Below are 144179 nucleotides of genomic sequence, written 5' to 3'. Positions count from 1 at the left end.
AAATGTGAAAAGAGCTGACGCTTTTTCAAGTGAATAAATCACCCTATTAAACAGTTTAAGAAATATATATAAAAGGTCGATGCTAACTCAAATCAAATGAAAATGAACATTCAGTGCATGAAAAACACAATATTTCATAATGGTCAAACCAAAACAATTTTGAAAAATCCTCAAAGAAAAGTCCAAACACCAAAACCAAAGAGTCTGTGTAGTGACAGGTAATCTTAGTTATCCGTGCTCCACCATCACTCGTGTAGGAGAAAAACAAACTCACCACATAACTAATTATGGAAAACAAAATGCATTGCAGCTGCGCGATCGCCCGCACTGACGTCACTTCCAGTATGCTTGGTTCCAATCTCTGGTGTGTTGGAACGCACGTGGAGACGTCTAGGAATGGCGCTTGTCTCTGCTTTTTGGCTGTACATGTTGGTGCTACCTCATTAGCACCCTACAATTTAAGTGCGCACTTCACTATTTTAATTTACTAGGTTGCAGTAACATATTGCGTTATGTGATGTACTTTGCTTATACCGAGCTTTGCTAATACACAAGATTAAGGATACACCAGCAGACGGTGTTCAAGCAAAGGATTATCCCTCCTTGATGTCTAGTATTCTCCAAAGAATCTGATTACTAGGACGTTTTCCATGATTAGTTACCTGGTGAGTTTGTTTTCTCCTACACAAGTGATGGTGGAGCACGGATAACTAAGATTACCTCTCACTACACAGATTCTTTGGTTTTGGAGTTTGGACTTTTCTTTGAGGATTTTTTCAAAAATGTTTTGGTTTAACCATTATGAAATATTGTGTTTTTCAGTCACTGAATGTGCATTTTCATTTGATTTGAGTTAGCGTCAACCTTTTATATATGTTTCTTAAAATATTTATTGTAGGTTCAGATAGCTAATACCACGTACAAACGAGCGGACTTTTCGTCTGGACTGGTCCGACGGACCGAGTCCGGTGGTCAATTCGACTGTGTGTGGGCTTCATCGGACCTGCAGAGGACTTTTTTGGTCGAAAATCTGACGGACTTTAGATTTGGAAAACGTTTCAAATCTTTACTTCAGAACTCCACCGGACCCAGTTCCTATCGAAAAGTCTGCTCGTCTGTATGCTAGTCCCATGGACAAAAACCAACGCAAGGGCAGCTATTGGCTACTGGCTATCAACTTCCTTATTTTAGTCTGGTCATACGTCATCACGTACGAATCCTCGGACTTTGGTGTGATCGTGTGTAGGCAAGTCCGTTTGTTCGGAAAGTCCATTGGAAGTCCGCTGAAAGTCCATCGGATAGACCGTTGGACCAGTCTGGTCGAAAAGTCTGCTTGTGTGTACGCGGCATTAGAGATGTTTCCTTTAATGGAACCAAAGTTATGATCTTTCTGGCTTTCTTGCCAGAGGTACATAAGCAACATGCTAAATACCAAGAAGTCAAGAAAAGACTGCAACATTTGCATCTCCAATACTAAATGGTTTACCCCACTAAATTGTGAGTAGTTGTAAATGACACTACCCATTTCTTCAATGCACCAGGAGCTGTCACCGATTGGTTAGATAGACACTATAACAAGTGATTTCTTCTTCCATCAGTGGGGCTCTGTTCAATCACTATGTAACTTGAATCTACAATACTGGAGGCTCTTACAGCTGAGAACTTTGTCTCGTTGCTGTTTTGTGTGTGCTTTGATTCAGATTTGTTGCAAGTTTACTGTTACTTTCTCCCTCCAATTTTTCATGAACTCATTCTATATCCTTTGTACAGTAGAGGACTTCTCCTTTTAAGCAGAATAAAGAACACCAGATCAGGGTGTAGGGAACCCTCCACTTTTCTCCTGCGTGGAGTTGTTTTTTTTTTTATCCCTATGCACTTATCCCTTCTAATACTTGTGCAATTCTCAGCAGTAATGTTGGCCTCTGTCTTGTTAATGTTGATTTATTTTTGTTGCATTTTCCTTTCTTCTTTGTTTTATAGTTTTCACTCTGTTACTACAGCATGGAACCCAGACCCATTCATATCTTTATGAGGGCCTTTGGAAGATACCCCTTTATGATCTCTCGACCATGCGAGAACCAACTCCTACAATGAACAGTGTTATTAGATTTCTTTCTTGGAATATATGAGGTACAAATGACTCTCTGAAGAGACAATGGGGGTTGATTTATTAAAGTTGGAGTGTGCAAAATCTGGTGTATCTCTGCATAAAAACCAATCAGCTTCCAGGTATTTTTTGTCAAAGCTTAACTGGAAAAGCTGAAGTTAGAAGCTGATTGGCTACCATGCAGAGCTGCACTAGATTTTGAACTCTCCAGTTTTAGTAAATCCTTTAAATCAATCTGTGTTTGACACTCTTATGTCATTCAGTCCCAATCAAATCATTCTCCAAGAGACGCATGTCACTGGTGAGACCACTAAATTTCTTGGAAGGTGCTGCATTCAGTCTGCTTATTAGCCTATTATTCAACTTATTCATTTGTGTGATTAGTGTCAGTTCTGGTCTACAGGGGATCATTCTCCCTCTTGTAAATGATCAGAGGTGAATAAACATGGTAATTATATCTTTTTGCACTGTAAATTGTTTTAGTTGTATTGTAGCAAATGTATATTTACCCCCCTTATTCTCCTGAAGTGCTTTGCCTGCTTGCTAGATTTTTATCTGATAAATTGTCACTTCCAGTTTTAGTTATACTTATTTTATTGTGGCCCAACTCCAACACATGGCTGGCTGAGAGAATTGCTCCCCAAACACGTCCCCCTATAACAGTGATGGCGAACCTTGGCACCCCAGATGTTTTGGAACTACATTTCCCATGATGCTCAACTACATTGCAAAGTGCATGAGCATCATGGGAAATGTAGTTCCAAAACATCTGGGGTGCCAAGGTTCGCCATCACTGCCCTATAATATACTTCTCTCTTTAGTGCTTGGTAAAAATCCATTGCAGCATTGGACTCTCCTATTTTTAATCTACAGCCCCTATGTCCCACTTCATATTTTATGTGCAAGGTATGGCAGGCAGCTAAGCACTTGCTGGCAGTAACTGGCCAAACTAGCTATACCCCACTTTGGTCAAATGAAATGCTGTCTGAACTCAACTTGCTTGAGGGCTTTCAGGGGTTGGAGGGGGTGGGAGTCACAACTCTTTCAACTCTATTTAGAAGGAAATTTTAAAATCTTTTCAACAATGGTGCTTAAAATTCGACCTTAGACCAAAAATGGTTTTAACAATATTTACAATAATGCCATGCGCTTCATACAAAACGTCCTACTTTCTCCTTCTTTTCTGAGTCCCTATTTTATACTCTAAAGTCAGCCATAGATGGTTCAAATCTTGGCCAGTTCATTAGGGACCAGCCGAGATTTCGAACCATCAATGGGCAGGCTGATTGTACCCAAGTCGATCCATTAATCGACTTGGGTACAACCAGAAAGTCAGATTTTTACATGCGATTATTGCTAGCGGCTATAGCTGCTAGCAATAATCAGTGTTCTCCTTGCAGGGACAGCTCCCCACGCCCCCCTGCCGGGAGAACACAATTGCTCTACAGGAAGGTTTCCCCCATCAACACTAGCTGTGTTGATGGGGGAATCAAGCACAGGTTGCAGGAAAGAAAATCGCATCATCTATGGCCTGCCTACCTCTAAGCTAAATCCACCAAAGGGGCTTATCTCAATATTGTATACACAGTTGGTAATGAAATTTCTCCGTAAATGAGAAGTCCAGCCAAAGCTCGTTTGGCTGTACTTCTCCTATGGATCACAGGAGTGCAGTTCGTCTTGCACTCCTGTGACCCGTTTTCCACAGAGATCGGGCTGAAGTCCACTCTCTGCTGATATCATGGATGTCTGTCCAGGCACCGAGTCATCACAACAATACAGTCTGGATCCGACAGGTGCCTGGACTGACACCTGGCTCTGCCTCTCAGCAAGCCGCTGAGAGCCTGAGCTGGCCACCCCCGCCTCCCCCACAGCCCTGCGCTCCAGTGAGTGAGGAGGGGGCAGAGCAGAGAGCTGTGACTGACAGTCTACAGATTTCTAAAAACCGAGCAATGTTGGCAGTGTTCGATATTGTTCGATGCAGGTTGACAGATGCAGCATCGGACTGATGCTCCATCCACCAAGGTAAGTATGAATCTGAAAAGAAAAAATTCTTTACTTCTCTTTTAAGTTTCCACTCCCCTGCAAACACAGATGGGAGGAGGATCTGGTTTCTCTCTTCGAGGAGCTCTGAGAAGATGCACTATAGCACATGCAACTGGTTTTGCTTTCCCATATGCACAGCTTTATATCCTTCCTAGAGTGCATTTTACAGCTGACTTTCTTTATAGAACTGATCTTAGAGAGAATTCACAGTGTGTCGGTGTAACCATGTGCAGGGTAACCTTATACATTTATTATGGAGTTGACCAAAGCTTAGGAGGTATTGGAACAAGGTCATCACAACCTTAAGTTGGCTTTATGGTATTACCATGAATCCTGAAAAAAGGGTTATGCACACAGAAGTTTAATAATTGTAGATCTTCTATGTCTCGTGGTCTGCTTACTGGAGTTATTCTTTTATTCAGGAGAGATTTGCGGTCAAAGTTTGTATTTGCTGTGTTTGATTTATTTAGTTTGCAAGTAGAAATATGTACATAGTCAGATAACATATCAGTATATATAGATGAACACTTTGGATCTTCTGCTTCATCTTCTCCAGGTCTCTTGTGTCTACCTTGGTCAGGTCTCTTGGGTCTACCTTGGTCAGGACTCTTGTGTCTACCTTGGTGAGTACCATTTAAATGAGCACCTTACTTCTATTTCTCAATACATGTATTTCTATGTATTGGTAGGCCCAGCTGCCAAAATTACTTAAGATCTTTTTTTTTTTCCAATTCACTAGTTTTTGGATGGTGAGTATATTTTTAAATTTTCTATGAAAAAAATTGCATTCAATGGAAAATATTTTTTTCTTTATTTGTAGTTTTGGATAGAGTCAGGAAAAGTAAAATCCTCTGTCATGATTTATTACTGTATTTCCACTCGGGGGATTCACACTATTTGCTATGGTGGCCATCGTCACCAGGACATAACGTGGTATGAGATCTGAAACAGCAAAGATCATCCAATAGGGACACCTGTTTCACCAACAACTAGAAGGGGATTCCCCATCACATTGGGGAGATTTCCTGGTGCGTTTCCAGGAAAGTAAAAACCTCCCCAACTGGTCAATGACTTAGAACACATTCTTGCTATTAAATTTCCATGACAAGTAGTATTTTTTGAGATCAGCAAAGGCAAGTTCATTCAATAATGGAGTGGGGGCATTAGCATAAATTGAATAAAAGATTTTTTTTCTTCCTCTGTAGAATATGAAAGCTCTGTTGTGTTTCGGTCTACTTTGTCTTCATGCGGCTTTAGTGACGTCGAGCGATACTCCAGAAAAAGAGAAGGGAGAACGAGGTATAAATATTCATATCATAAAGGGAATTTTATAAATTTGTTGCATCGATTTTCACTTTTTAAAATCGGTTATATTTTTCATAAGAATAAAAATGTGTTTATGTGATAAATATATATATATATATATATATATATATATATATATATATATATATATATATACACAGTGGGGACAGGAAGTATTCAGACCCCCTTACATTTTTCACGCTTTGTTATATTGCAGTCATTTGCTAAAATCATTTATGTTCATTTTTTTTCCTCATTAATATTCACACAGCACCCCATATTGACAGAAAAACACTGAATTGTTGACATTTTTGCAGATTTATTAAAAAAGAAAAACTGAAATATCACATGGTCCTAAGTATTCAGACCCTTTGCTGTGATACTCATATATTTAACTCGGGTGCTGTCCATTTCTTCTGATCATCCTTGAGATGGTTCTACACCTTCATTTGAGTCCAGCTGTGCTTGATTATACTGATTGGACTTGATTAGGAAAGCCACACACCTGTCTATATAAAACCTTACAGTTCACAGTGCATGTCAGAGCAAATGATAATCATGAGGTCAAAGAAACTACCTGAAGAGCTCAGAGACAGAAATGTGGCAAGGCACAGATCTGGCCAAGGTTACAAAAAATTTTTTGCTGCACTTAAGGTTCCTAAGAGCACAGTGGCCTCCATAATCCTTAAATGGAAGACGCTTGGGACGACCAGAACCCTTCCTAGAGCTGGCCGTCTGGCCAAACTGAGCTATCGGGGGAGAAGAGCCTTGGTGAGAGAGGTAAAGAAGAACCCAAAGATCACTGTGGCTGAGCTCCAGAGATGCAGTCGGGAGATGGGAGAAAGTTGTAGAAAGTTGACCATCACTGCAGCCCTCCACCAGTCGGGGATTTATGGCAGAGTGGCCCGACGGAAGCCTCTCCTTAGTGCAAGACACATGAAAGCCTGCATGGAGTTTGCTAAAAAACACCTGAAGGACTCCAAGATGGTGAGCAATAAGATTCTCTGGTCTGATGAGACCAAGATAGAACTTTTTGGTCTTAATTCTAAGGGGTATGTGTGGAGAAAACCAGGCACTGCTCATCACCTGTCCAATACAGTCCCAAAAATGAAGCATGGTGGTGGCAGCATCATGCTGTGGGGGTGTTTTTCAGCTGCAGGGACAGGACGACTGGTTGCAATCGAAGGAAAGATGAATGTGGCCAAGTACTGGGATATCCTGGACGAAAACCTTCTCCAGAGTGCTCAGGACCTCAGACTGGGCCGAAGGTTTACCTTCCAACAAGACAATGACCCTAAGCACACAGCTAAAATAACGAAGGAGTGGCTTCACAACAACTCCGTGATTGTTCTTGAATGGCCCAGCCAGAGCCCTGACTTAAACCCAATTGATCATATCTGGAGAGACCTAAAAATGGCTGTCCACCAACGTTTACCATCCAACCTGACAGAACTGGAGAGGATCTGCAAGGAGGAATGGCAGAGGATCCCCAAATCCAGGTGTGAAAAACTTGTTGCATTTTATACAAAAAGACTCATGGCTGTATTAGATCAAAACGGTGCTTCTACTAAATACTGAGCAAAGGGTCTGAAGACTTAGGACCATGTGATATTTCAGTTTTTCTTTTTTAATAAATCTGCAAAAATGTCAACAATTCTGTGTTTTTCTGTCAATATGGGGTGCTGTGTGTACATTAATGAGGAAAAAAAATGAACTTTAATGATTTTAGCAAATGGCTGCAATATAACAAAGAGTGAAAAATTTAAGGGGGTCTGAATACTTTCCATCCCCACTGTATATATATATATATATATATATATATATATATATATATATATATATATATATATATATATATCATATAAACAAATTATTATCTTTACAAAAAATATAAAAATGTTTTAAAGTGATTGTAAAGTGCCCAATTCAGCACATCACACGGCTACCTTTTTTTTTTTAATGTAGAAACTATATGTGACTACACTTCATTCATGGCAATGTACTGCAGTGCGATACACTGTACTGCTGAACAGTGCCATGCGTTTCAGTATGATGCACTGCAATAAAATGCAGCATGTAGCAAACAATTGTCTTGTGTGTCCTTGCCGTGACAGACGTTTTACGAATGCAGTATATATATATATATATATATATATATATATATATATATATATATATATATATATATATACACACACACATACACACACACACAGTATATATATATAGGTATATATATATTATACAGTATTTACACAAATTGGCAAAGAGGACCTTTGCTGTGATTGAACCCAGACAGATCTTTTTAAATCAATGCTTCAAAGGGCTCTAAAGTGGGGTGAGGGATTATGGGGGGAGGGGGGCTGGTAAATCCAGGGGTTAACGTAAGAAAAAAAAAGGTTTACTTAAAATTAGAATAAAAGAGGTTTAACCTTAAACTACGTAGAGGGTTCTTTACTGTAAGAGCAGCAAGGATGTGGAATTCCCTTCCAAGGGTGGTGGTCCCAGTGGGGAGCATTAATAGTTTCAAAAAAGTATTAGATACGCACCTGAACGACCGCAACATACAGGGATATACAATGTAATACTGACATATAATCACACACATAGGATGGACTTGTGTCTTTTTTCAGCCTCACCTATTATGGAATTATATAACTGTGTTTAAAGTGAGCCCAGGGTCACCTCACTCTCATATTGTGCTAAATTGTATGCTATAATTAAACAGGGTTGCCTGGATTCCCTGGACCTCCGGGACCACCAGGAGCATCAGGACCCCCGGGATTCCCGGGATTCCCGGGACCACAAGGAAAGCCAGGACTACCAGGACCACCAGGAATACCAGGACTACATGGAAACTGCAATAATCCAGGTAGGATGGAACATTTTGCTTTAAATGATATACTATATCTAGATGATATCATTTCTAAGGTTAAAGTAAAGCTCTGGACAAAATTTTTTTTTCTTAGCTTTGAAGTATGAAGAAAGGTTAAACCTCTGCTAAGTTTATAATGCTCTGTCCTATTTGGGTTCATTTTATTTTTTTGATGGATGTTTAATATTATTTTTCAAACATTTTGCTATGGAAACCTATTACAAAAATCCCCTTGCAAAATGATTCCTTTATTTTACAACTGAACGTCTGATACAGGGATCAGCATGCAAGATATATTGCAAAGCATTCTGTAAAAGGAAAGGCCCAGCACTGGCTGTGTGCACTGAAGCAGCTTGTGTACAGCTGAGAGAGCTCAAAGGTTTGATTTGAGAAACAAAAAAAAACCTCTAAGTGATGAAAGTGTAAGGGGGTTCCCCTGTGTGACTCAATTTAGGGTCTGTCTAACCTGATCCCCCCCCACTTTGCCATAACTGTTAGGTAGAAGCTGCTATTAAAGAGGAAATTCCTTGAACCCTTGTTCACTAGACATGTGCAATTTGTTTCGGTCTGAATTCGGACAAATTTTTGGTTATTCAGAGATTTGGATGTATCCGAATCTCCAAATGAAATAGTAACGAATAGTAATGAATTCCGTAAAAAAATTCATTTTGTTTATTCCTTTTCTAAAAAATTCCAACTTTTCAGAACAATTAGAATTCTGTGTGAAGAATAGCTGGTTGTTAAGCAGCGGACCGGGAAGCTGCTTTGTCCTTAACAACCGTGCGTCATCATCTGTCAGCGGGCTTTTCCACTGACAGATGAATATAAAGAAAAGAATGTCGGCATTGCCAGGCAATAGAAAAATGTTTAAAAAACAGCGTGTGCCCCCCCCCCTGGCCATACCAGGCTCTTTGGGTCTGTTAATGGATTTTATTAATTTTGCATAGAGTGGGGAAGGGTTGAGACCCCTTTTGGGATTTCTGGGACTTTTGTAATAAAGATTCATCCCCACTTCTTGTTCTGCAGACAATATTTTATCAGATAGGAAATGAGGGGAACTCTTCAACAGCTATTACTTTAGGAGCTACAACCAAGTTTGTCACAACCCTTGCCATGTACAGTACATTGGTCATCCAGAGGGTAATGTTTTTTCACTCAGCAGAACTGGAGTTACATTTTAAGGTCTCTGTTGGTCTGGTTGCACAGTGCTTAAGGACTTGTTCCTCAATATGACAGCTTTGGGGTCTTGTGATCTACCACCACTGGGCACCCTGTGTTGCATCATGAAAGTCATGTGCTTTCCCATACTTGGATGTACGAGGTAATTTACTTGGCTCTGGTTCTTGACCGGAGCAGATTTTTTGGGAATATAAGGAAGGGGGTGGGGAGCTAAGTGAACCTGTTACTTTCCTTGTATGGGTATAGCACAGGTTCATGTCAGGCTAATATAAAATGGTCCATTTTACAGCCATTTTTACGGCCTTCAGTAGGTGTACTGTGACGCAGATCCACATTGCTAACACATAATGATCTGGAGCAAATTATGGCCCCAGGGTCACATCCAGCCCCCATCGATGCCTCCAATGTCAGCATGCCTCTAAACTTGTCAGCTTCCTGACAGATGTCTGTGTGGAGAGCTGCAAGAACTGGAAGGATAGAACCTGAGGAGCTGAGCAGTACAGCGGGAAGGCTTGGTTCTGATCAGAAAGCATTGCCTAAGAGACGTCCCAACAATCTCAAGCCACTCTGGTAGCTGGCCAAATTCTTCCTGGCACCTGCAAGCTGCAAATCCTAGGAGCCGTACACCTGTTCTTTACTCCAGATTAGGATCTGATGAAATCTCCACTGTAGTAATCTCAGGCTCCCTCCTTCCAGTCATAGTGCTTTTCAGAGGCCATTTGACAGGTGGTGAGGAGGTGTAATATCACCTCCTCAAAGCCTAATTTAACCTATCACACTTCAATGAAGGGCACTTTCACCTGCTTCCTGCCCAGGCCAGTTTTCAGCTTTCCTGCCCAGGCCAATTTTCAGCCTTCAGCGCTGTCGCAATTTTGAGACAGATAGAGCTTTCTTTTGGTGGTATTTAATCACTACTGAGTTTATTTAATTATTTATTTATTTTTGCTAAACCAAGAAAAAAAGACCAAAAATTGTGTTCTTAGTTTCTGTTATAACATTTTGTAAATAAGTATTTTTTCTCCTTCACTGATGTGCGCTAATGAGGCTGCACTGATAGGCACTGATGGGGAGGCACTAATATGCAGCAGTAATAGGCACTGATAGGCAGCACTGAGGGGCACTGATAGGCAGCACTAATGGGCAGCATTTATGGGCACTGATAAGAAGCAATGATGGGCACTGATAGGCAGCACTGATGAGGAGGCACTGATAGATGGCACTGGCAGGCAGCACTGATTGGCATCACTGGCAGACATCGCTGATGGGGCTGCACTGATAATCATTGCACTGATTATCAGTGAAAATCCCCCCATGAGCAAAGCCACTTATCGGCTCTCTTCTACTCATGCGCTGTCAGAGTCAGCAGAGAAAAGCCGATAACTGGCACTTCCTATTTACATTGTAATCAGCTGTGATTAGACACAGCTGATCACATGGCAAAGAGCCTATGTCATAGGCCCTTTAGCGAGATCGGAGATGCAGTGTGTCACTGCACCACCAATCGCTGCGCTGCGAACGGATTGTTCTGAGGGTTGTCATATGACGTCCAGTCAGAACAACTAAACCTCCCCCCAGCTATCATTCTACTATTATTTTACAGTTTGGGTGGGCAGACAGGGGCCAGTCAAACCACGGCTCAGTACCCATTTTTAACCATTCCGCCAACCGCCCATCTGAAAGAGACCTATTTTTATTAGCAGTTGTATCTATTATTCCTAGTGCTTTTCTATATGTTTACATACTTACGGACCTTCCAAGGTCCAAACATTATATTGAGCAGAATTAAGTTTGGCCTTCCACAACAGTTCCAGTTTCTCATGTGGCCCGTTAAGAAAATGTATTGCCCCCCCCCCCCCCCACCTGGACTTTTGGTGGAATAAGCTGATAAGTGGATAATCTAAGAAGAGCAGCCAAATTATTATATTAAAGCGGTAGTAAACCCATCCTGTGCTATTTCTACCATATCAAGCTTTCCTACCTAATGAACGAGTTGCTCTGTGTAAAACACTTCCTGCCTTATCCCTTTCTGTGTAATCTGTCCTTTTCTAATCAATGACATAATCGGCACATGCGCAGTTAGTCCCATTTTTCCGGCAGGCTCTTCTTCTTGCCGGAAAATTGAGTACATGCCGGGGCTGTGTCATTTCCTTTGGCTGACGTCAGCCCCGAGATCCCGCGACACTCCCTCGCTGAGAAGCTGACCTAACCCCATGTGACTTGCTACGTCACAGGGGTTGGAGCGCAGAGCCGAGGACAGAGCCTGTCTGTATGACATGAAAACGAGGCTTGGCTTCAGGAACGAATGCACATGTGCAGGATTATGGCCACAGAAGAAGAGTGAGTGTGGAAATAAAATACAACTGAGACGTGGAAGACAGGAGTTATAATGGTAGCAGTTGAGTACAAGCAGAGGCGATCATAAAAAGTACATTTTTTTTAAGTAAGAACATTCTATTTGCATAATGTATGTGGAGCATAGCTACTAAACAGCTACATGAAATTGCATATTGATGATTTGGGGTAACATTATCTGAGTTTACTACCACTTTAAATAAAAATCATGGAGCACATTTTCTTTCAGTAGGCATAGAAAAGACTTCATTGCCCTTAGTATGAATCCTTGATAATGAATAAACATTATCAAATTCTCTTTCCTCAGTATGTGAAGATCTCCAAGGGAAATTCAAAGCATTGAATGGACAACTAAAAGAACTGCAAACAGGTAAGAAGAAATAAGGGATCGTTGGAAAAAATCTAATTGGGCACCTTTAGGGCCTGATGTACCAAACATGTTTTATTAGGGACTTATTTTTGACCCAAAAGACTGAATCCAAGTTGGACCATGGTGACATACATAGGCGTGCGCAGCCTATTGGATTATACATATACGTATACCTATATACAGACACACACTTTTAAATAAATGTAAACAAACATTTTGAAATGTGTTAAAACAGTTTTTAATATTTCAATACATTTTACATCTTATGGCAGAGCATGTCAGAGGGAGAAAGTGGGGGTGAGAGAGGGGGGAGATGGGATCAGTTGGCAGTGGTGGTGGGGGTGATCAGTGGCAGTGCCGGAGAGGGGAGGGGGTGATCAGTGGCAGTACTGGAGAGGGGGTGATCAATGGCAGTGCTGGAGAGGGAGGGTGATCAATGGCAGTGCTGGAGAGGGAGGGTGATCAGTGGCAGTGCTAGGGGGTTGATGGGACCAGTAGGAGTGCTGGAGGGGATGGGATCAGTGGCAGTGTTGGAAAGTTGATGGGATCAGTGGTGTTGATGGTGGTTGTGGTGGGGGGGTAATGGGATCAGTGGCAGTACTGGGGGGAATGGGATGAGGGGCAAGGTTGGGGGGGATCTTTGGCAGTGCTGCTGGTTGATGGGATTAGTGGCAGTGGTGGGGGTTGTGGTGTGGGGGATTCGTGGCAGTACTGGGGGGATGAGTGGCAGGGGAAGAGGGGGATCAGTAGAAATGCTGTTGGGGGATAGGATGAGTGGCAGTGTTGAGGGGCATGAGATTAGTGGCAGTGCTAGGGGGCATGGGATTAGTGGCAGTGCTCAGTGGGGAAGATATGATGAGTAGCAGTGCTGGGGGGCATGGCAGCAGTGTGGTGGGGGGATGAGATCGGTGGCAGTGCTGGGTGGGGGGATGGATGGGATCGGTGGCAGTGCTGGATGGTGGGATGGATGGGATTGGTGGCAATGTTGGGTGGGGGGATGGATGGGATCGGTGGCAGTGCTGGGTGGGGGGGGATGGATGGGATCGGTGGCAGTGCTTAGTGGGAAAGATATGATCAGTAGCAGTGCTGGGGGGCATGGCAGTAGTGTGGTGGGGGGATGGGAGCGGTGGCAGTGCTGGGTGGGGGGATGGATGGGATCGGTGGCAGTGCTAGATGGGGGATGGATGGGATCGGGGGCAATGCTGGGTGGGGGATGGATGTGATCGGTGGCAGTGCTGGGTGGGGGGGATGGATGGAATCGGTGGCAGTGCTGGGTGGGGGGATAGATGGGATCGGTGGCAGTGCTGGGTGGGGGGGATGGATGGGATCGGTGGCAGTGCTGGGTGTGGGGATGGATGGGATCGGTGGCAGTGCTGGGTGTGGGGATGGATGGGATCGGTGGCAATGCTGGGTGGAGGGGATGGATGGGATCGGTGGCAGTGCTGGGTGGGGGGTGGATGGGATCAGTGGCATTCACTTGCTCTCAGTGTGGACTCCATGCTTGCTGTGTCTCCGGCTCCCTCCAGGCTTCACGTGATTCCTCACACAGTGGAGACCTCTTCCGCTCTTCCTAATGGATCAGCTGGCTATTGCAGTCCACCAGACGCCATGCCCCCATCTGTCTGCTGCTGTAAATTCAATGGGCGGAGCCGCGGAGAAGCTGGGTGGTTGGTCCTGCAGCAGTTACTTAGAACGAAGGCGTCAGGGGGAGCTGGGAGGCGGAGCCAGCAGTTCTAGAACAGTAGCCGATGGAAACAGAGCGCCAGGCTGGATGAGAGGGGCAGCGGGGCGGCATATAGAACAACCGATGCTCTGCATTTTTCTCCATGCAGCCCCTGAATGCTCGCTTCTCCTCCTCTTCCTCCCGAAGGCATTCAACGGCTGTAGGGTGGAAAATGCAGAGCATTGGTTGTTCTATATGTCGCCTGCTGCCCCCTCATCCAGGTGTAGACAAGTATGTCAGGGGATTAGGGTGTGCCCAGGCACACCCGGCACCTCCCTGCGCATGCCTATGGTGACATATCTTGTTTTTAGTAAGAATTCGTTGGGTTCTTTATGTTTGGATAACTTTAATTGTATTCAGAGTGTAGTATTTAATAGTAATGTGTTGGGACATGGCTTTTTTTATTAAATATGTGCAAAGAAAAATGCCTTTTTGATATGGGGAGGGGTAAATGTAGTTTGCATGTCAGATGCAATGGTCTGTTAAATGAAGGAACATAATCCTCCAGTGGATCTGTGAGTTTATAAATTAAAGACAATAAATAAGGGGGATATTGCATGGATTTGCATTAGGCCATGTCTTGGCTAAAACCAGGAGATAGCAACAGGTTGACTTAGGATAGGTTTGTTTTTACATGCATGTAATATGTTACATGCATATTTAAGGTGTAACATGTAACATGCTCCTACTACCCCCTTCCCCTGTGACAGAGGGCATGGGCTCCTCTCCCCACACCCACTGTCACATTTTGAAAACTGATCGGCTGTACAGGACTTGGCCTGCACAGCCATGTCATTTATTTACAGAGATCTGTGAATGAGATATGTGCAATCCATTTCGTAACGAAACGAAATTCGGACGTTTGGATGCATCCGAATGTCTGAATAAAAAAATTATGAATTTCAATGAATACAAAAGAAATTATAGCGAATATAACAAATGAATTCGACATGATTTGGTAATTCGTTAAAGATCTAATGAAACAAAAGGTCAACTCAAAGTAAAACTTACAGTCCAATCAGATGATTAATTTTGTGCTGGAGGTTGGATTATTGGCAAAGTGCATTCCTGAGAACTGAGTGAGAAGGGTGTGGTATTGTATTTAAGCAGAGGAGAAGAGATATTGTCATTGTGTGTGTGTTAATAGATTCAATAAACAAACAACTTTCCAAACTACGATTTATTATCACAAATCAATATACATACATAAAAATCAAATTTCAACTAATATGAAAGAAATTATAGCGGATAGAACGAATGAATTCGACATGATTCGAGATTCAGTTTAACAGATATCGACACTCTACAGAAATAACAAATTATCCGAAAACGAATTAACATAACATAACGAATATAACAGAATGAAATTAAGTATTTTACGAATGACAACGAACCAAAACTAAACAAAATTTTAAGTTGTGCAAGTCTACTGTAAATGAGAAAACTACAAGTCCAGTCCACCACCTCAGCAGATGGCTTGTAGTTCTTAATCAACTGCAAGGGTGCTGATGATCACCCTCATAGTTCATTCACAAGCACTGCAGCTTTCAATCTGACAGATGTATGGGCAGAAATCTGCAAGGCTTCTCTGCAGCAGCCTGACATTGCACCCGTGATCCATTGATCTTGGGTGCAATGCTCTGCAGGCTTCTATGAAAAAAGTAATAAATGCTTATTTATTGCTGCAAAAATATGTGCATTTGTTATTTTTTTCACAAAAGTGAACTTATCCTTTACGTACCAGCCCACCATCATCACCACAATGTTATATTTTGCTCTAAGTGAAGATATCTGTACATCATAATAGGTCTTGTGATGATATAACTTTTTTCTCTTCTATTTCCATTTCAGCATTTTTATTTTTCAAAGGAAGAGCTAGAAGTGGTGACAAAATTTACCTCTCAGATGGTGGTCAAGGCAGTTTCACTGATGCTAGAGAAAGGTGTACAGATGCGGGAGGTCAAATTGCCTCCCCAAAGAATGCTGATGAGAACGAAGCCGTACGTTCCATCACCAATCATTTCGATGCCCTTGCTTTTCTTGGAATAAATAAACTTGAGCCAGATGGTACTTACAAATGTCTATCAGGTGATGCGATCTCCTACACCAACTGGAAAATTGATGCACCCAGTAATGATCAAGACACACACTGTTTAGAGCTGCAAAGAACAGGAAAATGGAATGACATTGCTTGTCAACTTAAACGTCTTATCATCTGTGAGTTTTCTGTCTAGCGGGTAAATAATGACTTCCTTTGTCACTTTCATTTGTTGGCATGTTTTGGCTTTTGAGGTCTTAAATAGGACCATCATTAAAAAAAAAAGCTGAAACATATCTAAACATAAGAACTAAAATGTAATCACCAGATGAAGACAAAAAAATGAAAACGAAAGAACTAATGTAGCCATCACATTTCAGCAGTTTATAAATCATTTAAAAAAAAAACTGCCTTCTGATTTTGTAGTATGAAAAAATGTCAATTAAAAAAGTAAAAATGAACATACCATGTACTGTATATCATTATGTATTTCCATATTATAAGAGTGCAAAGAGAATTAATGACAAAAGAGACGTTGTAAATCTACATAACAAAGAATATTTCACTGTTCTAGTGGAGGTTTCAGATAAACAGAACATGAATTCTTTATTGTGCTTTAATGCACAATAAAATGTGACTTGAGCAACAATTTATTTTTTATTCTTTATTTTCAAGAGAAAGAAAAAACTGTATAATGTATTTTGCAGTTTGTGTGTAGAGCTACAACATGGTTTCTCCAAAGGCACGCGTAGTTAGATATATAACGCACATTTTCATCAATATGATTTTCCGCTTTGGGTAGAGCAGTGATTGGTTGGAAACTCATGTTTTAATCCATGTCCACAACCAAGAGATTTTTCCCTCACTTTTTCTTCTGATGACCACATGCTAAGGGTAGACAATCTTCCCATCCCTTTCCCAAATTGTTCTAAATATTTTTTACCAGAGTTGGACTTCAACACCTTCCTGTGGTGAACTGCAAGACACCCACAGATTTAAAAAAAAAAAAAGCTAGGCTTTTAGCAAAAAATGTATATTGTATTTATAACAAATGTATTTACTTTACACACAAAGCTACTCACTCTTGGTCATCACAACTTTTCCAGATCAAAGGGTTTTTATCAACTGTTCTGATCCCCCTTTACGTAGACAGGTATAGTATAAATGGACAGAACCACAGATTCTCAAGCAGTGATACACAATGTGGTCAAAGATCAATGTACACCTGACCATCACACCTAAATCAGCTAAATCCCACTAATATGGTATCTGAGAACCGGACCTACTGATAACACTCCAGGAAACCCACCCTCTCCAGGACCATCTTTCTGCTCTACTTGGCCCACTGGGGGCCGCTGCTGGAGGTGAGAGGCTGGGGGAAACGTTTGGTGTGTGCACTTGAACTTTTTTGAAGATTAGCACCAGGCACTGCACACTTTGCACTTTACTTATAAGTACATCCCCTGTGGACATTATTCATCACAGCTGCACAGTGTTACACTCATGGACTGATACTGCACTATTGTCACTTTGGGACAGCATCTCTATTGTGGGACTGTTTGTCTTTATTATTTTGAGTTATTTATTTTTGGCGCATCAGTGCGGTATAATGGCATGACTGCACTGCTTTCACTATCTTCACTTGTGTCATTTTGCTCATAAGATTGTGAAGTGATTATTTATGAGAAATCGATTTGCACTTTGTATTTCCATCTTTAGCACCTTGATGCACATCTATTTATATATTTATATATTATTTCTACACCTTATAGATTATTTACACTAGGGTATAATATTTTATATTTTTTATTTTCCATTATTTATTTTGCATTTCCAGCTGCGATTTTATGCATTTTCACGTCATGCATTAGTTGTCACTTTGCTGAGCACTAGGGATTATTTGTGTTCATTATACTTTGGTTAGATATTTTTAGCTCTGCATTACTGTCCCTTCCCTTTGAAGCGGGGTGGTTTGCATATTATTTATTTGATTTTTCACTATGGCACGCTATTGACCCATATGTATGCCCTTTGTTCACTTATGTTCTTTATGGATTTCAATATGGAGTTTTTATATCATGGAGTATGGATCCTGAGCTGATCTCAACCTGGTTTTGGTAGGAAGTAGCATCTTGATATCATCACTCAGCGGAATGTTAGACAGTTTATCCTTGCCCTAGTTGATGATGGTCAGGTGATATATTGCTAGTTTGGTATCGATTGGCAGAGTAGCGCTACATATTGTATCACATATCCACTAATATGATGTTGTCCCTCTCCTTTGTGAAAAGACCTCCCCACTTCTGGAAAGGCTTTTCGCAAGATTTCATAGGGTGTTTGTGGGAATTTATGGCCATTTAGCACAAGCGCTGTATTTTGTTGTGATGCATTGCACTCAACACTGTATCCTGGCCTAGGCCGAAAAGGCCCAGGCCTAGGCCAACACTTTGCAGGGGGACAGCACAGAAAGAGTCCCCGTTAGTGTAGCACCAGTCTTATGGGGCGGACTGGGCTGAGAGGCAAATTAGTCTAGTGCTACCATAAATCGGCTGCACTGCTTCCGGTATGCAGGCGCCCGGCATACCGCAACTGTGGGGGGGGGGGGAGCATCACTTCTAATTTTGACTGTCCTATCATCCTGGACTGCAAACCTTCCTCACTGTGTTAAATGTTTTCTGTTGCACCATTGGCATGGTTATATCTTCTTAGTTCTCTCCATAAAATTATCAGAAATTTGTGCGTAAAGTAAAACTATAGGCAACACTTTTTTTTTCATTTTGGATAGAATAACGGTGGGTTATAGCCCCTGTCAGTTTAGTTTTTACCATCCCTGTCCCATTGCAGAGATTTCCCTTCACTTCCTGCCCCATAGCCAAACAGGAAGTGAGAGGAAATCTATGCAAATGAAGGGAATCCATTGCCCCCTAGGCCCTCAGAACTAGTGTCCCCACTCAAAAATGTAAGGGTGGGTCTTAAACAGATAGGGGTGTGGCCTTGACAGGAAGGGGTAGGTCATATTTAAATTAGGGGGTGCACAAGTTTAGTCAGGCCTAGGGCAGCAAAAAACCTAAATACACTACTGATTGCACTAAAAGTACAAGTAGAACTGTTATTCACTGGTTTTCTGTTAGTTTTAAACATAATATGCCAATCCTTTATAAAGATCCAAGAATGTAAATTTCTTCATAACTCTATGTAGGATTGAAAACCAAAAAAAAAATGATTAAAATGATGACGTTAATCCTAGGCAAAAACGCATCTGAATCTGTTTGAAAACACTTCCAAAGAAATTAAATATCATCTATATACCTTCACCATAGAACGAGATCTGCTACCATGCTTTTTATCCTCTCAAAAAATGGAGATGGGTTCCCAATATGCCATACACCACTTGGCAAATCTGGGTAAAAACCTTGTTCCCAAAGCTGTGCCAACCTTCTGCAGGAAGAATAAATTGTCAACCATGAAATAGTTATGTTGTAACATAAATCAAATACCGTTCAATACGAAGTGTATCTTCTCCCTTCTTAAAAATGTCTTTCTCCACCAGTGCATCTTCCACTGCCATACAACCTTTCTCATGATCATTATTGTATACAAAGATTCCAAATGAGAATAATGTTATCTATATAGCTTCCTCATAGAACAGGGTACACACCCAGCTCATCATCCTTCCAAATAAAAATGGATTCCCAAAATGCCATAAACCAGTTGACAAAGATGTGTGCAAATCTTGTTCCCATAAAAACTTTCTCATAATTAATAATTGTATTCAAAGACGTCACATCTGTATTACAGTGCTCAATAAGGAAAATATATATTATTATTTATTACTATACGAGATTTATATAGCGCCAACAGTTTACGCAGCACTTTACAATGTATAAGGGGGACAACACAATTACAGTACAGTTCAATACAAAAGGTACAGGAGGGCCCTGCTCGTAGAGCTTACATTCTAAAGGGAGGGGGTGGTGGTACAAAAGGTAATAGCTGCAAAAGAATGATTTGATGGGGGTGGCTCAGGGACAGTTATGTGGGTGTGGGATAGGCTTCCTTGAATAAATGAGTTTTCAGGGATCTCCTAAAGGTGGACAGGGTAGGGGCTGATCAGACATACTGGGGCAGGGAATTCCAGAGGATGGGAGAGGCTCTGGAGAAGTCCTGAAGGCGAGCATGGGAGGAGGTAACAAGGGAGCTAGAGAGCAGGAGGTCCTGGGAGGAGTGGAGGGGGCGATTTGGGCGATATCTGCAGATGAGGTTGGTGATGTAGATGGGGGCAATGTTGTGAATGGATTGGTATGTTATGGTTAGCATTTTGAATTTTACACGGTGGGGTAGGGGAAGCCAGTGAAGGGATTGGCAGAGAGGAGCAGCAGTCACAGATCGATTAGTGAGGTGTATTAGTCTAGCAGCAGCATTCATAATAGACTTAAGGGGGATAGCCTGCTTAAGGGTAGGCCATTAAGGAGAGAGTTGCAGTAGTCGAGGCGGGAAATAATCAATGAGTGAATAAGTTGCTTTGTGGTGTCATTATTCAGGAAGGGAGATGTTGCAGAGGTTAAGGCGGCAGGATTTAGCCAGTGATGGATATGGGGGCTGAAGGAGAGGTCAGAGTCAAGGATTACACCCAGGACCCTGGCATGTGTGGAGGGACCAATGGTTGTGTTGTTGATATTAATGGTGAAGTCACAGGAGGGGGACCGTGAAGGAGGAAATATAACAAGTTCAGTTTTAGAAAGATTAAGTTTGAGTGGTGTGACATCCATAACGATCTGTCATTCAGCAAGTTTGAGATCCGTGAGAAGATAGTGGGGGTGAGTTGAGGAGTGGAGAGATAGATCTGTGTGTCATCAGCATAGAGGTGGTATTGGAAGCCATGGGAGGTTATCAACTGGCCCAGGGAAGAGGTATAGAGTGAGAAAAGGAGAGGCCCAAGGACGGAGCTTTGGGGTACCCCAACAGAAAGAGGAAGGGGGGCGGAGGAGATGGAGTTGTAAGTGACACTGAAAGTGCGCTGCGATAGGTAGGAGGAGAACCAGGATAATGCAGAATCACGGAGGCCAAGGGAGTGTAATTTGCTGAGGAGCGGCAGGTGGTCAACTGTGTCAAAGGCGGCAGAGAGGTCTAAAAGTATGAGTATGGAGTAGTGGCCATTGGTTTTGGCAGTTATTAGGTCATTGGTGAGTTTTAGTAGGGCAGTTTCAGTAGAATGTTGTAGGCGGAAGCCAGACTGTAGGGGGTCGAGAAGGTTGTTGTCCATGAGGTAGCGACTCATTTGGTCATGAACAAGGCGTTCGATGAGCTTGGAGGCAAACGGGAGCAGGGAGATAGGTCTTAAGTTATTCAAACAGGTGGGGTCTAGTGAGGGTTTTTTGAGTATGGGGGTAACCAGTGCATGTTTGAGCGGGGAAGAAAAGGTGCCGGAGGAGAGGGAGAGGTTGAAGATGTGGGTTAGGGAGTTGAGGATAGAGTGGGAAGGTGGTCGCAGTAATTGAGAGGGGACAGGGTCCAGGGGACATGTAGTGAGGTGGGCCATAGAGAGGAGTGTATCAACTTCTTCTGTGGTAACTGGGCAAAAGGAGGAGAGTATTGAGTGTGGTGTTGGACCTGATATGTTGGGTAGGGGATGAATTTGAATGCTGGTTATCTCCTTGCGAATTGTGTTGATTTTGCTATTGAAGTAGTTGGCAATATGTTGAGCGGTAAGCAAGTTGGTGGGTGGGGGCAGTGGGGGGTGAAGTAAGGAATTAAGGGTAGAAAAGAGTTGACGAGGTTTGGATAAGAGGGTTTTGATGAGAGTGTTGTAATAGGTTTGTTTAGCAGTGTGGAGGCAGGAGTTGTATTTGAGAAGGACAGATTTGTAGAGGGTAAAATCTTGCAGGGATTTAGATTTACGCCATGCTCGCTCAAGAGCATGGCTGTGTCTCTTGAGACTTATGATGTCGTCTGTTTGCCAGGGTTGTGGCAGATGGGGCCTGGTTCTGCGTGTAGAAAGAGGAGCAAGTACGTCTAGGGAGAATGACAACGTGGTGTTGTAGATGGAAATGGTTAGGTCTGGGCAGGACAGGGGTGCGATTTTGACATAAAGGCCATCAGTAGCAGAGTGAAGAAGGGAAGGTTTGAGGTTGTGAAGGTTCCTGCGGGTAGTGGTTTGTGGGTTGGCAGCATGGGATATAGGAGACAAGGAGAGTGTGAAATGGATAGGGTTGAGATCAGAGAGAGGAAAGGGTGTGTTGGAGAGATTGCAGGGAATGCAGCCATGGGAGAATACAAGGTCAAGAGTGTTGCCGTTGGAGTGAGTGGTGGTTTGTGTCCATTGTGTTAGGTTAAAAGAGGAGGTTAGGTTGAGTAGTTTAGAAGTGGTAGCTTTATTAACATTGATTGGAATGTTAAAGTCACCTAGGATGATGGCAGGCACTTCGGATGAGAGAAAATAGGGTAGCCATGCAGAGAAGTCATCCAGAAAGCGTGACACTGATCCAGGAGGCCGATAAATGACTGCGACCCTCAGACAAGCTGGAGAGAAAAGACAAATGCAGTGCATTTCGAAAAAGCAGGGGGAAAGAGAGGGTGTGCAGTACCTGGAAGGTGCATTGTGGGGAGAGGAGAAGTCCGACACCACCTCCTTTTCGTCCACTGGGTCTGGTGGAGTGGGTCCAGAGAAGGCCACTGTGGGACAGTGCAGCTGGAGAGGTAGTATCGAATTCCTGGAGCCAGGTTTCAGTTATAGCAAATAGATCAAGGGATTTGGAGAGGAAAAGGTCATTGACAGAAACTAGTTTGTTGAAGACTGAGTGGGCATTCCAAAGGGCACATGAAAGGGGGGGCTGACTTGTGTAATCAGGGGAATTGGGATGAGAAGGTTGAAGTTACGACTACTGTTGGAGGAGGTGGATGGCCGATCTTGGCATTGGGAATTAGGTTTGGGAGGGCCGGGGTTTGGTGCGATGTCCCCAGACATTAGGAGTAGTGGGAGGGCGAGGGTGGTAAGGCGGGAGTGGGATTTATAGGAGAGCAGATGCTATGGTGGAATGGACGTGGTGATACTGTGTGGGCTTAGAATATACCGTCATTATCGGCGTATAACACGCACCCCAATTTAGGAGGGAATTTTAAGGAAAAAAAAACTTTTAGGAGGGAAAAAAGGGAAAAAAACTTACATTTAAATGCCCACCATTGCAGCCTTCTCAGTGCAGCCTTGCCCCAGTGCAGCCATGTCAGTGCAGCCATGTCAGTGCAGCCATGTCAGTGCAGCCTTGTCAGTGCAGCCTTGTCAGTGCAGCCTTCCCCAGTGCAGCCTTGTCAGTGCAGCCTTGCCCCAGTGCAGCCATGTCAGTGCAGCCTTGTCAGTGCAGCCTTGTCAGTGCAGCCTTCCCCAGTGCAGCCTTGTCAGTGCAGCCTTCCCCAGTGCAGCCTTGTCAGTGCAGCCTTCCCCAGTGCAGCCTTGAACCAGTGCAGCCTTCGATCCTCTATCCCTGCCATCCTGGGCTTCAAAATTGCCATTTTCAAATCGCGGTCGGCGATTTTGAAGATGTGACAGCTCGGGATCGCAGGGGATCGGCGTATAACACGCACCTGCGATTTTCGCCTGATTTTAAGGGGAAAAAAGTGCGTGTTATACGCCGATAAATACGGTATATTTAGGGAATAGACTGTGTGATTAATACAGTTATAAGTGATTAACAATAGATATGGGCAAAATGATGTACAGTATCTTACAAAAGTGAGTACACCCCTTACATTTTTGTAAATATTTTATTATCTTTTCATATGACAAGACTGAAGAAATGACACTTTGCTAGAATGTGAACACTGCCTTGCTAAAGAAGCTGAGGGTAAAGGTGATGGACTGGCCAAGTATATCTCCAGACCTAAACCCTATTATTATTATTATTCAGGATTTATATCGTTCCAACAGTTTGCACAGCACTTTACAACATGAGGGAAGCAGTACACTTACAATACAAATCAATAGAAGAGGGATCAGAGGGCCCTGCTCATTAGAGCTTACAATCCAGAAGGGAGGGTCAAGTGGAAACAAAAAGTAATAATTGTGGGGGGTGAGCTGATGGAGAAAATGAAAAAACAGTTGTTAGGTGTTGGTAGGGTAGGCTTCTCTGAAAAGAAGGGTTTTCAGGGATCGTCCAAAAGCTAATAGAGTAGGAGATAAGGGGACAGCTTGGGGTAAGGCATTCCATAGGATTGGAAAGGCTTTGGAAAAGTCCTGAAAGCGAGCATGGGAGGAGGTGACGAGGGAGCTAGAGAGCAGGAGGTCTTGAGAGGAACGAAGAGAACAAGTAGGTTGGTATTTAGAGACTAGGCTAGTGATGTAGCTGGGAGCTAAATTGTGGATGGCTTTGTAAGTAGTTGTTAGTATTTTGAATTTAATTTGTTAGGTGAGCGGAAGCCAGTGGAGGGATTGACAGAGAGGGGTAGCAGACAGAGCGATTGGCAGGGTGGATGAGTCTGGCAGCAGCATTCATGATGGATTGAAGAGGTGATAGACTATGTAGAGGTAAGCCAATGAGAAGGGAGTTGCAGTAGTTGAGGCGAGAGATGACCAGCGAGTGAACTAAGAGCTTTGTTGTGTCATGGAACATATGTGGGGCATCCTCAAACAGAAGGTGGAGGACCGCAAGGTCTCTAACATCCACCAGCTCCATGATGTTGTCATGGAGGAGTGGAAGAGGACTCCAGTGGCAACCTGTGAAGCTCTGGTGAACTCTATGCTCAAAAGTATTAAGGCAGTGCAGGAAAATAATGGCAGCCACACAAAATATTGACACTTTGGGCATTTTCACTTAGAGGTGTACTCACTTTTGTTGCCAGCGGTTAAAATAAATAAAAACAGTACACATGTTTTTGACAATTTCTTTATTAATAAAAATAAAAAACAATGTCAATCACGATGCCCGCTGCACCGCAAGAGCCGAAAAGAAAAAAGCTCCGCCCGCGAGGATGGCTGACCGCTGAATGCTTCCTCCGCCATTTAACAGTTCTTAAATAGGTAAGAAGCGGAACAATCTGATGATGTCACCTGGTGGCACCACCCGCTTGTGACATCACCGACCCAGCATGCATCGGTGGGTGATATCACAAGGACTGTCAAACGGTGGAGGAGGCATTTGGCGGTCAGCCGTCCTCGTGGGCAGATCTCTTTTTTTTAGGGTCCGGTGGTGTGGCAGGCGTCAAATTTGTATCCGGACTGAAACCAATTGCACATGTCTACTACAATCCACCAAATTAGAGTTTTGTCTCTAAAGAGTGCCTTAAAGAAGAACTGCAGCCTTTTCCCTCCCCCCCACCATTTTTTTCCCTGCTTAACTCTTACCTGTCTTCTACAGAGTAAGCATACTCACCTAGCCAGGGGGTCCAGCACTGAGCTGCTGGGATCCTCCTCTCTGCAGCCACTGCACGGGTCCAGCACTGCCATGTTGTCTGTGACAGCTGCCGGTTCTTCTGGGTGCAGGCACCGCTAAGCCCGCCCCCCTTCTCTTTTCTGAATGGGACTGTATGTCATGCATCCCAGGAGGCACTGGGGTCACTGCATCATTTACCTAGGCGAATTCTGGAAACCAAGGGGTGGGCTGAGCCTTTGATGCCCAGAAAGACAAGTAAGTAAACAAACAAAAAATGATATCGGTGCTGCAAAGGAGGAGCAGGATGGAGAGGAGGAGAGTGCTGTGGGAGGGTTAAGGTCCAGTTTAAGTGTCAGACGAGAGAAGCTGCAATTCTGCAGTGAAAAAAACCCCCATAGAAGCCAATGTCGTAACCAGGTATTGTCCTAATGGCCTAATAAGCTTGCACACTAATTAAAAGAAGAAACAGAGAAAAGATAGGAAAAAAACAAAAAAAAGGGGGGAAAGCTGAAGGCAAAACAAAAGACCAGAAAAGAAAGAAGGAGAAAAAAAAAGTGAAAAGAGTCTCAGGGATCAGTGGATCAGGGTTATCAAATCAACACAAGGAGATTGTTGAAGCGTGATGGCTGAACATGGGACATCCAAGGTTGCCAGACTTTGAGAATTTTTTTGTGAGTATCTAGCAAAATGGCCATTATTTCTCATTGACCATAATGTCATTCATTCAGCGTTTAACTACCTTGAAACTTATGCCGCGTACACACGATCGGAATTTTGGCCAGCAAAAGACCGATGAGAGCTTTTGATCGGAAAATGCGACTGTATGTATGCTCCGTCGGACTTTTGCTGAATTTCCGCCAGCAAAAGATTGAGAGCATGTTCTCAATTTTTCAGACGGAAATGTGTGTATGCAATTCCGACACGCAAAAAAACATGCATGCTAAGAATCAAGTACGAGACAGAGCCGCTCAATCTGGTAAAATGACCGTTCGTAATGGAGATTGCACATTTGTCACACTGCAAATTTTTACATCTTTCAATGCAGCGCATTCTCTTCTTCTTTATAATGCTATAAGAATGAAGTTGTTTTGCTGCTCATATTCACACAGAGTTCTCACAAACTGATTTCTTTATTTTTTCTCGTGATCTCATGAATAATCTTTTTTGTTTTTAAAGCCAGATCTCCATAATAATGTTTTAAAAATTTTTTATAGTCATTTTTTATTTTTTTTAATCAAGATCTCCTGTTGTATTTTTTCTTTATTATTTTATAGTCATCTCCATATTTTTTTTTTTTTTTGTATGTCACGTTTCCACAACACCATTTTTATCTTGTATTTGTAAACCTCAAGGAGGTTGCTTGGTGTTGGTGTCCCTTGTTAATTTGACATTGTATTTTTTTAAATGTACCTGCCTACTCACAAAAAAAACTGTCCTATTTGAAGAAAAACACATCAGCAAGTATTTTCATATAAAAAAATCTCCATTTATTCTGGCTCATAATAACAAAATAAAGAGGGAAGGCCACGCTGGAGAAACACTGGCATTTGTGAAGCCTGTGGCCCCTAGGGAAGACATCAACTCAAATTGGTAGCTTGAGAAGTTATTTTGAGGGGACCACACAAAATATTGACACTTTGGGCCCAGTTTGGACATTTTCACTTAGGGGTGTACTCACTTTTGTTGCCAGCATTTTAGACATTAATGGCTGTGTGTTGAGTTATTTTGAGGGGACAGCAAATTTACACTGTTATACAAGCTGTACACTCACTACATTACATTGTAGCTAAGTGTAATTTCTTCAGTGTTATCACATGAAAAAATATAATAAAATATTTACAAAAATGTGAGGGGTGTACTCACTTTTGTGAGATACTGTAGCTCTCAACAGTCCTGAGAGATTTTCTCTCAATCCCTGATTTTTACAGGAAGTGAAGGGAAATATCCCAATGGTGGCATTAAAAAATTTCACTGGGGTTTTAACCTCTCCACGCTCTATCCAAAACTATTTTAGCTTTAGATATATTTAAGACTCTATGTGTAGTTAATAGGGACTAAAAACCCGATGTGGGTGGGTAGTTAGATAATATATTTACCTTTCCTCTCGATTTCTCCGGCTGATCCTGGGCCCGGGTGATGTCATCCTCCTGACCAGATCCCAGAGACCGTTAAGTAGCCCCAATCTCTCTAGATGAAGATTCTACACTGTGCAGCAGCATCTTCCCATGAGATTTGGGCTACTCAGCATTCCCAGGCTCTTGTCAGTAGCAGGATGTTGTCGACCCCTGCACTATGGAAATCAAAGAAAAACTGAGCAACATTTTGCTGAAAAAGCGGACCTCACCTGAAGTACAAGGTCAGCTTTATTAAAAATGTGATTGTTGGGGACGAAGCTGGTGGCTCATGTAGAAAAACTTGAATTGCAGAGCCCTGGTGCCTGCAGGACCAGTGCTTAGTGTGAACTTTGCCTGACAGTGCTCACTGGCTCCTGCCCTTTCTCTACTACTGAGCTGACAACAATCCCCAGCAGCATAACAAGGAAGGGCTCTAGCACTGTGGAACAATGTGTGCAAGATGGTGGCAGCTTGCCCAGACACCACATGGAGGCTGCAACACCAGAGAGAAAGTGCAGGAGATGGTGACAAGCCAGATTAGAGAACTTCACTAGTGAGCCCAGCCTTGACAGTGATGGAGATTCCTCACAACTCCCCTGTCATTGTCAGGGGTCAGGCTCGAAGACCAGTAGCTATAGCAGTAAAGAGGCTCACACCGACCAACAGGAAACGTTCGTGAGCAGGTCACCCTGGCAGATGAAGTAGGCTGACCCAAGGTGTAGGGTTTAAGCACTAGCTGGTCTGAACCAAAGTACCTTATGGTGGATATGAGTTTCAATGCACTGCATTTCACTTCTCAGACATGATTTACAAAAAGCGTAGGAAGGTACTTCATCACTGGAGGGACATGTAATCGAGCTACAAAACATAGTACACCCTTTTCAAACAGATTTGAAAGTGACCGTGTCTGGCAGGGAAAGTGTTAAATATCAGGGAGAGGTTCTGGAGGAGTAGGGAAAGTGCAGGGACACACCATTCTATCTGGAAGCCTCCCTATATGGCCAGGCAACATTCTGCCCCTCGAGACACATGTTGTCGGCACACCCAAGGCCTACTTTTACTGACAGATTGCTTTTACATGCTGTGAGTTTTCCTGGTCCAGTTGCCTTGCCATGTATTGTAGAACTTCAATTACAATATAATTCTGTTTTGCTTCGCTGGGACCCTATGTGTTTTCTGCTGCCGCACAGTGCTGCACCAACCTACAACCATGCATAAGATTAATACCACATACAGAAATCATAGAATCTCAAAAAATGCCTGTGTTACAATAATATCAGACTGGTGGGCCTCCCAGAGCATGCATCTGATTTTGTAGAATGCTGACTATTAAACATGTTTGGAAAAGAGAACCCACCATGTTACTATTTGCCCCTTACCCCCTGCTTATCCTCCGGGCCCTTTCCTTATCCAATTTCTCAATTACCAAGTATTTTTTATTCTTGTCCCAATCATTTGTGGCCACTACTGTCTATTGATATGTAAAACACTTTGTAAAATCAGAAATTACTGATCAATAATAACACCTAGTTAACATCATTAAGTATTTGACAAAAATTATGTAGAACAATGCTATACCTGGCTCAAGCTGGGCTCCTCCACTTCTTCCTGGCTGGAAGGCCCAGGTTGGACATCGGAAGCCTCAGCTGGGGTGGAAGGAAGCCTTGAAGGAAGATTGGAGAGTGCTGGCCTGGGTTCAGTCTGGCTTGCCAGAAAATGCAGTCTGTCATAGTACCACAGCCTGGGGACATAAATGTCATCTGCTGCAGCTCCTGATCTCTGGGCATCCTGGACCTTCTTGCGTTCCCTATTATAAGTGCTCCTCATGCCACCAATTAGGGCCTTTAAATAGGGGATGTCTGCTGTGGGGTTCACCGGCTTCACAAGTTCCAGCAATTGATCCAGCGCTGCCTTCCTCTTTTTTTGGTTGTTATAAAAGGGGTGGTTTACCTGCCACAGACAGGGCAGCTCCCTGTACATATCAATGAATATGGGGATAAAGCCCTGATCATTCAATAGATCCATTTTATCTGCAAGACACAACACAAGACAAACCCTAATGTCAGGCTAAAGTCTCCTAATCTTGTCCCAATATAGGCCCCGCCCCTTGTCTTTCTGCACAGTGGGAGAGCACATGGCGGAGACAGAGCAGGTGCCTGAGAGTAGCAGCAATGACGAGAAAAGCCTGGAGCCACAAACTTTCCGATCCCGGAGGATATTTAAGGTTTCAAATATGGCCTTTATAGAGATGGTGGAGACGGTGGACATCTTCAAGAGGGCCGACTATGATGGGAAGCATGGACCTTACCCAAACCCAAATGTGAAAAAGTCCAAGATCGTGACTAAAGTTATGAAAAGTCTGCCGAAGAATTTTGGGGTACGGTGATCCAAGGATCAAGTGAGGAAACGATGGTCAGACATCAAATTGAGGGAGCAGGATCAGTACAGAAGAATCAAGAGAGTGCTGTTCCTATTCTTCTTCTTACGTTCGTGCTCTCCATGTGCTTTTATTTACTGTTGTACAGTTTAAAATGGCAAGTTTCAGGTTCATGGGCACAGTAATCGTTCGTAGTAAACATCGTTCGTTCGCCCACTAATATGATGTTTTTTGCAGATGCAGGTTAACTACATTTGGTACAAAAAAGGTCACTGCCCCCACCTATAACTGGTCTTCACAGCAAGGAGCACTAGAAGGGCAAACGAGTTGGGCTCCCTCTAGTCATCTGCCCTCCATCTATTCATTAGAATACATGTGCTCCCACTGTGGATACTCTTCAAAGTTAGAGTTAGGGTCTGCAGGATACAGGGTGCCTTGCCGTGGCCTGCAGCTTATGCATGTATTTGCAAATGTGTGCAACTAAACCCCTGTTTTTAACGCATACTGTTAGGCAGGTTAATTCGGTTGGTCACAGGCTGGTTGGTAAGTTGAGCTTGGAAATTCTTTGGTTTTCTGCCATTGTGTAATGTGCTGGGTGTTCAGTGTACTCCTGTGCCTTTAAGGGGGGTTGGGCTCCCTCCAGTCATCTGCCCTTCATCTATCCATTAGAATACATGTGCTCCCGCTGTGGAGACTCTTCAAATTTAGAGTTAGGGTCTGCAGGATACAGGGTGCCTTGCCGTGGCCTGCAGCTTATGCATGTATTTGCAAATGTGTGCAACTAAACCCCAGTTTTTAACGCATACTGTTAGGCAGGTTAATTTGGTTGGTCACAGGCTGGTTAGTAAGTTGAGCTTAGAAATTCTTTGGTTTTATTTAACTACATTTGGTCATGCCTATTTGTCCTAAAAGAAGTTTAGTACATTGTTGTCTAGATGGGTTTGTAACTAGAATGAAATGCAAACTTGATTCAGTGTAAGGAGAGGATACTCAGCAGCTGTTTACACATCTGGACGCAGGAGCACTAGTGTGGGACACCAGAACAAACTTTTTAGGGTGTCCCACACAGGTGCTCCAGTGGATACTAGGGGTCTCTACATGTGTGATACTTTAACAAAAAAGGTAAGTATTCCAGCTTTGTAAAAGGAAAAAATCATGTCTTCAGCTTTGAACTCTGCCAAAACAGACAATTGTACGACACTTCCAAGCAATGTTTCATATTCCTATTTCTTGCTTCAAATATCTGTGTGCTAAGTATATCTTTATTTTATTCACATAGGGGAGAAAAGACTCGGGACATCTGAGGTCACCAGGGACCCCCAACCTCCTAAAGAAGGGGAACTCACAACACCACAACCTCATGATGTGGAGGAAGGAGAAGTTTATGAAATGGGCGAAATAGTGACCACAACAGGTGAGTGTCTGACACAACAGCTTCAGGTAATAAATAGATGCCTGCATATTTATAATACATGGTGTTTTTTATTTTTAGGTGATGTAGATGTTGTGAAAGAAGAAACACATTTCACAAGTAACCAAGTCCTCATCGGGAACATCATGGTGTGCAATCATGATTTCCAGAAGATGAAGGAAGTCAGCTATGATGTGGAAAAAAGACTCAAAAACACCATTGATGTTTTAGGCAGAATTGAAAACACACCAACATTTATCAAATTCATTCTATTTTTCTAACTTTTCTCCAAAACTTGGAAAGCCAAATTTTGAAGATGCACACAATGTGTCAACATGTGCTATCTGCCATCACGGGATATCAATGTACGCGTTTTGGGGGCGCAACCCCTTCCTCACAAATAAAGTAGGCATGGGATCAGGAGGGAAATCCCAATTTTGACTGTCAATTTGTGTGCATCTTTAAAATTTGGCTTTCACAGGGGTGACTTCACCCCATCTGATGAAGGCAATATCAACAAAGTTTGGATATACTAATGTCTGATATTGCCTTCACTTTGTCAAAGTTGAACTATGTAAATTCCTGAGTTGTGTAATATTTTATGGTTTTAAACATGCCTGTTTTAACACAAAAAAGGCTATTTGTACTGTCCAAAAAAAAATTTTATTACTAAAATATGTTGGTTTGTTCAAAAACCCTTTTCTAACGCACATGTAAATATGCACAGAGTAAAACGTTTTATACTCAACAATGTGTGGCTTCTTCTTTCAATGCTTAATATCATTTTTTGCACTAAGTTGGTGTTTACACTGAAATGAGTGTTATTTAATAAAGGCAAATCCACTTTGCATTACAAGTGCACTTTCTGTGCAGTTTTAAGTGCAGTTTCATGTGCACTATTGCAGTGCACTTGAAGTGCAAAGTGAATTTTCCTTTAGTAAATAACTCCCACAATGCTTTATAATTTACCACAATCATGCCATTTTCGTGACTCTGCAAAATTCATTCATGGTGCTGAAAATGATGTATATTTTTAACAGTAATCTGCATTACATTCTTTAACAACAAAAACAAGGTGTGTGTAGCAGACCCACAACATAATAATAGTTCACTGAAAAAGAGATTGTCACCTCATGTATCAATTAAATTATGTTTGCACTATTGAAGAAAATGGCCGAAAAAAAAGCCCATTGGAGAACCAAGGAGACAGCTAAAAGAAACACAAGCAGTAAATCAAAGGAAATATTATTTCAGTTTAAATAAAAAAATGTATATATATATATATATATATATATATATATATACGCCCTATAGACGCCCTCAGAAGAAGTCCAGGATGTGGCGAAATGTTAGGGACGTGTCGCACAGGAAGTGACGCATGCGCTCCACCAACCGAGGAACCAGGAAGCGTGTGACTGTGGTTCTGTGACGCAATCAGGCACAGTGCACTTTGTTATCTTTGCTCAATGTTTATTAAATTTTGGTATGCATGGTTTTAAGGGGATGTTTGGATGGTTCAAATAAAGATGTTTAGCAGTATCACGCTATGTGAGCATTTTTGTTTCTTCTACATATCCTATTGGAACTACTGGGAATAATACTGACATCTGGTGGTCGCTTTGGATATTGATGTAGATTTACTACTATTAATCAAGGCTTTTATTGATCTGATTTCTGGTGAGTGAGTTTTCATTGGGGACCCCAGCACGTGGTGTATCGCTTGGTGAAAGGATTACTACCCTCGCAGAATACATCTTGATTATTTATTGGTGGGACTCTGGCTATCAGATCCGTGTTTGAACTTTCTGAAATACATTAAGAAAGAGACCCTGTTTAATTGTGGTGCACAGCGCTGCTGCAATACTGAAGAGACACTTTATATATTTATATATTTATATATTTATAATTGTGTATTTATATATTTATCTAATTTAATTGATTCATTATTGCCTATATACATATATATATATATGTACAGTAAACATTTTCTGGCATATCAATGGCCCCCCTACCCGCAAAGTACTCCATATATTTGATACGGACCTCGTGGGTGCTTTGGGGGGCAAGCACTGACAACCAGCAGTAATGATCGGAAAAGCATGAGGCTGAAAAGCGCAAATCGTCTCTCACCAAACTTCTACTAACACGAGATTAGCAGAAGGAGCCCAAAGAGTGGCACACTTGGTATTAAACTTCCCTTTTCTAGTGCCGTCGTACATCACCGCGTTCTTGACGTTCGGAATTTCCAACAAGATTTGTGTGACCGTGTGTATGCAAGACAAGTTTGAGCCAACATCCGTCGGAAAAAATCCATGGATTTTGTTGTCGGAATGTCCGATCGTGTGTACGCGGCATTACTCTTGTTGGGCGAGGAACGGGCCCTGCTGTTAAATATTATATCAAAAATTGTAATTACATGCCCCTGTTAAACTGGGGCAGAAAAATTGGGCCTTTGGTGGTGCCACAACATTGTAAGCCCTCACAGTTACTCTTGGTGGGCGCAGGAATGGGCCCTGCTGTTAAATATTTGATCAAAAATTGTAATTACAATACAGTGCAGCCGTAGTGCAGTTGCTACTACTTTTCTGGTGGTGTACACAGTAGACAATACAGTGCAGCTGTAGTGCAGTTGCTACTACACTTCTGGTGGTGTACACAGTACACAATACAGTGTAGTGTGGTGTTGCAAAACAAAATATATACCATGTCTGGAAGGCTACCAAGAAGAGGCAGACGCTCACAGGCCACTAAAAGAGGACAAGCAGCCTCTTTGTCTACAGTCAACAGTGCTGGTCGTGGACATGGTGTATCATTTGCATGTGGCCGTGGGGCATGCTTGTTCTTTTTTTCTACTGCTGGCCGTGTTATTGAGCCAGAACATGCAGAAGAGTTGGTGGAGTGGATAATAAAGCCATCCTCATCCTCCTCATCCTCTGTCACCCAGGCTCAGAGTAGTTTGCCTTCCAACACAGCTGCCAAGCAGCCTATTCCACTGGCTCCTTGTCCACAGTCACTCCTTCCGTAGCGCCACCATCATGCACGATGAAGTCCCCAGAATTATTCAACCACAGTGTCGGGTATATGCTGCTGGAGGATGCGCAGCAATTTGAAGGCTCCAATGTTGGTTTCCAGGTCGAGGAAGGGAGTAACGTGAGCCTAGAAAGAGGGAGTGCCCAAGAAGGACAAGAAACTGGCAGTCATGTTCCCCCAGCTGCAGCATACTTCCAAGTTTGCTCCAGTGACGAGGAGGGAGGGGATGATAAGGTCACTGACTGTACTTGGGTGCCTGAGAGAAGAAAGGAGGAGGAGGGGGCACAACTCCAATGAGGCAGGATGTACTCTGGGGGCAGCTTAAGGGCAGTCACCCTACTGCATCACACCGCAGAGCTCCGCAGGTGCAGGGCACTGCTGACTCCCCACTGATTTGAAAAGTTCCTTGGTGTGGGCCTTTTTTGGCACGTGTGCAGCGGTTTACACCGTTGCTGTTTGCAACCTGTCTGAAGCGGATCAAGCTTGGCCAGAACAGCAGCCGCTTGGGCACCACATGCTTGACTAGACATATGATGACCTGCCATACAGTCCGTTGGCAACAGCACTTGAAAGACCAACATCAAAGAAAAAGGCAGACTTCTTCTTGCTCCTCATCTCGGATCTCCAACCCCACTATACCTCCAGTGCTTTCAAAAACCTGCACTGAGAGGAATGAAGGTATAGCAATAGGTGTCCCAAGTACTTGCAGCCAATCTGCTATCAGTACACCACCATCTGATTTTAGCAGGCAAATTTCCCTACCCCAGATGCTAAAGCATAAAAAGAAATTTGGTCCCAGCCATCCACATGCTCAGCGTCTGAATGACTCTTGGCCAAATTGCTAGTGCTGCAACTACTACCTTTTCAGCTGGTAGACTCTGCCCCCTTTTGTGAATTTGTGGAATGTGCTGTACCTCGGTGGCAGGTTCCAAAATTCCATTTCTTTTCACGGAAGGCCATTCCAGCTCTCTACCGGCATGTGGAAGGCAATGTTTTGGCCTCATTGGAAAGGAGCGGTCAGCAGTAAGGTGCATATTACCGCTGACTCGTGGTCTAGCAGGCATAGGCAGGGATGTTACCTTTCCTTCACGGAGCACTGGATAACTCTGCTGGCAGCTGGGAAGGATGCAGGACTGGGTTTAGTATTGTTGGAGCTTGTTCCGCTACCACACCTCCAAAATACTACTGGTGATTCTGCCACAGAGCTCTCCTCCACCCCCCCTGCTTCTTCTTCCTCTAAGGCCTCTTCTGCAGATTTGTCCTCTGAACCAGCGGTGCTCCGTAAGCGTTTAAGGGCCTACATAAGCACTCAGTCAAAAAGATGCCATGCAGTGCTTGAGTTGGTCTTCTTAGGGTACAGGAGACATACTGGGGCAGAGATTCTGTCAGCTCTGCAGGGGCGGGCTCAGAGGTGGTTGACGCCATGCCAGCTTCAGCCAGGAATGGTTGTAGGCAACAATGGCACCAACCTTCTCTCCGCCCTCTGACAGGGACACTTGACAAATGTCCCATGTTTGGCATACGTCCTGAATTTTGGTGGTGCAGCAGTTCTTGAGCAGGTACCCAGGCTTACAGAATCTCCTGAGGCAGGCCAGAAAAGTCTGTGGTCATTTCCGCCGGTCATACAATGCCAGTGCTTGGCTGGCTGACATTCAAAGGGAATGCAACCTGCTCACCATTCGCCTCATTTGTGACATGCCCACCAGGTGGAACTCAATGTTGGCAATGCTGCAGCGGCTGCACACGCAGCAGAGGGCCATCAATGAGTACCTGTGTGAGTATGGCACCAGGACAGGGTCAGGGGAGCTTGGCTTCTTTTCTCCACACCAGTGGCTACTGATCAAGGATGCATGCACTGTCTTGTCACCATTTGAAGAGGCCACAAGGATGGTGAGCAGCGACAATGCATGCATCAATGACACTGTCCCTCTAGTCTTCCTGTTGGAGCACACGCTTCATGGAATCATGGACAGGGCACTTGAGACGGAACAGCGGGAGGAAGAGGAGGACTTCCTTACCTCTGAAGGCCCCCCTTTATCCAGATTGTTTTCCTGCAGGCCCACCAAACACACAGGAAGAAGAGGAGGAGGAGTATGTGTCAGCATGAAATTGGAGAATAACACTCAGCAGCAGTCTTCAAGGGATGGTTTTAAGTCCCCAGAAACCCAAGGAGTTGTACGTGGCTGGGAGGAGGTTGTTACGGATCATGTGATCCTTAGTGACCCAGAGGGAGGAGAGGGTTCATTACTGACTGGCAACCCTTCTTGATTTTCGTTACAAGGGTAAGGTTGCAGAACTCATCCTGCATTTGCAGAGGGAGCAGAGAATGAAATATCTTCAGGAGGCCTTGAAGAAAGGTTTGTGCAACGCATTTCCAGACCCTGGGAGGTTACAATTTCCTGGTGCTGGCCAACGTGTTGCTGAGGCTTCGTTCAGTCAGAGGAAGAGCGGTGGAGAAGGTGGCCGGCTGACCGATGCTTTTAGACAATTTTTCAGTCCTCAGCGCCAAGGTCTGATCAGTTCAAGCAACCATCTCCAGCGTCTGCATTACATGGTGCAGGAATATCTAAGAGCAAGAGCAGACTTGGAGTCCTTTCCAACAGAGCATCCACTGGGTTACCGGGTCTTGAGGATGGACCACTGGCCAGAACTTGCTCAATATGTAACTGAACTACTGGCCTGTCCTGCATCCAGCGTTCTTTCTGAATGCACATTCAGTGCTGTTGGAGGGTTTGTAACGGATCATAGAGTGTGCCTGTCCACAGACTCCGTTGATAGGCTAACATTCATAAAAATGAATCAGTTTTGGATCAGCAGCTATCAAGCACCTGATGCTGATGTAACTGATTGATTTTTCTATGGTTGTGGGATCCCTTGAAGACTGCCTATGCTGAGTGACTATCCTATTCCTCCTCAATCTTGATGATGCTAGCTTCCAACAATATTTTTGGTTTAGGGCACCACCACTGCCTAAGGCCTAATTTTTCTTTCCCCATTCATGAGTGGCTATATATATATATATATGCGATGAACCACAGAAGGGAAAATTATTTCACCCTCAATATGTTGCCAACATCCCAAATTGATATAGAAGAATGGGAACCCCAAAAAGGGCACCCAAGTACCCCCCGGTACAGCGGGACTTTTTAGGCGAACAAGACAATTATGTTTTATAATAAAATTATTATTTATTTTATTGAGAAAAAAGAGAAGCATAAAAACAAGACAGACTAAACATATATCTATACAAAATCCATTCTTCTACATTTATCAGGGGCATGTAATTACAATTTTTGATCGAATATTTCATGGCAGGGCCCATTCCTGAGCCCAACAAGAGTATCTGTGAGGGATTACAGTGTTGTGGCACCACCACCACCAAAGAACCAATTTTTCTGCCCCTGCCCCAGCAGCAGAAAAAAAGGACAAGTGTGGCCCACGGCCACCTGCAGAGGAAGCACCATGTCCATGACCAGCACTGTTGACTGTAGACACAGAGGCTGCTTGCCCTCTTTTAGTGGTCTGTGAGCATCTGCCTATCCTTAGTGGCCTTCTGGACATGATGTATATTTTGTTTTGCAACACCACACTACACTGTATTGTGTACTGTGTACATCACCAGGAAAGTAGTAGCAACTGTACTATGGCTGCACTGTATTGTGTACTGTGTACACCACCAGAAAAGTAGTAGCAACTGCACTACGGCTGCACTGTATTGTGTGCTGTGCATACCACCTGAGTGTAGCAGCAACTGCACTATGGCTGCACTTTATTGTGTAATGTGTACACCACCAGAAGTGTAGTAGAAACAGTACACCACTGAATGCACTGTAGATATAGGCTACACTGAATGCAGAGTATATATATATATATATATATATATATATATATATATATATATATATATATATATATATATATATATATATATATATATATATATATATATGTGTGTGTACAGTATCTCACAAAAGTGAGTACACCCCTCACATTTTTGTAAATATTTTATTATATATTTTCATGTGACAACACTGAAGAAATTACACTTTGCTACAATGTAAAGTAGTGAGTGTACAGCTTGTATAACAGTGTAAATTTGCTGTCCCCTCAAAATAACTCAACACTCAGCCATTAATGTCTAAAATGCTGGCAACAAAAGTGAGTACACCCCTAAGTGAAAATGTCCAAACTGGGCCCAAAGTGTCAATATTTTGTGTGGCCACCATTATTTTCCAGCATTGCCTTAACCCTCTTGGACATTGCGTTCACCAGAGCTTCACAGGTTGCCACTGGAGTCCTCTTCCACTCCTCCATGACAACATCACGGAGCTGGTGGATGTTACAGACCTTGCGCTCCTTCACCTTCCGTTTGAGAATGCCCCACAGATGCTTAATAGTTTTTAGAGACATGCATGGCCAGTCCATCACCTTTACCCTCAGCTTCTTAGCAAGGTAGTGGTCATCTTGAAAGTGTGTTTGGGGTCGTTATCATGCTGGAATACTGCCCTGCTGCCCAGTCTCCGAAGGTAGGGGATCATGCTCTGCTTCAGTATGTCACAGTACATGTTGGCATTCATGGTTCCCTCAATGAACTGTAGCTCCCCAGTGCTGGCAGCACTCATGCAGCCCCAGACCATGACACTCCCACCACCATGCTTGACTGTAGGCAAGACACACTTGTCTTTGTACTCCTTACCTGGTTGCCGCCACACACGCTTGTTACCATCTGAACCAAATAGTTTTATCTTGGTCTCATCAGACCACAGGACATGGTTCCAGTAATCCATGTCCTTAGTCTGCTTGTTTTTAGCAAACTGTTTGCGGGCTTTCTTGTGCATCATCTTTAAAAGAGGCTTCCTTCTGGTGCGACAGCCATGCAGACCAATTTGCTGCAGGGTGCGGCGTATGGTCTGAGCACTGATAGGCTGACCCCCCACCCCTTCAACCTCTGCAGAAATGCTGGCAGCACTCATACGTCTATTTCCCAAAGACAACCTCTGGATATGACGCTGAGCACGTGCACTCAACTCCTTTGGTGGACCATGGCGAGGTCTGTTGTGAGTGGAACCTGTCCTGTTAAATGGCTGTATGGTCTTGGCCACCATGCTGCAGCTCAGTTTCAGGGTCTTGGCAATCTGCTTATAGCCTAGGCCATCTTTATATAGAGCAACAATTTATTTTTTCAGATCCTCTGAGAGTTGTTTGCCATGAGGTGCCATGTTGAACTTCCAGTGACCAGTATAAGAGAGTGAGAGCGATAACACCAAATTTAACACTCCTGATCCCCATTCAGAACTGAGACTTTGTAACACTAATGAGTCGCATGACACCGGGAGGGAAATTTCTTCCCAATTTAGGTTTTCATTTGAGGGTGTACTCACTTTTGTTGCCAGCAGCTTAGACATTAATGGCTGTGTGTTGAGTTATTTTGAGGGGACAGCAAATTTACACTGTTATACAAGCTGTAAACTCACTACTTTACATTTTAGCACCAATTTTTCAGTGTTCTCACATGAAAAGATAAAATAAAATATTTAGAAAAATGTGAGGGGTGTACTCCCTTTTGTGAGATACTGTATATATTAATACACCGCCTGAAGTATATTAGAAATAGTACCACGGAATGAACTGTAGATATAGGCTACACTAGATGCAGAGTATATATATATATATATATATATATATATATATATATATATATATATATATATATATATATATATATATATATATATATATATATATATATATATATATACACATATATACACATATATACACATATATATATATATAAAATACACTGCCACTAACTGAATAACCTGCCTGCTTAATCTAAACCACGGTATCTCTCCGTCCACGCCAACGCAGCAACACTACACAGGGCCACCCTGTAATCAGCCTTATATAGTGTGGGGTGTGGACTTAGTCCCCCTGAGACATGATTGGCACCCTGCCTTTGACCAATTATGGCTCTCTTAGCAGAGGGTGCTGGGATTGGCCAAAGCATGCAGGTGCATGTTTTGGCCAATCATCATACAGCAATGCACTGCACAGCAATGCACTGCAATTTCACTGCTGAAGGATATCTAATATACAGAGCTAGCTGACCCATTGGATATATATAAATATCATATAATATCCATTTACCTAGTGGGTGCTATTGATAATAAAGTAAATAAGTAAACATGAGAGGAAAGTCAGGAAAGTGGGTAAGGGGCTCCACCTGCTGTGCGCCCAGGAGGTATTCAGCGCTACATGTCAGCAGAGACAAGTATAATAGAAGATGGGCATGGTAGTCCTAGGCAGGTAGTCTCAGCACGTACTGGGGCAGGCAAACAAAAAAATGACAGAAGAGGATACTAAAGCAGGAAAGGTGAAAGACACACCTGTTATGCTGGCAAAAAATGGGGGGAATATCTCCCAAGGAAGCTCCAAAGTACAAAGCGGAGACCAGAAGCAAAGAGGATCTGCGGATCCAGAGATGGAGGAGGATCTAAGATCAGAGAAAGCTCAAGCAGGCATACCTCAAATTAAAGAGATGCTGGCAGAGATGTTAGCTAAAGTTGAAATATCACTGAAAATAGATATTGCAGCAGTTAGAGTGGACATCGGGCAGGGTTTAGGCCGAGTAGAAGAAATGGAGGAAAGAATGGATAGGTATGATCAAAGGCTGGAGGAAATATGAGGGGGGGGGCAGGGTTGGGGGAGGAGGGGTAAGAGGGTTGATCGTCTCTGGCTTCCCTTAAATACTTTCATTTAATTGCATATGGACGGGGTGGAATTTTAGGAATCTGAGTGCGTTTTTCGGAGATAGACAATCTCTCTAAGCGGGTGATTTTATAATAATAGAGTATTCGTCTGTTGTCTGAAAGTGTATCCAGCAGGCCCACTTATGGCTAAATTTTGTTGGAGTGTCTCGTTAAATATGAATGAGTTTTTCCATTTCGGCAACTTTTTGGAGTCTTGTGAGCCATTCTCTGAGAGCCGGAACCTGTGTTGAGTGCCAATGAATGGGGATATATTGTTTAGCAGTGTTAATCATATGCATTGTAAGGGATTTATAGTAGGAAGAATGTGGTAAGAGCGAGTGATGGAGAAGGAATTGGGCTGGGGTTAGATATAGACTGTAGGAGGTAACTTGGGCGGTTATGCAGCAAACATCTGACCAGAAGTGCTGTAGAGGGGGGCGTGACCACCAAATGTGTAGTAAAGTACTTCTATCTTGGTGGCATCTCCAACAGGTCTCAGGATGTCAGGTTTGAACTTGTGTAGTATTGCAGGAGTATGGTACCATCTGGATTGGATTTTAAATCTGTTTTCCTGGGTGGTAACGTTCATTGAGCCTTTGTGAATGGTCTTGAATATGTTTTCCCAATTCTCTTCCGTGAGTGTTATGGAAAGTTCAGATTCCCATTTTTTGCAGGCTAGGGTGTCGTTGGCCTTGAGGTCAGCAAAGAGGTGGTTGTGTTTATAGGAGATGAGGTGAGTTTGGGGTGTTGTTTTAGTGCAGAGATCCTCAAAGGGGGAGATTGGTCTTGAGCACTGAGAGTCTTTGTTCAGGGATTTAAGATAGTGGGCAATTAGTAGATATGTCCAGGGAGGATCAGTGTTTTTCCTTGTCATGTGGCAATCTGGGCTGCAGTGAGTATCTCGCCTTGGTGGAAGAATTGGTGGGCCCTGATTTGGTCTAATGACCAGTGATCGTCAAGGAATAGTTGGTGCATTCCTGGGGGACAGTCCGGATTTAGTTTTATTGGAGTCAGTGCTCCAGGAGTGGAGGATAGATCAGTGCGTTTTCACGTCTGGTGAAAACATTGTATGGTGGGACTTATCAAAGGATGGAGGCGGATATTTAATGGGATGTGTCGGGGGGTAATCCATGGGAGTGAGTGTAGGGGCAGGTTTGAAAAGGAGGCTTCCAGAGCAATCCAGTCTTTGTAGGGAGCATGTACATTCCAGTCTATCCTGGTAAGAAGGGTAGCAGTTTGGTAATTTCGGAGGTTTGGGAGTCCAATGCCACCGAGGTGTTTCGGGTGAGTGAGTTGATTGTATCTAAGTCTGTGTGTCCAGTCTCTCCAGAGGAAGTTGGAGCATACTTGTCTGTAGGTCTTGAAGAAGGAGGGTGGGATGTGGATGGGAATCGTATGCAACATGTGTAGAAGTCTCGGCAGAGCATTCATTTTTAGGATGGCTGCCCTGCCGAACCAGGAGAATAAGGGTTTGTTCCCAGTGTTTAAGGTCAGAGGATAGTGTATTTAAAAGGGGGATATGGTTCTTAGTATAAAGGTCAGCTAGTTTGGATGTGAGTTGTATGCCCAGGTATGTAATTGAGTCGTTTTTCCAATGGAAGGGGAAGTTCTCTTTACATTAGTCTACTAGATTTTGTTGGAGTGAGATATTAAGGGCATGTGATTTTGTGAGGTAATTTTAAGGTTGGAAAGGGATTGAAATTTTTTCAATTCCGATAGGATAGTTGATAGGGTGGTCAAAAGGTTTGTAAGAAATAATAGTATGTCATCCGCGAAAGCGGCATATTTGTATTCCTTCGTTTGCGTATGGAATCCCTGTGTATCTGGGTGGAGTTATATTTTATGGAGAAAAGGCTCAAGGGTTAATACAAAAAGGATAGGGGACAAAGGACAGCCCTGTCTCGTCCCGTTGCTGATGGGAAGGGCATTTGACATAGTGTTGTTTTTTTTTTTTTAGCAAAAAAATTAAGTTTGCCTGGATCAACCACCAAAATTATAATTAGCAATGAATATTGGCATAAAACAGACAATCAACCACACAGGGGGCGGGATACCATAAGGGGATGCCCTAAATGCATACAGAAAAAACAAAGAGAACAAATGTCTCTTAAGAGGGCAAAAAGACCCCAAGGCACTGTCTGAAAAAAGCAAGCCAAATTTTATTAAACACAATAATAAATACACCACACAAATAGATATAAACTACAAAAAATTATATTGCAAGCGGGCCATGGTAGGTAGTCAATCACAGACCCTAAAAATTAAAAATGACAATGTTGTCGTTAAAAACAGGGAGCCACGGCTATGCATACCACATATATACACCATTCACCATTCAAACTCATGTGAAATTGATTCAAAGCAGCAAGCAGCTGTTGATAAAGTATTGTGAATCACTTTTCAGAGGCATGGTATTTCAGGAGTTGTGGGTATTTGGGGATGGAAAGAATATTGGAAGTCCGTGTGGCTAGTAGAGCCCAATAAAGAACAGCATCTAATCAGGGCACTAGAAGGATAACCCAGAGGGACACAGCAAAGCAAGACCAGCAAAATTGAATGATTCAAATGCAGATTAAGCATATAAGACAGCGGTATTAATGGCAGCAGCAAGCAAGGAAAGGGGGTAATGAGCAGCAATGAAGAGGCATTAGGCAGTCATAACAACAGTACTTCTTCTCACCACCTGGTCAGTCACCAGCATCCATGGATCGCCATGCTCAGCCCCAAGTTCAGGCTAGGAGTGTTAGTCCATACAGTGCCATACTCCTGTTTGAAAAGCGGTGTTCACGCTGCGCTGTTTAGGCTGTATAGGTAAAGCTGCTAGAGCGCCGGTCATCAGCTGTTCGGTCCCAGCCGTTCCTCCATCCACAGCGTTTTCACGTGGTTCCGGGATAGCGTGCTGACGTCACGTGCTGATGCATTTCACCAGCCAATGACCGCTGGTTTCCTCAGAGCAAGGAGGAGTCCGTGGATCAAGCATATATAGACAGGGTAATCAGATGAAATTACAGATATTTACCACCATAAGAGCTAATTAAGTGAGTAGAAGCCAATATACATACAAAACAAAAACAGAAAACAACAACAAAACAAAATAAAACAAAAAGACCCCACCAGAGTCAGGAGCAGATTCAGAAGCTTCGTTATTATTTTGCACTACAGATTGCAGCAAATGAGCAGGCACTCATATTATGTAATTTACATTATTTATTTCTCCAGAAAAGGCTGCAAGCTGCACTCTGTATTTAACCCATTCGGAATCATAGAGTTCGAATAATATGTCCACATTTTCTCCTTCTGGAGAAGAATAGTGTCATAATCCCCACGTCTCGCAGGTAGGTTTAGTCTATAGATTCCTTTTACAGTCAAGCCCCTTGGATCACGGTTGTGGAACTTGGCAAAGTGTTGAGAGATAGGATGTTCATCATCCTTCTTTTTAATACCAGCAATGTGTTCGCCAATCCTTATACGTAGGGCCCGTTTCGTTTTTCCAATATAATGTTTATTGCATGGGCATGTTAACATGTATATAACTCGAGTTGTTGAACAGTTAATGAATTGTTTAATTTTAAAATCTTTTCCTCCGCGTGGATTGGCGAACACATTAGTCTGGTGTACAAATTTACAGATCTTGCAGTGTCCACAAGCGTGCATACCAGAGGGGGGCATAAAGCTAGTAAGCCAGTTAGAACTAATTGTACATGTATACTCAGAGTGAACAAGGAGGTCACCAAGATTCTGTGACCTTTTGGCTGTCATGAGTGGTCTATCACTCACTAGGTTAGCAATCAGTGGGGCAGATGTTATAATATGCCAATGTTTATCAAAAATCCCTTGTACTGTTTTCCACTGTTTTCCACTGGCATAATTAAGATCATATAACATTTTTTGATCCAAAGTAATATGAACCCCTAAATAAAACAAGGAGTCCTTCTTCCACACAAAGGGGTACTCCCTCCTCAGCATCCTTGCCATCTCTTGAGGAACGTGACTGGGGAGATCCTGGGGAAGTTCTGAGCACTACTCGCCTGGCAAGAAGTTTTGGAAGTAGTAAGGAGTTCATCACGCTTTCTCAGAGAGGCTTTTTTCTGTGCCCTCCTGAGAGAACGATGAGAGTAGCCTCTTAGTCTAAACCTTTTATACATTTCACGTGTCTCTTGTTGGTAATCTTTCTCCTCAGTGCAGTTCCGCCTGATTCGCAGGAACTGCCCTGTTGGTATCCCATTAATCAAGGACTTGGGATGATGACTATGGACTAAGAGTTGCGTATTGGCCGCCGTCTGTTTCCTGAAGGTTTTTGTAATGAATCTACTTCCCGATCTACCGATCTGTAAATCAAGGAAGGGAAGTATTTCAGAATGGTGTGAATAGGGCAGACATATATTCCTGTCATTAGAATTTAATTTGGACATAAATTCCATAAGCTGTTTCTCTGATCCCCTCCACACCATAAAAACGTCATTGATGTACCTTAGCCACAACAAAGAGTGGCCAAGGTACATCGAGGACTTGTTGTTTTTTTTTTTATAATCAAAATTTTTCTTTATTTTCTATTACAAATTTCACAATTCAAAATTATGCATTCTGTCATTCCATGCTTTACAATAAATACACAAAGTTAAGCATAGACAAGTAGACAAGAGACAAGCTAGTTACAGGGTTCTCTTGTCAGCAGTTAACCAGTTATACTAGCCCTACTACCCCCCCAAAAAAAACAAAAAAAAAAAAATCCGAAGAGAGCTATCCATCTCTTCCCCCCTCCCCATAACATAGTAGGTACCCGCCCTGTCCCTTCGCATTCCATTCTTCCCATTTAGGTCATGTGTTCACCTGCTGTGCCTCTCTGTGTCAAAAAAAAAAAAAAAAAAGGAAACCTTGTGATTAAATATTTTTACCCATAATTGTGTATATCCGCCTATATGGCCTAATTCCTCAGTGACACTCCAAACACCTACAAGCCAACACACAAACAAAACCAAACAACAAAAGAGAAAAAAACAAAAAAACAAACCCAACCCTACGTGCCTTGTGAATAATATTAATTACCCATAGTTGTGTATATCGGCCTTCGTGGCCTAATTCCTCAATTCTAAGTGACATAAAAAAAAAAATAAAAACAGAATAGTCCCTTCTCCTACTTCCATGTGTTTACCCAACCTCATATAATGTAAGAGGCCACTAATGGCCATAGTAGAATATAACTTATATCTTGTGTGTAAAAAAAAAAAAAAAAATTTTAAAGACAGAATAGTCCCCTCTCCTACTTCCGTGTGTTTATCCAACCTCTTATAATGAGGGAGGCCATTAATGGCCATAGTAGAATATAACGTATACCTTGTGTGAAAAAAAAACAAAAAAATGAAAGAAAAAAGGGGGTTTGCACCCTAATTAGGAATAAGCAAACTTCACAGCCCACTACTGCTCACCTTCAAGTGCCAAACTCTCCCCCTCCACATGACTTAACTCTCTCTCTCTCTCTCTCTCTCTCTCTCTCTCTCTGCCTTCATTAGGGGCAGGCATCCAGATAAAGGGGTAAAGAGGGAGGGGAGGAAGAAGAAGACAGCAGCAATAAAAAAAAAAAAAGAAGAAAAAAAAGGAAAACCCCGGCATAGATCTGTCCTGTTCATAGTTCGTACTTCAGCTCCTTATTCCTTTATGGCTAAGACCATATGCAGTTATACTAAGGGCCTTATAGAGAGAACTACATGAATCCACCTTTCAGCTTCCATTATCCGGTTTTTCCAATCATCTAGTGTTGGGCATAAATATATCAGGCAGGTCCAATCCTCCATCTGCCTTACTTCTACGCAGGAGATCATAGGTCAGCCTTGGTCGTTTACCATTCCACACAAATGCTACAAAAGCCTTCCTTATCTGTTTGAAAAAGATTCCTGGTAGTTTAATCGGGACTGTATATAACATGTAGATAATTCTGGGTAGTATACACATTTTAATGGCACTCACTCTTCCAAACCATGTTAGATATTGTCCTGTCCATTTCTTTAAGTCTCCCTTTAGCCCTGCCATTAGGGAGGCATAATTAAGATCATATAACATTTTTTGATCCGAAGTAATATGAACCCCTAAATAAAACAAGGAGTCCTTCTTCCACACAAAGGGGTACTCCCTCCTCAGCATCCTTGCCATCTCTTGAGGAACGTGACTGGGGAGGAGTATTGATTTTTCACAATTGATTTCAAAATTAGATAGATGACCGTATCTGTCTACTTCCTGCATGAAAGCCATTAAGGATGTATGAGGTGTTGAGAGGTAGAACAGTAGATCATCAGCATAGGCCGATACCTTATGTTCCACGTCCCCAACACCTATCCCCAATATCTCCCCATTACCTCTAATCCTACAGAGAAATGGTTCTAATATTATAGCAAATATTAATGAGGAGAGTGGGCACCCTTGCCTTGTTCCATTTCGTATATTAAGATAGTCCGAAATTGTACCATTTACTTTAACCCTTGCTCTTGGATCCGCATAAAGAGCCATTATCCATCCCATCATACAGTCACCCAGACCCACCCCCTTCAAGACTTCATTCATAAAGCCCCACTTCACCCTATCGAAGGCTTTTTCTGTGTCCATCGATAGTACGATCTTTGGAGCTTTCTCTGGGCCATGTTGTATCCAGTGGAGCAGGTGAAGTGCCCGGATGGTATTATCCCTTGCCTCACATCCTTTTACAAAACCTGTCTGATCCGGGTGCACCAAGTCCTCTATATGTTCTTGCAGTCTCAGAGCTAAAATTTTAGCAAGCAGTTTAATATCTGAGTTGAGCAGAGAAATAGGCCTATAGTTGGCACAGTACTGAGGGTCTTTTCCTTCCTTCTGGATTATAGTTATGTACGCCACCAGGGCTTCTGGAGGCAATGGATTAACTGCATTAATTGAGTTAAAATAATTGCATAGCGGTTTTATCATCTCCGAAGAAAATTTTTTATAATAAATATTTGTCAGACCGTCCGGACCAGGACTTTTCCCTGTCGGTAAGGCTGCTATTGTTCTGCTCAACTCTTCTGCTGTGATTGGGTGTTCCATTTCTGCTTTAATTGTCTCCGATACGGTCGGCATTGATGATTCCCTAATATACTCTCGTATTACCTCCCTTCTTTGCTCCTCTATATCTTCTAATTGTACGATCTCCGGTGTCTGAATATTATATAGGGTTTCGTAGAATCTATGAAATTCTTTCGCTATGGCCTGTGTTTCCACTACCTTTCTGTTATGAATTAATAGGTTATGGACATGTCTAGATTCTTGTTGCTTTTTAAGTTGTTTAGCCAATAGTCGCCCGCATTTGTTCCCTTGCTCATAGAACCTATGGGCAAAGTATCTATATTTATTATTTATTCTTCGATCTAGGCATTGTGTAAGTTCTGCTCGAAGGTTCCCTAATTGTTGAATATCTAAGGGATCTAAGTTTTTTTTATGTTTAATCTCTAGTACATTAATTTTCTCCAATAACTCTGTCACTTCCTTTTTTCTTTCTTTCTTAATATGGGATCCATAAGCTATTAATTCTCTTATGACTGATTTATGGGCCTCCCACACTGACTGGTCTGACACCTCACCTGGCATATTCCTCTCAAAATAGTCCCTTATTTTAGCTGTTAATTCTTTGGTTATCCTTTTGTTATCTAATAATGATTCATTCAATCGCCAAGTTCGTTCTATATAACCTGCCTAGATCGGAGAAAGTGTCAACGTTATTGGGGCATGATCTGAGATAGTTATAACCTCAATGGTACAATTTCGGATGTTTTCTAGATAGAATTGATCTACCATAAATACATCGATACGCGAATACATTTTATGTGTTTTAGAATAATAACTATAATCCTTTACTTCATTATGCATTACCCGCCAGCTATCAACCAAATGTTGGGTGCGTAAGAGTTGTTTTAAATACTTTAGGGCTCTAAAGGATATAGAGGTTTTCCCTGATGTTGTGTCTAGACCTGGGTCCAACACAATATTAAAATTTCCGCCCAAGATCAAACACCCTTCCCTAAATTTCTCCAGCGTCCTCAACATTTCGGCAAGAAAGTTAACTGTCCCTATATTTGGAGCGTAAATTGCAGCAAATGTGTATCACTGGCTATGTATTACACCTTTGACAAATAAAAAACGACCTTCTCTGTCTGCTTGAACAGACGTCAATACCCATGGGCAAGTTTTCTTAAGCGCTATTGTAACCCCCCTTGCCCTAGCAATAGGTGATGTTGCATGATACCGGAGGCTGAACATATGTCCAGGCATATTAGGTATAGACCTCTCCCTGAAGTGCGTTTCTTGTAGAAATGCTATGTCCGCCGCATGATATTGTAGTTCATGCCAAAGTTGGCACCTTTTATGTTGTGAGCCCAGTCCCTTCACATTATATGATACAATCTTTAATGGTGTAGCCATCTCTAAAAAAAAAATACCAACCATATATTGTGTTCTTTGCCATTTGCCAGAGAGGGGAAAAAAAAAAAAAAAGGAAAAAGACAAACAACTATCTTGTACAAGACACTCCAAATATATCTCCCCATTTGGAGCACCCCATCTAACTGGTAGGGGGGTCTGGGCACACACCCTGTGCCCGGTCCCCTCCACCCCCTCACTAATACCAGTTCAACTAACCCCATTATATCGGGACCTACCTAAGAGACCAGAATAACTCTGGATACCCCTCTCTGATTCCCTCCTCCCCAAGCCCTTTTCTCTTATATTCTCCCGGTGTCTAAATCTTCTGACCATATCATCTAGAGATCCTTTTTTTAATGTTAACACGCTCCCTGTAACAACATTCTATACTATGTCTTATACTAATAAGATAAGTGCATATTTCCCCCCTCCCTCCACGGTAGCAAATAGTTTCCTCTGCATACACCTATTTACCTATATGTCACCTATTACACATATAACATATACCAGGGTCCACAACTCATGCCACCCCCTAGATCTGTTCACTTAGGATTAAGTCCCTTATATTTTTATACAATTAGGTTATCTATTCTTTTAAGCGGGCCTATGCCTCCCTTGACGATTTCTACGTTGGCCTTAGGGGAGACTTGATGCCATTGTTCAGGCCGCTGTAGGGAGGTCTCAATTTTATGTGTCCTCCAATCTGTAAAATCTACTGCCGGGAGAGCCAGTGTTTCCACAAATGACTGTAAGTCGTCCTTGGTACGTAGAGTTGCTGTTCTGCCATTTCTAGAAGCCGTCAAGCTGAATGGGAACCCCCAGCGATAGTTCACCTCCTTTAAGCGCAGGGCTTCCAGCAGAGGCCGAACTGCTCGGCATTGGTACAAAGTCCTGCATGTTAGATCTGGGTATAGCGATAGAGTCATACCATCAAATAAGATTTCAAGGCTGCTGCGGGCCATTTTCATAATGGTTTCCTTTATTGTATATTTATGTACTCTGCATATAACATCCCTGAATTTCTCCCTATTTTGAGTGGAATATGTGGGGACTCGGTGAATCCGATCTATCTCAATACATTCAGGTGCAGAGGCCCCCATAATCTGACCAAAAATTTTTTAGACTACTGAGACTAAGTCAGTTGTTTGGATTGTTTCAGGTAGCCCTTTTATGCGGATGTTCTGCCTTCTATCTCTGTTCTCGTAATCATCCAACTGATCCTTGTATAGGTTTAGGACATCCTCATGTTCTTTAATCAAATCTTGGACCTCCATCACCGCCTGTATCATTGCCTCGTGGTTCTCTTCCAAACTTTCCACCCTATGCCCCAGTGCCCTCGTATCTTCTTTTTTTTTTTTTTTTTTTTTTTTTAAGAATAGTTTTTATTAATATTTAACATGCGTACAAATTAAGAAGATACATCAAGTTTCCACAACCGAAGTTGAGTAGTGATACAAAAAAAATTACACATACAGAGTGAATGAATATGAGTCCACATATATTATCACTTGTGATTTCCAGTAAATGTATTGTTGTCAAAGTGTTTAACAGCAATGTTAGTATGATATGCTGTCATTGTAAATCATGGGTTAGTAACTTATCTTTAATGAATATGTGAGACTTAATTAAACTTGTTCCTTGTTTTATATTAACCCGTTGAGGTAAAGACTATGGTGTAAAACAAAACACCATTAATGCAAAAACGGTAAAGAAATAAAGGATGAAAAAAAAAAAAAACAAAACTAAACAAAAAGAGAAAAAGGTTATCTTGAGTGGATATCCCACTACAGGTAACAGATTATACATAGCTTTGGTACAGTGTGTTCCATAGATTCCAATTGGACTTTTACTTTGCTCGAGTGCCATCTTTGATTGCCATTATTTTTTCATACTCAGAAATTATATTGATTTTTGTTTTCAGTTCTCTTACGCTTGGAATTTCATTGGACTTTCATCTGCTCACCAATAAGGACCTGGCAGCAAATAGAATATGCATCGCTATTGATCTGACTAGTATTGGGTAGTCTGCCATGTTTATACTTAAAATTGCTTTCTCAGCCGAGGGTGTGGTGAAAACACCTGTGGTTTTCGCTATTAATTTGAATGCTTCTGACCAAAAGCTTCTAATATGCTGGCATGACCAGAGCAGGTGGACGAGTGTTCCCACCTGTCCGCACCCTCTCCAGCACAGGTTAGAATTTTCACTAGAGAATTTTGCCATCATGTATGGTGTGTAATGCCATCTTGCTAATAGTTTTGCCGCCAGTTCCTCATAGTTAGAGCACCTCGAGAATCTGCGATTACATTGGAATGCTAGTGACCATTGTTTATCAGTGAATTTTTGGCCCAATTCTGACTCCCATCTATTTAATGTGTTGAATTTCGTGAATGTTCTTTTATCATTGATTAGGGCATACATCTGGGATATGCCTTTTGCTTTAAGATTGGAGGATTGAAGATATTTCCATGCTTGTGTTGGGATTTGAGAGTCAGATACTTTCCATGTCTTAAACCATGAAACTATCTGTAGGTGCGTCAAGAATTCTGAAGGGTGTAGATTGAATCTTTCCTGCAGTACACCAAAAGGTGCTACACTGCCTGTACATGTTAGGTCTTCCATTAATAGAATGTTTACTTTGTGCCATTGTGTCAAGGAGATATTCGGGATCAGCCAGTAAAGTGCTTCTAGTGGGATAAGAATTTCCGTGTGGCTTACTTTGGGATTGGTGAACTTTTTTAGATGAGACCATGCCTGTAAAGTGGCCTGTATAGTGGGATGGTTAATTTGAGCTACAATTGGATGTATGTTGTGCGCTAGTATGAGTGATTGAAGGGATCTAGGGTGAATCCAGTTTTGTTCTAGTTGGCACCAGTGTTTTGTTTCTTTTTGGCTAAACCAGTTTCTCAGTTGATCTAGAATTGCTGCAGTGTGATAGTCTTTTAAATTTGGAATTCCTAGTCCTCCCACCTCTTTGTGTTTCCCTTGCATTTGAGCTGGGAATCTTGCTCTTTTGCCTTCCCAGATAAAGTTTGTCATTTGTGTTTGCATAGCCTTGAAGAAGGGGGTTGGGATAGGTATTGGGAGGGCCCTGAAAAGGTACATTAGTTTTGGTAAAAGTAGCATTTTATATGCTGCTAGGCGGCCGTGCCATGAGAGGTGAAGTTTCTGATATTTAAGGATATCTTTCTTGAAGTCATTCAATAAAGGTTGGTAGTTGAGTTGGAATAGTTTGGCTACGGGTGTTGTTAGTTGTAATCCTAGGTAGGAAATAGAATATGTGGACCATGGGTATGGAAAGTCTTTTTGCATGGTTGATTTAGTGGTTTTGTCAATTGCAATTCCTAAAATACTGGATTTGGAGGCATTAACTTTATAATATGCTACTTTGCTGAATTGTGTTAGTGTCGCGTGTGCTGCTTTTAATGATTTGTGCGGGTCAGATAGTGTTAAGATAACATCATCCGCGAATAATGATATTTTGTGTTCATTATCTTGGGATGGGATTCCTCTGATCATTGTGTTATTTCTAATTGTTTCTGCCAGTAGTTCCATAATCAATGCGAAGATTAAGGGTGACAGTGGGCACCCTTGCCTTGTCCCATTTGTTATTTGAAAATTTCTGGAGAACAAACCTTCAGTAAAAACATATGCAGATAGGGATGAGTACAGAGCCAGAATTGCCTGCTGGATTGGGCCTATCAAACCAAATTTCTCCAGTACCCTGGCCAAATATCTCCAGTGAACTCTATCAAAGGCCTTCTCCGCGTCCAAAGTAAGGAGCAGAGAAGGCCTTCGAGATTCCTCCGCAAGATGGATTAAGTTTACCATTCTTCTAGTAGCATCATTTGTTTGCCTGCCTGATACAAAACCTACTTGGTCTTGGTTGACGAGAACTGGTAATAACAATGACAATCTATTGGCTATAATCTTAGCGTACAATTTTACATCCACATTCAACAAAGAGATGGGTCTAAAATTTTGTGGAGCAGAGAAGTCTTTACCGGGTTTTGGCAGCGTTATAATAGTAGCAGTTAGCATATCTTTTGGGAACGAGGCATTGGACATTGCGGTATCAAAGACCTGCTTTAGGTAAGGGGATAATTCCGTTTGAAACAGTTGATAATATTCAGATGAGTAACCATCTGGTCCTGGTGACTTACCATGAGGCATGTTTTTAATTGTTTTCTCAATTTCATGGGTAGTAAAGGGTAAGTTTAGTTTAATAAGTAATAAAAGGATTTGATTAGGGGTAAATGGCGCTACCTTATCTGGGTATCTGGACTTGTAATTTAATAAACCTCAAAAAGGAACCAGGTACTCTATAATAATAAAAGCACCCCTTTATCCCTCATTAGGTGGTGGATCTAGATGTCCCCCGTTACCTAAGTGGACTATGCTATCAAGTCAGTCTCATACCTATATACAGGTGTACACTATGTGATAAATCAGCCAAAATTAAGTGACATTTAATAAAAAATCAATAGTGACCACCAAACAAAACAGAGAGGTCAATTGAGCACATTATTATTTATGCTGTTAATGGATCATGTTGTTAAATCTGCCTCTTTAATGACAAGCGGAGTTATGAGTTCAGGTTCCCATATATGGCAATTGCATCTCCTCTCTGCCTTACAATGATTTGGTATGGGAGGCGACATGAGACTATGAGTACACCCAGGGGAGGAGAGTGGGAGGAACACACACACTGCTTGTCTTTAAATAACATAGGACGAGGTACGCTAGCTGCACCTTTGATAACGTCAATGACGAAACGCGTAAGGCGGAGCTACGCACTGACGTCACACGCGGAAGTAGGAGAGTGTGGAACGCAGCTGAGGCGCACGCCGCGCAGCTGATGGTCTTAGACGGCTTGCACTCTCCATACGAATCAGCTTACACGCTGTGTGACTATTTGGCTTGATTTTTGATTTTTTATTCACCTGGTTTATCCTTATTTTTAATTTTTGTACTGTTGTGATAAATAAAAACATTTTTTTAAAAAGTATCACACTATGGAGCCCTGTTTCTTCTCTATGAGGACACACTGAAGGATACCTCACAGCTGGAGCGGGGGACCCTGATGACCCATATACATCTTAGTGCTGCCTACTATTACATGCCTACTACCCCTGCAGGGGTACAGGGAGCTGGTGAGTGGGGATCTTTGAGGGGGAGCACCGCAAGTCACTGGATTTGATCAGCTGGTTTCACGAAAGTCACCGATTACAGACGTTTTCACTTCCTGTTATTGGACTTCATTTCATTTTTTACATTATTTATATATTTTTAAAAAAAATTTTTTCCACTAAGCTGTTCACTAATTTTCACTATTTTACATTGGTTTTATATTATTTAATGAGTAACTTTGCAGTATATGTTTAATGGTGGGATTAATTATATTCACAATTTTGCTTATAGGTTTATTGGACACATTTGAGGATTAATATAAGTTTGTACCGTGGTTTTTTATTTTATTTATTTGATTTTATTTTTATATATTTCTGTTTTGTTTGGTGGTCACTATTGATTTTTTATTAAATGTCACTTAATTTTGGCTGATTTATCACATAGTGTACACCTGTATATAGGTATGAGACTGACTTGATAGCATAGTCCACTTAGGTAACGGGGGACATCTAGATCCACCACCTAATGAGGGATAAAGGGGTGCTTTTATTATTATAGAGTACCTGGTTCCTTTTTGAGGTTTATTAAATTACAAGTCCAGATACCCAGATAAGGTAGCGCCATTTACCCCTAATCAAATCCTTTTATTATTTAACTCACCCCTTCGGGGGTAAGTGTAAGGGGAGGCTGCAAGCCTCTAAGTCCGTGAGCGCGGAAACTCTTCCCTTATTTTAGTTTAATAAGTGCTGGTTGTGAGACTTTTGGAAGGTTTATGGCTTCCAGGAATTCTGAGATCAGATTGTCTGAGGGTTGGGGTGTGTTAGGGTCATCCTTGAGGTTGTATAATGCCTCATAGTAATCACAGAAGGCGTCTGCTATTTCTTTGGGGTTAAAGACTTTTTTTTTAGATTTAGGGTTCTCTATATGCGGAATTCTTTGTTTTGCCATTTTTTCTTTTAATTGGTTTGCCAGCAGTTTCCCCGCCTTGTTGCTGCAGCGGTAGCTTTGTGCTTTTAAGGTGCGAAGGCGGTTCTCCTGCTGAGAAACCAGGGTGGTTCTTAGTTCTTGTCTGGCATAGAATAGTAAGTCTCTTGTCTTTTGGGTAGAATTTTGTTTGTTGGATGATTCTAGGGACTTTATTTTATTTAGCAGGTCATTGATCCTCGCCGCCTTCTGCCTCTTGGCCCTAGCACTTAGTTGTATTAATAGTCCTCTCATGACCACCTTATGAGTGTTCCACAGCGTGAAAGGGTCGGACACCGAAGGAGCATTAATTTCAAAAAATTATTTTAGTGAACTTCTAAGTAATTTAAGATTTTCTGGTTTGGACATCATGAAAATGTTGTTCCGCCATCTATTCACTCCTGTCTCGGCATTCCTCCCTCCCACGCTAATGGAAACTGGAGCATGATCAGACCAGGATATAATATCAATGTCTGATTTTACAATTTTCTGCAATAAAAATTTGTCTACCAAAAATAGATCTATGCGCGAGTAGGTGTTATGCACATTAGAAAAAAAGGTAAAATCTTTCTCTGAGGAATGTTGGCATCTCCATACGTCGAATAGTTCCGATGTGTTGATAAATTTTTCCAGTGTTGTTCTTCGGTAAGTCACTTGTTTAGGGTTTGTACAGTCAATGGTTTTGTCAGGTACTGCATTGAAATCTCCGCACACAATTATATGGCCCTGTTTCAGGGATTCAACTTTTTTCCAAATTTTTTTAAGGAATCGCAATTGGTTGTTGTTTGGCAGGTATATGTTAACCAGAGTGTACTTTACTGCAAAGATTTCGCATACTAGTATGATGTACCTGCCTGAAGTGTCCAGATGAGTTGTGATTTCTGAAAATGAGATACTGTCTCCTATGGCAATTGCTACTCCTCCTTTTTTCTTTGGGCCGTTTGCTGTAAAAACTTGGGGAAATCTGCGATTACTGAATGCTGGGGGTTTGTCTGCTATAAAGTGTGTCTCTTGAAAACATATGATGTCACTTTTTAACCTTGACGCTTCCTTCCAGGCCATTTGTCGTTTATGAGGGCTATTCAGACCTTTAACGTTTAACGATGTGATAGTAAAAGACATTCTGATGTTTTTTGTGCGTCATACCTTTTAGTGGAGTGAGTGATGTAGGAAGACGGTGGGTTGATTTGATGACGTTGATTATCCTCGTGGTGGAGATGGTGCGGCAAAGGGCCCTGGAGTCCTGGTATATCTGTTCTATGTGTCCGACCTTTTGCTCCTGTAGATAAGATAAAAAAAACAAAAAGAGAGAGAAAAGAAAAAGAAAAGTGCAAGAAGGATAGAGTAACCAAACCAAGCAATAAAAAGAGCGATCCCGTAAGGAATCTGTACGGATATTATTCCGTTTTTAATTCGGGGGGTAAAGCAACAATGGCTAAGTGGCTGTTCCTGGGCCAATTGGGGTTCCTTGTTGTTGATTTTGTTGGATTTCAGCCCGTTTCTGTGTCAGAACTGGCTACGGTGGATGAGGGTGAATGTGGTTTGTCATACCCATTGTTGCTTGGATCAATGAGTTGCCACTCTCTCAGGAGACGGATTCCCTCTTTAATATTTGTAATCACTTGTGATTTGCCTTCTTTTGTGATTAGAAGCTTAGCTGGGTACAGCCATCTGTACTGGATGTGATGGTTGTTTAGTGGTTTAGTTATAGTTGCAAGCTGTCTTCGCTGTTGCATGGTGAATGCAGACAGGTCAGCATAGAAGGAAAGATCCTGTAGCTCTTGTGGAAGATTTTCTCTTCTTCTGACTATCATCATAAATTGATCTTTTATATGATAAAAGTGGATTCTCACTATTGTGTCTCTGGGGAGATGTTCCGGGATATTTCTGGGTCTTGGAAGGCGGTGAATCCGATCGATGATCAGTTCCTCCAGGGGTGTTTCTGGAAGCGCGGCTTTCATTATGTTTGTGAAGTATTCTTTTAGGTCTGGGGGCTTGATCAATTCGGGTATACCCCGAATTTTGACATTATTACGTCTTGATCTGTCTTCCAAATCTGCTAATTTTGTTTTAATGGCGTGGATTTCATCCTCCCTGTCGTTATGTGCATCTACTAGGTCATTGAAGGTAGATGTAAACTCTCCCATCTTTGACTCTATGTGAGTTACTCTGGAATCCACTGCTGCCACTTCTGTTTTGAATTGCTGTGTGAATGCTAGCATGTCAGCATGTAGTGTAGAACGCAGGGACACCAGCATGTCCTTGAGCGTTGTGTCCATAACTGGCTGATTTTGTGTGGGAAAGTCAATAATGGAGTCTTGTAGTTCTCTAGTGTCATCAAGGGAGGACTCAAAGCCACTGATGTCCGCTGTCTCTGCAGAAACTGAGGACATTTTCAACTTGCTTTTTGCAGGGCTAGATGATGCAGATGGGGGTGGTGGGTACTGACCTTGTCCCTTAGGAGGGTTGGTGGATGTGTGGCTGGTTCTCTGTCTCCCATGCTGGCTCCTCTGTGTGCCGGAGCTGAGGCCGCGCGTATCGTCTGCATGTCTGCCGGCGCCATCCTGGACAGGGAGACGGCGTGGCTGTATGAGAAAATCAGTCATCTTCCCTGGTCTTGTCATGCCTTTTCTTTTGCGGGAAGGCATCCGGAAATGTTTCCGGTTTGTACCCGGTATCTTGTGGAGTTAGATGGGGCTTTTAGTCGCTGTATTCCCCCGTTATAGCCCAGGATAGTGCGGAGCTAGTCTACCATGCGTCCATCGCTTCCGCTGGCTAGCCACGCCCCCTCGTATCTTCTTTTAAATCCTCTACCGCTTGCTGGAAAGCCTGCTCCACTGAGCTGATTAGTTGCTGAATATCAGTCTTTGTAGGGAGGGCCCTCAGTAGATCCTTGATTTCCCTAATTTCTCTCTCTGTGTCCCCCGCACCTCCCCTTGATACCGGGGGGCGTTTCTCCCTTTCTTCCAGTGGGGGACTTGTGGAGTAACTGGGGCCTGCCAATGCTTGTTTCACCTCCCTCGCTACTAATTCCTCCTGCACAAATGGGGTCCCTCTCTCTACCATAGCCAGGTCTCCCTTTGAAGACAAAGCATCCAGGGCCATACTATTTGCGGGTTCGGGGGGGCTATGTTCCAATATCAGGGTGTCTGCTTTTTGCGTGTCTCTATCTTTATTTCCACCCCCCTCTTGGTCGTTTTCCATCCTTCCCATATTAGGCACCCCCTCTTCAGGCCCCAAACTGCCTTGTCTCCACACTGCTGTATCTTTTCCCGTACTTGGAGAGTGTTGTTCTACATTAGGGATGTCTCTCTCAGGGAGCTTCCTCCCTTGTCCTATTGTCGGGGATCCCCTTCCTTGCTCTGTGTGGGTCCGTCCAGCCACTTGTATGCCACGGCCTGATGTCAGCGACTTATGGTCCATTTGCTTCCCACTGTCTCGCTTGGCTTCCATTGCCCCACCACTTCTCTCTTCCTGCCCTCCCATGCGGTATCCCTGCTCTGCACGGGGGGAGAGGTAAAGTCATATCCCTCCTGACTCACTCCGGCTTCCTTTTGCCGGTTGCTGCGCGGCTTGTTGGCATGTGGTCATTGCTGATGTCAATATCTCATATATAATTGTTAAGCAGGGAGGATCGGTATTCCACAAAAGTTATGTAAAGTTATGTAAGTATGCAGTGGAGCAGTAAGACCAAACCAGGATAGAAGCGGTGAAGATGCTGGTCGTATATGTCCTTATATTCTTTTTCCCTTTTTTCTCCCTTATTCCTTCTTTCCTTCCCTCTCTTTCTCCCCTTTCCTCCCCCTCTCCATCCTTCAACCTTTTAGGGGAAGAGAAACCCCCAAAAAGCAGTCTCTATGAGTCAGGACAGGCAGCTCCTGTACACAAGGGAGTGTTCTTCCCCCTTTTTAACTTTACAGAGAGGTATGCAGGGGGATGTATGAGTGGAGGTTTGTAGATGTATGCGTTAACCTTTTTTCCCTTTGCAGGGCTTCTCAAAGAAAGGAAAAGAAGAGTTATGTATAGATGACGAGCAATGGGCAAATAAAGCAAGCTAGATTATGTGGATCAGTTCAGTCATACTCAGTCAAAGTTTGTCAGAGTCTTTCACCACTGTAGTGCTATAGACCAGAGAGGATCAGAGCAGACAGTTTTTCAATTATATCAATAGTCCTCTTCCTCCTGATCCTACTCCACCTGGCCAGCTTCCTTAGCAGCACTTTAGTTTTTAATATGTGGAATAGGTATAAGTATAGACTTTTAAGGTGCAAGTTTAAGTACTCCTACCCGATCTTCAGGAGCATCCATACATTTCATCCATCCGGCAGTCACCCTCCTGGGCGTCTCCCAGGCACGGTTGAGCATTGTAAAGGTTGCCGTTCCACTTCGTCTCTGTCTCCTGCCACCATTTGCTGCCAGTCTGCCCGTCCTCTAGGACTCCGAGCTCCTCCGATGTTCCTGCCCCCGACCTCTCACAGCACAGGCATGTGACTGCGGCTTTTGATCCGTGCTGTGATACCGGCTGCTGGATGGCTCACTGCGGGCCGCTCACCCCTAGACACGGAGAGACGCCAGCCGATCAGCTGAGCGGTGAGCGACCGGAACTCCAGGCAAGTAACAGGTATCAGCAGCTCATATCCGACCAGCATGTGGCTAACATATGTAAAATATATAAAGATTTTGCGTAATATTAAATAAAATTACAATAAATGGATAAAAAAATAAATATATTCACGTGTGTCATACATGTGCAAATTGTATAGTAAGCGAAGTAGAACGTGACAATAGAGGTGCTAATTAGTGAGCTATTACTACAAAGGATGAATTATCTCTATAATGTAGCATCTAGCTATAATCATTATCTACTAATAGTGATTGATTAATAGCAGCAAGACATGTGTGAAAACACAATTAAAAGTAATCATTGATTAAAGCATAATAAAAAACATAATAAAACGCACAATCCAAAAAACTGGTGCACGTGAATATAAAACATATATGTATAAAACTTGGGACATCACTCCATAATCTCATGAGAGATAGTAGGTTAAGGGAAATACTCATCAGCACTCTGTTAAAATGGAAAATAAAGTGCTATTGGAGAAAAATGGGTTAAAAATGAGAAAGTCTATGAATAAATGCCGTTTTTCTATTCAGTTATGATGTATAAGGTAGACTAGGTGCGTGACCCTGCTGGTGGTGTATCCTCTAATGGTCTCTTAGGACTCTCACCTTCATATTGTAATAAAACAGCATTCAATAGTACAGGATTTGTTGTTCTGGCAGCTGTCACGGAAATCTCTGCTCTCTCTGTAGTTAATCCTCAGTCCGTCACTCTCTGTATCTCCAAGGTGGCTCTCTCAATAGCAGGGGAGATAAAACAGAGATCAGGGAGGGGGAGAAAACAGAGGCTCCACTAGTGTATTAAAGTTTTTAAAACCGGGGGGAATTTATTTAAAGTAATGCTCTTACATTTATAAAATATAAAACAGGCAGAGTAACGATAAGAAAGGTTGTGGCGTTCTCAGCGCCCTCTCACTTGTGCTTCAAAATGTGTAGAACCGCTCAGCCAATCCCAATATTGCGCAAAATCTTTATATATTTTACATTTTATTAAGTGTTGTGTGTGAACACCCCAATTTTGCTGCAATATTATTAGTCACTCTTTATGCGATTTTATATTTTTGACACTTTACAATTAGTTTTTATTTTTACATCCGACAAGCGCAAAGGACACTATACACTTGATGTGGCTAACATAGTTGAAGGCGTCAGTCAATTTCAGCACGGGAGCTCAGACTAACTTCAGCATATTCGCTCAGGGAGGAGCACTTGGATGCTCACAGCGTCACACCTGTGAGCATTCTCCCCTGACAGAGTGTTGTTGACCCGGACCCTGGCTGAGGGGTTTGCATATAGTGAAAGAATCAAACCAATCAAGTGAGGGCCTATGCCAAAGGCTCAGAGGACCTCTGTAATGTAGTCCCATGACACTCTGTCAAATGCCTTCTCCGCATCTAGGGATAGAAAAAAGCCCTTTTGGTTAGTTTGGGTGATCAGGTGGTGTAAATTGATGGCTTTGATGGTGTTATCCCTGGCTTCACGTCCAGGGATAAAGCCTACTTGGTCTTGTGAAATAATGGAGGAGAGGAGAGTAACTAGTCTGTTCGCTAGAATTTTGAAGAATAATTTAATGTCCGAATTTAGTAATGATATTGGCCTATAGTTCCCTGCTTGGGTGGGGTCTTTTCCATCTTTGGGGATGACCACATTGTGGGCTTCCAGCATCCCCCTAGTGAGTGGATTAGTGGGAGAGAGAGAGTTGAAGGCTTTTAGAAAGGGTGTTTGAAGGATTTTTGAAAATGTCTTATAATATACTGCAGATAGTCCGTCTGGGCCTGGGCTTTTTCCGGATTTTAGTTGCTTGATTGCATGCTCCCATTCTGAGATGGCGATTGGGGTTTCTAGGGTGGACGCTGTATCTTCGGAAATTTTACCTGGGGCAAATTGGTCCAGGAACTAAGTGAGTTCTTTGGATCTTAAGGCAAGGGGTGTCCTGGGGGGTCGTTTTGTTAAGGTTGTAAAGGGAGGAATAATATTTTTCAAATTCCGAGGCTATGTCATTATTGTTGGAGAGGATTGTACCTGTGGGAGAGTGTAACTGATGGATCGTGTTGTTGGATTTTTTCTTGCGCAGCGCTTGTGCGAGGAGATGACTGCTCTTCTTCCCATACTCGTAAAAGAGCTTTCGAGAAAGAGTGTAATTTTTCTTAAGATTATATTTCAGTTCTTCCTGGATGAGTGTATGGGTTTCGGTCAGTTCGGAGAGCGCTTGCTGAGCTAATGTGTGTTTATGAATCATTTCCAGTTTTTTCAGTTTGGCAATAAGGCTGCTAGTTTTGTTTTTGCTTTTTTTAGTGCTGCTGCTATAGAGATAAGTTTGCCTCATATAACACATTTGTGCGCCTCCCACTGTGTTAACTTCGATGTGTCTGGTGTGTCATTCTCGTTGAAGTAATTGGTCAGGCATTCACCAATCACATTTTCATTTGTCTTGTCCGTCAATATGGAGGGATCTAGTTTCCATATGTATGTGTTATTGATTTTGTCAGGGAATGTGAGAGTCATTGAAATAGGATGGTGGTCTGAGAGCGTCATCGGGTCTATGGTTACTGTCTTCAAGATAGGGAGAACTACGTTGTGTGATGAAAAGGTATATCACGAGACTTTACGTGGGAAAAGAACTGGAGATTAAATAACTCTTATTCAGGATCTGGTGATAAATAAGATTGAGTAGGAGCTGGAAAATTTCTTTGCGGTTAATGATACACCAGAAATTCCCCGCTCAACTTTGTGGGAAGCACATAAGGCCTTTATAAGGGGAATATTGATAGGGGTCGGAGCAGAAAAGAAAAGAGGGGAGAATAACTCAGTACATTTATATAGAGAGATATATGATTAAGAATTAGTGACAAGACCCCAAGGCATCCCAGAGAGACAAGAATTAATAGCAAAAAGAGAGGAATTAGTACAACTGTTAGAACAGGATAAAAAACTTGCTTTTCATAAAGTAAACAAAGAGTGGTATCAATGGGGTAATACATCCGGGAAATGGCTGGCCAGAGCAGTAAAGGAAAAAAACGCTGATCCTTTATCCCTAGGATTAAAAATGATAGGGGGGAGATGGTACATTCGTCTCCTGAAATAACGAAGGTATTCCATGCATACTATAGCGGGTTATATAAGGTGAATCAGAGAGGGGAAGATATAGAGAAACAAGACGCAGAAGATTATAAGTACCTGCAGGGCCTAGACCTTCCCATGGTGCCTAAGGAGGAGCTTGAACAACTTGAAGCTCCGATTACCCAGGAAGAGCTAGCAAGAGCAATAAAAAGCATGGCCCTGGGAAAGAGCCCGGGCCCCAACGGGTACTCTACCCTGTATTATGAAAGATTTCAAAAGTTTCTGATGCCTAAACTTTGTGAATATCTGAATACTCTGGCAGAAGGAGAGACTCTGTGGGAGGAATCATTATTAGCTTATATAACTCTCATTCCAAAAGAAGGGAAGGATCCAGCAGCCCCAGCGAGTTATAGGCCGATATCCCTGTTAAATACAGATATAAAGATTTTAGCTAAAATAATAGCAGAGAGATTAAAACCACTATTACCGAGCTGGATACATAATGATCAGGTAGGATTTGTAAAAGGGAGAGAGGGAAGGGATAAATGCCTTAAAGCGGTTGTATACCCGCTGTCTTTTTTTTTTTTTTTTTACACCTGCAAGGGAAAAGGCATAATGAGCTAGTATGCACCGCATGCTAGCTCATTATGAAATACTTACCTTAGAACGAGGCGCCGGCATCTCACCTGGTCCATGCCAGAGGGAGCTGACATCTCCCCTCGGCGTGTCTTCCGGGTATCGTGGCTCCGGCACTGTGAGTGGCCGGAGCCGTGATGTCGTCACTCCCGCTCATGCGCGCGGGAGACTTCTGCCCGGTAAGCTCCAGAGTTTGCCGGGCTGTCAGCCGAGAGTCCCCTGTGCGCATGCGCCGCTGCAGTCAGCGGCTCATTGCGAGGGGAATATCTCCTAAACATTACAGGTTTAGGAGATATTTATTTTACCTACAGGTAAGCCTTATTATAGGTTTACCTGTAGGTAAAAGTTACAAATAAAGGTATACAACCACTTTAAGTCGATGTTTTTGATTCATGAAGTACAAAGGGGGGAGGCCCCAATCGCATTTCTGTCGATAGATGCTGAAAAAGCCTTTGACAGGGTGGACTGGGGGTTTATGCTTGGAACATTAAGCTACCTAGGTTTGGGGGTTAGGATGATGAAATGGATATCTGCTTTCTATCATCACCCAACAGCTAAAATTAGAATAAACGGGAACCTATCCTCATCCCTTGAATTATTTAACAGGACAAGGCAGGGGTGCCCCCTCTCTCCAATGCTGTTTGTACTGGCATTGGAACCTCTGTTAGCAGCAATCCGTAAAAATCCGGACATCAGAGGGGTAAGAGTAGGGGAACAGGACTACAGAGTAGCCACTAATGCGGATGATTTTCTTTTTTATGTCTCCAACCCTAGGATAACAATTCCAATTAAACTAGAGGGCTGAGTAGATATGGAAAGTTGTCTAATTTTAAAATAAATATGTCCAAATCCGAGATTTTGAACATTACTATTCCAAGGGAGGAACAACTGGCAATTCAACCGAAATTCCCCTTTGTATGGTGTAAGGAGGGATTGGGGTACTTGAGAATAAAATTGTATAGTGGTTAGTTGCGCTAATATTATCCTCTTATTACCATTACAATTCGTGATTAAAGACTGTCCCCTTAAAATAATAAAAGACCTCCAAGTGATCTTAAAAATCTACAAAAATCCTCATAAGATATAATATATAACGAACACTGAACTTATCCCTCCATCATGAACGTGATTGTGCTCATAAAAAATGCCTGAATAATTAAAACAAATACATATACAAGGGCTATAAAACATATCTGCTGCTTGTAAAAAAATTAATATATATAAATGTGTGTCGTGCCACATAAAACATAAACTAAATCCAGTACGAATAAATGTAAGTTTTGAAAAAATGAGTTTTTTTTTTTTAAAAATCATTAGTATAAGGTGCTCAAAATCTATCAAGTGTTCTAAATCAGTGCCAGTTGTAGTGTGACCAAAATTTATAAATAAATAGTGTCAAAAAAAGTTTTACTTTCACTTCTTTCACTTCTTCTTTTGTTTTAATTATACTCCGCTCCTCCACTCAAAACCCGGACATGAAAAGAAAAAATGTATACATCCATTGCGCAGAGATTCAAAACAATTGGATACTATGTATCAGACTAAGACAGTTTCACTCACATACTCTTCTACATGCGATCGCGTTTGCATTGATCAGCTGCACGGAGCTCAGCGGTGAGGCAATTCATCCGTCAGCGCTTACTCACACACTGCAAGTGCTGGGGACATCACAGGCTCCTCCTACGCGTTACGTCACTGCCACGTGACTTTTTAAAAAAAAAAAGAAGTCACGTGGCAGTGACGTAACGCGTAGGAGGAGCTGATCAATGCAAACGCGTTTGCATGTAGAAGAGTATGTAAGTGAAACTGTCTTAGTCTGATACATAGTATCCAATTGTTTTGAATCTCTGCGCAATGGATGTATACATTTTTTCTTTACATGTCCGGGATTTGAGTGGAGGAGCGGAGTATAATTAAAACAGAAGAAGAAGTGAAAGAAGTGAAAGTAAAACTTTTTTTGACACTATTTATTTATAAATTTTGGTCACACTACAACTGGCACTGGTTGAACTTGTTTAGAACACTTGATAGATTTTGAGCACCTTATACTAATGATTTTTTTTAAAAAAACAAACTAATTTTTTCAAAACTTACATTTATTCGCACTGGATTTAGTTTATGTTTTATGTGGCATGACACACATTTATATATATTAATTTTTTTACAAGCAGCAGATATGTTTTATAGCACTTGTATATGTATTTGTTTTAATTATTCAGGTATTTTTTATGAGCACAATCACGTTCATGATGGAGGGATAAGTTCAGTGTTCGTTATATATTATATCTTATGAGGATTTTTGTAGATTTTTATGATCACTTGGAGGTGTTTTATTATTTTAGGAGGACAGTCTTTAATCACGAATTGTAATGGTAATAAGAGGATAATATTAGCGCAATTAACCACTATATTATTTATTGATCCTATTACTCATTTTAGTTGCAGCTATATTATTTGGTCATCTCATATTAACTATTTGGTATCCGCATTGGTAGTTCTATCCATGTCAGCGCTTGAGTCTTTTTGAATATGAGAATAAAATTGACTGCATCTTTGGGGACTATGTTTGAGGCCAACTACATACCAGTGCTTAATAAGATCAAGGAACATTTAAAAAATGGGATGTATCACGGTGTGACTCACACGGCCCCCCAACTTGCTGGAGGGGATGTAATGCCCCGGGGACCTTTGCGCACCTGTGGTTGGAATGTACAAAGATACAACCTTACTGGGGTAGAATTATAGCAGCGATCCACCAAATAATGGGAGAACAGATTCAGAATGATCCCTGAGAATGTCTATTTCATGGTACGAGAAAGACAGTGTCCCAATATAAGAATACCTTAATTCCATACCTTCTAAATGCAGCTAAAGATCTGAAATAAATATATACGCTGCGCTTTCAAATATACTCTCCACACTATATATATATGTGATAACCTCATATATTTTCTCTGTATCGATACGCGTTGGGAAGGGGACAGGACGGACGAACGTTCAGCAGGTGACCTGTCAGGAAAGAACCCCATACCATCCCAATATCGATCCGGTATCTTTACATGCTGTTTGCTGTTTGCCAGATGCAGAGTGGCACACTGACGCGCCTGTACTATGTGAGTACCCCATAGGGGGGTTTTATGTGATTAACCACTTGCTGACCGCCGCATGCTGATGTACGTCCCTTTTTTGGCGGCGGATATCGTTGTTATGGCAGCAGCTAGCTGCCATAACCGCAGTATCCCCGTTTCCGTGCGGCAGTCGGCTTTCAGATAAAAGTGATCTCTGCGGCGGATTTAAACAGTGTAAAAATAAATAAAATCATATAAAATAAATAAGAAAAAAAAAATTTTAAATGCCCCGTCCCGACGAGCGAACGCATACGTGAGTAGCACCCGCATATGAAAACGGTGGTCAAACCACACATGTTAGGGTATCCCCACGATTGGTAGAGTGAGAGCAATAATTCTAGCCCTAGACTTCCTCTGTAACGCAAAACTTGCAACCTGTAGAATTTTTTAAACGTCGCCTATGGAGATTTTTGAGGGTAAAAGTTTGACGCCATTCCACGAGCGGGCGCAATTTTGAAGCGTGACATGTTGGGTATAAATTTACTCGGCATACCATTATTTTTCACAATATAAAAAAAAATTGGGCTAACTTTACTGTTGTCTTATTTTTTTATTCAAAAAAGTGACATTTTTCCAAAAAAGACCGCTGCGCAAATACGGTATGAAAAAAAGTATTGCAATGGCCACCATTTTATTCTCTAGGGTGTTAGAAAAAAAAAACAATATATAATGTTTGGGGGTTCTAAGTAATTTTCTAGCAAAAAAAACTGTTTTAAACATGTAAACACCTAAATTCCAAAACGAGGCTAGTCGTTAAGTGGTTAATAAAATGTTAAAACGTTATTACACCATCCAGTCCTCTTTTACTCAACTGAGGTATAATGCTGATGGGTCCAGAAGTCTGGTTAAAACTGCAGAGCCCCAGAGGTGGTTCATAGGAGTGTATTGACTAAGCTTAAGGGCAAAGTCACACGCTCAGAGGTGAGCGTTTAATACCTAGGGGGGAGCACCTGAGTGTGATCGCTGTGGCTTGCTACACAGCAGTTTCCAAATCACATGGACTTTAGAAGCACTTTTGAATTGAAATAATTGGATGACACATATGCACATAGAAGCACTTTTTATTCATCTATATGTTTTAATCCATTGAGTCCACTATATATTTTTTTGAACACTATATGATTTTATGAACAACAATTTTGATACAATCACCATATGGATGCACGTTATAGCACTTTTTACTAGTGTGGTTATTTATTTTCATGTATATGTTCATTTTTAAGTATTCATAACTATTTGTTGCACTGTTGTCACTTTTTACAGTCACTAGTTACTGGATGTATCACGGTGTGCGACTCACACGCATATTTGCACTTTGGTTATCACATATATATAATGTGAAGAGTATATTTGAAAGCGCAGCGTATATATTTATTTCTGCTTTTATCTGCATGTTTTTATGAGACGTGTTTAACGCTTGCAGCTGTTTCACAGGGTCATTTAGGCAATTTATAATCAGAGGAGGCTCACAGGATCTTTTTTTTATATATACTTGCAGCTAAAGGTCTGATCCCAAGCCTATAGCAAACCCAAGAAGTGCCAAATATGAAGAAGGAGTGGTGTTATCGAAATTTGGCTGCACACAGAGCACACAGCCAAATCTTCTGTTTCTAATAATAATAACAATTTCGTCTAATGATATAAATTCATCTCACCTTCTGATCGTATGCCATCCTCTGGTGTAGCCCTCCTCTGGTGTGTGCCCCTTCCCCACAAACAGACATCAACACATCCTTATGTTCTCAGCTCCAGCATCGCTCTCCCAGCAAGCCCCCCCTGCCGAGCAGTCCCCTGGCTCTTTATTAACATAACAGGAAGTCCCAAAACTCGAGAGTTGGGCTTCCAACAGCCAAACACCTCTTACAAAGCTTGTGACCTCACAGGAAATGAACACAGGATGTGAATGACCATATAAGGATTTAACAACACAACAAAATACAACCAAATGACAATGACTAGAGTTCCTCGTGGATGGGAGATTATCTGCAGGTGTACGTCATGGCACCCCAAATATGTTGATCAGGCATACCGGGGTGACAAAGGCAAACAACCACTAAACCGATAATGTCTTTGCAGAGTAGGGGTACCCCATACTCATTAAAATAGGGGGGGACAGTAATCTGGTGGCCACCTTGTTAAAGGGGGCTTACAGATTCCAATAAGCCCCCTGCCTGCATACCTCAACAACCATAGCCCAGGGTCGCAGCAAAGAGATCCTTGTCCCCATCAACATGGGGACAAGGTGCTTTAGGAGGGGGGAAAGCATCCCCCCATGTTGAGGGCATGTGGCCTGGTATGGTTTAGGGGGGGGCACTCCCTCATCCCCCCCTTCCTGACCTGCTAGGCTGCGTGCTTGGATAAGGGTCTGGAATTAACTGAGGGGGAACCCCATGCCAGTTTTTCTTTATTTTTTTTTCAATAGACGGGTTCCAGCAATTGAAACTGTGAGTCAATTTAAATGTGGCAAGCTCAGAGGTGGCAGCCCTAGATGTCACTGCTACCCCTAACAGCCAGGAGAGCAGCCCATCTAGTAGAGATGGTAAGGGTAGTGCAGGTAAGCCTAAACAGTTGGTGGTAATAAGGGATTATATAATCAGAAGGACTGATAATAATTTGTTGCAAGGATCGCCTCAACCGAATGGTTTGCTGTCTCCCTGGTGCCAGGGTTCGGCATGTGGTGGGCCGGGTTGATAAATTACTTGGAGGGGCTGGGCATGACCCAGCTGTCTTGGTCCACGTTGGAACCAATGACAGAATATATGGATGGTGGAGGCTCCTTAGGAACCAATTCAATGAACTAGGCTGCAAGTTGAAGGGAATGACCTCCAAGGTGAGATTCTCTGAAATATTGCCTGTGACACAGGGAAGACAGGGGGAGATTAGAGAGCTGAATGCATGGCTAAAGACCTGGTGTAAGAAGGAGGGATTTGGGTTTTTATAGCACTGGGCTGACTTTTCATTGGGGTACAACATATATGCTAAATATGGTTTGCACCTAAATAGAAGGGGGTCTACTGTGCTGGTGGAGAGGTTTATAGGAAGGGTGGAAGAGTATTTAAACTAGGATTGAGGGGGGAGGGTGAATTAGATTATAATGGGTCAGACAGGTCAGACGGGGGATAGGTGGAATGGGGAAAGATGGAGGGAGGGCTATGGCAGGTGATATGAAGTTTCCCATGTTATAAACAACCATTGGAAATTGTACTATTTGTACTAAAATAAAAAAATGTGCATAATAAGTGTGAAAAATGTGACAATGAATTAAAGTGTTTTTTCACAATGCCAGAAGTCTGCCAAGCAAAATAGGTGAGTTGGAAGCTCTGGAGCATGAGGAGAACTATGATTTAATTGGTATTGCTGAATCTTGGCTTCATTCTTCTCATAACTGGGCAATTAATTTTCCTGGCTATGCTCTCTTTCGGAAAGACACAGTAAAATGGAGGGGTGATGGTGTCTGTCTCTATTGGAGAAGTGATCTCAAAGTGATCTTTAATTGATGGAGAGTGTGTTGAGTCTGAAGCATTATGGATGGAAATGTACATGGGTGTGTGTACTATAAAGGTTAACATTGGAGTATGTTATAGACCTCCCAGTTTTAACGAGGAGTTGGAGACTCAGCTCCTTGCACAGACAGAAAGGGCTGCAAGGGCTGGGGCAGTGATAATAATGGGGGGTTTTAATTACCTGGAAATTGACTGGAGTAATGGCACTGCTGGAACAGTTAAAGGGCAAAAATGTATAAACCTAATACAAGACAATTTTATGGTCCAGTTTATTGTGGCTCTGACTAGGAATGATACTGTGCTGGACCTGGTAATCTCAAACCATGCAGAGCTTATTACCAATATTCATATAAAAGAAAAGCGAGAAAACTCCTAGGGGTGAAGGATATCACACTGTATTGACATGTATTTTTGTCATGATGCATTTCCAGTTGTTTAGGTCATGTCTATTCCATGTTTTCTATTTTAAGCATTTTCTATTTAATACATTGATTTTATAATTATCTCCATTGTACTACTATTGAATGCCTTCAAAGTCCCACCACTAGGGGTTTTCTCACTTTCCAGATATATACAGGGATGTGGCACGTTAGGGAATAGCAATCACCATTATCTTTCCATTAATATTCATATAAAAGAACATCTGGGTAGCAGTGACCATAACATGATTTAATTTAATGTTAGCTGTAAGCAACAAACACATATGGGTAATATAAAAATACTTAACTTTAAGAGAGCAAATTTTCCAAGGATGAGGGCTGCTCTCCAAGACTAATGCCCCTTACACACGGTCGGATTTTCCAACGGAAAATGTGTGATAGGACCTTGTTACGGAAATTCCGACCATGTTTAGGCTCCATCACACATTTTCCATCGGATTTTCCGACACACAAAGTTTGAGAGCAGGCTATAAAATTTTCCGAAAACAAAATCCGTTGTCGGAATTTCCGATCGTGTGTACACAAATCCGACGCACAAAGTGCCACGCATGCTCAGAATAAATAAAGAGATGAAAGCTATTGGCTACTGCCCCGTTTATAGTCCCGACGTACGTGTTTTACGTCACCGCATTCAGAATGATTGGATTTTCCAACAACTTTGTGTGACCATGTGTATGCAAGACAAGTTTGAGCCAACATCCGTCGGAAAAAATCCTAGGATTTTGTTGTCGGAATGTCCGATCAATGTCTGACCGTGTGTACGGGGCATTAGACTGGGAGGGAATATTGGCATTGATGAACACAGAACAGAAAAACTCACTGCAAAGTATATTCCCATGGGCAAAAAGTTTCAAAAGCTATAATAATATGACAAGAGCTTTCAAAAAATATAAAAATGAAGGAAAACTATCATCATTTAAATGTTACAAAGAATATAACAGAATATGTAAAAAGGAAATCAAGAATGCAAAAATTCAAAAGGAACGACAGATTGCAAAAGATAGTAGGACAAACCCCCAAAAATTCTTCAAATATATAATTAGTAGAAAGGTCAGGTCTAAGCATGTAGGCCCTTTACAAAATAATCTGGAGTGGGTGACTGGGGACAAAGAGATGGCAAATGTATTATATTTAAATTTATTAAACACTTTCTTCAGCTCTGTGTATGCAAAAGAGCATGGTGGAGCTCATGTCCAAAATGGGAATGGTATGAGTTCTTGCTGGAAAAAAATATTTTAAGCAACAGACAGCATGGATTTAAGAAAGACAGAAGTTGTCAAACAAATCTGATTTCTTTTTATAAAGAGGTAAGTAAAACGTTGGACAGAGGTTTGGCTGTGGACGTAGTCTACTTGGATTTAGCAAAAGCGTTTGACACAGCATTTTACACAGTTCCCCACAAACGGCTAATGGACAGAAAACTGGCTAAAAGACAGAATTTAGAGAGTAGTGGTTAATGATTCTTACTCTGAATGGTCTAAGGTTATCAGTGGTGTACCCCAAGGTTCAGTGTTGGGACCCATACTTTTTAATAACTTTATAAATGATATAGGGTCTGGGATTAAAAGTACCATTTCAGTCTTTGCAGATGACACAAAGCTATGCAGTGGAATAACATTCTTATAGGATGTTTCCAATTTACAAGCCAACCTCGATGCACTTTCATTGGGCAACTATGTGGCAAATGAGGTTTAATGTTGATAAATATAAAGTTATGCACTTGGGGGCTAAGAATATGCATACGTCATACATACTAGGGGGGTACAACTGGGGGAATCCATAGTGGAGAAAGATCTGGGAGGTTTGGTAGATCATAAGCTGAATAATAGCATGCAATGCCAAGCTGCGGTTTCCAAAGTGAGCAAAGTCCTTTCTTGTATTAAGAGAGGTATGGACTCCAGAGAGAGAGATATAATTGTGCACCTGTACAAATCATTAGTAAGACCTCATCTGGAATATGCAGTTCAGTTTTGGGCACCAGTTCTCAAAAAGGATATAAGGGAACTGGAGAAAGTGCAGAGAAGGGCAACCAAACTGATAAGAGGCATGAAGGAGCTCAGCTATGAGGAAAAATTAGAGGAACTGAATATATTCTCTCTTGAGAAGAGGAGATTAAGGGGGGATATGATCAATATGTACAAACACATAAGGGGTCCATATAGTGAACTTGGTGTTCAGTTATTCACTTTATGGTCATCACAGAGGACAAGGGGCACACTTTAAGACTAGAGGAAAATAGATTTCATCTCATCTCTTTATCTCTGGCCAGCTCAGTAGATTGCTTTAAAAAGGCCTGGATTCTTTCCTAGGTGTACCATGCCTTGCAAAAGTATTCACCTCTTTGGCTTTTTACCAATTTTGTTACATTACAGCCTTTAGTTCAATGTTTTTTTTACTCTGAATTATATGTGATGGATCAGAACACAATAGTCTAAGTTGGTTAAGTATAATTAGAAAAATATATACATAAACTATTTTTCAGAAATAAAAAACTGATAATTGGCATGAGCGTATATACCTTTGTTATGAAGCCCTTAAAAAGCTCTGGTGCAACCAATTACCTTCATAATTCACATAATTAGTGAAATGAGGTCCACCTGTGTGCAATTTAAGTATCACATGATCTGTCATTACATATACAAACCTTTTTGAAAGGCCCCAGAGGCTGAAACACCTAAGCAAGAGACACCACTAACCAAACACTGCCATGAAGACCAAGGAACTCTCCAAACAAGTAAGGGATAATGTTGTTGAGAAGTACAAGTCAGGGTTAGGTTATAAAAAAATATCCAAATCTTTGATGATCACTAGGAGCACCATGAAATCTATAATAACCAAATGGAAAGAACATGGCACAACAGCAAACCTGCCAAGAAACGGCCGCACACCAAAACTCATAGACTGGGCAAGGAGGGAATTAATCAGAGAGGCAGCACAGAGACCTAAGGTAACCCTGGAGGAGCTGCAGAGTTCCACACCAGAGACTGGAGTGTCTGTACATAGGACGACAATAAGCCGTACGCTCCATAGAGCTGGGCTTTATGGCAGAGTGGCCAGAAGAAAGCCATTACTTTCAGTAAAAAACAAAATGGCACCTTGTGAGTTTGCGAAAAGGCATGTGGGAGACTCCCAAAATGTATGGAGGAAGCTGATCAGACTAAAATTGAACTTTTTGGCTATCAAAGAAAACGCTATGTCTGGCGCAAAGCCAACACATCACATCACCCAAAGAACACAATCCCGTGAAACGTGGTGGCAGCATCATGCTGTGGGGATGTTTTTCAGCATTCGGGACTGGGAAACTGGTCGGAGTTGAGGGAAAGATGGATGGTGCTAAATACAGGGATATTCTTGAGTAAAACCTGTACCACTCTGTGTGTGATTTGAGGCTAGGACGGTGGTTCACCTTCCAGCAGGACAATGGCCCCAAACACACTGCTAATGCAAGACTTGAGTGGTTTAAGGGGAAACATGTAATTGTGTTGGAATGGCCTAGTCAAAGCCCAGACTTCAATCCAATAGAAAATCTGTGGTCAGACCTAAAGATTGCTGTACACAAGCGCAAACATCCAACTTGAAGGAGCTGGAGTAGTTTTGCAAGGAGGAATGGGCAAAACTCCCAGTGGTAAGATGTGGCAAGCTCATAGAGACTTATCTAAAGCGACTTGGAGCTGTGATAGCCGCAAAAGGTGGCTCTACAAAGTATTGACTTTAGGGGGGTGAATAGTTATGCACATTGACTTTTTCTGTTAATTTGTCCTATTTGTTGTTTGCTTCACATTAAAAGAAAAAAAATCTTCAAAGTTGTGGGTATGTTCTGTAAATTAAATGATGCAAATCCTCAAACAATCCATGTTAATTCCAGGTTGTGAGGCAACAAAACACGAAAAATGCATACTTTTGCAAGGTACTGTACATAATATAACTGGGTACTAACATTTATAGGTAAAGTTGATCCAGGGAAAATACGATTTCCTCTGGGGGCATCAGGAAGGAATTTTTTCCCCTGCTGTTGCAAATTGAATCATGCTTTGCTGGGGTTTCCTCTGGATCAACTGTGGATATAGGATTGTATATATGGGATTGCATGGTTGTGTTTTTTTTTTTATTGGTTGATCTGGATAGACGTGTCTTTTTTGAACCTGACTAACTATGTAACTATGTAAATGTGATTTAACTAGTTTTTTCTTTAGAAATCTCATTTTTGCTGCAGCATGTTCTATACATGCTACAGATGTGCCACTTTACAGGCAGACTAAGGGGACCCCCCCCCCCAGGCACTATATTTAAAATATTTTTTTTTTGCACTTTAAGCATCATTAAAATGACTGCTCCTGACAAAAACTATTGTTTTTAAAAATGTATTTTGCATGGATACATGTCCCCCAGGGCAGTACCCAGACCCCCATGCCCCTTTTATGGTCAGTTAGTTACATATAAGCCTTCAAAATGGGAACTTTTGATTTTTCATGTTCAGCTTCCGTAGACTTTAATGGCGTTTGCCATCCAGGTCAGAACTTTTCCCCTGTTCTGGAGTTCTGCTGCGAACCAAGCAGGGGGGTGTTTGGCTCATCTCTAGCTATAATGTGCGGTAAGTACAGTAAGTATACAGTTTGTTTTGGTGGTTTTTTTTGTTTTTTTTGCTAAATGTATATGCTAGGGGGCTTCCAGATTCCGATAAGCCCCCCCACCCGCAGACCCCCACAACCACTGGGCAAGGGTTGTGGGGATGAGGCCCTTCTCCCCATCAACATGGGGACAAGGTGCTTTGGGGGGGCCGCTACCCCAAAGCACCCTCCCAATGTTGAGGGCATGTGGCCTGGTACGCCTGGTACGGTTCAGGGGGGCGCTCTCTCGCCCCCTCTTTTCCTGCGGCTTGCCAGGTTGCGTGCTTGGATAAGGGTCTGGTATGGATTTTTGGGGGGACTCCACGCCATTGTTTTTAAATTTTGGCACGGGGTTCCCCTTAAAATCCATACCAGACCTGAAGGGTCTGGTATGGATTTTGAGGGGAACCCTCACGCCATTTTTTTTTACTTTGGGCACGGGGTTCCCCTTAATATCCATATCAGACCTGAAGGGCCCGTTATGGAATTTGGGGGGACCCCACGCATTTTTTTTTTAATTTTGGTTCGGGGTTCCCCTGTGGGGAAATCCCATGCCATTTTTATCAATGAACTTTTATGTGTATTGCCGGACCGACAATTCATTATAGCCGGCACTAGCGCTAGCACTTTTAAATCACTTTTTTTCCTTTAGAAATGTCATTTTGCACTCGGACTGTTCTAAACATGGGAAACATGCTCCAATTTACAGGCATGCTATAGACACCCCCAGCTACGAAATTTAAAGGAATAATTCACTTTTATCGTTTCACTTTAAGCTTTATTAAAATCACTGCTCCCGAAAAAACGGGCGTTTTTAAAACTTTTTTTTTTCACTGATACATGTCCCCTGGGGCAGGACCCAGGTCCCCAAACACTTTTTATGACAATAACTTGCATATTAACCCTTAAAATTAGCACTTTTGATTTCTCCCATTGACAATTCACTATAGCTGACAATTCACTATAGCCGCTATTACTTCATGACTTTTTTTTCCCTTTAGCAATGTCATTTTGGTGTCAGACTATTCTAAACACAGAAAAAAAGCGACACTTTATAGGCATACTATAGACACCCCCCAGGTACAAAATTTAAAGGATTATTTCACTTTTATTGTATCACTTTAAGCTTTATTAAAATCACTGCTCCCGAAAAAACGTCTGTTTTTAAAACTTTTCTTTGTACTGATACATGTCCCCTGGGGCAGGACCCAGGTCCCCCAACACTTTTTATGACAATAACTTGCACATAAGCCTTTAAAATTAGCACTTTTGATTTCTCCCATAAACTTTTAAAGGGTGTTCCGCAGCTTTCGAATTTGCCGCGAACACCCCAAATTGTTCGCTATTCGGCGAACGGGCGAACAGCCAATGTTCGAGTCGAACTCATGTTTGACCCGAACATAAAGCCCATCCCTACTGGACTCACACTGAAACCACTGCTATTGACCAGCCTATTCCACTTCCACTGCCTCCAGCACCCACCTTAGATCAAGTTAACTGCATCAAGTCTGGAAGTGTTCTGTGACGGTCTGACTAGATATTAAAGTCCACGCCATACAAGTCAATGCGTTGAGAAGCCAACTGTATGGTTCTACAGCCACCACCACCAGATTAACATGATCTACTAAACAGTAAGTGTTTATCTGTGACTAATTACAGCAGAAGCAGCACGCCCTATCTCTACCCGGACATGCAGAATCACACATATTAACGTGATTCTACACAGAGCAGCCGCCCCCCTAGCAGTTGTCAGACTTCCACTTACCAGACTGGTGAGTCCGCTTGAGCAAAGGGTGGTCTCCCTTACAAGTCCGACTCGTGGCCCTTGGTAGAGTAGACAAGAGGCACGGGAGTGCGGAAAGGTATGAGAGCCTGGTGCTGGAAGGAAGATGCTCTTCAAGCAGCAGGTCAGTAGTCTGGAACACAGGCAAACAGATGCTGAGCCGGAGCAGAGCAGGCAGGTCAAGGTACAGGCAGCACTGAACAGAGTGCACGGCAGACCTAAATAAGCCAGTTGGCTCCAAATGCTGCACACGTGCGCACGCCGATGCTTACAGGCGCGCGAGCACACCTGCGCGAGCACACGCACGCGCCCGCATGCCAGTGCACACGCACGCGCCCGCACGCTAGCGCACAGACCAGCGCCCACAGGATCATGCACAGCAGCATGCACAGGAATGCACTGGCGCGCACCAGCACCACGACCAGTAAGGTAACCTCTCTGACAGTGCCCCCTCCTTAAGGGCAGCCTCCAGATGCCCAGTTGGGCCAGTCTGGAGGCATGGGCATTCTTAAATGCCTGTAAAAGTTCCTGGGCATGCAAATTACTCTCTGGCTCCCAGGAGTTGTCTTCAGGACCATACCCCTTCTATTTGATAAGGTACTGGATTCCGTTTCTCCTTTTTCTACAATGCAGAATTGCTTCCACCTCAAATTCTTCTTCATTGTCAACTATGATAGATTTGGGTGGGCCGAAAGTGCGGCCAGTAAAGGGAATAGTAGCAGGCTTCAGTAGGGTCACATGGAAGACCGGGTGCACCTTTAGAGAGTCAGGTAGATCAAGTTCATAGGTGACATCATTTATTTTCATCTTCACCGGGAAAGGACCCATAAATTTAGGGCCCAATTTCCTAGAGGGACAGGCCGTTTTTAAGTTAATTGTGGACAACCACACTTGGTTGCGGGGTTCCAGGATCAGTTCTCCACACCTCTTTTTATCAAACATCTTTTTGTTGTACTCCTGAGACTTGGCCATAGTTTCTTGTAGAAGTTTGTCGTTGGTGGAGAAAAAACTCATGGTTTCAGAGACTGCAGGAACTGTACATTCAGGAATTGAACTGGGCAGAAAAGAAGGATGGAAACCATAGTTGGCAAAAAATGGTGTCTGATTGATGGCAGAATGCAAGGAGTTATTGTAGGAAAATTCAGCAATGGGTAATAAAGAGACCCAGTCATCCTGAGAGAAGGCAGAGAAGCAGCGGAGGTATTGCTCCAGAGTCTGATTGGTTCTCTCAGTTTGCCCGTTCATCTGGGGATGATAGGCCAACGAGAATGCCAACTCTATTTCGAGGGAACCACAGAGGGCCTTCCAGAACCTCGAGGTAAATTGGACACCTCGATCGGACACAATGCTTGCTGGGACCCCATGCAGCCTTATAACTTCTTCAACAAAAATATTTGCTGTATCCATGGCCGAGGGTGTGCCCTTCATGGGAAGAAAGTGTGCAATCTTGGACAGCCTGTCCACCACAACAAAGATGGTAGAAAATCCCTCAGACGGAGGGAGTTCCACGATGAAGTCCATCGATATAATTTTCCACGGTCTCTCTGGAACGGGTAAAGGTTTTAATAATCCCCAAGCTTTTGTCCGGCTATTTTTACTTCAAGCACAAATATTGCATGAGTCCACATAATTTTTACAGTCGTTGGGCAGTTGGGGCCACCAGAAGGTGCGCTGTACCAGCTCGGTAGTCTTCAGAACACCGAAATGTCCGGCCAACTTATGGTCGTGGCAGAGTTCCATTACAGCTACCCTTAAGGCCTGAGGAACCACGATCTTGTCTTTATGCCAAAACAGACCCTCTCTTAAATTGGTTTCCGGATATGGGAGCATTCCCATAGAGGCCTGTCTTATCCGGGAGATAAGATCCCCTTGGAGGAGCAAGAAACATGCGGGAGAGCGCATCTGGCTTAATGTTCTTAGAACTGGGTCTGTAAGTGATGTGAAATTGGAATCAGGAAAAAAAAAGTGCCCATCTGGCCTGCCGTGGTCTTAGTCTTTTGGCTGTTCTCAAATATCAGAACCTCAGTACAGGGTAACAGTTCTATTGGGCAGTCATAAGGCCTGTGAGGGGGCAGGGTTTCTGCTCCTTTTTTACTGAATACGTCCAGAAAGTCTGATAGGGTTCGGGAATGGACTGACGTAGCTCTGGATCTGAGTCCAAGCAAAGGAGTTGGGAGGTTTTATCAGAAGATCTGCATAGACAATGCTGCTGGCAATACTCCGAAAAGAATTTAACTTCTACTGTAGCCCAGTTAATGCTGGGATTATGGGCTTGCAGCCAGGGCATTCCAAGGATGATAGGGAAGAGAGGAGAAGAAATGGCATCCAAATGAAGAAGTTCCTGATGATGGGTGCCCATGGTGGCCAGCAAAGGGGCGGTGTCCTGTGTGACCAGACCGGAACTAAGGGTGGAGCCATCCGCAAGATGCTGAGCCGGAGCAGAGCAGGCAGGTCAAGGTACAGGCAGGGTTCGGCAACAGGCTGGCAGCAGAGGTACAACAGGAGCAGGCAGAAGAGGAGTCAAACAGGCCGAGGTCAGGTACAGGCAGAAGTCAGGAGAATCCAAGAGGCAAGCCGGGTCGTTAAGAGATCAGGAACACAGGAACACAGGAATAGGCAACGGGAATTATGGCACAGGGAGCTGTTGATCAGGCAGCACTGAATAAAGTGCACGGCAGACCTAAATAGGCTGGTTGGCGCCAAATGCTGTACACGCCGATGCTCACAGGCACGCGCCCGCACACCAGTGCACAGACCAGCGCCCACAGGATCATGTGCAGCAGCGCGCACAGGAACGCGCATGCCAACGCGTACCGGCGCGCACCAGCACCACGACCAGTAAGGTAGCCTCTCTGACAGCAGTAAAGCTACAATAGTTGTTCACTGGTTATGCTCTGAGGCCAAAATTGCACAGAAGTTGCACGCAAGTAGTTCAGAACTTTTTCTGATGTAAATGGGCATCATTGAAAACAATGTGATTTTCGTTGTCATGCAATTCTGTGTAACTCAAGTTGCACCTCAATTTGCACTATTGTGAACCAGGGCTAATGCTGCGTACACACGAGCGGATTTTTGACCGGACTGGTCCGACGGTCTATCCGACGGACTTTCGGCGGACTTCTGATGGACTTTCCGAACAAACGGACTTGCTACACACGATCACACCAAAGTCCGGCGGATTCGTACGTGATGACGTACGACTGGACTAAAATAAGGAACTGGGTCCGGTGGAGTTCCGACGCAAAGATTTGAAACATGTTCCAAATCTAAAGTCTGTCAGATTTTCGACCGAAAAAGTCCGCTGCAGGTCCGATGAAGCCCACACACGGTCGAATTGTCCGTCGGACTTAGTCCGTCGGACCAGTCCGGTCAAAAAAGTCCGCTCGTGTGTACGCGGCAAAACATTTTTCAAATCTAAAATCCGTCAGATTTTCGACCGAAAAAGTCCACTGCAGGTCCAATGAAGCCCACACACGGTCAAATTGTCTGCCGGACTCGGTCCGTCGGACCAGTGCGGTCGAAAAGTCCGCTCGTGTGTACGCGGCTTTAGTGTTTGTCTATGTGTCTTTTGCCTAATTTTGCTTTTGTTTTGCTTCAGTTTTTGGAGGTGGAGCTGTCACCATGCTAGGGAGGTTCACCCTTACTCTTTTGCCTATTGTCACAGAAGCAGAAAGTGACCAATTTCCCAAAAATTCACAGCAGTCACTGGAACAGGTAGTAAGGGGAAAATTTCTCTTTGCCAGCTGATATATATATAACCGAAGTGTCAGTTGTTTATTGATGTCTGTGCCCCAGTTGGGGAGATGCGCCCTTTGGCCTGTTTGCTCTTCCCACCAAAATAAAATAAAATCCAGAACAGAAATAGAGGGGACTTTCAGAACTGGGGCCATTCATTATGGTGATCCTGGTGGCTACCTGGGATTTCACCTCACTTTCTGTGGTGGGCTGGTGGCTATGGGACAGAAATTAAAGGGAAACCTCTCCAATTGGACAGAGGTGACAAAACTGCTGTTTAACATTTTTTTGCCTTTTGGTATACATTGCTGATTGCATGTGCTATTTGTTTGTAGCTGCAATACTGAATTTGCACTGAAAACTTTCTATTTGGATACGTTCTTAGTAAGTAAATTAATTAGTAAATGTTTGGTGTAGTGTCAGTAAATTTCACTTTGGTAGGTTGGCAACCCTGTGGTCCAAGTAGTTTCCTAGTGTCCCCTGTTTTTCCTAGGGGAGAAGATTTTTAGCGTACCCCCATTCTAGAAGAGAAGATTACTAGTGTATCCTCGTTCCTAGTGGAGAAGATTCCTAGTGTACCCCCATTCCTAGTGAAGAAGATTCCTAGTGTATTCCTATTCCCAGCAGGGAATATTCCTAGTATACCCCCATTCCTAGTGGAGAAGATTCCTAGTCTACCCTCATTTATAGTGGAGAAGATTCCTAGTGTAACCTCATTCCTAGCAGAGAAGATTCCTAGTGTACCCCCATTTCTAGTGGAGAAGATTCTTAGTGCATCCCTATTCCTAGCAGAAAATATTCCTAGTGTACCCCCATTCCTAGCAGAGAAGATTCTTAGTGTACCCCCATTCCTAGCAGATAAGATTCCTAGTGTATCCCTATTCATAGGAGAGAATAATCCTAGTGTAACCCCATTCCTAGTGGAGAAGATTCCTAGTGTACCCTCATTCCTACCAGAGAAGATTCCTAGTGTACCACCATACCTAGTGGAGAAGATTCTTAGTGTTCCCCGCTTTCCTAGTGGAGAAGATTTCTAGTGTACCCTCATTCCTAGTGGAGAAGATTCCTAGTGTACCCTCATTTCTAGCAGAGAAGATTCCTAGTGTATCCCTATTTCTAGCAGAGAATATTCCTAGTGTACCCCCAATCATAGTGGAGAAGATTCCTAGTGTACCCTCATTCCTAGCGGAGAAGATTCCTTGTGTATAACTTTTCCTAGCAGAGAAGATCCCTAGTGTACCCCCATTGCTAGTGGAGAAGATTCCAAGTGTACCCTCATTCCTAGCAGAGAAGATTCCTAGTGTACCCCCATTGCTAGCAAAGACAATTCCTAGTGTGATGCAGCCCCTTAGGAGCCACTAGTTTGACAGCCCCTGTAGCTGGTTACTATCCTGACTGATTGGAATGTCACCTCTACCACTCTGACAATAACTTGCAGAGAAGGTACACTGGAGAAGAACAGCACCAGAGTAAATCAACATCATGGGATTGATTTACTAAAATTGGAGAGTGCACAATCTGGTGCAGCTGTGCATGACAGCCAATCAGCTTCCAACTTCAACTTATTCAATTAAGCTGACAAAAAACCTTTAAGCTGATTGGTTTCTATGCAGAGTTGCACCAAATTTTTCACTCTCCAGTTTTAGTAAATCAATGTCTATGTATCTTGGAAAATGGATTGTTCAAATAGAAGAGAGGTATTACAAACCGTGTCCAAATTGTATCAACAGTCTGTTCCTATACAGAGTAATTATATACCAAACTTGCATATAGAAAGCAACACCAGAGGTAACTGGGCCCAGGTTTTGCCACATGACTCGACTGAATTAAACTATTGCAGGGTTACATAGTTAATCTGGTTAAAAAAAAAGATACTAGTCCATCCAGTTCAACCAACATATAAAAAAAAAAAAAAAAAAATACACAAATAGAAAACCTTAATATGCAGACTCCTATACCCACAGTTGATTCAGAGGAAGGCAAAAAAACCCAAAATAAGGCTTGGTCGCCAAGAGTGAACAATTAGGATAGTATAAACCCCGGGAGGATACACTACCGCCAGAACCCTGGAGTGACCCTGCTGGGTCCAAGTCTGCCTGCAGGACTTTACTACAAAACAGGGAAAGCAGTTTTTAAAGTGGAGCTATAGGCTCCTTTAGAAAAAAAATTAAGTCAGCCGCCTCAAATACTGTAGCTGCTGACTTTTAATATTGGGACACTTACCTGTCCAGGAATCCAGCGATGTCGGCACCCCAGCCAATGTTTCCATTGGCTTTCAGGTGCTGCTGCCGCCATTCCCTATAAGGGAAACCAGCAGTGAAGCCTTACAGCTTAACAGCCAGTTCCCTACTGCGCATGTGCAATGCACGCTGCGCTTTGTGAATGGCCCGGCGGCGGGGGAAGGAGCGAACTTTCACAGCGAGATCACCCGGAAGTGGAACCCCCCCCCAAAAGGTGCCAAATGTGGCACCAGAGGGGGGGAGGAGGCAGATATGCGAAGCTTCCTCTTTTAAGTGGCGCTCCGCTTTAAGAACTATGGGTGGCGAGATCTATACAAATTGAAGGGAGACAGAATGGGGAAGGCTTAGGATAGTTATTTCTGCCAAGTTTTGTTGGGGCCCTTACGATAGTGCACTGCTAGTGATGTTTGCTGTCTTTTGTCTGCTTTCAATTCAAAAGAACAAACTGTTGGGGAGAGGGTTAGTGGAGTTAGTTTGCAGAAGAATTGGAACAGGTTAAAAAAATATAGAGGAAATTCTATGTCAACGGGGCAGTTCTGGATGGATGCTTTGATAGACTGAACAGGCAGGGCAATGCCCAAGGAGCAGGAGGAAGAGGCTGTGCTGGGCTAAAATTTCAGTTCCTGTTGTACAGTATGAGCAATGGGTTAACAACCCTTCCACCAATCCTGCGCTTCAGCCATGGATGTTGATGGCAGAGGGTCCCCTCATAGGTACATAGCATGAGCTCCAGTGAACCCCTCTGGAATGCTGGAGATGTAGAAGATGGCCGGCTAACCCACACTGGAACACTGTGGCTCAACACTTTAGCATGGACATCTGTTCTTTTCCCCAGTTCTGGCACCAAGAGCCAGTTCCCTAAGCATTTCTGCACTCCTCCCTCAGGCTACATGGCTCCCTGGGAACTGAAGTTTCTTTCACGCTGTAGAGCAGTGCCGCCTGTACATAGTGATACTTCACCTCCAACAATCCTTTTTTTAACAGTGTCTCCTCCTCCACAGTCTAATGTTGTCCAGTTAATGGGGAACATGCAGTACAAATTGAAACATAGTGCTCTCCAAGCACACCACCATCCAGCGTGCAGACTGCATGGAGGGTCCACGATCCCAACCATACAGTATAGTTCTCTTTGTGACACTAGATTAGAACAGTGGAACTTTTACTCTGCTCTGGCTGCCTCTTCAGATCCATCATTTTCAAGCTGATAAGTCCCATTGCATGATTAGGCGTACAGTATAATCAAGCACATTTGCATTGCTACAAATGCAGATGAAGCCAAAAGACTTATCTCCTAAGATCCAGTCTGTATGGACAATATAGCACTTGTTGACTTAGAAAGATCCACACGCAGTTTACCTCTTCAAGAAGACACTAAAGTTGAATCCAATGTAGTTTTACTTCAGCTCAGCACAGTACAGAGGATGTTATTCCAGTCTTTTGAAGTGCAAGAAGACAATGATTTTACAGAGCCCTGCCTCTGTAGTGGTAAAATGAAGCTAACAATGCTGCATGAACAAAACAGGAAGGGGGAGGGTGTGCAAAAGGAGGAACGCATGAAAAGCAGAACATATAAAGTCCACATTTAATTTTATTCATATTGGTATCATCGTGTATCTTTATTCATAAAAATCAAATGTATTTATTCAGCATCATATACAGTATCTCACAAAAGTGAGTACACCTCTCACATTTTTGTAAATTTTCATGTGACAACACTGAAGAAATGACACTTTGCTACCATGTGAAGTAGTGAGTGTACAGCTTGTAAAACAGTGTAAATTGTCTGTCCCCTCAAAATAACTCAACACACAGCCATTAATGTCTAAACTGCTGGCAACAAAAGTGAGTATACCCCTAAGTGAACATGTCTAAATTGGGCCCAAAGTGTCAATATTTTGTGTGACCACCATTATTTTCTAGCACTGCCTTAATCCGTTTGGGCATGGAGTTCACCAGAGCTTCACAGGTTGCCACTGGAGTCCTCTTCCACTCCTCCATGACAACATCACGGAGCTGGTGGATATTAGAGACCTTGCGCTCCTCCACCTTCCATTTGAGGATGCTTCACAGATGCTCAATAGGGTTTAGGCAACAAAAGTGAGTACACCCCTAAGTAAAAATCTCAAAATTTGGCCCAATTAGCCATTTACCCTCCCCAGTGTCATGTGACTCATTAGTGTTACAAGGTTTCAGGTGTGAATGTGGAGTAGATGTGCTAAATTTGGTGTTATCGCTCTCACTCTCTCATATTGGTCACTGGTAGTTCAACATGGCACCTCATGGCAAAGAACTCTCTGAGGATCTGAAAATAAGAATTGTTGCTCTATATAAATATGGCCTAGGCTATAAGAAGATTGGCAAGTCCCTGAAACTGAGCTGCAGCATGGTGGCCAAGACGATACAGCGGTTTAATAGGACAGGTTCCACACAGAACAGGCCGCCTCGCCATGGTCAACCAAAGAAGCTGAGTGCAAGTGCTCAGCGTCATATCCAGAGGTTGTCTTTGGGAAAAAGACGTATGAATGCTGCCAGCATTGCTGCAGAGGTTGAAGGGATGGGGGGTCAGCCTGTACACTGCATCAAATTGGTCTGCATTGCTGTCGTCTCAGAAGGAAGTCTCTTATAAAGATGATGCACAAGAAAGCCCGCAAACAGTTTGCTGAAGACAAGCAGACTAAGGACATGGATTACTGGAAACATGTCCTTTGGTCTGATGAGACCAAGATAAACTTATTTGGTTCAGATGGTGTCAAGCGTGTGTGGCGGCAACCAGGTGAGGAGTACAAAGACAAGTGTGTCTTGCCTAAGTCAAGCATGGTGGTGGGATTGTCATGGTCTGGGGCTGCATGAGTACTGCCAGCACTGTGGAGCTACAGTACATCGAGGGAACCATGAATGCCAACATGTACTGTGACATTCTGAAGCAGAGCATGATCCCCTCCCTTCAGAGACTGGGCCACAGGGCAGTATTCCAACATGATAACGACCCCAAACACACCTCCAAGATGACCACTGCCTTGCTAAAGAAGCTGAGGGTAAAGATGATGGACTGGCCAAGCATGTCTCCAGACCTAAACCCTATTGAGCATCTGTGGGACATCCTCAAACGGAAGGTGGAGGAGTGCAAGGTGTCTAACATCCACCAGCTCCGTGATGTTGTCATTGAGGAGTGGAATAGGACTCCAGTGGCAAGTCAACCTGTGAAGCTCTGGTGAACTCCATGCCCAAAAGGGTTAAGGCAGTGCTAGAAAATAATGATGGTCACACAAAATATTGACACTTTTGGCCGAGTTATTTTGAGGGGACAGAAAATTTACACTGTTATACAAGCTGTACACTCACTACTTTACATTGTAGCAAAGTGTCATTTCTTCAGTTTTGTCACATGAAAAGATATAATAAAGTATTTACAAAAAATGTGAGGGGTGTACTCACTTTTGTGAGATACTGTAGCTCCCAACAGTCCTGAGAGATTTTCTCTCAATCCCTGATTTTTACAGGAAGTGAAGGGAAACATCCCAATGGCAGCATTAAAAAACTTCACAGGGATTTTAACCTCTCCACACTCTATCCAAAATTATTTTAGCTTTAGATATATTTAAGACTCTATGTGTAGTTAATAGGGTCTAAAAACCCGATGTGGGTGGGTAGTTAGATAATATATTTACCTTTCCTCTGGCTTTCTCCCACTGAGCCTGGGCCCGGGTGATGTGATCCTCCTGACCAGATCCCAGAGACCGTTAAGTAGCCCCAATCTCTCTAGATGAAGATTCTACACTGTGCAGCAGCATCTTCTCATGAAATTTGGGCTACTCAGCATTCCCTGGTCTGTAGCAGGATGTTGTCAACCCCTGCACTATAGAAGTCAGGGAAAAAGTGAGCATATTATCAAAATATCCCCCCCCCAGGCTCTCTTTTGCGCTCTTTTTTGTTGCATTTTGCTGAAAAAGCGGACCTCACCTGAAGTACAAAGTCAGCTTTATTAAAAATGTGATTGTTGGGGACGAAGCTGGTGGCTCATGTTAAAAAACTTGGGTTGCAGAGCTCTGGTGCCTGCAGGACCAGTGCTTAGTGTGAACTTTGCCTGTCAGTGCTCTCTGGCTCCTGCCCCCTCTCTATTACTGAGCTGACAACAATCCCCAGTAGCATAATAAGGAGGAAAAAGGTCTCTAGCACTGTGGAACATAGTGTGCAAGATGGAGGCAGCTGTGCTCAGACACCACATGGAGGCTGCAACACCAGAGAGAAAGTGCAGGAGATGGTGACAAGCCAGATTAGAGAACTTTACTAGTGAGCCCAGCCTTGACGGGGATGGAGATTTCTCACAACTCCCCTGTCATGGTCAGGGGTCAGGCTCGGAGACCAGTAGCTATAGCAGTAAAGAGGCTCACACCGACCAACAGGAAACGTAGGTGAGCAGGTCACTCTGGGAGATGACATAGGCTGACCCAAGGTGGAGGGTTTAAGCACTAACTGGTCTGAACCAGAGTACCTTATGGTGGAGATGGGTTTCACTGCACTGCATTTTACTTCTCAGACATGATTTACAAAAAGCGTAGGAATGCACTTCATCACTGGAGGGACATGTAAGCGAGCTACAAGACATAGTACACTCTTTTCAAACAGATGTGAAAGTGACCGTGTAGACAGGTGCATCTGCTTTCTCCACTGCAGATGGCACTCAAAATCAGCGGCATTGCAGAGGAAGTCAAGAGGAACTTAGTTCCTTTGTGGTTTCCTGAGTCACAGGGGGCAGCTATCCAATTGAATGCTGCCACCCAGTGCCTCTGGTGGCCATCTTGGGTCAGGCAGAGTCTAATTAAGACCCTGGCTTAGACGCATTTAGTGTGTGGCTAAAGTAGGGACAGGTCACCTGTCTGGCAGGGAAAATGCTAAATATCAGGGAGAGGTTCCGGAGGAGTAGGGAAAGTGCAGGGACACGCCATCCTATCTGGAAGCCTCCCTATATGGCCAGGCCACATTCTGCCCCTCGAGACAGATGCTGTTGGCACACCCAAGGCCTAGTTTTACTGACAGATTGCTTTTACATGCTGTGAGTTTTCCTGGTCCAGTTGCCTTGTCATGTATTGCAGAACTTCAATTGCAATATATTTCTGTTTCGCTTCGATGGGACTCTATGTGTTTTCTGCTGCCGCACAGTGCTGCACCAACCCACAACCATGCATAAGATTAATACCACATACAGAAATCATAGAATCTCAAAAAATGCCTGTGTTACAATAATATCAGACTGGTGGGCTTCCCAAAGCATGCATCTGATTTTGTAGAATGCTGACTATTAAACATGTTTGGAAAAGAGCATCTTTCATCACTATTCACGATTGAGAGAACCCACCATGTTCCTACTTGCCCCTTACCTCCGGAACCCTTTACTTATCCGATTTTTCATTTACCAAGACTAGATAAATATCAATTGTATTATTAATTATATTAACAAATGATGGCGCCAAACAATAATAGGCGAAAGTACAATACAAGTGCAAAAAATGTGAAAAGAGCTGACCCATTTTTAAGTGAATAAATCACCCTATTAAACAGTTTAAGAAATATATATAAAAGGTCGATGTTCATTTTCATTTGATTTGAGTTAGCGTCAACCTTTTATATATGTTTCTTAAAATATTTATTGTAGGTTCAGATAGCTAATACCATGTACACGCGAGCGGACTTTTTGTCCGGACTGGTCGGAGGGACCAAGTCCGGTGGACAATTCGACTGTGTGTGGGCTTCATCGGACCTGCAGCTGACTTTTTTGGTCGAAAATCTGACGGACTTTAGATTTGGAACACGTTTCAAATCTTTACGTCAGAACTCCACCGGACCCAGTTCCTATCGAAAAGCCCGCTCGTCTGTATGCTAGTCCCATGGACGAAAACCAACGCAAGGGCAGCTTTTGGCTACTGGCTATCAACTTCCTTATTTTAGTCTAGTCGTACGTCATCACGTACGAATCCTCAGACTTTGGTGTGACCATGTGTAGGCAAGTCCGTTTGTTCGGAAAGTCCATTGGAAGTCCTCTGAAAGTCAGTCGGATAGACCGTCGGACCAGTCCGGTCGAAAAGTCTGCTCGTGTGTACGCGGCAATAAGAGATGTTTCCTTTAATGGAACCAAAGTTATGATCTTTCTGGCTTTCTTGCCAGAGGTACATAATACCAAGAAGTCAAGAAACATGCTAAATACCAAGAAGTCAAGAAAAGACTGCAACATTTGCATCTCCAATACTAAATGGTTTACCCCTCTAAATTGTGTGTAGTTGTAAATGACGCTACCCATTTCTTCAATGCACCAGGAGCTGTCACCGATTGGTTAGATAGACACTATAACAAGTGATTTCTACTTCCATCAGTGGGGCTCTGTTCAATTATTATGTAACTTGAATCTACGATACTGGAGGCTCTTACAGCTGAGAACTTTGTCTCGTTGCTGTTTTGTGTACGCTTTGATTCAGATTTGTTGCAAGTTTACTGTTACTATCTCCCTCCAATTTTTCATGAACTCATTCTATATCCTCCGTACAGTAGAGGACTTCTCCTTTTAAGCAGAATAAAGAACACCAGATCAGGGTGTAGGGAACCCTCCACTTTTCTCCTGCGTGGAGTTGTTTTTTTTTTTTATCCCTATGCACTTATCCCTTCTAATACTTGTACAATTCTCAGCAGTAATGTTGGCCTCTGTCTTGTTAAAGTTGATTTATTTTTGTTTCATTTTCCTTTCTTCTTTGTTTTATAGTTTCCACTCTGTTACTACAGCATGGAACCCAGACCCATTCATATCTTTATGAGGGCCTTTGGAAGATTCCCCTTTATGATCTCTCGACCATGGGAGAACCAACTCCTACAATGAACAGTGTTGAACATTCCTATTGTCCACCCATGTTATTAGATTTCTTTCTTGGAATGTATGAGGTACAAATGACTCTCTGAAGAGACAATGGGGGTTGATTTATTAAAGTTGGAGTGTGAAAAATATGGTGTATCTCTGCATAGAAACCAATCAGCTTCCAGGTTTTTTTGTCAAAGCTTAACTGGAAAAGCTGAAGTTAGAAGCTGATTGGCTACCATGCAGAGCTGCAACAGATTTTGAACTCTCCAGTTTTAGTAAACCCTTTAAATCAATCTGTGTTTGACACTCTTATGTCATTCAGTCCCAATCAAATCATTCTCCAAGAGATGCATGTCACTGGTGAGACCACTAAATTTCTTGGAAGGTGCTGCATTCAGTCTGCTTATTAGCCTATTATTCAACTTATTCATTTGTGTGATTAGTGTCAGTTCTGGTCTACAGGGGATCATTTTACTCTTGTAAATGATCAGAGGTGAATAAACATGGTAGATACATCTTTTTGCACTGTAAATTGTTTTAGTTGTGTTGTAGCAAATGTATATTTACCCCCCTTATTCTCCTGAAGTGCTTTGCCTGCTTGCTAGATTTTTATCTGATAAATTGCTACTTCCAGTTTTAGTTATACTTATTTTATTGTGGCCCAACTCCAACGCATGGCTGGCTGAGAGAATTGCTCCCAAAACACGTCCCCCTATAATATACTCTCCTCTTTAGTGCTTGGTAAAAATCCATTGCAGCATTGGACTCTCCTATTTTTACTCTGCAGCCCCTAAGTCCCACTTCATATTTTATGTGCAAGGTATGGCAGGCAGCTAGGCACTTGCTGGCAGTAACTGGCCAAACTAGCTATACCCCACTTTGGTCAAATGAAATGCTGTCTGAACTCAACTTGCTTGAGGGCTTTCAGGGGTTGGAGGGGGTGGGAGTCACAACTCTTTCAACTCTATTCAGAAGGAAATTTTAAAATCTTTTCAACAATTGTGCTTAAAATTCGACCTTAGACCAAAAATGGTTTTATCAATATTTACAATTATGCCATGCGCTTCATACAAAACGTCCTACTTTCTCCTTCTTTTCTGAGTCCCTATTTTATACTCTAAAGTCAGCCATAGATGGTTCAAATCTTGGCCAGTTCATCAGGGACCAGCCGAGATTTCGAACCATCAATGGGCAGGCTGATTGTACCCAATTTGATCCATTAATCGACTTGGGTACAACCAGAATGTCAGATTTTTACATGCGATTATTGTTAGTGGCTATAGCTGCTAGCAATAATCAGAGTTCTCCTTGCAGGGACAGCTCCCCACGCCCCCCTGCCGGGAGAACACAATCGCTTTACAGGAAGGTTTCCCCCATCAACACTAGCTGTGTTAATCATCATCTATGGCCTGCCTACCTCTAAGCTAAATCCACCAAAGGGGCTTATCTCAATACTGTATACACAGTTGGTAAATAAATTTCTCCTAAAATGAGAAGTCCAGCCAAAGCTCGTTTGGCTGTACTTCTCTTATGGATCACAGGAGTGCAGTTTGTTTTGCACTCCTGTGACCCGTTTTCCGCAGAGAGCTGGCTGAAGTCCACTCTCTGCTGACATCATGGATGTCTGTCCAGGCACTGCGTCATCACGACAATACAGTCTGGATCTGCCAGGTGCCTGGACTGACACCCGGCTCAGCCTCTTAGTGAGCCACTGAGAGCCTGAGCTGGCCACCCCCACCTCCCCCACAGCCCAGCGCTCCAGTGAGTGAGGAGGGGGCAGAGCAGAGAGCTGTGACTGACAGTCTACAGATCTCTAAAAACCAAGCAATGTTGGCGGTGTTCGATATTTTGGTTCTCAGCGCAGAGGCGCCGGTTGACAGATGCAGCATCGGACTGATGCTCCATCCACCAAAGTAAGTGTGAATCTGAAAAGAAAAAATTCTTTACTTCTCTTAAGTTTCCACTCCCCTGCAAACACAGATGGGAGGAGGATCTGGTTTCTCTCTTTGAGGAGCTCTGAGAAGATGCACTATAGCACATGCAACTGGTTTTGCTTTCCGATATGCACAACTTTATATCCTTCATAGAGTGCATTTTACAGCTGACTTTTTTTATAGAACTGATCTTAGAGAGAATTCACAGTGTGTCGGTGTAACCATGTGCAGGGTACCCTTATACATTTATTATGGAGATGACCAAAGCTTAGGAGGTATTGGAACAAGGTTATCACAACCTTAAAGTGCGGTTCCACCCAAAAAACAAAAATACCTGAAAAATTCTGAAAAAAAAACAAAAAAAATTTGGATTTTTTTTTTTTTTCTTACCTCTAAATGCCTGTTGCTAGGTGGTCCCTCGTAGTCTGCCTCTTCCTTTGCCTGGGCTGGTGACATCACTTCCCCCTCGGCACAGGAAGGGCTCGGATCTGCTCCCTCCCTCCTGTCAATCATCTGGGACCCATTACAGGTCCCAGGTGATTGAGCGGCCAATCACGGTGCGCGTCGCTGCTCGCGCATGCACAGTGGGTGCCAGGCTGTGAAGCCACAGCCCGGCGCCCACAGTTGAAATGCTGGTGCCGATGAGCGGAGGAGGGGGATGAGCGGGGCTTCGATCCCCCGCATCGCTGGACCCAGGGACAGGTAAGTGTCCAATTAAAAGTCAGCAGCTGCAGTATTTGTAGCTGCTGACTTTTAATTTTTTTTTTTTTTTTAATGGACCCCCTGGGTGGAACTCCTCTTTAAGTTGGCTTTATGGTATTACAATGAATCCTGAAAAAAGGGTTATGCACACAGAAGTTTAATAATTGTAGATCTATGTCTCATGGTCTGCTTACTGGAGTTATTCTTTTATTCAGGAGAGATTTGCGGTCAAAGTTTGTATTTGCTGTTTTTGATTTATTTAGTTTGCAGTTAGAAATATGTACATAGTCAGATAACATATCAGTATATATAGATGAACACTTTGGATCTTCTGCTTCATCTTCTCCAGGTCTCTTGTGTCTACCTTGGTCAGGTCTCTTGGGTCTACCTTGGTCAGGACTCTTGTGTCTACCTTGGTGAGTACCATTGTACGATTAAGTACCAATTAAATGAGCACCTTACTTCTATTTCTCAATACATGTATTTCTATGTATTGGTAGGTCCAGCTGCCAAAATTACTTAAGATCTTTTTTTTTTTTTTCAATTCACTAGTTTTTGGATGGTGAGGATATTTTTAAATTTTCTATGTAAAAAATTGAATTCAATGGAAAATATTTTTTTCTTTATTTGTAGTTTTGGATAGAGTCAGGAAGAGTAAAATCCTCTGCGATGATTGCTTTATTACTGTATTTCCGCTCGGGAGATTCACTCTTTTTGCTATGGTGGCCATCGTCACCAGGACATAACGTGATATGAGATCTGGAACAGCAAAGATCATCCAATAGGGACACCTGTTTCACCTACAACTAAAAGGGGAATTCCCCATCACATTGGGGAGATTTCCTGGTGCGTTTCCAGGAAAGTAAAAACCTCCCCAACTGGTCAATGACTTAGAACACATTCTTGCTATTAAATTTCCATGACAAGTAGTATTTTTTGAGATCCGCAAAGGCAAGTTCATTCAATAATGGAGTGGGGGCATTAGCATAAATTGAATAAAAGATTTTTTTTTGCTTCCTCTGTAGAATATGAAAGCTCTGTTGTGTTTCGGTCTACTTTTTCTTCATGCGGCTATAGTGACGCCGAGCGATACTCCAGAAAAAGACAAGGAACATCGAGGTATAAATATTCATATCATAAAGGGAATTTTATAAATTTGTTGCATCGATTTTCACTTTTTTAAATCGGCTATATTTTTCATAAGAATAAAAATGTGTTTATGTGATATATATAGATAGATATATATATATATATCTATATATATATATATATATATATATATATATATATATATATATATATATATCTATATATATATATAGATATATATATCTATATATATAGATAGATAGATAGATAGATAGATAGATAGATAGATAGATAGATAGATAGATAGATAGATAGATAGATAGATAGATAGATAGATATAGATATCTATCTATCTATCTATCTATATATATAGATATATATATCTATATATATATATATAGATCTATAAATATATATATATATATATATATATAGATCTATATATATATATATATATACAATGGGGACAGGAAGTATTCAGACCCCCTTAAATTTTTCACTCTTTGTTATATTGCAGTCATTTGCTAATATCATTTAAGTTCATTTTTTTTCCTCATTAATGTACACACAGCACCCAATATTGACAGAAAAACAAAGAATTGTTGACATTTTTGCAGATTTATTAAAAAAGAAAAACTGAAATATCACATGGTCCTAAGTATTCAGACCCTTTGCTGTGACACTCATATATTTAACTCAGGTGCTGTCCATTTCTTCTGATCATCCTTGAGATGGTTCTACACCTTCATTTGAGTCCAGCTGTGCTTTATTTTACTGATTGGACTTGATTAGGAAAGCCACACACCTGTCTATATAAAACCTTACAGCTCACAGTGCATGTCAGAGCAAATGATAATCAGGAGGTAAAAGAAACTGCCTGAAGAGCTTAGAGACAGAATTGTGGCAAGGCACAGATCTGGCCAAGGTTACAAAAAATTTTTTGCTGCACTTAAGGTTCCTAAGAGCACAGTGGCCTTCATAATCCTTAAATGGAAGACGTTTGGGACAACCAGAACCCTTCCTAGAGCTGGCCGTCTGGCCAATCTGAGCTATCTAGGGGATCTAGGGGAGAAGAGCCTTGGTGAGAGAGGTAAAGAAGAACCCAAAGATCACTGTGGCTGAGCTCCAGAGATGCAGTCGGGAGATGGGAGAAAGTTGTAGAAAGTCAACCATCACTGCAGCCCTCCACCAGTTGGACCTTTATGGCAGAGTGGCCCGACGGAAGCCTCTCCTCAGTGCAAGACACGTGAAAGCCTGCATGGAGTTTGCTAAAAAACACCTGAAGGACTCCAAGATGGTGAGCAATAAGATTCTCTGGTCTGATGAGACCAAGATAGAACTTTTTGGCCTTAATTCTAAGCGGTATGTGTGGAGAAAACCAGGCACTGCTCATCACCTGTCCAATACAGTCCCAACAGTGAAGCATAATGGTGGCAGCATCATGCTGTGGGGGTGTTTTTCAGCTGCAGGGACAGGACTACTGGTTGCAATTGAGGGAAAGATGAATGAGGCCAAGTACAGGGATATCCTGGACGAAAACCTTCCCCAGAGTGCTCAGGACCTCAGACTAGGCCGAAGGTTTACCTTCCAACAAGACAATGACCCTAAGCACACAGCTAAAATAACGAAGGAGTGGCTTCACAACAACTCCGTGACTGTTCTTGAATGGCCCAGCCAGAGCCCTGACTTAAACCCAATTAAGAATCTCTGGAGAGACCTAAAAATGACTGTCCACCAACGTTTACCATCCAACCTGACAGAACTGGAGAGGATCTGCAAGGAGGAATGGCAGAGGATCCCCAAATCCAGGTGTGAAAAACTTGTTGCATCTTTCCCAAAAAGACTCATGGCTGTATTAGATCAAAAGGGTGCTTCTACTAAATTCTGAGCAAAGGGTCTGAATACTTAGGACCATGTGATATTTCAGTTTTTTTTTTTTTTTTAATAAATCTGCAAAAATGTCAACAATTCTGTGTTTTTCTGTCAATATGGGGTGCTGTGTGTACATTAATGAGGAAAAAAAATGAACTTAAATGATTTTAGCAAATGGCTGCAATATAACAAAGATTGAAAAATTTAAGGGGGTCTCTATCTCTCAATCATATAAACAAATTATTATCTTTACAAAAAATATAAAAATGTTTTAAAGTGATTGTAAAGTCAAGTTTTAGTTTTTTTTTTTTTAATAAAAAAACATGCCATACCTGCGCTGTCAAACCTCCCCTTCTCGGGCCCACTACTGCACACTCCTGGCTCCTCCTCTTCAGGGAGTGCCTCCCATAGGAAGCTGTTTTCCTATGGGGGCGTTCATAGAAACAGACAGCGTGGCTTGGCCCCGCCCTCTGTTTCTCATCACAGAATTTGACTGACAGCAGTGGGAGCCAATGGCTTCTGCTGCTTTCAGTCTGTCCTGGTAGAGTGGGGAGAGAAGACAGAGCCACTCCAGACACAGCACTGGATTGAGTGAGAACTCAGGTAAGTATAAGGTGGGTAAGGGGGCAATACTGATGCCTAAATATTTTTTACCTACGGGCCAGTTCACACCATAGAAATGCGCTCCAGATGCTTTTTTGCATGCGTGTTTTTGATGCGTTCCAGTGCTTTTTTGATGCATTTTTGGTGCAGTCCAGTGCATCCCCCCCTTTTTTTCCTGTAACCTTAAATAAGAACATGGGTGTTCCAGTGCGTTTTTGGTGCGTTTAGGTGCGTTCCCGTGAGTTTTTGATTTTTTTTTTACAGCGTTCCAGTACAGTCCAGTGCAGGAAAAATGCAGCATGTTCTACTTTTTTTTCTGGAACTGCAAGCACTGGTGTGAACTATGCCATTGAAAACCATATAACTTGCTTTCTATGCATTTTTGATGCAGAAAAAGATGCATTGGACTGCATGTGGTGTGAACTGGCCCTTAATGCAGGCAATGCAGTAGGGTGAATTTGCACAGGAACAGACAGCTGCCACTCTGGTAGCTGTCTATTCCTAACTGCGATAGGGAACAGTGTGATGCCCGATTCAGCACATCACACAGCTACCTTTTTTTTTTTTAGAAACTATATGTGACTACACTTCATTCATGGCAATGTACAGCAGTGCGATACACTGTGCTGCTGAACAGTGCCATGCGATTCAGTATGATGCACTGCAATAAAATGCAGCATGTAGCAAATAATTGTTTCGTGTGTCCTTGCCGTGACAGACGTTTTACGAATGCAGTAAATTGTCTGTCACCAAAGATAATGTGAAATCAGCCATGTTTAGGCATTAGAACCACTTTAAACATTTTATTACTTTTACAAAAAATCTAAAAAAATAAGTTTTATATATATATATATATATATATATATATATATATATATATATATATATATATATATATATATATATATTTATATTATACAGTACATCACTGTTTACACAAATTGGCAAAGAGGACCTTTGCTGTGATTAAACCCGGACAGATCTTTTTAAATCAATGCTTCTAAGGGCTCTAAAGTGGGGTGAGGGATAATGGGGGGAGGGGGGCTGGTAAATCCAGAGGTTAACGTAAGAAAAAAAAAAAGGTTTACCTAAAATTAGAATAAAAGAGGTTTAACCTTAAACTACGTAGAGGGTTCTTTACTGTAAGAGCGGCAAGGATGTGAAATTGCCTTCCAAGGGCGTTGGTCCGAGTGGGGAGCATTGATAGTTTCAAAAAACTATTAGATAAGCACCTGAACGACCACAACATACAGGGATATACAATGTAATACTGACATATAATCACACACATAGGATGGACTTGTGTCTTTTTTCAGCCTCACCTATTATGGAATTATGTAACTTTGTTTAAAGTGAGCCCAGGGCCACCTCACTCTCATATTGTGCTAAATTGTATGCTATAATTAAACAGGGTTGCCTGGATTGCCTGGAACTCCGGGACCACGAGGAGCACCAGGACCCCCGGGACCCCCGGGACTCCCAGGACCACCAGGAATGCCAGGACTACCAGGACCACCAGGACTACCAGGACTACCAGGAGACTGCCAGAATCCAGGTAGGATGGAACATTGTGCTCAAGAATTTTTGCTTTAAATGATATACTATATCTAGATGATATCATTTCTAAGGTTAAAGTAAAGCTCTGGACAAAATGTTTTTTTCTTAGCTTTGAAGTATGAAGAAAGGTTAAACCTCTGCTAAGTTTATAATGCTCTGTCCTATTTGGGTTCATTTTATTTTTTTGATGGATGTTTAATATTATTTTTCAAACATTTTGCTATGGAAACCTATTACAAAAATCCCCTTGAAAAATGATTCCTTTATTTTACAACTGAACGTCTGATACAGGGATCAGCATGCAAGATATATTGCAAAGCATTCTGTAAAAGGAAAGACCCAGCACTGGCTGTGTGCACTGAAGCAGCTTGTGTACAGCTGAGAGAGCCCAACGGTTTGATTTGAGAAACAAAAAAAAAAACTCTAAGTGATTAAAGTGTAATGCCCTGAACACACGGTCGGACATTGATCGGACATTCCGACAACAAAATCCATGGATTTTTTCCGACGGATGTTGGCTCAAACTTGTCTTGCATACACACGGTCACACAAATTTATCGGAAAATCTGATCGTTCTGAACGCGGTGACGTAAAACACGTACGTCGGGACTATAAACGGGGCAGTAGCCAATAGCTTTCATCTCTTTATTTATTCTGAGCATGCGTGGCACTTTGTGCGTCGGATTTGTGTACACACGATTGGAATTTCCGATTCCGATTTTGTTGTCGGAAAATTTTATAGCCTGCTCTCAAACTTTGTGTGTCGGAAATTCCGATGGAAAATGTGTGATGGAGCCCACACACGGTCAGAATTTCCGACAACAAGGTCCTATCACACATTTTCCTTCGGAAAATCCGACCGTGTGTACGGGGCATAAGAGGGTTCCCCTGTGTGACTCAATTTAGGGTCTGTCTAACCTGAACCCCCCCCCACTTTGCCATAACTGTTAGGTAGAAGCTGCTATTAAAGAGGAAATCCCTTCAACCCTTGTTCACTAGACATGTGCAATTTGTTTCGGTCCGAATACAAATTCGGACAAATTTTTGGTTATTCAGAGATTAGGATGTATCCAAATCTCCAAATGAAATAGTAACGAATAGTAATGAATTCCGTTAAATTCATTTTGTTTATTCCTTTTCTAAAAAATTCCAACTTTTCAGAACAATTAGAATTCGAAACGTTCGAAAAAACGATCGATTTGAATTCTGTGTGAAGAATAGCTGGTTGTTAAGCAACGGGCTGGGAAGCTGCTTTGTCCTTAACAACAGTGAGTCATCATCTGTCAGCGGGCTTTTCCACTGACAGATGAATATAAAGAAAAGGAATGTCGGCGTTGCCAGGCAAAAGAAAAATGTTTAAAATACGGCGTGTGCCCCCCTCCCAGTCCATACCAGGCTCTTTGGGTCTGGTAATGGATTTTACGGGAAACCCCACGCCAAGAAAAAAAAAAAAATGGCATGTGTTCCCCCCATGTTTAGCGCATGTGGTCTGGTATGGTTTTGGGGGGGACAGGGGGGGCGTCACCCTTTCCTGACCTGCCAGGCTGCTTGTCTAGATAAGGGTCTGGTATAGATTTTAGGGGGAACCCCACGTCATTCTTTTATATGTTTTTCTATTACTGGGCAATGCCAGCATTCTTTTCTTTACATTCATCTGTCAGTGGGGAAGCCCGCTGACAGATGATGTGTCATGCTTGTTAAGGACGCAGGCAGCCGGCTTTTCAGCCCACAGCTTAACAAGTAGCCATATCTTTGCACAGAATTTGAATCGGTCGATTATTTTTTCGACCAATCCAAATTCCGATCGTTCTAAAAAGTTGGCATTCGTTAGAAAATTAATAAAGGAAACAAATTTTAAGGAAAACGAAAAGAAACAAAACTAATTCCGAAACCAAACTAAATGAATTCCATAATGAATCAAAATTAGGAACATAACAAATCTATCTGAAACGAAATAAATGTTTCCATTCTGCACATGTCTGTTGTTCACTGACTCTAAAAGATTGCCCAACTATAATGGTTCCATTCCTGGCACTGTTCCAAAAGTTCTAAATCAGACAAGATACATAAAGTTAAAGAATTATCCCCCCCCTGGGGTAGAGATATTGGGGGGGCTGCTGTTCACTCCTCGGACACATCATTTACGCTTTTGTAATGAACAAAACCCTGTTTAAAGCTTATGTTTAGCCAAAATGTCTTTTATTAATTTTGCATAGAGTGGGGAAGGGTTGAGACCCCTTTTGGGATTTCTGGGACTTTTGTAATAAAGATTCATCCCCACTTCTTGTTCTGCAGACAATATTTTATCAGATAGGAAATGAGGGGAACTCTTCAACAGCTATTACTTTAGGAGCTACAACCAAGTGTGTCGCAACCCTTGCCATGTACAGTACATTGGTCATCCAGAGGGTAATGTTTTTTCACTCAGCAGAAGTGGAGTTACATTTTAAGGTCTCTGTTGGTCTGGTTGCACAGTGCTTAAGGACTTGTTCCTCAATATGACAGCTTTGGGGTCTTGCGATTTAGCACCACTGGGCACCCTTTGCTGCATCATGGAAGTCACGTGCTTTCCCATACTTGGATGTACGAGGTAATTTACTTGGCTCTGGTTCTTGACCGGAGCAGATTTTATGGGAATATAAGGAAGGGAGTGGGGAGCTAAGTGAACCTGTTACTTTGCTTGTATGGGTGTAGCACAGGTTCAGGTCAGGCTAATATAAAATGGTCCATTTTACAGCCATTTTTACGGCCTTCAGTAGGTGTACTGTGACGCAGATCCACATTGCTAACACATAATGATCTGAAGCAAAACTGGGCAAATTATGGCCCCAGGGTCACATCCAGCCCTTTGGCTTTCCCCATCGATGCCTCCAATGTCAGCATGCCTCTCTAAACTTGTCAGCTTCCTACAGATGTCTGTGTGGAGAGCTGCAAGAACTGGAAGGATAGAACCCGAGGAGCTGAGCAGTACAGCTGAAAGGCTCAGTTCTGATCAGAAAGAATTGCCTAAGAGACATCCCAACAATCTCAAGCCACTCTGGTAGCTGGCCAAGTTCTTCCTGGCACCTGCAAGCTGCAAATCCTAGGAGCCGTACACCTGTTCCTTACTCCAGATCAGGATCTGATGAAATCCCCACTGTAGTAATCTCAGGCTCCCTCCTTCCAGTCATAGTGCTTTTCAGAGGCCATTTGACAGGTGGTAAGGAGGTGTAATATCACCTCCTCAAAGCCTAATTTAACCTACCGCACTTCATTGAAGGGCACTTTCACCCACTTCCTGCCCAGGCCAATTTTCAGCCTTCAGCGCTGTCGCATTTTGAATGAAAAGGGGTAGAGAAGGGAAGCGCCACCTGAGTGCAGTATTAGTATGACACATCATATGGTAAACACTTACAAGAAAGACAGACATTAAAAAGCTCATCTGTGGATGGGTGGTTCGTGATGGATTCCTCGAGTCCCGATCCGGATGGTTCTGCAGAGGTGTGGAGCTGCGGATGGATGGTTTTTCGGCCAGGGGTTCTTCCTGTGGCAATCGGGGGGAGAAGCTGGGGACGGCGTGGAGCACACAGAGCACAAGCGTGATGTCACGGGTCATCCGACAGCTTCCAGGTACACTTCCGGGGGAGGGCTTTCACCGAGGGGAATGTCTGGCAGTGGATAGGCTACGCGCTTGGAGCAGCTGCTCCTTCAAAAAAATGGCGCAATGCTGAATATGGCCAGAAACAATGAACAGGGGTACTATGAGCGGGGAAACACAAATGGAAAAGAGTGTACAACAAAACCATAGTGTACGAGTGGTAAGTCACTATTGTTCCATCAATAATAATATTGTGGCCGTACTGAAATAATACAATAAATACTAAAAGGCATAAAATTGACAAAAAGGGTAGAGAGAGGGCACAGGAAGAACCCCTGGCCGAAAACCATCCATCCGCAGCTCCACACCTCTGCAGCACCATCCGGATCGGGACTCGAGGAATCCATCACGGACCACCCATCCACAGATGAGCTTTTTAATTATGTCTTTCTTGTAAGTGTTTACCATATGATGTGTCATTAAAGTACAAACCAATACTGCACTCAGGTGGCGCTTCCCTTCTCTACCCCTTTTCTTGCCTACTACAGAGCCAGGACAGCAGCCGTCCTTCAGATCAGCCACTATACTAGGTTTTATACACTTTGAACTGTCAGTTACCAACTTAACCCCTGGACTGCCAGTACCATAGCTATGGACTAAATGCCTAGCTAGCCCATACATCCCTAATATTGTATGCATTGTTGTACTTGCGCTTACAGTTAATATTACCTATATATGCACTTTGAATGACAATTTTGAGACAGAGCTTTCTTTTGGTGGTATTTAATCACTATTGAGTAATTTATTTTTATTTATTTTTTGCTAAACCAAGAAAAAAAGACCAAAAATTGTGTTCTTAGTTTTTGTTATAACATTTTGTAAATACCGTATATACTCGAGTATAAGTCGTTCCGAGTATAAGTCGAGGCCCTAATTTACCACAAAAAAATGGGAAAAACTTATTGACCCGAGTATAAGACGAGGGTGAGAAATGCACAGCTACTGTAAGTGGAAAAGAGGGTCAACAATGCCCATTTGCAGCATCACTGTGCCCATTTGCATGCCTCACTGTGCCCATTTGCAGCCATAGGTCCCCCAAACTTCAAACTCGGTAGTTAAGGGTTCCTAGATGCCTCATAGATGCAGCCAAAATTTGGGGTCTCTGAACCCAAAGGGTCCCGAAATGACATTGCTGCAGATGGACACAGTTGACCGAATTTGGGGCCCCATATCTCGGGGCCACCTAGTGCTAAGAACCCCAAATTTGGTGTGCAAACCCAGTGGAACTAACACCATAAACTTGCCAAAGCTAGGGTTTTTAGCACAAAGTGGCCCAGAGATACAGGGCCCCAAATATCAGTTCAGAAAATGTCAAGCACTTTTCTGCAGCAGAGAATGAGATTTTCTGAACCGGCTTTGGGGCCCCGTATCTCAGGGCCACTTGGTGCTAAGATCCCCAGCTTTAGATATGTTATGGTTATAGTTCCCCTGGGTTTGCATACCAAATTTGGGGTGCCTAGCACCAAGTGGCCCTGAGATATGGGGCCCCAAAGTTGGTTCAGAAAATGTCAAGCACTTTTCTGCAGCAGAGAATGATATTTTCTGAACCGATTTTGGGGCCCCGTATGTCGGAGCCACTTAGGGCTAGGAACTTCAGCTTTGGATATGTTATGGTACCAATTCCCCTGGGTTTGCATACCAAATTTGGGGATCCTAGCACCAAGTGGCCCTGAGATATGGGGCCCCAAATTCGGTTCGGAAAATGAATTTTTTTGCTGCAGAAAAGTGCTTGACTCGAGTATAAGTTGAGGGGGGCACTTTCAGCACAAAAAAATGTGCTGAAAAACTCGACTTATACTGGAGTATATAAGTATTTTTTTTCTCCTTCACTGATGTGCACTGATGAGGAGGCACTAATATGCAGCAGTAATAGGCACTGAGGGGCACTGATAGGCAGCACTAATGGGCGGCATTTATGGGCACTGATAGGCAGGACTGATAAGGGAATGATAGGCGGCACTGATGGGCACTGGCAGGCAGCACTGATTGGCTTCACTGGAAGGCATCGCTGATGGGGCTGCACTGATAATCATTGCACTGATATTCAGTGAAAATCCCCCCATGAGCCAAGCCGCTTATCGGCTCTCCTCTACTCACGCGCTGTCAGAGTCAGCAGAGAAAAGACGATAACTGGCACTTCCTATTTACATTGTGATCAGCTGTGATTAGACGCAGCTGATCACATGGCAAAGAACCTACGTCATAGGCTCTTTATCAAGATCGGAGATGCGGTGTGTCACTGCACCACCAATCGCCGCGCTGTGAGCGGCTTGTTCTGAGGGTTGTCATATGACGTCCAGTCAGAACAACTGAACCTCCCCCCAGCTATCATTCTACTATTATTTTACAGTTTGGGTGGGCAGACAGGGGGCAGTCAAACCACGGCTCAGTGCCCATTTTTAACCATTCCTCCAACCGCCCATCTGAAAGAGACCCATTTTATTAGCAGTAGTACCTATTATGCCTAGTGACGGGTGTTTCTTTTCTATATGTTTACATACTTACAGACCTTCCAAGGTCCAAACATAATATTGAGCAGAATTAAGTCTGGCTTTCCACAACCGTTCCAGTTTCTCATGTGGCCCGTTAAGAAAATGTATTGCCCCCGACCTGGACTTTTGGTGGAATAAGCTGATAGGTGCATAATCTAAGAAGAGCAGCCAAATTATTAAAGTAAATAAAAATCATGGAGTACATTTTCTTTCAGTAGGCATAGAAAAGACTTCATTGCCCTTAGTATGAATCCTTAAACATTATCAAATTCTCTTTCCTCAGTATGTGAAGATCACCAAGGGAAATTCAAAGCATTGAATGGACAACTAAAAGAACTGCAAACAGGTAAGAAGAAATGAAGGATCGTTGGAAAAAATCTAGTTGGGCACCTTTACGGCCTGATGTACCAAACATGTTCTATTAGGGACTTATTTTTGACCCGAGAGACTGAATCCGAGTTGGACCATGGTGACATACATAGGCGTGTGCAGCCTATTGGATTAGACATATACATATGCATATATACAGACACACACTTTTAAATAAATGTAAACAAACATTTTGAAATGTGTTAAAACAATTTTTAATATTTCAATACATTTTACATCTTATGGCAGAGCTGGTCAGAGGGAGAAAGTGGGGGTGAGAGAGGAGGGAGATGGGATCAGTTGGCAGTGGTGGCGGGGGTGATCAGTGGAAGTGCTGGAGAGGGGGGGTGATCTGTGGCAGTGCTGGAGAGGGGAGGGTGATCAGTGGCAGTGCTGGAGAAGGAGGGTGATCAGTGGCAGTGCTAGGGGGTTGATGGGATCAGTGGCAGTTGTGTTGGGGGGTAATGGGATCAGTGGCAGTACTAGAGTGGGATGAGTGGCAGTGGTGGGGGGTGGGGATCAGTGGCAGTGCTAGGGGATTGATGGGATCAGTGGCAGTGCTGGAGGGGATGGGATCAGTGGCAGTGTTGGAAAGTTGATGGGATCAGTGGTATTGATGGTGGTTGTGGTGGGGGGGTAATGGGATCAGTGGCAGTACTGGGGGAATGGGATGAGTGGCAAGGTTGGGGGGGGATCATTGGCAGTTCTGGGGGTTGATGGGATTAGTTGCAGTGGTGGGGGTTGTGGTGTGGGGGATTCGTGGCAGTACTGGGGGGGATAAGTGGCAGGGGAAGGATCAGTAGCAATGCTGGGGGGTTGGATGAGTGGCAGTGTTGAGGGGCATGAGATCAGTGGCAGTGCTGGGGGGCATGGAATTAGTGTCAGTGCTAAGTGGGAGAGATAGAATGAGTAGCAGTGCTGGAGGGCATGGCAGCAGTGTGGTGGGGGGATGGGATCTGTGGCAGTGCTGGGTGGGGGGATGGATGGGATCGGTGGCGGTGCTGGGTGGGGGGTTGGATGGGATCGGTGGCAGTGCTGGGTGGGGGGATGGATGGGATCAGTGGCAGTGCTGGGTGGGGGGATGAATGGGTTCAGTGGCAGTGCTGGGTGGGGGGATGGATGGGATCCGTGGCAGTGCTGGGTGGGGGATGGATGGGATCGGTGGCAGTGCTGGGTGGGGGGAAAGGATGGGATTGGTGGCAGTGTAGCGTGGGGGGGATGGATGGGATTGGTGGCAGTGCTGGGTGGGGGGATGGATGGGATCGGTGGCAGTGCTGGGTGGGGGGATGGATGGGATCGGTGGCAGTGCTGGGTGGGGGGATGGATGGGATCGGTGGCACTCACTTGCTCTCAGTGTGGACGCCATGCTTGCTGTGTCTCTGGCTCCCTCCAGGCTTCACGTGTCTCCTCACACAGTGGAGACCTCCTCCATTTTTCCTAATGGATCAGCTGGCTATTGCAGTCCCCCAGACGCCATGCCCCCATCTGTCTGCTGCTGTAAATTCAATGGGCGGAGCCGCGGAGAAGCTGGGTGATTGGTCCTGCAGCAGTTACTTAGAACGAAGGAGTCAGGGGTGGTGGTTGTTGTGGTGGGGGGGGGGGGTAATGGGATCAGTGGCAATACTGGGGGAATGGGATGAGTGGCAAGGTTGGGGGGATCATTGGCAGTGCTGGGGGTTGATGGGATTAGTGGCAGTGGTGGGGGTTGTGGTGTGGGGGATTTGTGGCAGTACTGGGGGGGGGATAAGTGGCAAGGGAAGGATCAGTAGCAATGCTGGGGGGTAGGATGAGTGGCAGTGTTGAGGGGCATGATATCAGTGGCAGTGCTGGGGGGCATGGGATTGTCGGTAAAATTCCATTCTCTCACTGATCAGTCAACTCCGGTCATGTTGATTAGAAGACAGATTTATTACAAATGTACCGGTACATTTGGATGAACTCTGTTCACAGCAAGGAAATTCAGCAGAGTCACCCAGAACCCTTTTACACATGTCATTTTATAACAGTATTTGGCAAGCTACCATTGGCTAAGGCACACTGGTGACTCATGGTGCATCGTCAGCTTTATTGTCAAAGACAGTGTCCTTTACACAATATGCCCTAATATGGTAAACTTGTGCTAGTTCTTTAAATATTGTTGTAGGTGTTGGTCGGAACTAAGCAGATTGCATAAACAATAAGTCAGCACCATTTTAGCTAGAAAAAAAACATAAAAGGAACAAGGCAAATGTTGATATCACTTGTAATTCTTTAAAATATTTCTTATCATTCCCTCCTCTGATATCTATATTTGCTTCCCCAATTTATTACTTCAGTGCAGGTCCGTTCCACAACTGGGTTTTCGGACCTTAGCAAGTCCTTGACCTTGGCAAGTCCAGTCCATTTCCCAAACCAACCTTCAAGCCAAATTGTGAATGGATCATCAGTACTTGAGTTTTCTGCTAATTCATTCGATAAAGCTGTCAATCCTTCGAGGGCTCTAGTCACGGTTCCTCCAGGAGCTGTAATGTTAGAAATAAAAGGTGCACCACATACCACCAAACATTTTACTGAACCCTCCTCTTTCTGCTAGGACCATATCTAATGCCATCCTATTCTGCCATGCCGTCAGAGAGGTAGGGGCTAATTGCTCTGTCAATCCCTTAACTGCATCCCTGGTGTAGTTTACAAACCTTTGTTGGTTATATATATAGTTAATCCAGTCAACATTTTTTATTTACTGTCACCCACCAGAGAAGAGACTCAAATCCAGCTGCCACTTGATTCCTAGCTTTGAACTCGCTGGGCACTCCACGCGGAACCCCAATCTCATCTATATAGATCTGGGGGTCAAAAGACCCCGCAGGAGAGGTGTACCTTCTGCTCCTCCGGTGACCCGTCTTCCAAGGGGACTCTGACAGTAAGCGCAGAGGCATTGCCAGCTGTACCAGGGCACAATCCCCTCGGGAATTGGCTGGGATGCTCGCTCTGAGCCTCTTGTCTTCGCATAACCACCAGACGTCCGCCCTCTGGGTGTTGTGCTCAACCCAGTTGTCACCCTCTCCCTTTACTATTTTGTTAATCCTCTCCATGCAGTAGTCATCCGGTAAAGACCCCAAATCTTTGCCACTCTCATTCCCCGGAAGTGCAAAACAAGTAAAGTTGCCAGGGTATGCCGTGACAGCAGGGGGTATCTGAGGTCTCTGAACCTGGGGAAACAATAAACTTAATGTGTGACAGGGAGTGTTGGTGTCAGGTTTGTATGTTTTTTGATATAGCTTTAGCATACACTCTAAACCATCTAGATCTGTATTGTTATTTAAGGGAAAATGCACTGTTAGCAGTATAGATTAACCATTCAAGCCATTCATTCTTATCCTGGTATCCTGTTTCTAATGTTATAGCTTCTTCCACTGTGAGATTGGTGAATCTCACTGTGGATCCTAATACCTCTACTTTAAGTCGGTCCTCATTATCTAATTCTTTCTTCTTGTTTGTCTCATTCTTTGGTTTGACTTCAAGAAAGAATTTTCCCAAAGGGTCAGTTCCTGATATCCAAGCTCCTACATGTTATAACCTCTGATCTTCTAGTTTTGGGTCCTTCAGGGAAATCAATAATATATTGCAATTCTTTGATTCTGTACAGGGAGAGTGGGCCGCTTTAGTTATGGTTAATCTATTCTTTAAATCTCCTGCTGCTGGGATCTCATACCCCCACTCCTGGGCTGCAGTTGTCCACATGCCTGAATCCCAAGTAGTACACCCAGTAGTTCCAGCCAGGTAGCACACGTATTTATCTGCCCAGGTCAGTTTACTTGCTTCTACCTTATCTCCACAATCTGTCATCTGGCAGAAATCCACCTGTATAGTACTGGTGGTTCCTTCAACAAAGGTGAGGTTCAATGCTCTTCCTGTCTCTTCCCAATTGATTGGTTCCACTATCCTCCCGTGTCTCCTACCTCCCCGTATAGAGGCCTCTCCTAGAGTCACCAATACTCCCACGAGGAACAAAATCCCTACCATCCTATCTGAAGTGAGGGGGGCCTAGATAGGGCCTTTTCTTCACCAAGGTTGAGACAAGCAGACCTTTTATCTGCCTCCCTTTGTATTTGGACTTTCCCCCTCCTTCAGTCTTTCTGACCCTACTCTGCCTATATTTACCTTTTTACAGTGGGATTGGTGAATCCAAGTAGTCCTTTCAGCAATTCTTACTGCAGTGGGAGTAGTAAGGAGTACTTGATATGGCCCGTCCCACTTAGGGGAGTGGCAATGCTTCTTTTTGATCACCTTGATGAGCACCCGATTTGTACTTTGTCTTCTCCTATGGGCTCTTCTTCTGGAATGGAACACTCTTGGTTAATTTGTTTCTGTTTTAATAACCTTGACATGTATTCTGCTAAGGTTCTTTCCCCTTCCTCTGTGTGGGTTTCATTTGGTAATAAAGGTATTTTATAAGGTCTACCATACATCATTTCAAATGGACTCAGCCCCTCTTTAGTGAGGGTGTTGTGCATGCTTAAAATAGCTAGTGGGAGACAGTACATCCAATTTTTCCCTGTCTCTTCCATAGCCTTTTTTAGCTTGCTCTTTTATATCCCATTATGTCTTTCTACGAGCCCTGCTGGCTGAGGGTGATATGCACAGTCGTTCTTTTACTTCTATACCCATCACTTTTGTTAGGTGTTTTATAGTCTGATTTACAAAATGTGGACCCTTATCGCTATAAATCTTCTCTGGTATCCCAAATCATCAAAATGATATCTTTTAGTAAGGCTTTGGATACTGTTAAGGCGTCAGCACTATATCTCTACCCATGTGGTCAATGCATCAATGATTTCCAAACAATATTTCTTCCTTTTCACATTTGTCTAATTCAATAAAATCCATGCAAATGTGTTGGAATGGATATTGCGGTGTGGGGAACTTCCCTTTCCGTGGTCTTATGCCTCCCTGAGCATTGTGTCTTGCACATATAATGCATTGAGAACAAAAAGTTTTTTTTTTAGTAGTTTGTGAAACCATAGGCTGTACATACCTTATTTAACATCTCAGTCACCCCCCTGTTTGACACATGAGTTACTCCATGTGTCAATACTACTGCATACCTAAATAAGGATTTTGGCAATACCAGCTTTCCTTCAGGTGATGTGTAGATGTTATCTATTATTGTGCAACCTTTTGTTTTCCAATATTGTTTCTCCCCAGGGGATATATTCTGCTGTATATCAGTAAGGACTGTATGATCTATCTCTATGATTTCCTGTTCTGTCATGTGTCACTTCTGCATATCCAGTTACACTTGTGCCATCTGGATTTTTCGTACTGGAGCTATCAACAAAAAGTGTCATGTCAGGGTTAGATAACGGTACTTTCCCATATTGTTAAGTGAGGTTGTCGTAAAAGTATTGTTATACAGGAAAGGTGTCATGCTGGGCTCAAATGTATGGACCAACGGGGCGCGGTCAGTATTGAATACCCAGAAATCCAAGCTCTACAAAAATTTGTCATGCCCAAAAAAGACATCATTTGTTTCTTTGTTTCTGGCTTCAGCACCTGGTGGAGGGCTCAAATTCTCTCCTCATCCAGGTGTCGACCTTCTTTTGAGATATTATACCCTAAGTATTTGACCTGCTGTTACCACAACTGGAGTTTAGTTTTATTTACCTTATGCCCTTGGTATAACTGCCTGGTTAGCAGCTTGTAAATCCTGTACCATTCTATTGCAGGGGCTATACCCTCCTCTGCTTCCTTCTTAAGGGGGTATCTCCTTCATCACCTTGCACAAAAACTTTACTTTCCCATTTTTTTTTCCATCACTTTCAAATACTTCTCAGAATGCTTAACATATTGCAAAACATCTAAAACTGATGCAGCTCAGTAAGTAACCAAGTTTTTAACAATGTAATCCTTATGATCCTGTTTTAATCCATTAACAAAAGCTATCTTTAGCTGTTGTTGATATGCACTATTCACATCCTCAGCTTCGGGGAGCCCAGAGAACACTTTAAAAACTTCTTGTAGTTTATTTAGATAATCACTGACACTTTCCTTGTCTTCCTTTACAGTCATATTAATCTTTTGCCAGTCAGTTCGTTATACCCATCGGAGATTGCATCTCTGATAGAAGGCAGTCAATCTATCTGTCAAATCTTTGCTATCAAGGGCCAGTGGTTCCCCTCTTTGTTGAGGGGGCACTGTGTCTACACAAGGGTTCCCAATTTCCCTTTACCGATACCCAATCTGATCCTAGAACCCTCCTTAAAGCCCTTTCCACTTCGACCCCGTTTAGCCTATAACTGTTCCTCAGACCTTCCATATTTTCAATGATTTCTGGGGCCCCAAACTTAGGATGTTTAATATGCTCAGTAGCCTTCTGCACGTCACTCTCAGTCCATGGTTTAAAAACAGTTATAGTTAGGGGCTGACCGTTTTGTCTGTCTCTTTGTCCACTAGGGGCAGTTGGGCTTGGCATTTCTCTTTTGTTCTCCTTCTCAAACTAGTATTCCACCATTTCTAATCCAAATTTCTTTTTTTTTTATCTTTGGGTCACAGTTAGTTTACCATTGAATCCCAACTTCCTTTCCCACTTAGCACAATATTTAACAGATTTTGGTTATTTGCTATGCATACATTTCTTATCTCCTTCTAATGGGGAAACTATTCCCCATGTCTCTGTTTTTTTCCTTGAGTTTAGAATACAAGACTGGTAATTCTACTCTCGAACTTTGCCAGAATCTATATAAAACAGCAAACAAAGTCTAAACTCTCCAAACAGGAAATAAACATATATATATATATATACATACATACACACATATATACATATATATATATATATACATATATATATATATCTATACATACACATACACATACATACACACACACATATACATAAAAAACAACTTATACCTTTACCTTATTTACTACAAAGTACAGTTGGTCAAAACAAACAGTATTCTTAACGTTCTGATCAGAATTTTTTTTTTTTTTTTTACACACACAAAAAGAGGAAGTGCACTTAGGTGTCCGTGAGGAGGGGGGGAAAGGAGTGAGTGAGTCCAGTTTTTTTTTTTTTTTAACCACAAGTTTGCAGCCAGACAGATTAATAAGCAGGCCTTTTATCAACCTGTAAACCACCAGACTAGCAACCCTTGGATCACAGAAAAGCAAAAATATAAGACTCCCCACACAAAGTTAGCAGTAATGTTAAACATGAGGAGGAAAGAGCGAGAGTTAGTCTCATGATTTAACAAATGCAGCAAAAGGAACAGTGCAGGAAATATTGCTCTCGAGAGAAAAAGAGAAAAACGATCGATCTATGGGCCACAATCATCTATCATCTTTCGGTACCTTCAATTTTTTTAATCTGTCTTAGACAGCGGGCTACGTCTATTTACCATAGGCAACGTCCCCAAGTGCCTCTGTCTTCGGCCCCTGTATCACTTTGATCTTTTATACAGTGCCGGCATACTTAATAAAAACCCAAATCACCTCAAGTAGAAGAGAAAAGAAAAGAAGAGAAAAGAAAAAAAATCTGTCTTACCTTTCACAGACTCGGAGGACTGGATCAGAAGTCCAGGAGTAGAAGTCAGGTGTGGATCCCGGAACCGACCAGCCTCTTTTTACCACTTAACTTGAGTGGGAGGACCTAGGTCTCGGCGAGAAGGAGTCTGATACTCACCGATATTTTGGACGGAACCGTTCGATCCACCACCTAATCCTTACTTCCGGCTCGAAAGGACCATGATGTCGGTAAAATTCCATTCTCTCACTGATCAGTCAACTCCGGTCATGTTGATTAGAAGACAGATTTATTACAAATGTACCGGTACATTTGGATGAACTCTGTTCACAGCAAGGAAATTCAGCAGAGTCACCCAGAACCCTTTTACACATGTCATTTTATAACAGTATTTGGCAAGCTACCATTGGCTAAGGCACACTGGTGACTCATGGTGCATCGTCAGCTTTATTGTCAAAGACAGTGTCCTTTACACAATATGCCCTAATATGGTAAACTTGTGCTAGTTCTTTAAATATTGTTGTAGGTGTTGGTCGGAACTAAGCAGATTGCATAAACAATAAGTCAGCACCATTTTAGCTAGAAAAAAAACATATAAGGAACAAGGCAAATGTTGATATCACGTGTAATTCTTTAAAATATTTCTTATCAGGGATTAGTGGCAGTGCTGAGTGGGAGAGATAGAATGAGTAGCAGTGCTGGGGGGCATGGCAGCAGTGTGGTGGGGGGCAGTGGCGTAGCGTGGGTTGTCAGCACCCGGGGCAAGGCAAGTAATTTGCGCCCCCCCCCACACCTGCGGACTTTTAGCTATCCCTGAGTCCCTTCAAATACAATAGTACTGACCTACCTGATTCCTATACTGACCACTACACTGAGAACTACACTGTCCACTACACTGACCACTATACTATACTGACCACTATACTGACTATACTATACTGACCACCATACCACACTGTCCACTATAATGACCACTATACTACACTGTCCACTATACTACATTACACTGACCACTATACTACACTACACTTGACCACCATACTACACTGACCACTATACTACACTATACTGACCACCATACTACACTGTCCACTATACTACACTATACTGACCACCATACTACACTGTCCACTATACTGCATTACACTGACCACTATACTACACTGTCCACTATACTACACTATACTGACCAGCATAGTACACTGTCCACTATACTACACTATACTGACCACCATACTACACTGTCCACTATACTACACTATACTGACCACCATACTACACTGACCACTATACTACACTGTCCACTATACTACACTATACTGACCACCATACTACACTGTCCACTATACTACATTATACTGACCACCATACTACACTGTCCACTATACTACATTATACTGACCACCATACTACACTGACCACTATACTACACTGACCACCATACTACACTGTCCACTATACTACACTATACTGACCACCATACTACACTGTCCACTATACTACACTGACCACTATACTACACTGACCACCATACTACACTGTCCACCATACTACACTGTCCACCATACTACACTGACCACCATACTACACTGTCCACTACACTAACCACTACACTGACCACTATACTACACTACACTGACCACTACACCACACTACACTGACCACTACACTAACCACTATACTACACTACACTGACCACCATACTACACTGTCCACTATACTACACTGACCACCATACTACACTGTCCACTATACTACACTGTCCACCATACTACACTGTCCACCATACTACACTGACCACTATACTACACTACACTGACCACCATACTACACTGTCCACCATACTACACTGGCCACTATACTATACTGTCCACTACACTAACCACTACACTGTCCACTATACTACACTATACTGACCACCATACTACACTGTCCACTATACTGACCACCATACTACACTGACCACTACACTAACCACTACACTGACCACTATACTACACTACACTGACCACTAAACTACACTACACTGACCACTATACTACACTACACTGACCACCATACTACACTGTCCACTATACTACACTGTCCACTACACTACACTGTCCACTACACTACACTGTCCGCTATACTACACTGTCCGCTATACTACACTATACTGACCACCATACTACACTATACTGACCACCATACTACACTGACCACTATACTACACTGTCCACTATACTACACTGACCACCATACTACACTGACCACTATACTACACTGTCCACTACACTACACTGTCCACTATACTACACTATACTGACCACCATACTACACTGTCCACTATACTACACTGACCACCATACTACACTGTCCACTATACTACACTAAACTGACCACCATACTACACTGTCCACTATACTACACTGACCACTATACTACACTGACCACCATACTACACTGTCCACCATACTACACTGACCACCATACTACACTGTCCACTACACTAACCACTACACTGACCACTATACTACACTACACTGACCACTACACCACATTACACTGACCACTACACTAACCACTATACTACACTACACTGACCACCATACTACACTGTCCACTATACTACACTGACCACCATACTACACTGTCCACTATACTACACTGTCCACCATACTACACTGTCCACCATACTACACTGACCACTATACTACACTACACTGACCACCATACTACACTGTCCACCATACTACACTGTCCACCATACTACACTGTCCACTATACTACACTGTCCACTATACTACACTGACCACCATACTACACTGACCACTATACTACACTGACCACCATACTACACTGTCCACTATACTATACTGTCCACTACACTAACCACTACACTGTCCACTATACTACACTATACTGACCACCATACTACACTGTCCACTATACTGACCACCATACTACACTGACCACTACACTAACCACTACACTGACCACTATACTACACTACACTACACTGACCACTACACTACACTACACTGACCACCATACTACACTGTCCACTATACTACACTGACCACCATACTACACTGTCCACTATACTACACTATACTGACCACCATACCACACTGTCCACTATACTACACTGACCACTATACTACACTGACCACCATACTACACTGTCCACCATACTACACTGACCACCATACTACACTGTCCACTACACTAACCACTACACTGACCACTATACTACACTACACTGACCACTACACCACACTACACTGACCACTACACTAACCACTATACTACACTACACTGACCACCATACTACACTGTCCACTATACTACACTGACCACCATACTACACTGTCCACTATACTACACTGTCCACGATACTACATTGTCCACCATACTACACTGTCCACCATACTACACTGACCACTATACTACACTACACTGACCACCATACTACACTGTCCACCATACTACACTGTCCACCATACTACACTGTCCACTATACTACACTGACCACCATACTACACTGACCACTATACTACACTGACCACCATACTATACTGTCCACTACACTAACCACTACACTGTCCACTATACTACACTATACTGACCACCATACTACACTGTCCACTATACTGACCACCATACTACACTGACCACAACACTAACCACTACACTGACCACTATACTACACTACACTACACTGACCACTACACTACACTACACTGACCACTATACTACACTACACTGACCACCATACTACACTGTCCACTACACTAACCACTACACTGACCACTATACTACACTACACTGACCACTACACCACACTACACTGACCACTACACTAACCACTATACTACACTACACTGACCACCATACTACACTGTCCACTATACTACACTGACCACCATACTACACTGTCCACTATACTACACTGTCCACCATACTACACTGACCACTATACTACACTACACTGACCACCATACTACACTGTCCACCATACTACACTGTCCACCATACTACACTGTCCACTATACTACACTGACCACCATACTACACTGACCACTATACTACACTGTCCACTACACTAACCACTACACTACACTGTCCACTATACTACACTATACTGACCACCATACTACACTACACTATACTGACCACTATACTACACTAACCACTATACTATACTACTCTAACCACTATACTGACCACTATACTACACTATACTGTCCACTACACTGCCCCCCCATAGTGACCACTACACTGACCTCCATACTATACTACACTACATTGTCCTGCCTACAGTCTCTCTCTCTCGCCCCCCCTCCCTCCCCCTCCCAGTAACATGACTCTCACTCACCTTCTTATCTTGGCTGCATCGATCTGGATGAGGAGGAGAACACAGCGGCGGCTCACTTTCTTCTCTCCCCTGCGCTCTGTTGCTGCCATGTTCAGTGTCCAGCGCCCTGTGATTGGGCTTATGGGGGGTCATGTGCGGAGGCGGGACTTCAGGAGCGATCGAGGACAGGCCAGCCCTACGCCTCACATGACCCCCATACACCCAATCACAGGGCGCCAGACACTTAACATGGCGGCCGGAGCCCGGGGACACAAAATTAGAAATTAGGAGGAGGCAGCCAGTGACACATACTGGCGCCCCCCTAAATATCGCGCCCGGGGCCACGGCACCCCCTGCACCCCCCACGATACGCCACTGGTGGGGGGATGGGATCTGTGGCAGTGCTGGTTGGGGGGATGGATGGGATCGGTAGCAGTGCTGGGTGGGGGGTTGGATGGGATCGGTAGCAGTGCTGGGTGGGGGGATGGATGGGATCGGTGGCAGTGCTGGGTGGGGGGATGAATGGGATCGGTAGCAGTGCTGGGTGGGGGGATGGATGGGTTCGGTGGCAGTGCTGGGTGGTAGGATGGATGGGATCGGTGGCAGTGCTGGGTGGGGGGGATGGATGGGATCGGTGGCAGTGCTGGGTGGGGGGATGGATGGGATTGGTGGCAGTGCTGGGTGGGAGGATGGATGGGATTGGTGGCAGTGCTGGGTGGGGGGATGGATGGGATCAGTGGCAGTGCTGGGTGGGGGGATGGATGGGATCGGTGGCAGTGCTGGGTGGGGGGATGGATGGGATCGGTGGCACTCACTTGCTCTCAGTGTGGACGCCATGCTTGCTGTGTCTCTGGCTCCCTCCAGGCTTCACGTGTCTCCTCACACAGTGGAGACCTCCTCCGTTTTTCCTAATGGATCAGCTGGCTATTATTGTAGTCCCCCAGACGCAATTCCCCCATCTGTCTGCTGCTGTAAATTCAATGGGCGGAGCCGCGGAGAAGCTGGGTGGTTGGTCCTGCAGCAGTTACTTAGAACGAAGAAGTCATGGGGAGCTGGGAGGCGGATCCAGCAGTTCTAGAACAGTAGCCAATGGAAACAGCACCAGGCTGGATGAGAGGGGCAGCGGGGCGGCATATAGAACAACCGATGCTCTGCATTTTCTTCCATGCAGCCCCTGAATGCTCGCTTCTCGCTTCTCCTCCTCGTCCTCCCGAAGGCATTCAATGGCTGTAGGGTGGAAAATGCAGAGCATCGGTTGTTCTATATGTCACCTGCTGCCCCTCTCATATAGGTTTAGACAAGTATGTCAGGCGATTAGGGTGTGCCCAGGCACCCCCATCATCACCCCTGCGCACGCCTTTGGTGTTGGGACATGGATTTTTTTATTGAATATGTGCAAACAAAAATGCCCTTTTGATATGGGCAGGGGTAAATGTAGTTTGCCTGTCAGATGCAATGCTCTGTTAAATGGAGGAACATAATCCTCCAGTGGATCTGTGAGTTTATAAATTAAAGACAATAAATAAGGAGCATATTTTGCGTGGAGTTGCGTGAGGCCATGTCTTGGCTAAAAACAGGAGACAGCAACAGGTTGACTTAGGATAGGTTTGTCTTTACAAGCATGTTATGTTACATGCATATTTAAGGTGTAACATGTAACATGCTCCTACTAACCCCTTCCCCTGTGACAGAGGACATGGGCTCCTCTCCCCACACCCACTGTCACATTTTGAAAAATGGTCGGCTGTACTGACCGCAACATACAGGGATATGTAAGGTAATACTGACACATAATCACACACATAGGTTGGACTTGATGGACGTGTGTCTTTTTTCAACCTCACCTACTATGTAACTATGTAACTATATGACTTGTCCTGCACAGACATGTCATTTATTTACAGAGATTTGGGAATTAGATATTTGCAATTCGTTTACTAACGAATCGAAATTCAGCCGAATTTTGCATCTTTCGGACATTCGGATGCATCCAAATGTCTGAATAAAAATATAATAAATTTCAACTAATACGAAAGAAATTATAGCGAATATAATGAATGAATTTGACATGATTTGGTAATTCGTTAGATCCAATGAAACAAAAGGTCAACTCTAAGTAAAACTTACAGTCCAATCAGCTGATTAATTTTGTGCTGGAGGTTGGATTATTGGCAAACTGCATTCCTGAGAACTGAGTGAGAAGGGTGTTGTATTGTATTTAAGCAGAGGAGAAGAGATATTGTCATTGTGTGTGTAAATAGATTCAATAAACAAACGACTTTCCAAACTATGAATCATTATCACGAATCAACATACATACATACATAAAAATCGAATTTCAACTAATACGAAAGAAATTATAGCGGATATAACGAATGAATTTGACATGATTCGAGATTCAGTATAACAGATATCGACACTCTACAGAAATAACAAATTATCCGAAAATGAATTAACATAACATAACGAACATAACAGAATGAGATTATGTATTTTACGAATGACAACGAACCGAAACTAAACAAAATTTTCCGCTGTGCACAAGTCTACTGTGAATGAGAAAACTACAAGTCCAGTCCACCACCTCAGAAGATGGCTTGTAGTTCTTAATCAACTGCAAGGGTACTGATGATCACCCTCATAGTTCATTCACAAGCACTGCAGCTTTCAATCTGACAGAGGTATGGGCAGAAATCTGCAAGGCTTCTCTGCAGGAGCCTGACATTGCACCCGTGATCCATTGATCTTGGGTGCAATGCTCTGCAGGTTTCTATGAAAAAAATAATAAATGCTTATTTCTTTCTCGTACATCAGGGGACACAGAGCCTCAGTAATTACTGATGGGTTATATAGGGTATCACTAGGTGATTGGACACTGGCACACCCTAAACAGGAAGTTAAACCCCCTATATAATCCCTCCCCTTACAGGGATACCTCAGTTTTTTCGCCAGTGTCTTAGGTGTTGGACATGTAAAGATGTCCTGTGCTGAGCTCCAAAGGGAATATCCTATATCCTATACTGGGGCAAGCCAGGCGAACCGGATCCATTTCAAAGTGTCCTTTCTAGGCCGAATTGGATGGTACTCGGGCCTTGTTTCCGAATATACAAGGTTTTACCTGTAACGCTTCTCTTTTTAGAGAGCTGGACCCCCATTTCAGAATTTGGTTTTTCTAGCCTTATTCTTGGCCGGGTGCTTTACAGCCCCAGAACTGCGGATCCCCCTATCCATAGGGGGCCCCAGTCTCTGAAGGTTTTCCAAACGGAGCCCACCGTGAGAGGTGAAGATTGGGTCTGTATAGCAGAACCCTGCAGCTGGATAAGGTAATGGAGATTCCACAGAATTTTTTAATTCTAGTAGGTTTCTCCTTTAAGTAAATGTATGCTATGCCTATTGTCGCCACGGGGGCTGCCAAGGGCACATACCTTCACACGCTTGATTGTCTGTCTCAGTGTTCACGCTGCACAGCTCCTCCAGCCGAGCTCCAGGTAGGATGGGATGGGGTTATGCAAAATGGGGGGATGGGGGAAAGGGACAAAGAGCAGGTTCTGTGTAAACAGTTGTTCAGTCGGTAGACTGATCAATGTCTGATCACACACCAATTGTGGTGTCATTGCTGTAACCCATGACCGATATAGTAATACAAGGAATAGGGGAAAGGAACGGGAAGGGGACTCTCAATATAAAGGATATCAAGTGGAAAAGCGGTTACGTCAGCAATAACTGATCGAAAAGTAGTATCGTAAAATTACCAATTTATTAAACAATGCTAAAATCCACAGAGTATATTAAGGGCAATCAAGGAGATGATGCTTACAATGTGGGTGATAGAAAGGACATCAAGTATCAAAAAATAATGCAGTAGACAAGACAAAAAATAAAACATACACACATACAACAGCACCAACACGGTCCGGACTTAATCTGCTACTATAATGAGCAGCTAATGAGTCAAATTAGCCTAAGGCAATCACCGAATGGTGTTGCAGCCATATATTAAGTTGTAAATTTTAGGTAAAATATGCTGCTGAGGAGCATATGATGAGAGCAGGGAGGGAAGGGGAGAGGGAACTAATGGATGGTCGCCAGGGGTGATTGCCTAGCAACCCGCTGATGGAGGGTGGGCGGTTGACGTGAATACAAGCCTGGGATGTTCAACAACGGTGGGACTGTGAATTCATTCAAAAGTTGGTGATCGGAGCATAAAGTGTAGGAGGCGCTGATTGATCAAGGTGATCTGATGATAATTTGCTGAGGGAGACAAATGTCACAGTTCATAGAAAACTTTAACAGCCTCTTGAACTAGGCACTAAATGCGGGCATATAAGATGTGCTTTAAACCGGTGTGTTTTGCAGCAATGAAGGCGGTATATCACAATGTGCAGGTATATGCATTTTCCAAAGTTGATGCTTTCTAGGGTCGCTCATACATTACCGCCCTTCGTAGACCTAGGAGGCTAATCCGGGATCGGGTCTTCTGGATAAATGACGGGATCCAGCGGGCATGTGAAGCGGCAGAGTGCCGGCTGCTGACTGTGGCAATCAAGTGGTATTGGCGTGCATTAGGTAATGTGCAAGTGCCCAGCTCCTTCCCGTTCACCAAGACAGCTCGGATCGATGTCGACGTGTGCTTTGGCGTTCGGCTGGTACCTCTCAGCTGTTCCGCTCGCCTATCACAACCCGCTCGGTGGATCATGACGGCGCCGTTGATGACGTCAACGCGTTTCGCTGGAGCTTATTATCGTAGCTTCATCCTGGACATTTGATTGGTGAGGCCGGCGCACACCTTTATATTATGTGCTTTGACAGCCGTATATCCAATCAGCTGTGTGATTTAACAAGAAACATTGTCTCTAGCTATAAAGCCATATAAAGCATACGGCCGCTCGTTATTAACAATTACCTTCAGATTTAAATAAAACAAAAACATGAGGTTGGCTGATACATCAGGAAAATCAGGAATTTTTTCCCTGTCTTTAATCTCCCTTAAGTGCTCGCCGATGCGTACTTTAAGAAGCCTCTTTGTCTTTCCCACATAGATTTTTGGGCAGGTTATGCAAGGGCAGGTTATGATATATATAACTCTGGACGTAGAGCAATTGATAAGATCTCGTATTTCGTAATGTTTTCGTCCCAGGGAATCAGAAAAAGTAGCTGTTCTATGTATGAGAGGGCAGATCTGACATTTATTGCAGGGAAACATCCCTCTACTTCGTGGATAGTCAGCTAGCCAGGTAGGGTCTGAAGTCTTAGTAAACTCGGATTTGACCAGTATGTCTCCCAGGTTTTTTGCCCGGCGTGCCACCAACTTGGGTGAAGTGCCAACTATATTGAGCAATGCTGGTGAATTAGTAAGAACCCCCCAGTGTTTTTCCAGGATGGAGCGAACCTCCATCCATTGGGGGCCAAAAGTGGTGATTATCCTGGTTTGGTCACATGCTGTCCGTTTGGAAGCAGTGGAAACATGTGGATGTAGCACCAGTAAGCTGTCACGATCCCTAGTTGCTGCTTTTTGTCTCGCTTTTCTAATTTGTCTATGCGAGTAACCGCGTTCGCGGAACCTCGCATAAAGTTCTAAGGATTCTCTTCTGTAATCACTGGTCTTGGTGCAGTTTCTTTTTATTCGTAAGAATTGCCCCACCAGGATACCATTCTTTAGCCAGTGTGGGTGATGGCTGGTGGCACTTAAAAGGGTGTTTGCAGACGTTTCTTTACGGAACGTGCAGGTAGATAGGCAGCCATTTTGGAACGTAATCAATAGATCGAGAAAGGGCAAGCTGGTCCGGTCAAAGTTATAGGTCAACCTTATATTGTGTTGATTGGTGTTTAGTTGAGTCATAAAGGTATGCAAATCATCAGTAGTGCCCGTCCAGATCATAAGGACATCGTCGATGTACTGCAGCCAGGTGTGGCCGTGGCTGCGGTACATGGGTGAAGGATGGGATGGGGGGGCTCTTCCTGCAGGGATATTCCCCCCAAGATTAGAAGGGGCCGCAGTGGTCTGTGAGGCGGTAGTATACCGCACTATCACCGCCGCCACCACCATTACCGTGTGGCAGACCCCATCATCTGCCGGCCTCTCTCCTTCCTCCTTCACCCCAGCCTCCCCTCCATGCTTGTCCCGGAGGGTCGGCTCATGCGGGAAAGCGCACGTTTTTTAAAAAAAAACGAGGTGGGGTGGTCAGAGGTGGGGGGGGGGCGGAGCGTCAGTGCGATATCCGGCGTGCTTAGACGCCCACATCGCCGGCTGCACAGGCTATAAGAAGCACACTTTTCAGGTGCACACAGCCTATGGAGGGACACAGAGCTGACGGTCGCATGTAAGGTGGGACACAGGCATTCTCCTAGGCAGCATTTACTAAGAAACACTTGCTGGGCATTGGTAGCAGTGGCAAGTTGCTGGACTACATCACTCAGCAGTCAGTGTTTCATTTTTGTGATATCTCCACCTTGTTTGCTTTGCACTATGGGTAGAAGAGGTACAAGTACCCCAAAAACCAGAGGCTCTAGGGGATTTCCCTCAGGCTCTGAGGACCCCCCCTTCTGCAGCACCTTCCCCCCTGAAGGACCTGGGATGGCTGGCCAGGGAGAGCCGTTGGGGTCAGGGGCTGCATCTGCTTCTGGCACTTCAACCCCTGTATACATTACGCAGGAGGTTTTTTCCTCAACCATTAATGGACTAGAGGAAAGATTAATGGCCTTAATCGCATCTTCACTCAGTGGAAGAAAACGCACTAGGTCTTCCTCTGTTACCCAGGACCCTTAAGGCAGAGGAACTCTGGGAAAAAAGAGAAGAATCCCTTTTCAGAGGATCGGGATGGGACTGATGATTCCTCCTCTGAGGAATCAAGTGGAGAAGGGCCCTCTTCATCTTCTCAGGAAGAGAAGGTCTTAGTACAGATCCTTGCTGGATTGGTCCGCTCCACATTTAAGTTACCCGTATCTGAGTCAGTTAAAGAACCCTCTTCTTCTTTGGGGTCACTGAAGCCTCCTCAAACAACACATGCTTTTCCTGTTCATAATTTGCTAGAAAAGCTCATTTATTCTGAGTGGGATCACCCAGATAAACGTTTTTTTCCGCCTAAAGTTTTCAACACTTTATCCTATGGAAGAAAAGTTTATAAAGATGTGGGGGATACCGGCCGTTGACGCCATTTCCTCCGTAAATAAAAGTCTGACTTGTCCTGTAGACAATGCTCAGATGCTCAGGGATCCTGTTGTTAAAAAAATGGAATCCCTGTTGAAGGAAATTTTCTCCTTAGCAGGTTCAGTAGCTCAACCTGCAGTGGCAGCGATCGAAGTCTGTCAATACTTAAGAGACCATGTTAAGCAGGTCCTTAAAGTTCTACCTGAACAGCAGGCCCAGGGGTTGGCTAACCTTCCAGCGGCCGTATGTTTTGCTGTTGATGCCATCAGAGATTCTATCATCCAAATCTCTTGTCTTTCACTTGGGTTGGTGCATATGCGTAGAATCTTATGGTTGAAAAATTGGTCAGCCGAAGCACCATGTAAGAAACTTCTGGCTGAATTTCCATTTCGTGGTGCAAGGCTGTTTGGAGAGGATTTGGACAATTATATCCAAAAGATCTCTAGTGGGAAAAGCACTCTCTTACCTGTTAAGAAAAGGAGTAAGCGTCCCTCTTTCAAACGGGCTCTTTCCCCAGTGCCAGGAGCATCAGCCTCCAGGCAGTCGCGACGGCCTCCTCCGTCAGGGTCTAGAAATAAATTTCAGAGTCGACCCCAGGGATAAAAGAAGTCCTGGGGGAAGAAGCCTACTAGACAAGACGCTAAAGCCTCTTTATGAAGGAGCGCCCCCGCTCGCTCGGGTGGGGGGAAGATTGCTACGGTTCTCAAAACTCTGGCGGGAGGATTTCCAGGACAGATGGGTAATCTCCACGGCAACTCTAGGTTACAAACTGGAGTTTCAAGAATTCCCCTCTCCTCGTTTCCTCAGATCAAATGTCCCCAGAGATCCAGAGAAAAAGCAGTCGCTCCTTCTAACGTTAGAGCGACTATTGTTGCAAAAAGTCATCATGGTGGTTCCCACGAAAGGTCAAAGATTGGGATTTTATTCCAACCTTTTTACGGTACAAAAATCAAATGGCGATGTCAGACCCATTCTGAATCTAAAGGATCTGAATCGATTCCTAAGGATTCGATCCTTTCGCATGGAATCAATTCGGTCAGTTGTCTCCATCCTACAGGGAGGAGAATTTCTGGCATCAATAGACATCAGAGATGCGTATCTGCATGTACCCATTTTTCCTGCTCATTAAAAGTACTTGCGCTTCGAAATAGAAGGGCGCCATTTTCAGTTTGTGGCTCTGCCTTTCGGGCTAGCCACTGCACCTCGAGTGTTTACAAAGATTTGGCTCCTCCTCTGGCCAGACTAAGGGCTCAAGGTATAACTGTCATAGCATACCTAGACAACCTGCTCATGATAGACCGGTCGGTAGCCTGTTTGAGCGGGAACTTGATGACCACAGTCAACTACCTGGAACACCTAGGTTGGATTCTCAACCTAGAAAAGTCTTTCTTAAAGCCAGTACGAAGACTGGAGTATTTGGGTCTGATCATAAATACAAGCCAAGAGAAGGTATTTTTACCTCAGGCAAAGATCGCTGCCTTAAGAGAGCTGATTCTGGTAGTCAGGACCAAAAAAGGTCCTTCTGTCTGCCTTTGTATGACGCTGCTGGGAAAGATGGTAGCTTCATTCAAAGCAGTTCCCTATGCTCAGTTTCATTCAAGACTACTGCAACACAGTATCCTGTCGGCCTGGAACAAGAAGGTTCAGGCATTAGATTTTCCGATGCACCTGTCTCGTGCAGTGCGTCAGAGCCTCAGTTGGTGGTTAATACCCGAAAGCCTGCAGAAAGGGAAATCCTTTCTACCGGTTACCTGGACGGTGGTAACAACGGATGCCAGTCTTTCGGGTTGGGGAGCAGTTCTGGAACAGTCTGCAGTCCAAGGGGAATGGTCCAAAACCAAGAGGACCTTACCCATCAACATTCTGGAGATCCGTGCGGCATATCTAGCCCTAAAGGCCTGGACTCTAAGGCTACAGGGCTGCCCGGTCAGGATCCAGTCCGACAATGCCACAGCAGTGGCTTATATCAATCATCAAGGAGGCACCAGGAGTCGGGCAACTCAGAGAGAAGTAAACCAGATTTTAGTCTGGGCAGAAAAGCATGTGCCATGCATATTGGCAATTTTCATTCCAGGGATAGAGAACTGGCAGGCGGACTATTTGAGTCGCCAGCGATTATTCCCAGGGGAATGGTCTCTTCACCCCGACGTCTTTTGGGTCATACGCCAAAGATGGGGGGTTCCAGATGTAGATCTCTTTGCATCCAGATTCAACAAAAAGATCGACAAGTTTGTGGCAAGAACAAAGGATACTCTTGCATGCGGGACAGATGCGTTGGTGATTCCTTGGCATCGGTTCTCACTGATTTATGCATTCCCTCCTATTCTACTACTGCCACGACTCCTTCGCAGGATCAGGCAGGAAAAGAAGTCAGTACTTCTGGTGGCCCCAGGAGGGCTTGGTATGCAGAAATAGTAAGGATGACAGTAGGTTCCCCGTGGACCCTACCGTCACGTCCAGACCTGTTATCTCAAGGTCCAGTGTTCCATCCTGCCTTACAAATTCTAAATTTGATGGTTTAGCTATTGAAACCCACATTCTGAAGAGTCGTGAGCTTTCAGGTCCTGTGATTTCTACCTTAATCAATGCAAGGAAGCCAGCTTCCAGAGTGATTTATCATAGAGTCTGGAAAGCTTATGTATCCTGGTGTGAATCCAGGGGTTGGCATCCCAGAAAATATGTAATAGGTAGAATTCTTGACTTTCTACAAATGGGATTAGAAATTAAGATGGCCTTGAATACCATCAAGGGCCAGGTCTCGGCCTTATCAGTATTATTTCAACGGCCACTTGCTTCACATTCTTTGGTCCGAAACTTTATGCAGGGGGTGACGCGTCTTAATTCTCCGGTTAAGGCGCCCCTAAACCCCTGGGACTTGAATTTGGTTCTGTCAGTTTTACAGAAACAGCCTTTTGAACCAATAGGTCAAATTCCCTTGGTCTTGTTGACAAGAAAGTAAATTTTTCTGGTAGCCATTTCTTCTTTCCTGTAAAGAGCCTTATTTAATCATACACAAGGATAGAGTGAACAATTTAGTGGAAAAACCTGCGCTAATGAGCAAGACAAAACAAGAAATAACATGAAGATTGCCTGAAAATGCAATGTGCAGCTGCAACAAAGTACTTCAAATATCAAATAAAGTGAAAAAAACATATAAATTAAATTTGTGCGCTGGCATAAATAAATCATATAATGAAATTTGCAACTGACAGGCTCCTTTAGAGCATAACCCGGAGCCGTAGTGGATTTAAATCACAGTGCAGAGAAATAACAAAATACAATAAAGCATACAAAAAATTGTGAATTAAAACACATCTTCATGACAAAAATAGTGAATAATTCTGAAAAAACAAGAAGAAGAAAAAACCTTCTTGTTTTTTCAGAATTATTCACTATTTTTGTCATGAAGATGTGTTTTAATTCACAATTTTTTGTATGCTTTATTGTATTTTGTTATTTCTCTGCACTGTGATTTAAATCCACTATGGCTCCGGGTTATGCTCTAAAGGAGCCTGTCAGTTGCAAATTTCATTATATGATTTATTTATGCCAGCGCACAAATTTAATTTATACAAGGATAGAGTGGTGTTACGCCCTCATCCTAGCTTCCTACCGAAAGTGGTTTCAGGTTTTCATCTAAACCAAGATATTGTTCTGCCTTCCTTTTTTCCAGATCCCTGTTCCACGGAAGAAAGGTCACTACATTTTTTGGATGTAGTAAGAGCAGTCAAGGCCTATCTGAAAGCAACTGCTCAAATTCGCAAAACGGATGTTTTGTTCGTGCTGCCGGAATATCCCAATAGAGGACAGGCAGCGTCAAAATCTACCATTTCTTTTTTTTTTTTTTAATTATTTATTTATAACGGAAAACCGGTTCATCGGGACAAACAACAAAATGTTTTCACTTTTAAACAGCCATAATGATAAAGGTACATGTATGATAATTGCACTACAACTGCGTAAAACAAGAAGACAAAATGATTTATATCGCTATATAACTGAAGCGGCATGGAGGCATAAAACAGGTTTGAGATATTTGTTGGTAATATTCCAGTGTCCATACATATGTCCCGTCTTCTCCAAATTCTCTTTCTACTTGTATCATTTGCGTTTTAATACTGATATATCTGGGAATCATGTTCCCTTTGTGAACGGCTTCCTACTAATTTTTTTTTTATTTTGAAAGAAAGAAGGATAGTATTAGAGAGCGAAAAGAGTAGAGTAATTGTGGGCCAGGCCCGTAATGGACCTGAGAAAGGGGAAGAAAAGAATGGACTGAGAAGGAGGAAAAAAAAAAAAAAAGGGGGGGGGAGGGAGGGAAGACGGGGGGGGGGGGGTATTAGGGAGCGGGAGACAGGGATGGTAAGTCATGGGATTCAAAATTGCTATCTCCTGTCATTCTCTGTTCCTAGACTACCGTTGTCTTATGATATTACTTGCCCATGAGAGCTTTTCCCTCCTCTGAATATTTGAAGATGTTCCATAGCTGCCAGGTTTTAGAGTATGTTTCCTGTCTGTTCTGGTTCGTGAGGATTAGGTCCTCCATCTGATTTATTTCTTCAACTTTTTGAAGCCAGAGGGCTATAGATGGTGTGAGATGAGACTTCCAGAGGAGTGGAATGCACGCCTTTGCCGCATCCAATAAGTGTCGTATGACTGATTTCTTGTAGATTCTAGCAGGGGTGTCAGTGGCATGTAAAAGGAAGTAAGCTGGGTCGTCAGGAACCTTGCGATCTGTGAATTTTTGGATTATCTGGCGGACTTCTCTCCAGAAAGTCTGGATCCGAGGGCAGGACCAGAAAATATGGAGGAGTGTACCTTTCTCTTCCTGGCATCTCCAACACACATCTGTTGTAGAGGGGAAGAATGTTTTAAGTAGTGCGGGGGTTCTGTACCAATGTGTAAGGATTTTATAATTTGTTTCTTGAAACCTGGTGCAGATAGAGGACTTGTGAGTAAACCTCAGGATGTGTTGTATCTTGTTGGTAGTGAATTTACAATTTAGTTCTCTTTCCCATTTGGTGAGGCCTTGTATCTGGTGTTCACTCGGTGGTACTATTAAAAGTTTATAAGTTATTGAGAGTGAGTGTGGTAAGGGCCCTGTCTCTGTGCACAGTACTTCCATAGTTGTGGGGAGTTGATTAAGATCACTGGGTGGAGGTAAACTGCATAGGAAATGGTGAAGTTGTGATGCTCTTAGAAAATCTAATCGGAACCGTCCCTCAGGGTTAGACAGCTCCGAAATCGTTTTCCACCTGCCCATAGAGCTGAAATGAGAGGCTTGATACAAACCCTCTTCCCGTAACCTCACAAACCTCCTATCATGTATGCCTGGTTCGAATTGAGGGTTACCCAATATGGGCCGGAGCGGTGAGGCCCGCGAAAAGAGGGAAGTCGTGTGAATCAGTTGTGCGCAGATCTTAACTGTGTTACCTATCAGCGGGTGACGTTTCAGCTCTGTTGGGAGGGCGGTGTGACACCAAGGGATTCTATGTAGGGGAATCTCACTTTGTGCCTGTTCAAGCTGTGTCCACAATTTGGTGTTGGTATGGCGGCACCAGTCTATTAGTCTGCCTAAGTGAGTCGCTCTATAATAGGTACGGAGTTCAGGCATTGCCATTCCTCCATTGGATTTGGGTAATGAGAGAATCCTCCGGTGTAATCGAGGTTTTTTCCCTGCCCAGAGAAAATTAATAAATATTGCCCTTGCTTGGTTGAAGTAATCCACCGGTATGTGTATTGGGATGGTCTGCAGGAGGTAGAGAAATTTGGGTAGGATAGTCATTTTGAGAATATTGCAACGGCCGAACCAGGAATGCAGCCCACTGCTCCATTTATCTAGTAATTGTTTGGCCTTCTTTAAAAGGGGAGGGAAGTTAATCTTGAACAGTTGGGAGAACGTCGGGGGTATAAATGTTCCCAAGTACTTCAGGGCAGAGGTGGACCACTTCAAGTGAAAGCTAGACTGGAGATGTGAAAGTTGCGTTTGGGGTATTCCAATACCCATCGCTTCAGACTTGCTGAAATTGAGTTTCAGGTTAGCAAGTTGGCCGTAAGTGTGAAATTCTTTCATAAGGTTAGGGAGGGATATGGAGAGTTTTGTGAGGGAGAACATTAAGTCATCTGCGTAAGCGGATACTTTAAATTGTTTCTTGTCAACTTCCACTCCTGTAATATCAGGATTGAGCCTGATGTGACATAGGAAAGGTTCTAGTGATAGCGCGAAGAGCAGCGGCGATAGCGGGCATCCCTGACGTGTCCCGTTGGAAATTGGGAAGGCCTCCGATACTACCCCGTTAGCTCTAACTCTGGCTGTTGGACCTGTATAGATCGCAGTTATCCAATTTAGCATTCTGTTCCCTAGACCTATGTGTCTTAACGTTGTGAACATAAATTTCCAGCTAACTCGGTCGAATGCCTTTTCGGCATCTGTCCCAAGGAACACACAAGGGGTTTTAGTACTGTTTGCGACATGTAGTAGATTTAGGACCTTAGTCGTATTGTCCCTTGCCTCTCTGGTTTGGACAAAGCCGACTTGGTCCAGGTGTATAAGCGAGGTGAGGTGTTGTTGCAGTCTGATGGCGATAATTTTTGTAAAGATCTTCAGGTCTGTATTCAGGAGGGAAATTGGACGGTAAGACCCACATTGTCCTGGATCTTTACCCTCTTTCGGTATAACCGAAATTTGTGCTTGTAGTGTGGTTGTGTGAAGTTTACCTCCCGAGCCCAGAGCATTAAAAAGATTAACCAGGTGTTGTCCTAAGGAGGGTAGAAAAGTCTTGTAGTAGGTGGTGGTAAAGCCATCAGGTCCAGGAGCTTTACCTGGCTTGGCACTTTTTAACGCAACGTGTATTTCTGGTAGGGTAATGGTTTCGTCTAGAAGTGATTTAGCCTCCTCCGGGAGGGAAGGCATAAGGGATGATGTGATATAGTCATGTGGTGCAACTGAGGGGTGTTGTGTCTCGGTCAGATTGTATAAAGAAGAATAATAGGAGCTGAATTCTTGTACCACATGTTGGGGAAGGGATGCTTTCCGACCTGTGGAGGACATAATATGGGGTATGTATGAGGCAAGTCTTTGTTCTCGGAGTGACTGAGCCAGCAGCCTCCCGCACTTGTTACCAGATTCATAAGTTTTCCTTCGGCAGACCTGTAGTGCCGTTTTTGCTTTGTATCGCAAGAGATCAGTGACTTTCATGCGAGCTGAATCTAGTTCTGTTCCTAGTTGTCTGGTGGGTGTCTGTGTTGTGTTTCTAAAGTTTCTAGTTCCTTTAGTAGGGTATTCAGTTGGGTCGCCCTCTGTTGTTTGAGCCGTGAACTATGTTTAATGAGTATCCCCCTTACAACTGCCTTGTGTGCTTCCCATACTAGACCAGTATCACAGTCAGGGGTTACATTAGAGGCAAAGTAATGGCCTATTTCTTTGTTTATTTCTGCTAGTACGTCTGGGTCTTTCAGCAGTCCCTCATTCAGGTGCCATGGGGGTCTCTGCGTTCATTGGGAATCAGAGAGGTCATAGTGCAGCATTATCGGAGCGTGGTCAGACCACGTAATAGAACCTATCTTGGTGACATTAATCGCTTGTAGTTGTCTGTGGGGGATCAGGAAATAGTCGATTCTAGAATATGCCCGTGTGGCTTGGAAAAGAAGGTGTAATCCCTCTCTCCTGGGTGAAAAAGACGCCAGACATCGATCAATTGCATTGTATGTAATTGCGCACCTATACGCCTGCGTAAGTCTCGTGAGGTAGATGACGTTCCAGTAGAGGTGTCCTCTGTAGGTGTGAGTGGGACATTGAAGTCCCCGCCTATAATCAATTGTCCTTCTGAGAAGTGGGACAGTAGGTCTAAGTGTCGTTTGATGAATGCATCTTGGTGTGTATTGGGAACATATAGATTGGCCAAGGTTACTTTTACCTCTCCTATCCGACCCTTTAAAAAGAAAAATCTACCCTCTCCATCTAATTTTACATCTATGTGAGACCACTGTAGTTTTGCCGATATAAGGATGGAGACTCCTCTCGATTTGGCTTCTATATATCTAGAATGATATACCACCGGGTAAAATTTATTCTGAAGTGTCGGCAGGGAACCTTCTCTGAAGTGTGTTTCCTGAAGGAATATAATGTCGGCTCCCATATGACGCATATCATGGAGCAACATACGTCTTTTTTCCGGTGTATTTAGCCCTTTCACGTTTAAGGAGACTATGTTTAAGGTACCCATGTTTGTGGGATGTGAGGGAATGGGAAAAAAAAAAGGGAAGGGTGGGGGTGGATTTGTGGGGCTTAGAAAATTGGAGGGGATAAAGTTAAAAAAGGGCTAAGGGTTGAAAGGAAGTAAGGTCGGTGAACCAAGACAGTTAGGGTCACCTATAAGTTACAGAATAAGTTAGGAGGTTGTCACTAGGGTGTGCAACCTAGAGATAACACTAATGTGGCCCAAACGGCTAATACGCTCCCCAGACAAACGGCTGGGAACGGAGCGTGGTCCTAAGTGGGATGGTGAGTAGACAAGGCCGAGAAGTAAGCCCCCGAACCTCTCCATCCACCCCCGGCTATCTATCATTTGTTAAGTGGTGTCAATGCACCATTGGTAGTAAGGCAATTTGGTATTTTAGCAGCATGAGCATGCATGAAATCAAAGGTCAAGAATGGTCACAATATCGAATTTATAAAGCAGCTAACCTCAACAGGGAGAACAGTTGAAATACTTATCCCATCCCCAGTCAAAGCCTCAGATCCCTGAGGCAGCGCATTGTACTATCAAGTGGAGTGGCTGAAATAATTTTCAAAACAATAACCACTGCGTAGTTATAAACTTAAATCAGACAATATAAGATAACATAAAGAATGGTCAAATACAGTACTGGACTTCCTCGGTGATGATGTACCAGTGGGTAGGGTCAGGCAAAAGGCTTATGTGCGATATGTCATTCCCCAGGCAACGACCAGGCAGGACGCATCTATTACGTCACCAGGGTCCGAGGAAGTACAAATAGGTTGCCCTCCTACCACCCCTTGTGATCACAGTACCGATTCACTTATAAATGCCTTATTTCTGCGTCCTCTTCTCAGTACAATCGGTGATCCGCTGACTGAGTCGTCGTTTCCAGGTTCTGCATACACAGAGCTATAGAGGGGCGTGTATAATGAGTTCCGGAAAGGGTAAAACCTCCAGAGGGCCGATACCACATTGTCTCTGCGATCCCCCAACTCCAGTAAGGTCTCTAAGGTAGGCGTAACTAAGTTCCCTCTGAGGGTCTCCCGTCCCGGAGGATCCCGCCATGAGGCATCAACACAGCACGTCACCAGAGTTGGGGTATTTAAGAATAAAAGCGGGGGAGCAGACTGTATCTGTAAAATCACCTTCTGTGTGTATTCCCCCTATAATAACTGGACTAAATAACCAGGTTACCTTGTCTATACGCAGGGACTGGGAGCAAACCGTAACACTAACAGTAACTGTGGCACTGGGAAGAGATAGACGGCCAAATGCCTACTCATGTGCCTCCTCTACTGAGGCTGATCGCTGTCTGCGCCTGTTCCTCTGCTGGCGCGGAGGCATGGGGTCTCGGAACCTCAGTGGACCTGATCTTCCAGGAGGGCGGGGGAGGAACTGGAGCCAGTCCGGAATCTGTATTGGTTCCACCTCCATAAATCGGAAGAGAGCAGGGAGATCTTCGGATCTTTGTAGAGAGAAGGAGCCTGTGCTATTGCGGAACAATACCGACAGCGGATATCCCCATCTGTATGTAAGGCCCTTCTGTTTCGCGAGATCCAGGAGAGGGCGGAGGAGGGCCCTTCGTTTCAGAGTTGCCCTAGATAAGTCCGGTAGTATTTTCGTTCGTATACCCTGCACGTCCACCTCTCCATGCTCCCAGGCCCGGCGAAGAATGTTCTCCTTCTGGGTATAGCGATGTAGTCTGCACACCACATCGCGGGGTCTGTGCGGGTCTTCAGGTCTGGGGCCAAGAGTTCTGTGTACCCTGTCAAGTTCTATCTCCAGGTTGGGCTCCTCCAGAACCGATCGGAAAATTTCTTTTACTGTCTCTCCAAGATTCTCCGGCGGTGTAGTCTCCGGGATCCCCCGGAGCCGCAGGTTGTTCCTGCGGTTGCGGTCTTCCACGTCCTCCAGGTGCAGTTGCAGGGCTATGGCGACCTCCCTGTGCTGGTCTCTGGCCTGCTCCAATGCCGTTACTCTGTCCGTTAAAGAGGACACCGAGACCTCTCCTGTGGACACCCGTTGCGCTAGAGTCGAGACCTCTCCTCTAACCTCTTGTATATCACGGCGGTGTGTTTCTTCTAGCTTGAGGATGAGTGCCTCAATGTCTGTTCTGGTGGGAAGAGCTTGGAGAAGACTCCGGATGTCCTGATCGAACAAGGTAGGTTCATGTGGTTGTGGGGACGCCATCGGGTTCCCTGGAGGATCTCCGTTAGAAGCAGCCGAGTGGTCTGGAGTGTCTCGGTAGTCAGGAGAGATGCAGGCCTCAGCGTGGTTTGAGGCCTTCTGTTTCTCTCCACGAGGAGGGCCTCGTGACACTGCTACTGCGGCTCCGGGAGATAGTCCCTGAAGTTGTAAAAAATAGCGGCGGATTTCTCCAGGGCTTTTGCCAGCGGGTGTCCCCCGTGTGTATGCTCTTGTTCTATGTCTTTTAGTAGATTGCATGCCTTTGGTAGTGTAAAGCTAGCCGGGTTTTTCCAGACGAGGCCGGGAGCTCAAAGAAAAGCAGCTTCACTCGGCCATGTCTAAGCCACGCCCCCAAAATCTACCATTTCTAAATGGATTCGACAAATGATTATTCAAGCTTACGGTTTGAAACAGAAAATTCCTCCTTTTCAGATCAAGGCACACTCCACAAGGGCGATTAGTGTTTCTTGGGCGGTGCATCACCGGGCCTCTATGGCTCAAATCTGCAAGGCCGCAACCTGGTCTTCAGTCCATACATTCACCAAATTTTATCAGGTGGATGTGGGAAAGCATGAGGATATCGCCTTTGGGCGTAGTGTGCTGCAGGTAGCGGTACAAGGTCCTCAGGTCTGATTACACCCTACGTTGTGTCCCCTCCCCTCAGATAAGCATTGCTCTGGGACATCCCATCAGTAATTACTGAGGCTCTGTGTCCCGTGATGTACGAGAAAGCTTACCTGTAAAATCCTTTTTTTTTTTATGTACATCACGGGACACAGAGGTCCCGCCCCTCTTCTAATACACTTATATTGCTTTGCTACAAAACTGAGGTATCCCTGTAAGAGGAGGGATTATATAGGGGGTTGAACTTCCTGTTTAGTGTGTGCCAGTGTCCAATCACCTAGTGATACCCTATATAACCCATCAGTAATTACTGAGGCTCTGTGTCCCGTGATGTACATCAAAAGAAAAGGATTTTACAGGTAAGCTGTTATAAAAAATCCTATTTTTTTGCCTGCAAAAATATGTGCATTTATTATTTTTTTCACAAAGGTGAACTTATCCTTTACGTACCAGCCCACCATCATCACCGCAATGTTATATTTTGCTCTAAGTGAAGATACCTGTACATCATAATAGGTCTTGTGATGATATAATTTTTTTCTCTTCTATTTCCATTTCAGCATTTTTATTTTTCAAAGGAAGAGCTAGAAGTGGTGACAAAATTTACCTCTCAGATGGTGGTCAAGGCAGTTTCACTGATGCTAGAGAAAGGTGTACAGATGCGGGAGGTCAAATTGCCTCTCCAAAGAATGCTGATGAGAACGAAGCCGTACGTTCCATCACCAAACATTTCGATGCCCTTGCTTTTCTTGGAATAAATAAACTTGAGACAGATGGTACTTACAAATGTCCATCAGGTGATGCGATCTCCTACACCAACTGGAAAAAAGATGCACCCAGAAATGATCAAAACACACACTGTTTAGAGCTGCAAAGAACAGGACAATGGAATGACATTTCTTGTCACTTTAAACGTCTTATCATCTGTGAGTTTTCTGTCTAGCAGCTAAATAATTACTTCCTTTGTCACTTTCATTTGTGGGCATGTTTTGGCTTTTGAGGTCTTAAATAAGACTATCATTAAAAAAAAAAAAAAAAATAGCTGAAGCATATCTAAACATAAGAACTAAAATGTAATCATCAGATGAAAACAAAAAAATTAAAATGAAAGAACTAATGTAGCCATCACATTTCAGCAGTTTATCAATCATTAAAAAAAACCTGCCTTCTGATTTTGTAGTATGAAAAAATGTCAATTAAAAAAATAAAAAATGAACATACCATGTACTGTATATCATTATGTATTTCCATATTATAAGAAAGTGCAAAGAGAATTAATGACAAAAGAGACGTTGTAAACCTATGCAACAAAGAATATTTCACTGTTCTAGTGGAGGTTTCAGATAAACAGAACATTAATTCTTTATTGTGCTTTAATGCACAATAAAATGTGACTTGAGCAACAACTTTTTTTTTTTATTCTTTATTTTGAAGAGAAAGAAAAAACTGTATAATGTATATTACAGTTCGTGTGTAGATCTACAACATGGTTTCTCCAAAGGCACGCATAGTTAAATATATAATGCACATTTTTATCAGTATGATTTTCTGCTTTGGGTAGAGTAGTGATTGGTTGGAAATTCATGTTTTAATCCATGTCCGCAACCAAGAGATTTTTCCCTCACTTTTTCTTCTGTTGACCACATGCTAAAGGTAGACAATCTCCCCATCCCCTTCCCAAAATTTTCACAATATTTTTTTTACCAGAGTGGGACTTCAACATCTTCCTGTGGTGCACTGCAAGACACCCACAGATTTAAAAAAATGCTAGGCATTCAGCAAAAAATGTATATTGTATTTCCTTTACACACAAAGCTACTCACTCTTGGTCATCACAACTTTTCCAGATCAAAGGGTTTTTATCAGCTGTCCTGATCCCCCCCTTTACGTAGACAGGTATAGTATAAATGGACATAACCACAGATTCTTAGGCAGTGATACACAATGTGGTCAAAGATCAGTGTACACCTGACCATCACACCTAAATCCCACTAATATGGTGTTGTCCCTCTCCTTTGTGAAAAGACCCCCCTCTTCTGGAAAGGCTTTTCGCCAGATTTCATAGGGTGTCTGTGGGAATTTATGGCCATTTAGCACAAGCGCTGTATTTTGTTGTGATGCATTGCACTCAACGCTATATCCTGGAATAAGCTGACAAGGCCCAGGCCTAGGGAAGCACTTTGCAGGGGGGCAGCACGGAAAGAGTCCCCACCGGCTTGTGCTACACTGTTAGTGTAGCACCAGTCTTATGGGGCGGACTGGGCTGAGAGGCAAATTAGTCTAGCGCCACCATAAATCGGCTGCACTGCTTCCAGTATGCAGGCGGCCGGCATTCCGCAACTGTGGGGGCATTCGCTTCTAATTTTGACTGTCCTATCATCCTGGACCGCAAACCTTCCTCACTGTGCTAAATGTTTTTGTTATAAACCAGATGTGACTGAGACTGAGCAGACACAATGCACTCAGCAATCACCTGTAGGAGTGAGCCAAATGTATAGTTGCAAACAACTGGTCACTAGACCATCCTTTCAAAGCCTGGCGGCAATAATCACCACTTTCAGGTGCCAGCAGAGAAAAATAACCTCATCGGCATTCATGTTTGCAACCAAACTGAGTCAAAAATGGTTCCCCTGTGCAGCCACTTCCGGTCAGGGATGGCCCTGGTATTCTGTCATAAACCAAATGTGACCAGAACTGTGTGACTGCAACAGAGTGAACCAGACATAAATAAGTGAAAGTAAGTTTATTAAGGTAAATGCATATACATGTGAACACACCACCAATACAGAGTGAACAAACCAAACAACCAAACAGTGATAATACACAACCAGCATATGTAGCAAAAGGAAGTACCAGAATCGTAGTCAAGCCAGGCCAGGGTCATAAACAGGAGATCAGTAGATGGGAAGGGAAACAGCACAAGAGAGGATGGATGGATCACAGGAGGGATGGGTCAGGTACAAGGCTCAGGGTCCAGGGTTCAGGTAACAGACAGGAAACAGGATCAACAGGTTCCAGGAATCAGGCTTCAGGATCAGAGTAACAGGGTGCAGGCTGCAGGTCAGGGCTCAAGGACAATACCAGGGCAACATGATGCACTTGCTGGGTATTGATACTGCAGCTGCTATTTAAGGTCAGGTGACACCTGTCTGCAGAGGGGAATACCTGCTCCACACTGCCAGGATTCCTCCGCTGGTGGACGCCAGTACTGCGGCCCAAAAGTGACAGAATACCAGCAGAAAAAAGCTCTTCTGACAGCTCAAAACTGCCAGGAGACACCTGCTGGTGGACCTCAGTACTGCACACCAAATGATCGATATTACCAGCGGAGGAGACCTTTCCTGACAGTTTTCTGCTCCACCATTGGCATGGTTATATCTTCTTAGTCCTCTCGATAAAATTATCAGATATTTGTGCGTAAAGTAGAACTGTAGGCAACACTTTTTTAAAAATTTTGGATAGAATAAGGGAGAGTTATAGCCCTTGTCAGTTTATTTTTTACCATCCCTGTCCCATTGCAGAGATTTCCCTTCCATTCCTGCCCCATAGCCAAACAGGAAGTGAGAGGAAATCTATGAAAATTAAGGGAATCCATTGCCCCCCCAGGCCCTCAGAACTAGTGTCCCCACTCAAAAATTTCAGGGTGGGTCTTAAACAGAAAGGGGTGTGGCCTTGACAGGAAGGGGTGGGTCATATTTAAATTAGGGGGTGCACAAGTTTAGTCAGGCCTAGGGCAGCAGAAAACCTAAATACACTACTGATTGCACTAAAAGTACAAGTAGAACTTTTATTCGCTGGTTTTCTGTTAGTTTTAATCATAATATGCCAATCCTTTATAAAGATCCAAGAAAATAAATTTCTTCATAACTCTATGTAGGATTGAAAACCAAAAAAATGATTAAAATTATGAAGTTAATCCTAGGCAAAAAAACGCATCTGAATCTGTTTGAAAACTCTTCCAAAGAAATTAAATATCATCTATAGACCTTCACCATAGAACGAGAGCTGCTACCATGCTTTTATCCTCTCAAAAAACGGAGATGGGTTCCCAATATGCCATACACCACTTGGCAAATCTGGGTAAAAACATTGTTCCCAAAGCTGTGCCAACCTTCTGCAGGAAGAATAAATTGTCAACCATGAAATGGTTATGTTGTAACATAAATCAAATACCGTTCAATGTGAAGTCTATCTTCTCCCTTCTTAAAAATGTCTTTCTCCACCAGTGCATCTTCCACTGCCATACAACCTTTCTCATGATCATTATTGTATACAAAGATTCCAAATGAGAATAGTGTTATCTATATCAGGGACGATCCTGGGCGGGGTGCACAGCACCCCAGTGCTTGCAGCTGAGGCAGAGGGAGGGGCGCCAATAAGGGGGGGACAGCCCAGGCTGCTTTGGCTTCTGTACGAGGCAACTTCTAGGTCTGGAGCCTCAAGGGGTGGGCGGAGGCAGAGAGTGGGCGCCGCGATCTCCAGCAATTAAAAAAAAACCTGTCCAAATACAAGCAGACTCTTTGTTCACTTTCGGGCGCCGCGCCGTGAAGTGATCTTGACAGTCACGGGCGGCTATATCAATCCGCCAGTGACAGCCCTGTGCTTGCTACTAACTCACAGCTGACACTTGTTAACGCAGGAGCTCGATTCCTCTGTCTCCAAGCCCAGTGACAGCCTTGCTCTCCCAGCAGCGCTCCAATCCTATCCCATAACAACGGAGGAGGGGGCGGGCAGTGTTGCAGGTGGGGGAGGTACCTCAATCCAGAAATGGCCAGCGATTCCTCGTGTTTCAAAGTGCATTCTGCAAATGACCGACTTCGGCAGGCAGGACAGGCAGAGTGATCTGACATGCAGGAACAGAGTGAGCACACTGCAGACACCCTGCTCTCTTCTCCCCTCTAGTCTGCACATCTGCATTGTGAGAATAAGTGCAGTGTTTCCTCTGTTATGGCCAATGGCATGGCGTGAGGGGGCCGTGGCCCCAGGCACAACATTTGGGGGGCGAAATTCCGCGCCAATGTGTGTCACTCTCGGCTCCGTCCTCCTAAATTCTATTTCATGTGTCCCTGCGCTCTGGCTGCCCAGCCTGAGACTGAACATGGCGGCCTGGAGCACAGGGACACAGGAAATAGAAATTAGGAGGACAAAGCCGGCCCGAGCGTGACACGCACTGGCGACTGAGCGAATGGGGTTATGTGCGGCAGCAGGGTTGCTCCTGGAGTCCCGTCTCCACTTCATTGTGAGCAGCCGCTGTCTTCTCCTCCTCCTCTTCTCCGGACCGGATCCATTTCCCCATTGTGGCAGCCAGTCTCACAGTGTGACAGAGGCCGCAGAGCAGTCAGAAGAAAAGCAGGTGGCCACGCTGTGTATTGGTCAATATAGGAATATTGTAGGGTGGTCAGTACAGGAATACTGTAGGTAGGTTAGTGGAGTGGTCAGTATAGGAATCAGGTAGGTCACTGTAAGGGTCAGTGTAGGAATAGGGTAGTGGACAGGTAGGTCAGTGACTCAGTGTAGTGGCCAGTATAGGAATCAGGTAGGTTAGTGTAGTGGTCAGGTAGTTCAGTGCAGTGGACAGCTAGGTCAGTGTAGTGGTCGGTGTAGGAATCAGGTCAGTGTTGGAGTCAGGTAGGTCATTGTAGTGGTCAGTATACGAATCAGGTAGGTCAGAGTAAGGGGCAGTGTAGGAATCAGGTAGGTCAGGATAGTGAACAGGTACGTCAGTGACTCAGTGTAGTGGCCAGTATAGGAATCAGGTAGGTTAGTGTAGTGGTCAGGTAGGTCAGTGCAGTGGACAGGTAGGTCAGTGTAGTGGTCATGTAGGAATCAGGTCAGTGTTGGAATCAGGTAGGTCATTGTAGTGGTCAGTATAGGAATCAGGTAGGTCAGAGTAAGGGGCAGTGTAGGAATCAGGTAGGTCAGGGTAGTGAACAGGTACGTCAGTGACTCAGTGTAGTGGCCAGTATAGGAATCAGGTAGGTTAGTGTAGTGGTCAGGTAGGTCAGTGCAGTGGACAGGTAGGTCAGTGTAGTGGTCGGTGTAGGAATCAGGTCAGTGTTGGAATCAGGTAGGTCATTGTAGTGGCCAGTATAGGAATTGGGTAGGTTAGTGTAGTGGTCAGTGTAGGAATCAGGTAGGTTAGTGAAGTGGTCAGTGTTGGAATCAGGCTGGTCAGTACTATTGTAGGAAGGGACTCGGGGAGTGCTAAAAGTCCGCAGGTTAGGGAGAACAAATTACGCGCCTTGCCCCGGGCACTGACAGCCCATGCTAAGTCACTGGTCATGGCATCAGAAAGGAGAGGCTTTCCACACAGCAGAAGACCGGGAGCAAGATACAGCCCTGAGTACAGTAAGTCTTTACAATGTGTATGTGGCTCAGCTGTTTCTTCTAGAGCAGTGGTATCCAAACTGTGGCCCTTTGCTTGCTTTTTTTCCGGCCCTTGGGCATTTTTTTTCCCACTGTCAGCAACAGTGGGGCATAGTTCCTGCTACTGACACCGACAATGGGGCACTAGTCCGTTCACTCACACCCACAGATGAGGCACTATTTCTTCTATTGATACAAACGATAGGAAACTATTCCTCCCACTGATACCAATGATGGGACACTATTCCTCCCACTGATACCAATAATGGGACAGTATTCCTTCCACTAACACCAATGATGGGGCACTATTCCTCCCACTGACACCAATGATGGGGCACTGTTCCTTCCATTGATTGCAAAGATGGGGCACTATTACTGTACACCACCACAGTGACAATGTCAGACTGATGTTTTGCTGGATAACCATACAAGTTATGGGTTCGGTGCATCAGTGAAAGCCCTTTGGCTCTTATTTAGGCAAGCTGTCAGGCAGTCTGAATTTGTCCTGTGTCCAATGGCCCTCTACTGGCTCAGAATGCCTTTCCAGCTGCAGAGACTTACTTCTGTGGTGAGAACTGCATTATTGTGAGGTAGGAATAACCTGCCCAGGATTAACACTGGAGATTGCAGCAACCACAACAGGGGTGAGACAAAGTTCCCTGTCCAGGAAAACAGTAAGCTAGCTTATCTGGACAAGATCTTTAGTTGAAAGGCTCTGAAGTGGAACTGGGCAAAGGACTGCCTAAAGAAATGAGACCAGTCAGATTCCAGGCCTCAGCAGCCAGGGCTCAGGACCAGCAGCCCAGCCCCAGAAGCCAGGCCCCAGGACCAGCAGCCAGCCCCAGGAGAAGCAGCAGCCAGCCCCAGTATACATTAAGGTAATTGAAGTCTTTTAGGGCTGGGCCTCGGCATCAAATATTAATATAATGTTGTTTATTTTTACTATTGTTCAGTGACACTCTATTGTAATCTCTCAGGAGGGGACTCTTTCTATCAGAGACTCTCCAATGGTCACAGAGAGGGGCTCTGTTAGATCGACCCACCTCCAGGATCCATTAGACCCCATTGTAGTCTCTAATGGGGCCTGATGGGGGCTCTAACTCTCTAACAGTGGCCCTCTCTGTGTCCATCAGAGAGACCCCCCCCTCCAGGTCCCATTAGAGTACTCTGCTTCTATTCCTGTATTTGCTTATTGTTAAGCAAATTCAGACTGCCTGACAGCTTGCCTAAATAAGAGCCAAAGGGCTTTCACTGATGCACCGAGCCCATAACTTGTATGGTTATCCAGCAAAACATCAGTCTGACATTGTCACTGTGGTGGTGTACAGTAATAGTGCCCCATCTTTGCAATCAATGGAAGGAACAGTGCCCCATCATTGGTGTCAGTGGGAGGAATAGTGCCCCATCATTGGTGTTAGTGGAAGGAATACTGGGTAACAAAGACTCCTTAGGGGAGGGGAGGAGTTAATAAGATGGCCACACCCATGTGGGGGCGCCAGAAATATTTCTGCACCCAGGCGCCTGTGACCCTAGGATCGGCCCTGATCTATATAGCTTCCTCATAGAACAGGATACACACCCAGCTCATCATCCTTCCAAATAAAAATGGATTCCCAATATGCCATAAACCAGTTGGCAAAGATGTGTGCAAATCTTGTTCCCATACAAACTTTCTCATAATTAATAATAATCCTCCCCGGTGTCATCTGACTCATTAGTGTTACAAGCTCTCAGGTGTGAATCGTGAGCAGGTGTGTTAAATTTGGTGTTATCGCTCTCAAATCTCTCACACTGGTCACTGGAAGTTCAACATGGCACCTCATGGCAAAGAACTCCAGAGGTTGTCTTTGGGTAATAGATGTTGGAGTGCTGCCAGCATTGCTGCAGAGGTTGAAGGGGTGGGGGTCAGCCTGTTAGTGCGCAGACCATATGCCACACACTGTATCAAATTGGTCTGCATGGCTGTCGCCCCAGAAGGAAGCCTCTTCTAATGATGATGCACAAGAAAGCCCGCAAACAGTTTGCTGAAGAAAAGCAGGCTAAGGGCTTGGATTACTGTAACCATGTCCTGTGGTCTGATGAGACCAAGTTAAACTTATTTGATTCAGATGGTGTCAAGCGTGTGTGGTGGCAACCAGGTGAGGAGTACAAAGACAAGTGTGTCTTGCCTACAGTCAAGCATAGTGGTGGGAGTATCGTGGTCTGTGGCTGCATGAGTGCTGCTGGCACTGGTGAGCTACAGTTTATTGAGGGAACCATGAATGCCAACATGTACTGTGACATACTGAAGAAGAGCATGATCCCCCTTCGGAGACTGCCCCACAGGGCAGTATTCCAACATGATAACGACCTTAAACACACCTCCAAGATGAACATTACCTTGCTAAAGAAGCTGAGGGTAAAGGTGATGGACTGGCCAAGCATATCTCCAGACCTAAACCCTATTATTATTATTATTATTATTATTATTATTATTAAGGATTTATATTGCACCAACTGTTTGTGCAGCGCTTTACAACATGAGGGAAGACAGTACACTTACAATACAAATCAATACAGGAGGGATCAGAGGGCCCTGCTCATTAGAGCTTACAATCCAGAAGGGAGGGTCAAGTGGAAGAAAAATAAAGTAATAATTGTGGGGGGTGAGCTGATGGAGAAAATGAAAAAATAGTTGTTAGGTGTGGGTAGGGTAGGCTTCGCTGAAAAGGGTTTTCAGGGATCGTCCAAAAGCTAATAGAGTAGGAGATAAGCAGACAGCTTGGGGTAAGGTATTCCATAGGATTGGAGAGGCTTTGGAAAAGTCCTGGAGGCAAGCATGGGAGGAGGTGACGAGGGAGCTAGAGAGCAGGAGGTCTTGAGAGGAACGTAGAGAACAAGTAGGTTGGTATTTAGAGACTAGGCTAGTGATGTAGCTGGGGACTAAATTGTGGATGGCTTTGTAAGTAGTTGTTAGTATTTTGAATTTAATTTGTTGGGTGAGCGGAAGCCAGTGGAGGGATTGACAGAGAGGGGTAACAGACAGAGCGATTGGTAAGGTGGATGAGTCTGGCAGCAGCATTCATGATGGATTGAAGAGGTGATAGACTATGTAGAGGTAAGCCAATGAGAAGTGAGTTGCAGTAGTTGAGGCGAGAGATGACCAGTGAGTGAATTAAGAGCTTTGTTTTGTCATTGAGCATATGTGGGGCATCCTCAAACAGAAGGTGGAGGAGAGCAAGGTCTCTAACATCCACCAGCTCCATGATGTGATCATGGAGGAGTGGAAGAGGACTCCAGTGGCAACCTGTGAAGCTCTGGTGAACTCCATGCCCAAAAAGGTTAAGGCAGTGCAGGAAAATAAAGGCGGCCACACAAAATATTGACACTTTGGGCCCAATTTGGACATT

General features: G+C 43.4%; 2 protein-coding genes across 3 annotated transcripts; both read left to right on the top strand.

Annotated features, from left to right (window-relative positions):
• The first annotated feature begins 4615 nt into the window (after nucleotides 1–4615).
• On the top strand, nucleotides 4616–16453 carry LOC141106432 (pulmonary surfactant-associated protein D-like). The gene is made up of 5 exons (XM_073597211.1): nucleotides 4616–4773; nucleotides 5356–5449; nucleotides 8184–8327; nucleotides 12169–12231; nucleotides 15806–16453. The coding sequence occupies exons 2-5, from the start codon at nucleotides 5359–5361 to the stop codon at nucleotides 16186–16188; spliced, it is 681 nt and encodes a 226-aa protein (XP_073453312.1). The 5' UTR covers nucleotides 4616–4773; nucleotides 5356–5358; the 3' UTR covers nucleotides 16189–16453.
• Nucleotides 16454–93043: 76590 nt separating this feature from the next.
• Nucleotides 93044–135640, top strand: LOC141106433 (pulmonary surfactant-associated protein D-like). 2 transcript variants are annotated; one of them, XM_073597213.1, is made up of 5 exons: nucleotides 93044–93201; nucleotides 93811–93904; nucleotides 97761–97904; nucleotides 104328–104381; nucleotides 134985–135640. In XM_073597213.1, the coding sequence occupies exons 2-5, from the start codon at nucleotides 93814–93816 to the stop codon at nucleotides 135365–135367; spliced, it is 672 nt and encodes a 223-aa protein (XP_073453314.1). In that variant the 5' UTR covers nucleotides 93044–93201; nucleotides 93811–93813; the 3' UTR covers nucleotides 135368–135640. The 2 variants fall into 2 exon arrangements, with proteins under 2 accessions (XP_073453314.1, XP_073453313.1); XM_073597212.1 differs by having other exon boundaries at nucleotides 104319–104381.
• The last annotated feature ends 8539 nt before the right edge of the window (nucleotides 135641–144179 follow it).

Source organism: Aquarana catesbeiana, linkage group LG08 (genome assembly GCF_042186555.1).
Source record: "Aquarana catesbeiana isolate 2022-GZ linkage group LG08, ASM4218655v1, whole genome shotgun sequence".
Taxonomy (NCBI): Eukaryota; Metazoa; Chordata; class Amphibia; order Anura; family Ranidae; genus Aquarana; species Aquarana catesbeiana.
The sequence above is the reverse complement of the archived record's forward strand: the minus strand, read 5'-3'. Positions and strand labels throughout refer to the sequence as shown.

What these genes read in the sequence shown, in the direction of transcription:
- LOC141106433 (XM_073597212.1), top strand. Translation starts at nt 93,814, where the DNA reads ATGAAAGCTCTGTTGTGTTTCGGTCTACTTTTTCTTCATGCGGCTATA. An exon ending in AAAAGACAAGGAACATCGAG is followed by an intron (nt 93,905 to 97,760) that starts GTATAAATATTC and finishes ATAATTAAACAG; the next exon opens with GGTTGCCTGGATTGCCTGGA. An exon ending in ACTAAAAGAACTGCAAACAG is followed by an intron (nt 104,382 to 134,984) that starts GTAAGAAGAAAT and finishes TTTCCATTTCAG; the next exon opens with CATTTTTATTTTTCAAAGGA.
- LOC141106432 (XM_073597211.1), top strand. Translation starts at nt 5,359, where the DNA reads ATGAAAGCTCTGTTGTGTTTCGGTCTACTTTGTCTTCATGCGGCTTTA. An exon ending in AAAAGAGAAGGGAGAACGAG is followed by an intron (nt 5,450 to 8,183) that starts GTATAAATATTC and finishes ATAATTAAACAG; the next exon opens with GGTTGCCTGGATTCCCTGGA. An exon ending in ACTAAAAGAACTGCAAACAG is followed by an intron (nt 12,232 to 15,805) that starts GTAAGAAGAAAT and finishes TTTCCATTTCAG; the next exon opens with CATTTTTATTTTTCAAAGGA.